This window comes from Kogia breviceps, chromosome 7 (genome assembly GCF_026419965.1).
Source record: "Kogia breviceps isolate mKogBre1 chromosome 7, mKogBre1 haplotype 1, whole genome shotgun sequence".
NCBI lineage: Eukaryota > Metazoa > Chordata > Mammalia > Artiodactyla > Physeteridae > Kogia > Kogia breviceps.
In genome coordinates this window covers 15,903,892-16,014,505 of record NC_081316.1, presented here as the reverse complement: position 1 = coordinate 16,014,505, position 110,614 = coordinate 15,903,892, and the positions used below count along the sequence as shown (strand labels likewise).

The following is a 110,614-nucleotide window of genomic DNA, read 5'->3' as shown; positions in this document are numbered from 1 at the left end:
GAAAGGAGATGAGGGACTTCCCTGGCGGTCCATTGGTTAGGGCTCCGAGCTTCCACTGCAGGGGGCAGGGGTTCGATCCCTGGTTGTCGGGGAAGATCAATGCAAATTGCATGGCCAAAAAAAAAAAAAAACCAAAGATGAGGAGATGAGCTTTTACAAAGGAACATATACACCCAAGTTGTTGAAGATGCTTGTGGACACCCTTTTGACTAAGGTAAATGCAAAATGAAACGAAGGTTTTTACATCTGGTCTAGTTGTTATGAAACAGTTACCAAGAGTATCAGGGCAATAAATGCTTTGTATGTTTTACATTGTCATTTTAAGAATGATAACTTCTAAATATTAAATATTTCTAATATTATTTCTCAGTCATTGACTTTGGCATTTAATATGTGTTTATTTCCCTTCTTTTTTCTTTTTAAAGGTGACCTTTTTTTCAAATAAATTTATTTATTTATTTATTTAGGTCGCGTTGGGTCTTGGTTGCTGCATGCAGGCTTTCTCTAGTTGCAGCGAGCGGGGGCTACTCTTTGTTGCGGTGCGCGGGCTTCTCACTGCTGTGGCTTCTCTTGTTGCGGAGCACAGCCTCTAGGCCCGCGAGCTCAGTAGCTGTGGCTCAGGGGCTCTAGAGTACAGGCTCAGTAATTGTGGCGCACGGGCTTATTTGCTCCACGGTATGTGGGCTCTTCCCGGACCAAGGCTCAAACCTGTGTCCCCCTGAATTGGTAGGTGGATTCTTAACCACTGTGCCACCAGGGAAGTCCTATTTCCCTTCTTTTATTCCTTTGTATTGTCAGGTGTCTGAATCAGGTCGAGATTATTTTTACTTATGGACATATATAGTCTTATGGTATATTGGTTCATAATAATAAATGTTTCAATTATTATTACATCCTTTTTTTAAATAGAAACCTAAGAAACTTTTAGTACAAGCTTATTCCATGTTTATGTTCAGTCATTTTTATTAAAAAACATATAAAGATTTGGGAAAAATACAAAATAACTTATAGGTTTGGCAGGATCATCCATGGGGAGGGAAGGGGAGAAAGAGAGAGGGAGGGAGGGAGGGAGAGGGAGAGAGAACGCGCCCCCTCGAGGCTGGAGAGGGCAAGGACTGTTGTCTTTCAAACCATGTAGAGGAGGCGTTGCCTTCCCCCACCAAGCCCTCTCTCAGGCTGCCCACTGCTCTTCCTGTCTGCCTCTCCATCATGCTTTCTCAGTTCAGATACCTCTTCCTCCAGGAAGGCCTCTGGACCTCACAGCCCAGGTTGCTTGTCAACCAATGACATCTGCTTCCCTCCCGGCTTCCTCAAACTCAGGTCCCATGGGGCCAGGGACTGTTTCTGCACCATCCATCCCAATTTCCCCAGTGCCAAAAAAGGTGCCTGCACAAAAGACGCTCTCAGTGAACATTTGCTGGAGGAATGAATCTGACCCCACAGTCACCCTGTGAATGGGTTAGGTGCTGTACCCATTTGACAGGTGAACCACAAAAGCTCAGAAATCTGAGGACTTATCCAAGCCTTGGAGCCAAGCATTAGCAGAGACACCAAACACAGACCCTTCCCTCCAATCCACTATCCAAACCCTTGCCAGCCCTGCTCCTGGAAACCAAGAGCCAGTGGGGCAGGGACCCTAGGAGCACAGACTTCACCTCAGCAGAGAGACTGGGCCGTGGTCTGAGTGGCTACAGCAGTGCTGCCGAGCAGGTGATTTTTTTTTTTTTTTTTCGAGCAGATGATCTTATAAGAACTGTGTGCCACCTTAAAGGTTACGTGACATTTTCTTATTCTACTTCATCAGAGTGGACTTCCATTGTTGTTAACAGGTAGCATTAATTGGTGTTTGCTCCATTTGTCCTAATAAACACACTTTGCAGGTCAGGTGGTCTTGTGAGCTGTAGGGTTAACTTGAGCTCTACCTACAACCATCCTGAAGATGGAGGGCTAGTGAAGCCTTTTCAGAATTTTTATTTCACCCCAAATATACTTTTTTTTTTTTGCTTAAAAATATTTCTATTCTCTGATTAGACACAACCATTATAAAGCCCTGTCTCCTGCAGTGTCACCATCCTTCTCGGCCACATACAAAGTAGCTAGCAGAGAAAAAAACCGTTGTCCACCCTTCAACGTCAGCTTCAAGGATTTGGGCTCGACAGGTGTTAATATAGTGTTTGCTAGAGGAAATGGGTCTCTGCTAAGGCTGAGCAATCTCCTTCATGGCGGCACCCGCCTTCGATTCTGCATGTCACCAGCACAGAGGACCCCATCTCCATTCCATCTCTTTAGAAGAGCTTCTGTGCTGAAGCAGTGGAGAGATACTGGTTGCTGTATCACAGGGACAATAATGGTTACACTTACAGATGATGTGTGTGCAGGTCAGGTACCATATTCAGTACATGGTGAGCATCCCCAAATCAATAGATTTTAACCACAAATAGCATGGTTAAGTGTTTTCAATACCCCACTTATGCCTGCTGTTGCAAAAATGCAACATATCTGGAGCAGATGCTATCGTGCCCCTCCCCTCTCCCCTCCATGTTCTTCTGTACACGGGGAAGGTCTCTCATTGCATATACCTGCAGCTCTGATGGAGGCTTCCTCAGATCACAGGGACGTATCCAGCCCACGCACAGGGAAGGCCGGAAGTTGGGGAAACAAACACCTTCAGAAGCTCCTGTCAACCAATGCCTGATGGGAGTGGGAAGATAAACACCCAGCTCCTTGCCCCTGGGGTGAAACCACTCCAATTGAGGGCAGATTTTTAAATTTGGAATGTTTCTTAGATGTATCCCTTATACATAATTTTATATAAATGCATATGTGGTCTGTGATGGTTAGTTTTATGTGTCAACTTGACTGGATCACAGGGCACGTAGATTTTTTTTTTAATTTATTTATTTGTTTTTGACTGCTTTGGGTTTTTGTTGCTGCGTGCAGGCTTTCTCTAGTTGCGGCAAGCGGGGACTACTCTTTGTTGTGGTGTGCAGGCTTCTCATTGTGGTGGCTTCTCATGTTGCAGAGCACGGGCTCTAGGCGCACGGACTTCAGTAGTTGTAGCACATGGGCTCAGTAGTTGTGGTGCACAGGCTTAGTTGCTCTGCAGCATGTGGGCTCTTCCTGGACCAGGGCTCAAATCTGTGTCCCCTGCATTGGCTGGCGGTTTCTTAACAACTGTGCCAACAGGGAAGCCCTAAATGTGTGACTCTGTTTCTGTTTTGTAATTTAGTTAATGTGTAACCATTTTTAGATTTCACCTATAAGTGATATCTTATGATAAGTCTCTTTTTCTGTCTGACTTATGTCACTTAGAATGATCGTACCAAAGTCCACACGAGTTGCTGCAACTGGCCTTATTTCATTGATTTCATGGCTGAGTAATATTCCATTGTACATATGTACCACAACTTCTTTATCCATTTTTTTCCTTCCAAGGACATTTAGGTTGTATCCAAGTCGAGGCTCTTGTAAACAGAGCAGCACTAAACGTTGGGAGGCCTGTGTCCTGTCCATTTTTGGTTTCCCCAAGATATACGCCCATGAGTAGAAGTCCCATATGCTCTGTAGCTCTCTTTCAGATTTTTTTAGGAAACACGGTACACTTCTCCAGAGTGGCTGTTGGCAACCATCAGCGTAGCAGGGCTCCCTTTTCTCCATGCCCTGTCCTGCATTTCTGGTTTTTACACTTTGTGCGGACGGCCCTTCGGACTGATGTGAAGTGATACCTCTTTGTAATGTTGATTTGCATTGCCCGCCTGTTTGGTTGGCCAGATATATTTTCCTGAATATATTCAGGAAAAATGCATACGCCCTTTTTGGCCAACTGCATCCTTGGGGAAACTCAGCTGCTTATCATGTGCTCTAAGGGTGAGTCCAGTCTACCTCTTGAAATCCCTTTCCTGCAATTCTGCCTTGCTTACAAGTCCTTTTCGCTGACTTACCTCAAGACATTTTTCCACGATAGGTATCATTTACAACCCTGCAGGTTTGTGAATTGCAGTGCCTCTGAGCTACATTTTTCAACTTGTTTTTTTGGGAACTGGCCACAAAACAGCAGGATTGCTTCAAGCCCTATTCTGGTTCCAGGGGCAAGCTGAGCCTTTGGTCAATTCCTCTTCCTGATTGGAAATTAGAGTGGCATGTGCCTGTCCAGACACCTAGGGCTAGTCTCTCATTGGTTCCCCTGCTTCTGCTTCATCATCCAGACGAATTCCAGACTGTGCAAAACAGGATGTTGAAGGTGCTGACTTCCCCAAGTGGGGAGATTGTTAGGAAAGAGGCTGGAGGGGGGAACCCAACGACCAGGAGATGAGGAGATGAGGTGCCTTTTCCAAAATCTTCCCGATGGTATACCATCCTCTGGGTGTCCCATTCATGTTTTAGCTGTAGGAAGGGTCCCCTGCTCCTGGAGATTTGGGACCCATGGAATGGGGACCAGGCAGTATTACTCTAAAGGGGCTGCATTTGCTGGCCCATCCTAACCAAGCCTCTCAGCCCCACGCGTGTCCAGCCTTAGGCCCCATCCAGCTGTGGGTCTAGATGAGGTCAATCCAGGTTGCATCACAGCCCCTGAAGGAATTCTGTAAGAATTTCTCTCTCTCTCACTGTCTTTTTTGTTGTTGTAATTTATTTTTATAATGGTGTAAAGCTGATTTTCAATGTTGTGTTACTTGCTGCTGTACATCCAATTGATTCACTTACAGAGAGCCAGCAATAAATTCTTTTCTTTTCTTTCTTTTTTTTTTTTTTTTTTTTTGTGGTACGCGGGCCTCTCACTGTTGTGGCTTCTCCCGTTGCAGAGCACAGGCTCCGGACGCACAGGCTCAGCGGCCACAGCTCACGGGCCCAGCTGCTCCGCGGCACGTGGGATCTTCCCAGACCGGGGCACGAACCCGTGTCCCCTGCATCAGCAGGCGGATTCTCAACCACTGCGCCACCAGGGAAGCCCAATAAATTCTCTTTCAGATACTTACTAGTTTTTTTAAAAATTTTTATTTATTTATTTTTGGCTGTGTTTGGTCTCTGTTGCTGCACGAGGGCTTTCTCTAGTTGCGGCAAGTGGGGGCTACTCTTCGTTGTGGTGCGCGGGCTTCTCATTGCGGTGGCTTCTCTTGTTGCGGAGCACGGGCTCTAGGCCTGCGGGCTTCAGTAGTTGTGGCGCACGGTCTCCGTAGCTGTGGCTCGCGGGCTCTAGAGCGCAGGCTCAGTAGTTGTGGCACACGGGCTTTAGTTGCTCCGCGGCACGTGGGATCTTCCTGGACCGGGGCTCGAACCCATGTCCCCTGCATTGGCTGGCGGATTCTTAACCACTGCGCCACCAGGGAAGTCCCAGGGCACCTAGATATTTGATAAACCGTTATTTCTGGGTGTGTCTGTGAAGGTGTTTTTGGATGAGAGTAGCATTGGAATCAACAGACCTAGTAAAGAAGATGGCTCTCCACACTGTGGGTGGGCATCGTTCAATCTGTTGGGCCAGAATAGGACAAAAAGGCAGAGGAGAACTTGCTCTCTGACTGACTGTGTGAGCTGGACCATCAGTCTTCGGCCTCAGGCTGGAACTTTAACCATTCGCCCTTCCAGTTCTCAGACCTTCATGTTTAGACTGGAACTGTACCAGCAGCTTTCCTGGGCCCCCAGCTTGCAAATGGCAGATGATGGGACAACCTGGTCACCCTAATCATGTGAGCCAATTCCTTATAATAGAGAGAGAGAAAGGGAGGAAGAGACATACATATAATAAAATATATGTAAATATAAAAATGTAAATATATATCTATATCTCCTATTGGTTCTGGAGAACCTGATGAATGCATGGTCATAATACATGTTTTTTATGCAGGTCTAATTTTCCTTTGTCCTTTTTGCTTGACTTCTCCCTCCCTTCATCCATGTTTACCGCCAATACCCCCCATAACCCAGATTAACACCCTGCTATGTAATCTCCCATATTTTACCAATACTCTTATAATCAAGAATAAACCTACATATAATTGTAAATATGTGCAAATGTACCTACACAGGATGTGGGTTTTGTTTGGTTTTCTAGTTACTAGAAGTGCTGTACCAGATGCACTTTTCTTTTCTCACTCAGCAGTACCTCGTGGGACTCTCATCAATTCAACTGTTATAGCTTTAATTCACTCTTTTTAAATAGCTATAATATTCTACAAGTGGAATTCAGCTACCTGTGGGTCTTTGCTTTGGTCTCCGTTGTATGCCAACATGAATATTGCTACAGTAAGTCTCTTATAGGATCTAAGGGTTGGAGTCCCATTAGCGGGATTGCTGTGTTGAAAGCTACAAGAATTTTCTATTTTGCTGAATATTAGTTGAGTGGTTTTTTTTTTTTTAAGTAACATATCTCATTTCCACAAAAAAAAATGCATGGAAATTCCTGTTTCCCTGTATCTTCTCCAGCCAACAGATGCTAAAGTCCTTTAAACTTTTTGCCAGACCAGAGTTAAATGGCATAGCAGTATAATTTTAATTTGCATTTCCCAACCTTTCAGTCAGTTTAAGCATCTTTTCCTTTGTTGGCCGTTTGGAATTTTCCTTCTGTGAACTGCCTCTTTATATGCTTAGTTCATTTTTCTGTTGTGTTCTTTGTCCCACCGTGATACGTAGAGCAATATTAACCTGTTATTGTCTTCTGCTTTGTAAATATTTTTTCCTAAATCTATTCTCTGTCTCTTCACTTTGTCTCTAGCATCTTTTGGCATACATACATTTAAATTTTTTATTTAGTCAAATATGCCTATCCTTCCTGTCATAACTTCTGGGTTTCCAGTCTTGGTTAAGAGGGTCTTCTCATCTTTAAAATTTTCTTGCAAGATTGTTATTATGTTATTTGTTACATTTAAGAATTTGATCCTTCTGGAATTTATTCTGAAGACTGGTGTAAGAAACAGGCCCAACTGTATTTTCTTCCGGATGGGTAGTGAGCTGTGTGCTGACACCTCTCATTAGGTAATACGGCCCTCCTTTTCTGCTAAATCAACATTCCACATGTGTTACATATTAAATCCTAAAATGGACTGGGACCCAGCTTTATATTCTTTTCCGGACGCACAGGCTCAGCGGCCATGGCTCACGGGCCCAGCTGCTCCGCGGCACGTGGGATCTTCCCGGAGCGGGGCACGAACCCACGTCCCCTGCATCGGCAGGCGGACTCCCAACCACTGCGCCACCAGGGAAGCCCCCAATTAATGATTCTAATCTCAACTTAATAAGCAAGCACAAACTAATTTACCCGAGACCAGGGTTTTGTTGGGGTGGCAGAGCCCGGCAATTGCGTAAAACTTAAACCTTTATACTCAGAGGTTCAAACCCTCTCCCCAACAAAATGTTTATTATTAACTTTTTTTTTTTTTTTTTTTTTTTTTTTTTTTTGCGGTACGCGGGCCTCTCACTGTTGTGGCCTCTCCCGTTGCGGAGCACAGGCTCCGGACGCACAGGCTCAGCAGCCACGGCTCACGGGCCCAGCCGCTCTGCGGCATGTGAGATCCTCCCGGACCGGGGCACAAACCCGTGTCCCCTGCATCGGCAGACAGACTCTCAACCACTGCGCCACCAGGGAAGCCCTATTATTAACATTTTCATGCTCACCATCCCTCTCCTCCTAGCCGTAGCATTCCTGACACTAGTAGAACGTAAGATCCTAGGCTACATGCAACTCTGAGAAGGACGAGACATTGTAGGCCCTCATGGCCTGCTCCAACCCTTTGCCGATGCAATCAAGCTGTTCACTAAGGAACCCCTGCGCCCAGCCACATCCTCCACCACTATATTCATCACTGTACCTATGCTAGCCCTGACCCTAGCCCTCACAGTGTGAATCTCTCTGCCCGTACCATACCCTCTCATCAACGTAAACCTAGGAGTATGATTCATACTAGCAATATCAAGCCTAGCCGTATATTCCGTTCTATGATCCGGCTGGGCCTCCAACTCAAAATACGCATTAATTGGAGCTCTACGAGAAGTAGTGCAAACAATTTCATATGAGGTAACACTAGCAATCATCCTCCTATGAGTACTCTTAATAAATGGATCCTTTACCCTATCAACACTAACCACAACACAGGAACAACTATCGCTATTCTTCCCATCACGACCGTTTGCTATGATATGATTCATCTCTACCCTAGCAGAAACCAACCGAGCCCCATTTGATTGAACAGAAGGAGGATCAGATCAGAACTCGTATCCAGCTTCAATGTAGAATACTCAGCAGGCCCTTTCGCCATATTCTTCTTAGCGGAATACGCCAACATCATTATAATAAATATATTCACAACTATTCTATTCCTGGGAGCATTCCACAACCCCTACACACCAGAACTATATACAGCAAATCTCATTGTTAAAACACTATTACTAACAACATCTTTCCCATGGATTCGAGCATCCTACCCTCGATTCCGATACAATCAACTAATACACTGACTCTGAAAATACTTCCTACCTCTGACACTAGCCTTGTGTATATGACATGTCTCACTACCCATCATAACAGCAAGTATCCCTCCACAAACATAAGGAATATGTCTGATAGAAGAGTCACTTTGATAGAGTAAATAATAGAGGTTTAAGTCCTCTTATTTCTAGAATCATAGGAATTGAACCTACCCTTAAGAATTCAAAGTTCTTCGTGCTACCACGTTACACTACGATCTACAGTAAGGTCAGCTAAACAACCTATTGGGCCCATACCCCGAAAATGTTGGTTTATATCCTTCCCATACTAATAAACCCCGTTATCTTTATTATTATCTTAACAACCATCATTTTAGGGACTACAATCGTAATTACTAGCTCTCACTGATTGCTAGCCTGAATTGGGTTCAAAATAAACATAATAGCTATCATCCCCATCATAATAAAAAACTTTAGCCCGCGAGCTATAGAAGCCTCCACTAAATAGCTTCTAACACAGGCCACCGCATCCATATTACTTATAACAGCAGTCATCATTAATCTACTAGCTGTTAAACTAGGACTATCCCCCTTCCACTTCCGAGTACCCGAAGTAACACAAGGCATCCCCTTAACCGCAGGTCTAATCCTACTATCATGACAAAAACGTGAACCCCTGTCAATCATTTATCAAATCTCACCATCAGTTAATCTATACCTAATATTAACCATATCCATACTTTCTATCCTAGTCGGAGGTTGAGGTAGATTAAACCAAACACAGCTCCGAAAAATCATGGCCCACTCGTCAATCGCGCACATGGGGTGAATAACAGCCATCTTACTGTATAACCCAACTATAACCAATCTAAACCTATTAATCTACATCATAACAATCCTCACTACATTCATGCTATTTATTCAAAACTCAACTACCACCACACTATCACGATCACAGACATGAAAGAAAACACCTATTACCACAACCCTCACCATACTTACTCACTCTACTCTCAATAGGAGGGCTTCCACTGCTATCAGGATTCATGCTTAAATGAAGGATTATTCAAGAAGTAACAAAAAATAATACCATTATTCTACCAATACTCATGGCCACCACAGCATTACTCAACCTGTATTTCTACATATGGCTCACTTACTCCACAGCACTGACTTTATTCCCCTCTACAAACAACATGAAAATAAAATGACAATTTGACTCCACGAAACAAATAACCCTTCTACCAACTATAATTGTAATAGCCACAATACTTCTACCTCTCACACCAGTACTGTCAATCCTAGAATAGGAATTTAGGTTAGACCACACCAAGGACCTTCAAAACCCTAAGCAAGTACAATTTACATAATTCCTGCCCCATAAGGACTGCAAGACTATATCTTACAACAATTGAATGCAAATCAAACACTTTAAGCGAAATCCTCACTAGATTGGAGGGATACATTTCCCACGAATTTTTAGTTAACAGCTAAACACCCTGGTCAACTGGATTCAATCTACTTCTCCCGCCAAAAAAAAGTGGGAAGTCCCGGCAGGGTTGAAGCCGCCTCCTTGAATTTGCAATTCGAAATGATCATTCACCACGGGACTTGGCAAAAAGAGGGCTCAACCTCTGTCTTTAGATTTACAGTCTAATGCCTGCTCAGTCATTTTACCTCTGTTCATGAATCGCTGATTATTTGCAACGAACCGTGAAGACATCGGCACCTTATACCGACTATTTGGCACCTGAGCAGGAATCGTGGGCACTGGCCTAAGCTTATTAATTGGCTCTGAACTGGGCCAGCCCGGCACACTGCTCGGAGACGACCAAATCTACAACGCACTAGTAACAGCCCACGCGTCTGTAATAATTTTCTTTATAGTCATACCCATTATAATTGGCGGATTTGGAAACGGACTAGTGCCCTTAATAATTGGGGCACCCGATATAGCTTTCACCCGTATAAACAACGTAAGTTTCTGATTGCTCCCTCCTTCGTTCCTGTTACTACCAGCATCGTCAATAGTTGAAGCCCGCGCCGGCACAGGCTAAACTGTGTACCCTCTCTTAGCCGCAAACCTAGCACATGCAGGAGCTTCAGTTGACCTCACCATCTCTCTACACGTAGCTGGCGTATCCTCAATTCGCGGGGCCATTAATTTTATTACTACTATTATCAACATAAAACCACCCGCCATAACCCAATACCAAACACCACTCTTCGTGTGATCAGTCCTAGTCACAGCAGTATTACTTCTATTGTCCTTACCTGTCCTAGCAGCCAGGATTACCATACTGTTAACCGACCGAAACTTGAATACAACTTTCTTTGATCCTGCAGGAGGAGGAGACCCAGTCCTATATCAACACTTATTTTGATTCTTTGGACATCCCGAAGTATACTTTTTTTTTTTTTTTTTTCGGTACTCGGGCCTCTCACTGTTGCGGCCTCTCCCGTTGCGGAGCACAGGCTCCGGACGCGCAGGCTCAGCGGCCACGGCTCACGGGCCCAGCCGCTCCGCGGCACGTGGGATCTTCCCGGACCGGAGCACGAACCCGAGTCCCCTGCGTCGGCAGGCGGACTCTCAACCACTGCGCCACCAGGGAAGCCCCCGAAGTATACATTTTAATCCTACCTGGGTTTGGGATAGTTTCACACATTGTAACTTACTACTCGGGAAAAAAAGAACCTTTCGGATATATAGGTATGGTATGAGCTGTGGTATCAATCGGGTTCTTAGGTTTTATCGTATGAGCTCGCCATATATTCACAGTGGGTGTGGACACTGACCGCGAGCATACTTTACAACAGCCACTGTAATCATTGCTATCCCTACAGGAGTAAAAGTATTTAGCTTACTGGCAACACTTCGCGGAGGCAACGTTAAATGATCACCAGCCCTGATGTGAGCCTTAGGCTTTATCTTCCTTTTCACAGTCGGCGGACTGACAGGTATCGTCCTAGCCAATTCGTCGTTAGACATGGTCCTTCATGATACTTACTATGTAGTCGCACACTTTCACTATGTGCTCTCAACGGGAGCTGTTTTCTCTATTACAGGGGGGTTTGTGCACTGCTTTTCACTATTCTCAGGATATACACACAACTCGACATGAGCAAAAATTCACTTTGTGATTATATCTGTGGGTGTCAACCTAACCTTCTTCCCACAACATCTCCTAGGCTTATCTGGCATGCCTCAACGATACGCCGACTATCCAGACGCCTACACAACATGAAATACTGTTTCATCAATAGGTCCATTCATCTCATTAACAGCAGTCATATTGATAATCTTCATTATCTGAGAAGCATTCACATCCAAATGAGAAGTATCATCAGTAGACCTTTACTACCACAAATCTAGAGTGACGAAATGGTTGTCCTCCACCATACCACACATTTGAAGAACCAGCCTACATTAATCTAAAGTAGGACTCAGTGCTTTCACTGCTCAGGGCCCGGGTTCAATCCCTGGTCAGGGAACTGAGATCCCTCAAGCCCTGTGGCACAGCCAAAAAAAAAAAAAAAAAAAAAAAACCCAAAAAACAAAACTAATTGAACTGTACACTCAAAACATATGCATTTATTGTAAGCAAATATATCTTAATAAAATTGACTTTAAAAATCAGGTGAAAATACCTGCCCTGCCACTTCTGTACTGTGTCCTTGAATGGGTATCTTCCCTTCTCTGTACCTCAATTCACTCATCTGTAAAATGGGAATCATAGTATCTCACAGGGTTGTTTTGAGAGATTTAAATGAGATTCATTCACATGAAGGGTCACGTTGTGAGCACTCCACAAAGGCGAGATAATATTACTGGGGGAGAGCCATCAGTCCCTGCTGGCACCTATGGAAACCCCTGTTCCCTTCAATTGCATCTTGGCCTCCGCTACCCTGAGAGCAGGACCACTCCAGCTGGTCTAGTAGGACCAGCTCTTGATGCCAAGATCACACAACTCTTGGTGGCCAGGGGAACCCACCTCTCGTGGCCCAATCCCTGTGGATGCCCAGGGACTCTGTGAAGCCCCTCAGACTGACTCTTGGGCCCCCATCGGCCATCAGCCTTGAGATCACCCTAGACTCTGGCTCCATCCAGCCCAGAAGCACAGCACAGGCATCAGGGCTGTGAGCAAGCCAATCTCTCAGGGTTCTCTTTTCATTTCTACACCTCAGCCAGGGTGTGGGCCAGTGGGGACTGGGACACAGGCTCTTCCTGGGGACACCCCAACTTTTCCGCTCCTTTCTGAAACCTCTGCTGTTCTTCTCTTCTCCTCTCCTTTCATTATCTCCCTCAGAGAGGGTGGTAAGTTGATGGGCTCAATAGCTGAGCATTCGTTCTTCCACATCTATTGTTTATGACCCGGAAACCAGCACCATGGCTCCTTTTGTTCCACTGTGTCCTGAGTCAGTGACTAGAGAGGGAGTGTCACCAGATAAAAGGAAGTGTGTGTGTGTGTGTGTGTGTGTGTGTGTGTGTGTGTGTGTGTGTGTGTTTGACCTGTGATGCTCTCTTAAGTGCTCACCTATTCCAAATAGCTACGAGGAGGAAGGGTGCAGTCCGAGGGAATGGTACTAACACTTGGTTTTGGGTCATGACTAGACTGGAGAGAGATTTTGGAAGTAGAAGAGGCCAGAATGTGGGGGAGGAACTGAGAAGTTGGGGGTGGGGACGGGGGAGCCAGTGCAGTAAGAACAGGCAAGCACACTTTGGGCTGGAGAAGAGCAGAACATGAGTTTAGTCACAAGTGCTTGTGGGCTCTAGCTGGGGAAGGCAGGGCAGGTGCAGGAGGCAGTTAGCAGGCATGGGAAAGGGGAACTTGGCGTTTGGGGAGGGTAGTGGGGGCGGTGGATGGAGCCTATCTTGCTGCCTGCTTGTTTGGCGAATGGCAGCGAAGCAGCAGGATTTTCTTTCCTCCTTTGCCAAGATTTGAACAGAGTGAAGCTCTGGGATTGCCCTGGACCTATGGCCACTCCAAGCCCCAAGTCAGGGCATCTCATGTGTGCCTACCTCATCTAGGACCATATTTCCAAAGGGTCTCGAATCTGGAAATCTGCAATGATCCAGAAAGGCTAGAAGGGGTGGGTGGGTGGGTGTGTCACTGTCAAAATGGAACTTTTTATTTCTCCCTTTAAAATGTCAATTCCACCAGGGCTAGAACTTTGTCTTTCTCACTGCTCTGTCCCAGGCACATTGTGAGTCCACAGTAAATACCTTGCTTGGGTCAAGATCTGAGGGGATTTCCTAGGGTGGGGAGCAGCCTAGTGTCTTCTGTAAGGCTCCATGGGCAGATGGCTGGAAACCATGGCATGGAAACCAAAGGGAGACAGATTTTGACCCTACATCACAAAGGACCTTGAAAAAACAGAGCTGCTGCGAGCATACTGTTGCCTGCAGTGACCATGTTGAGGCCAGAGGTGGGCCTGAAGGGAAGGTGACTTGCTTCAAGGCAGAACTGAAGGGCCCCTGTGGCTCTGTCCAGCCACTGCATCTAGGACTTGGTCCCGAGTCACGTTGTGGTAGGTTCCTGCAACAAGATGTCAGCTCTTGAGTCAGACAGAATTGGATTTAAATCCTGGCCCCTCCATTAAGCTGTGTGACCTTGGGCAGGTTACCCAATGTCTCTGAACCTATTACCAAATCTGTAATATGGAGATCCTAGTGATACAACACTCACCTCAAAGGCTGGCTATAATAAGCGTTAGATTCAAAGGATCAGCCATATACAGCATTTAGCTCAACATCTGGCACACAGCCAATGCTCAGCAAACATTAGCTCTTGTTACTGTGCTGGAGATGGCGGTGGGGGGGGGGGGTGCTGGGGCCCAGGGCCCAGTGAACTAGGACAGATCACATGTAAAGTAAATCAACTGGTGGGTGGCCAGAAAAGTGTCTGACAGTACCTTCATTAAATAACCGAGTGCACTCTTCTAGTTTGATAGAATTTTGATTCATACACTAAAGTTATCACTGGAAGGACAATGTTCAGAGAGAAGGAAGGTGTCATTTTAGGAGAGTTATAGAAACAGATACTAAGTCCATAACTCATGCAGAGATTTCTCATACGTGTCAGAGAACTGAAAGATAACATGGTTCTAAGTGCTTTACCTAAGCAGGGAGTTTCAGGCACTAGTTTTATTCTCTGTTAGAACAACCAGATCCAACAAAAGAAATATTTAGATTGTTTTGTAGACAATATTTAAATGGTTTTTATTAAAATCTGTGTTAATACAAAGTGACTCATCTGTAGAAACAGAAATTTTATCAGCAATGACAATAAAGTTGTAGTTTAAAAATATTTAGCAGGGCTTCCCTGGTGGCGCAGTGGTTGAGAGTCCGACTGCCGATGCAGGGGACACGGGTTCGTGCCCCGGTCCAGGAAGATCCCACGTGCCGCGGAGCGGCTGGGCCCGTGAGCCATGGCCGCTGAGTCTGCGCGTCCGGAGCCTGTGCTCCGCAACGGGAGAGGCCGCAACAGTGAGAGACCCCCGTACCGCAAAAAAAAATAATTAAAATAAAATAAAATATTTAGCAAACATAATTAACATTAGGCCAACATTTAAAAATTCTCAGAACAAGAACAAGGTTAAAACACTGATTCTGAGACTCCCTCTTGGAGCTAAACCCACAAGAGAGGCTGAATTAGTCCTAAAATGAACTTAATGCTCCTATGGCTCCCGCCCCCACTGAACTAACAGCAGAAGCAGAAACAAACCCTCCATGGAGGGAAGCTTTGCCAAGTAAGCCTACAGGATTGTTTGATCTCACAACCACCACCAAACACATGAAAGTAAACTACTGTGAGTGAATATCAGCAGAAACAAGAAACCACTTATGGTATATGGTATGAGGTAAGGATTCAGTTTGGTTTCTCCCTCCCTATTGTTCCAGCACCATTTTTTGAAAAGATTCACCTTTCCACATTGAATTTTCTTGGTACCCTTATCAAAAAATCAATTGACCATGTATATGTAGGTCCCTTTCTGGTCTCTCTAATTAGCTTCATTTACCTATATCTTTATATCATTATTTATATTTTCATACTAATATCCCACTTTCTTGGTTACTGCAGCTTTTTTTTTTTTTTACTTCAAAAAAACCCTTCTTCTTTTCTTCTTTTTTCTTTTTTGGCTGAACCACGCAGCACGCAGGATCTTAGTTTACCTACCAGGGAGCGAACCCATGCCCCCCTACAGTGGAAGCTCAGAGTCTCAACCACTGGACCATCAAGGAAGTCCTTCAAAAAAAAACCCTTCTATTTTTAAAAAATTTTATTTATTTATTTATTTTATTTTTGGCTGCGTTGGGTCTTCATTGTTGCGCCCGGGCTTTCTCTAGTTGCTGCAAGCGGGGGCTACTCTTCATTGCAGTGTGCGGGCGTCTTGTGGCGGTGGCTTCTCTTGTTGCGGAATGCGGGCTCTAGGTCCGCGAGCTTCAGTAGTTGTGGCACGCAGGCTCAGTAGTTGTGACACGCAGGCTCTAGAGCGCAGGCTCAGTAGTTGTGACACACGGGCTTAGTTGCTCCGCGGCATGTGGGATCTTCCTGGACCAGGGACTGAGCCCCTGTCCCCTGCCTTGGCAGGCAGATTCTCAACCACTGCGCTACCAGGGAAGCCAAAAAAAAACAAAACAAAACACTTCTTTAATCAAATTCCAATATATACCTTTAAAATAAAATGTGAAATCAAGTAATGTAATTCCTCCAACTGTTCTTTTTCAAAGATGTTTTATCTATTATAGGTCCTTTGCATTTCCGTATACATTATGGAATCAACTTGTAGAATCTTTTGTAGATTCTGCCAGTATTTTAATTGCAAATGCACTGAACCTATAGAGAAATTTAGGGAGAACTGATGTCTTAACAATATTGAAGCATCCAATCCATGAACCTGTCTGTTAGCCCAGTGGGTTAACCCAGTCCTCAGCCTTGTCATCCTGCGGTTGCTGCGATTGCCCATACATACTTATCAATAGGCATTGTCAGTGAATCTCTCGATTTCCAGATATATTTCCGCTGTCCTCCTTATGAAACAGAATCCTACCTCCTCATTATAATCAGATTTTGTTACTTCTGCCAGTGTAGATTTTGTTACTTCCACCACCAGAGAAACCCCCATTATCTCTTAATATATTACCTCTGCTCCATGCTTTCCATATGTCCTTTCTGTGACTTATGAATAAAATGATTAGATAAACCACAAGGGAAAAATACTCACAAGACAAATACCTGAAAAACTACTTATATCCAGAATATATAAAGAACCCCCGGGCTTCCCTGGTGGCACAGTGGTTAAGAATCTGCCTGCCAATGTAGAGGAAACAGGTTTGAGCCCTGGTCTGGGAAGATCCCACATGCCATAGAGCAACTAAGCCCGTGCACCACAACTACTGAGCCCACATGCCGCAACTACTGAAGCCTGTGCACCTAGAGCATGTGCTCTGCAACAAGAGAAGCCAACACAATGAGAAGCCCACGCACCACAATGGAGTAGCCCCCGCTCGCCGCAACTAGAGAAAGCCTGCGCACAGCAACGAAGACTCAACACAGCCAAAAATAAATAAAATGAATTTTAAAAAATTTTGATCAGCGTGATAAAAACTCTCAGAAAAGTAGGAATAGAAAGGAACTTCTTCAACCTGATTAAAGGCATCTAGAGAAAAACCTGCAGCAAACTTGATACTAATAGTGAAAGAGAATGCTTTCCTCCTAAGATCTGGCAAAAAGGTGAGGATGTCCATTGCTACCACTTTAAATCAGACTCGTAAAGGAAGTTCTAGCCAGTGCAATAAAGTAAAAAAAAAAAAAAAAAAAGAAAGAAAAAAGAAAAGAAGTTAAAAGGTATCCAGCTATCTGAATTGGAAAGCAAAAAGCAAAGCTGCCTTTATTATAAACAACATGATCATCTATGTACAAAATCCTAAGAAATTTACCCTTCACTCAAAAAAAAAAAAAAGCTACAAGAACTAAAATGGGAGTTTGGCAAGGTTGCAGGATGCAATATTCAACAATAAATTATATTTCTATATACTAGCAACAATCATAAATTTAAAATTTAAAAACATTTAAAATACCATAAAATATTGAACACTTAGGGATAAATTTGACAAAAGATGTGCAAGACCTATACACTGAAAACTACAAAAGAAAATGCATAAAGAAATTAAAGAAAACCTAAATAAGGGTAGAAATATACCTGAGATCATGGACGGAGAGACTTGATATTAAGATGTCAATGCTCCCCCAATTGTAGAAACTAACAAGCTGTATCTTAAAATTTATAAGAAAATGGAAAGGATTGAAAAGAAAAGAAGAGGAAAGTTGAAGGATTACAGTACCTGATTTCAAGATATATATATATATATATATTTTTTTTTTTTTTTTTTTCCGGTACGCGGGCCTCTCACTGTTGTGGCCTCTCCCATTGCAGAACACGGGCTCCAGACGCGCAGGCTCAGCAGCCATGGCTCACGGGCCCAGCCACTCCGCGGCATGTGGGACCCTCCCGGACCAGGGGACGAACCCGGGTCCCCTGCATCGGCAGGCGGACTCTCAACCACTGTGCCACCAGGGAAGCCCCCAAGATATATTTTAGTGCTACAGTAATTGAGACTTTGTGGTATTGGCATAAAGATAAACATATAGATACATGCAACAGAATAAAGAGTCCAGAAGTATACCCATGTATATATGGTCAGTTGGTTTTCAACTAAGGTGTCAAAGTAATTCAATGGAGAAAGGATAATTTTTTCAACAAGTTGTGTTGAAACAATTCAATAACTGTATGAAAAACGAAATAAAAGAAAAAGAAAGAAGCATGCCCGTACTTCATACCATCTACAAAAGTTAACTAGAAATGGATTATTTAAAAAAAAGGGGGGCTTCCCTGGTGGCGCAGTGGTTGAGAATCCGCCTGCCGATGCAGGTGACACGGGTTCATGCCCTGGTCCGGGAAGATCCCACATGCCGCGGAGCAACTAAGCCCGTGAGCCATGGCCGCTAGGCCTGCGCGTCCGGAGCCTGTGCTCCGCAACAGGGCAGCCAAAAAAGTAAAAAATAAAAAGAAATTGATAGACCTAAATGTAAGAGCTAAAATTGTAAAGCTTCTAGAAAAGAAAAATTGGAGAAAATCATAGTGGCCTTGGGTTTGACAATGATGTCTCTTTTTTTTTTTTTTTTCTTTTTTTTTGCGGTACACGGGCCTCTCACTGTTGTGGCCTCTCCCGTTGCGGAGCACAGGCTCCAGACGCGCAGGCTCAGCGGCCATGGCTCATGGGCCCAGCCGCTCCGCGGCACGTGGGATCTTCCCGGACCGGGGCACGAACCCGTGTCCCTTGCATCGGCAGGCGGACTCTCAACCACTGCGCCACCAGGGAAGCCCTGATGTCTCTTTTTAAAAAAAATTTATTGAAGTGTATTTGCATAAATATTATATAAGTTTCAGGTGTACAACATAGTGATTTGATATTTTTATAGAATACACATTATCCAAAGTTATTATAAAATATTGACTATTTTCTGTGCTGTACATTACATCCTTGTGTCTTATTTATTTTATAACTGCCAGTTTGTACTTCTTAATCCCCTTCACCTATTTTGACCCTCTTCCCACCCCTCTCCCGTCTAGTAGCCACTGGGTTTGTTCTCTGTATCTGTAAATCTGTTTCTGTTTTGTCATATTTATTCATTTGTTCTAATTTTTAGATTCTACATATAAGTGAAAACATACAGTGTTTGCCTTTGTCTGACCTATTTCGCTAAGCATAATACCCTCCAGGTCCATCCATGTTGTTGCAAATAGTAAGATTTCATTCCTTTTTATGGCTGAGTAATATTCCGTTATATGTCACATCTTCTTTATCCATTCATCTCTAGATGGGCTAAGATTTCTTAAACGTGACACAAAAGGCAAGATGTACAAAAGAAAAAAAAAGGACTTCAGCAAAATGAAAATGATTTATTCTACAAATAATACTGTTTTGAAAATGAAAAGGCAAGACACAGACTGGGAGAAAATATTTGCAAAGCATACTTTCAACATAGGACTTGTATTTAGAATATAGAAACCCACGTATAATTCAAAAACTTGTATTTAGAATATAGAAAACCACGTATAACCCAATTTTTTTAAAAAGGCAAACATTTGAATAATGCTTCACTAGATAAGATATATGGATAGCAAATAAGCATATGAAAAGCTTCTCGAAAAACCTCTGGTAAGACTTCTACAGAGAAATAGAAAGTATAAACAAATAGCATAATGAATGAAAAGGGACACATAACTATAGTTACAGCACATATGAAAAAGATAAGAAAACTGTCATCAACCTCATGCCAATAGATTTGAAAACTTAGGTAAAATAAATTCCAAGAAAAACACAACTTTTCAAAATTAACTCCGGAAAAGTGGAATAGTCCTATAAATACCAAATATTCCTATATATTAAAGAAACTGAAATAGTAAAATTTTCCCACAAAGAAGTTATTTTTTAAAGAAATCCTTATATGGAAATATACGTAATTCTGTATTTATGAGTCAATATAATGATTGTTTTAAAATATTCTCCCACCCCCCCAAAAAAGGGGAGAGAGATGAAACAAAAATAGCAAAGCTGATAACATGTAAGCTGAAGGATGGCTATATCGGGGTTAATTACACCATTCTCTCTAATATTAAGTGTGTTCATAATGAAAGGTTAAAATAAATAAATAAAATAAAATCTTTTGCAGAGAAAACAACAGCCACAGTCAATTTTACTGGTGAGTTTTACCAATCTTGCAAGTAATATATCATTCCAAATTTACATAGACTCTTCTGGGGAATAGAAAAGAGGGGGATTTTTCCTCAAGTCATTCTATGAGGCTCGTACAACTCTGATACCAAAATTAGGCAAGGCCAGTGCAGGGGGTGGGGTGCGGGGGGGAAGAAAAGGAAAACTACAGCCATTTTATTTACAAATACAGTTGTAAAATTTCCTCCTAAAATATCGGTGAATCAAATTCTACTATGTAACACACTGTGACCAAGTTAGGTTTATCCCAAGAATACAGGATGGTTTACTATTAGGAAATCTATGTCATACTCGCCAGTAACAGATAAAGGAGAAGAATCTTCTCCATAAATACAGGAAAAGCATTTGATAAAGAATCAACACCCAGGGAATTCCCTGGCAGGCCAGTGGCTGGGACTCAGCTCTTTCACTGCTGAGTCCAGGTTCAATCCCTGGTAGTGGAAATAAGATCCCGCAAGCCTCACGGTGGTCAAAAAAAAAAAAGAAAAAAAAATTAACACCCATTTATCATAAATGCAGTAAACTAGAACTAGAAAAGAGCGTCCTTAACTTGGTAATAGATATGTACCAAAACAAACAAACAACAAAACAAAACCAAAACTGAATGTAACCTAAGGACAAGAACTGCAAAAATATACTCTATTTAATCACATTACTGGTGGTAGAGTTAATATCATTATTCTGAGTGTTTTGTGTATAGTATGAGACAGACCAAATGAGTAATTGTCTGGTATCACTGAGAGATGAGATTTTTTTTATTGTAGTAAGATATATGTAATATAAAATTTACCATTTTAACCATGATTAAACGTACAGTTCAGTGGCACTAAGTATATTCACTAACAATGTTGTGTTAGTTTCTGCTGTTCATTCTTTTTTAAGGCTGAATGATATGCCACTGTATGTATATACCACATTTTGTTTCTCTGTTCATCTGTCCAAGGACATCTGGGTTGCTTCTACCTTTTGGCTATTGTGAATAATGCTGCTATGAACATTGGTGTACAGATATCTGATTGAGTTCCTCCTTTCAATTGTTTTGTATATATACCCAGAAGTGGAATTGCTGGATCATATGGTAATTCTGTTTAATTTCTTGAGGATTACTCTTTTCCACAGCAGCTGCACCATTTTGCATTCCCATCAGTGAGGTACAAAGAAACCCTTTCTCCACATTGTCGCCAACACTTGTTTTGTTTTTCTGATAATAGCCATCCTAATGAGTATGAAGTAGAATTTCAGTGTGACTTTTCTTTGCATTTCCCTGATAGCTATTATGTTGAGCATCTTTTCATGTGCTTATTGGCCATTTTGCATGTTTGAAGAAACATCCATTCAAGTCCACTGTTCATTTTTTATAAATTTATTTATTTATTTATTTTGGCTGCATTGGGTGTTCGTTGTTGCTCTGGGGTTTTCTCTAGTTGCGGTGGGCAGGGGCTACTCTTCGTTGTGGTGGGCGGGCTTCTCATCGCAGTGGCTTCTCTTGTTGCGGACCATGGGCTCTAGGCATGCGGGCTTCAGTAGTTGTGGCTCGCGGGCTCTAGAGTGCAGACAGACTCAGTAGCTGTGGTGCACAGGCTTAGCTGCTCCACGGCATGTGGGATCTTCCCGGACCAGTGCTCAAGCCCGTGTCCCCTGCATTGGCAGGCGGGTTCTTAACCATTGCGCCACCAGGAACGTCCCATTGCTCATTTTTTATATTGGGTTGTTTGGTTTTTTTGGTTGTTGAGTTTTAGGAATTATTTATATATTCTGGCCAGAGATGGAACAATTTGAACTTCAATAAAAATTGTAATAGATTAAAGCTCATCAAATATGTTTAAATCCATGCATTCATTAAGATATGTTTTAAATACTTACTAATCAATTTTAGAGGATGTTAAAGAACCAAGGCATTATTCTGAAAACTGATAAAGAGAAATTCTATACTCTAAAAAAATCATTTTTAGGTATATACCCAAGAAAATTCTGGATACATGTGTAACAGGAGACATTCACAGGAATGTTCTTAACAACACTGTTTATAATAGCAACAAACTGGAAACCCAAATGGCCATCCTCAGAATGATTAAATAAAACACTGTGGTACATTTACAGAATAGTATACAGCAGTAAAAAACTGAATGAACTATGAAACAGACAAATATTAGTAAGGTGTTGAGTGAAATATGCAAATAACAAAGGACGAGGAATAACATGATGCCCTCTTCATGGAAGTTCAGAACTAAGCAAAACCAAACGTGACATTGTGTAGGCATGTATACGTGAGTACAATTATTTTCTTAAAATTTTTTTTCTTTAGAAAAATCAAAGGAATAACAAACACAGAATTCTGGATGATGGCACCCTAGACACGGGGATAAGGAGGGGATGAACAGGTGAGGAGCACGTGGGTAGATGTTAAGTCCTGTTAGTGTTCTATCCAGCCTCTTGAGTTTTGCAGTGGGTACACTGGAATTCAACATATTAATTAAAAAGTTAAAAGTTATACATGTATAAATTTTTAAAAGACGATCATGCCAGGATCAATGATCATTGCGTGTCATTAAACAAAGGTTATAGGGCTTCCCTGTTGGCACAGTGGTTAAGAATCCACCTGCCAATGCAGGGGACAAGGGTTCGAGCCCTCATCCGGGAAGATCCCACATGCCCTGGAGCAACTAAGCCCGTGCGCCACAACTACTGAGCCTGCGCTCTAGAGCCCAAGAGCCACAACTACTGAGCCCAAGTGCTGCAACTACTGAAGCCTCGCACCTAGAGCCTGTGCTCTGCAACAAGAGAAGCCACTGCAATGAGAAGCCTGAGCACCGCAACAAAGAGTAGCCCCTGCTCGCCGCAACTAGAGAAAGCCCGCGCAGCAACGGAAGACCCAGCTCAGCCACAAATAAATAAATAATTTTAAAAGGATTATAATTAATCCATTCTGTCGTCCTGACGTCTGCCTCCTCATAAAAAGTAAAGTGACTTTTCTAATCCGGGCAGCCACATGAGAAACTGAAATGAGTGGGAGGGGTGGTAACTGTTTTCACTTTTCTCTTCCTGTTTTTTTAGAGCCTGGGAAAGAAAGTCAGAATTTCCAATCTTTTCCAATTCCCACATGATTCCCTAATTTAGAACGAACTTAGAGAAAATAAAAAGGCTTCCTCCATCTGGGGAAGACTGCCGCCTACCATGGAGCATCCTCATTCTGGGATGAGGAAGCCGCCTTGGGCGGGGTGGGGGTGGGGGTTCGCCGCGGTGCTCCAGGCCCACCCTCACCCCGCTCGAACGTGCCTTGGGCTTGGCCTTGGGGGAGGCTGAGCTCTGCCCGGACCGCTGCACCCCTGGCGAGGAGTTACAGAACGTCTAATTAGTAGAAATGCCTTGGGAGACGGCTGGACCCCAGGAGGAAGCCCTGGGGAGACAGGCGGGGGATGTGACCCTGCGGGTTCAAGCGCCCCCTGGGGGTCCCGGACCTTCTAAAACAGAGGCGGCAGGTTGCAGAGACGAGGCTCCAGAGATTTACCTCTGGGTGCCCCCTGCCCTCCCATTGCCCCCGAGGGCCGGCAGGGTGGATGATCTTAAACAGATGAGCCTGGGCCCGGCTCACCTGTGGGAGCGGACGCGGCGCGGAGCCTCGGGCCACCCTAGCGTGCAGCAGGCTCCGCGAAGCCCACGATCCAAGCACTGCCAGGTGGAGAGGTCCGGGCACTTCCCTTTCCCCTCGTTGCAGCCAGATTGGGGAGGACGGGAAATTAAAAAGTGCTTCTGCGGCGACAACCACCGAGAAGCACCGAACAGCACTTTTATCGACTAGGAAACCGTGAGTTCAGCCACCTGGCCTTTGAGGGCAAAGCAGGCCCGAGCCCTTCCCTGCGCAGGGCGGGCGGACGAAGCCCGACAGCCCTGGCTTTGCTCCAGACCCGGCTCGGGGTGACATCACCAAACTCCTCGGATCGGAGGAAGGGGGCCCCGAAATCCCCTAAAAACATTGTGAGTAATCGCCGGCCCCGCCCTCCAGGCGGGGCCCAAACTCGGGGACGAGCCGAGCCGCCCAGCCAGCCCCGGGAGCGGCCCCCAAGCGAGCAGCCTCTCGGTGCCCCGCGCAGCGCTCACTGGCTCCGGGTCCCCAACAGCGCCAGCACGCACGGCCTCCCGGTCCTCCGCGCGGCGCTCACTAGCCCCTGACCCCCGCGGGGGGCGGCAGCGACGACAGCGGCGACCCAGCGCGCAGGCGCGGTCGGATTCCCGGCAGTGACGCGGCGACGGGCGCGCGCAGCGCATTTCCGCCTCTGGCGAATGGCCCTGCTGTAGCGCGCGCCGTGGGCCCAGCTGCGACCCCGGCCCCGCCCCCGGGACCCCGGCCATGGACGGTGAGGGCGACCTCTGACCCCGCCGGGTGGCGGCGCTGGGGCCGCCGGGACCGCGGCGGGAGCCCAAGCGTCGCCTTCCGACCCTTCCTACGCCGATGGGCGAAGCGCAGGGAGCGGCCGGCCGGATGGTGGCGCGGGGCGGGGCTGGCGTTCGGGGGTCTGACTCAGTTTCCCCTCTGGGTGTGGGGTGTGGGGGGGGGCGTTGACTCAGTTTCCCCCCGGGGTCCGGGAGGGCAGTTCCGATTTCGTTTCGTCGTTAGCGGTGGAATGTATCTGACTCCGTTTCCTCTCGGGATGGGGGGTGAGGGTGCCCTCCCTTGGTTCAACTTAGGAAAATACCCTGACTCAGTTTCCCCTGGTGGAGGGAGGCCCCCATCCCCGGCTTCCCTCAGGAAGCAGGTGCTTCTGGCTCCTTTACCCCTGCCCCTTAGTTTCCCTGCAGGTTCCAGGTGGCAGGCCCCGACTCCGTGTCCCCGGGAAGGGGCCTGGCTCCAACTCCTCGCTGTGGGGAAGCAGGCCTTCCCTGGTGAGGACAGGATGTGGGCTTGTGCTGACCCTTGTCTCCCTCTCCTTTCAGACCTCTTCCCCCTCATCTTCCCCGCGGGTAAGTGGGCCATCCTTTCTCAGCGGGTTGGGACGAGCTCCCCAGGGTCAGGGGCAATGAGGTCAGCCGTCTGATGGGGGTTGGCCCGCGTGTCCCCCACAGAGCCGGCCCAGGCCTCCGGCCCCTACGTGGAGATCATCGAGCAGCCCAAGCAGCGGGGCATGCGCTTTCGCTACAAGTGTGAGGGCCGCTCAGCAGGCAGTATCCCAGGCGAGAGGAGCACAGATACCACCAAGACCCACCCCACCATCAAGGTCAGCACAGCGCCCGGGTAGGGGATGCAGAGTCCATATGGGAGGGACTTGCGTTCAGGCCCACACAGTCTGTGTCTGGGAGGTGGGTCTGGAATTTCTGAGCCTCTAGGGTTCTCTCTGTACTTCGGACAGATCAATGGCTACACAGGGCCAGGGACAGTCCGCATCTCCCTGGTGACCAAGGACCCCCCTCACCGGCCTCACCCCCATGAGCTTGTGGGGAAAGACTGCCGGGATGGCTTCTATGAGGCTGAGCTCTGCCCGGACCGCTGCATCCACAGGTGAGCTCGTCATGGGTGGTGGTGAGACGGAAGGCGGAGAGGTGGGGCAGTTGTGTAGCTAACTGTTAAAGTGTTACTCCTTTCTGGAGGGAGGGCAGAATTCCTCACTCCTTGCTCTGTCCCCAGCTCTGCAAGCAGACTCCTTTGTCTTGAAATTGTCTGTGTCTCCTCACTCAAGCGGAGAGGAGCTCCTTGTGAGCTCCATGGGAAAGGAATGGGTCCCTGTTCATCTCTGAACCCCTAACCCCTGTGGCTGGAAGGGCGAGTTCCTCAGTGTCACATCTCTCGTAGCGGGAAAGAAAACCACCGAACCACCAGTCTTCCCTGAAGCTTACATACTAGTTGACAGAGGCAGGCCATAAATAAATATACAAATAACTAAACAAGATACTGTTAGGGAGTCATCATTTCAGTGATGAAAATAAAGCAGTAATAGTTTGGAAGAAGAGCCCGAGGTGGGGGAGACAAAGGAGCCAGTCTCATTCCTTTGGATTGGGAGGTCAGAAGGGCCTCTCGCAGGTAAAAGCTAAATGTGGGAAAGCAGAGAAGCACCGAAGGAACATGCCCAGCAGAATGAACAGGTGCAAAAGCCTTTGAAGTGGGAACGAGTTTCACGCGTGTGGAGAAGGGAAAGAAGCCCTTGTGGCAGAGGGTAGGGAGCCGGCAGGGACTGCAGCTGGGGCCAGGTGCCAGGGCACAGGGCCTTGGCGGCCAGAGTAGGGAGTGGCTTTCACGGTGGCATGGCTGGGGACCATTCAAGGGGCTTAAGCGCGAAGTGCTCACCTGGCGAGTGGGTGGGGGAGAACGGGCAGGGTGTGCAAGGCAGGAGGGCCCGTGCTCTTCTGGAGACAGTGGGACTGACGCCCGGGGGGCCTCAGCTTCCAGAACCTGGGGATCCAGTGTGTAAAGAAGCGGGACCTGGAGCAGGCCATCAGTCAGCGCATCCAGACCAACAACAACCCCTTCCAAGGTGAGGGCGGCGGCGGCAAAGGCCTGGGCCTGCCTGGAGCACCTCCAGCCTCTGTCGCCCCCTGAGGCCACCTTCCCCTCATCTGTCCCTCGCTGGCCAAGACCCACAGTACAGATGGAATCTTGCTGTTCACCACTGGGGAAAGAGACCTGGAGAGGGGACATAGGGAACGTGGCATCCAGGGTCACAGGTGGAGTCAGTGATGGGTCTAGAACCTTCTCTTCCTCCTCTTCTAGGGCTCCTACCATTTCACATGCCCTCAAACAGCCCTCCCAACCCAGAGCTCACCCCTGCACACACACACATCCCGCTCCAGCCCCCGCCCAGGCTCGCCTGACCGTCTGTTCTTCTGGCAGTTCCCATAGAAGAGCAGCGTGGGGACTACGACCTGAACGCTGTCCGGCTCTGCTTCCAGGTGACAGTGAGGGACCCGGCAGGCAGGCCCCTACGCTTGTCGCCTGTCCTCTCTCATCCCATCTTTGACAACCGTGAGTGGCCAGGGAACTGCAGGCAGGGAGGAGGGGTGGACCTGGGAGGAGGAGGTGGGGGCAGGCACGGGGGCCTGCAAAAGTTGCTCTGGCTTCGTCAGGTCATCCAGCGTATTCGTCGTCTCCTCTGTGCCCAGCACTGTGCTGGCCAAAGAGACGAGGCAAAGAAGACCAAGAGCTGCCCTCGGGGTGCAGTTTCCAGGCTGGCAGGGAGTCAGATGGGAGACAGGCATTTCCAGTACGTGATGAGAGGGTGGTATGCCCAGGACTGTACTACTGACTCCAGAAAATGAACTCCCAGAAATGAGATAACGTTAGAGAGCAATCAGTCAATGATGAAAGCTCACAGGAAGTTCACAGATGAATTGGGCCGACATTGATCAACTGCAGTCTTTAATTAAGTAGCTAGCAGGATGAGTGAAAATAAAAGGCCTTTGCAGCCCCGAGGCCCGGAAACCAGGATGAAGGGGGGGGCGGTCAGGAGGGAAGGGTTCATTGCCAAGGCGGGTATGCATGGGCCTTGAAGATTACTTGGGGCAGGTGGAGAAAGAGGAGTTGTGATCGCGTTGCTTCCCATTGGACTGTAAGCTCCGTGAGGGCAGAGATGCTTAGGGTTTGTGCGTGGTAATATTCTTCAGGCCTAGAACAGAGCTGGGGAGAGAGTAGGTGCTAGTAGATAAATAGTTGCTGAATTGGTTGGAGTGAGGAGCCAGTGGGAATGGTCGAACCTTGGCTGCAGAGGTACAGTCAGCAAGCTCTAGACATCCTTGGCTCTGGGCTGGGCAGGAGCCTTGCATTTCCTGCAGGTCAGCCCAGGAGACCTCTGGTGGTTCAGGGCTTCCTTGCTTATTCCCACACCCTCAGGCGCCCCCAACACTGCCGAGCTCAAGATCTGCCGAGTGAATCGGAACTCTGGGAGCTGCCTTGGGGGTGATGAGATCTTCCTGCTGTGTGACAAGGTGCAGAAAGGTACATAACCTGGGAAGAGGGCTGTACGCTTTGGATCAGGAGGTGAAGGGCAGGTGAGCAGACATGGTGAGTGTCAGGGAACTGGTGTAGACACTCCCCCAATACCTTGGGGGACAGCAGGGCGATGTATGTCCAGAGATAAGTAGCAGCAATTGTAGGGGGCGGCTGGCTGGGTGAGCTGAGCACAGTGACCCACAGAGCCTCCCCATCTCTGGCAGAGGATATCGAGGTGTATTTCACGGGACCAGGCTGGGAGGCTCGAGGCTCCTTTTCACAAGCTGATGTGCACCGGCAAGTGGCCATCGTGTTCCGGACGCCCCCCTACGCGGACTCCAGCCTGCAGGCCCCCGTGCGCGTCTCCATGCAGCTGCGGCGGCCTTCCGATCGGGAGCTCAGCGAGCCCATGGAATTCCAGTACTTGCCCGACACAGGTACCCAGCTGGGGAGGGTAGCAGCAGGGCTGTTGGGCTCCAGCCAATGGGAGTGAGGCCAGGCCTGGATGTGGCAGCTGTAGGTGAGGGTCAGAAGCTGGAGCCGCGTGGGGATTTACACAGTAATCAGATTATCTTTCTTGCCTCGTTTAATAGTAACGATACCCAAGACTTACTGAGCTCTTATTACAGGCATGGCCCTATTCCAGGCATATCAGCGAATTACCTGATTTTATTCACTAATGAACCTTTTGAGGTGGGAGTGAGCATCTAACCTGCCTGAGGTCACATACTCAGTGAGTCGGCAGACCCAGACCTCATTTGAATCCAGGCCATCTGGCTCCAGGGTCCTGTTGCCACACCGGATCTCTCTTATCACTACCACACAGCCGTGGTTTGGTCAAGGCTTTCAGGCATCTGATCAAATAGGAACAGCCAGAGCGATCCTTTATTCAAAGTCCGTCATCCAGCCTGAGACTGTTTCCTGCCCTGGGAACTGTCTAATAGAGTCTAGAAAGTAACCCCACAAACGGCCATCAGTTCATTCCACAAATAATCACTGAGTGTCCACTTGGTGCCAGGGCCTGTGCCAGGTAATCTGAATACAAAGATGAATAAGACATGTTCCCTGCTCTTTGGAAGCTCAGTCACATGAGGAAGATACACATGCAAAACAGAGCCTTAAGTCACAGAGTGACGTGCAGAATGGAGGTGTGTGCAAAATACCGTGGGAGCTGGAGCCAGCTGCCTGGAGGAGTTGGCATTTAAGTTGGAGAAAGACCCAGAAGTGCACTTTCCAGGCAGGCGGAGCAGCACCTGGAAGGGCATGGGTGTGGAGAGTGCGCGGGACAGCACGTTCGGGGACAGCTTTGTGGTGGGAACTGATGTCGGCGGTGAGCAGGCCCCGGCAGGAGGGCTGGTTTTCTTTGTTTGTTTTGGTTTGGTTTGGTTTGGTTTTGGCTGCACCATATGACATGTGGGATCTTAGTTCCCCGACCAGGGATCGAACCCTCGCCCCCTGCAGTGGAGGTGCAGAGTCTTAACCACTGGATCGCCAGGGAAGCCCCAGAAGGGCCTTGAAGGTTGGACTCGAGGCATTCATCCACGGTCGCATCCTAAGGCAGTGGGGAGCCACCAGAGGTTTCTGAGCAGAGAAGTGACATGAGCAGATCTGGAAGCTCGCTTTGGCGGCAGCGTGCAGAGAATCTGAGATGGGGAGACTCGGGGTGGGGGGGGCCATTTTGGAAGATGTTTTGGTCATCCTGGGAGAGAAGGTGCCATATGAACCTTGCAGAGGGAATGCAAAGCGAGACGATCTCACCTACTGCTGGCCTCCTGTGGGACCCTCAGCCCCACAGGCCCTTTGTGTACAACACACACCAAGCCCAGTCCTCCTCAGGACCTGTGTTCTAGCTGTTGCCTCTGCTTGGAATGCTTGGCCCCCAGATCTTCACGTGATGGGCTCGCACCAGTGCTTCCCTGGACACCTCTAAACTAGATTCCTTGATCTTCTGGTGGTGTTACGTCACCCTGTGCCTCTCCCTAAGAGCTCCTATCGCTTGTATTTGGTTGTGTCTTCGCCCCTCTGTCATTAGGGTGTCAACCTTCAGGAGCAGGGACCTTGTCCGCTTACTCAGGGCCGTATCCCAGTGGCTCAAATGGAGCCTGGCGCACAGCAGGTGCTTGGTAAATATGTGTCTAGGGGATGAATGGTAGGGAGTGAGAGAGAGGAAGATGCTGAGGATGTGTCCAAGGTTTGGGGACAGGGCAGAGAGGTAGGGAGGGAACACAGAAGGAGAAAGAACCAGAACCAGGTGTTTGAGGTGAGATGGTGAGGTTGGCTTTGGACTGTTGGCGTCGAGTCCTTTGGGATTATCCAAGTGCAGCAGTAGTTAGAAAGTTCTGAAAGCTCCAGACTGAACTCTGAAACCATCAGAGAGAAGATTAAGAGTCTGTTGAAGTCTTAAGCTGGTCTGTCGTGCCTGGGCTGCCCCAGAGCACAGAGGGCACACAGTGCCAGGCCTGATCAAGGCTGGAGGGGAACAAGGATGTCATCTGTGCCCCTGACTTGGGAGTACCCGTGTGGCCTTCAGAGGGCAGATTCAGCTAACAGAGGTCTTCTCACAAAGCCATGGCATTCTTATAATTGTTTTGTTTTGTTTTGGCGGCGTTGGGTCTTTGTTGCTGCGCGCGGGCTTTGTCTAGTTGTGGCGAGCAGGGGCTACTCTTCGTTGCGGTGCACGGGCTTCTCATTGCGGTGGCTCCTCTTGTTGTGGAGCAGAGGCTCTAGGCACACAGGCTTCAGTAGTTGTGACTCACGGGTTCAGTAGTTGTGGCACACGGGTTCAGTAGTTGTGGCTCACAGGCTCTAGAGTGCAGGCTCAGTAGTTGTGGCACACAGGCTTAGTTACTCCGTGGCTCGTGGGACCTTCCCGGACCAGAGATCAAACCCGTGTTCCCTGCATTGGCAGGTGGATTCTTAACCACTGCACCGCCAGGGAAGTTCCCATTCTTAGAATTGTTGAGTGTCACAGAGTCACACAGCTCGTCTCATTGGCTGAGAAGGTTTGGAGAAAGGGTCTTCAGGAAGTTTGTCCCGTCACCTACCTCCCAGGGGTCCTTTGAGAGCTTTGGGGATCCAGCTGGGGAGAGTAAGACCCGCTTTTCTCCATTACTTTCCCAGATGATCGTCACCGGATTGAAGAGAAACGCAAAAGGACATATGAGACCTTTAAGAGCATCATGAAAAAGAGCCCTTTCAACGGTAAGAGGGGCAGCGGGAGAATTAGAGAGAAGGTGGGGGAAGGGGACCTTGGGCACCAGGAACTGACCCAGCCTTTGCCTCACAGGACCCACCGACCACCGGCCCCCGACCCGGCGCATCGCCGTGCCTTCCCGCAGCTCAGCTTCCGTCCCCAAGCCAGGTAAGGATTTCCTTAAGGTTGCCCCACCAGAACTATAGGCTCAAATCTGTTCAGCACGTGGTTTAGACCCATTCTGGGAGGGAGACGAGCAGTCAGTCTCAGCAGCAGACGTCTGAAGCCTGCTCTCTGTTGGGCTCCTGTTTCTCAGGGCCTGAGGCCTAGTTGCCTGTGTCACAGCCATCAGGGAAGCGTTGAAGATGCAGATTCCTGGACCCCTAGCAGATCTGTGGAATCAGAGGCTCTGGAGGTGTGGCCCAGGAACCAGCAACCTCTTGGGGATGAGAACCCCTCTGCCAGTTAAACCCCACGTTGGAGACCTTGAGATACAGAAGTTTCAAAAATGCACAGTCTCTGCCCTCAGCTCTCCACTGAAGTGGGGCAACAAAAAAAATCACCTCTAAAGTAGCAAAACAGCAAACTGAATGTGCTGCGTGTGGCTCAAAGAAGAATGATGAACCCGTGCTTACTGGGTGTTGCTTGGGCCCAGGCCTGCTTAGGTCTTGGTGTTTCAGCTGTAAGATGAGGTTTCGCCAGCTCTGAAAGCGTCCCTTCCTCTGAAAGGCTGTGAGAGTTTTGTGGGCTAGGGTAGACAGGGAAGGCTCCAAGGAGCTGAGGCTAGAACTGGACCTTACAGGCGAGGTCAGATTGGATTACGAGGAGGGTGCTAGGGTGCTGGCTGTGACGCCACAGAGGAGGACTGATCCTAAGCAGTCTTGACAGCAGCTGGGGTCCAGAGGATGGGGTGGGCTTCTGAGGTTTTCTCTGACCCCTGCCTCTCTGTTTCTCTTTCCAGCTCCCCAGCCCTATCCCTTTACACCATCTCTCAGCACCATCAACTTTGAGGAGTTCTCCCCCATGGTCTTTCCTTCTGGGCAGATCCCAAGCCAGACCTCGGCCTTGGCACCAGCCCCTGCCCTAGTCCTGGCCCAGGCCCCAGCCCCTGCGCCAGCCATGGCATCAGCCCTGGCCCAGGCCCCAGCCCCTGGCCCAGTCCTAGCCCCAGGCCTTGCTCAGGCTGTGACCCCATCTGCCCCCAAGACCAACCCGGCTGGGGAAGGGACACTGACAGAGGCCCTGCTGCAGCTGCAGTTTGATGCTGATGAAGACCTGGGGGCCTTGCTCGGCAGTAACACAGATCCAGCCGTGTTCACAGACCTGGCATCCGTCGACAACTCTGAGTTTCAGCAGCTGCTGAACCAGGGTGTAACCATGGCCCCCCATACAGCAGAGCCCATGCTGATGGAGTACCCTGAGGCTATAACTCGTCTGGTGACGGGGTCCCAGAGGCCCCCTGACCCAGCTCCCACTCCCCTGGGAGCCTCTGGCCTCACCAACGGCCTCCTCTCAGGGGACGAAGACTTCTCCTCCATTGCGGACATGGACTTCTCAGCCCTTCTGAGTCAGATCAGCTCCTAAAGGGCGGGGACCTGCCCTGCCCAGAGCACTGGGTTGCAAGGGATGGAAGCCCTCCCAAAGCAAGCACTTACGGATTCGGGGGGGTGTTCTCCAGCTGCCCCCTACTTTGGGTGATGTCTTCCTGGGCAGGGGGGTACATTTTATTCTTCTATTGGCAGTATCTATCTCTCTCTCTCTTTTTGGAGGTGCTTAAGCAGAAGCATTAACTTCTCTGGAAAGGGGAGAGCTGGGAAAACTCAAACTCTTCCTTCCCTTATCCTGACAGTCGCTCCAGTCTCTATAGGGAATTCTGGGGTCCCTCAACCCCACCCTCCAGCTTCTAGTACTCTCCTAGAGAGAGGGACACGCTGGAGCTTTGGCCTTTAGAGGCCACAAAGCCTTATTACTAAGTGTCTTCCTCAAATCGTGGGTTCATTTACACCTTGAGCCAAAATAATGCCCCTGTTACCAGCCCCTGTGTGGTGCTGGCATTCTTTGTGCCTAACGACCAGCATTTGAGGGGCTGGCCTTCCTACCCTACAGAGGGCTCTGCCAGCTCTTCCCTTGCTGGGCTGTGGTTGAAGGGAACTGGTGGGATAGCACTGGCCCTCTCCAGGATCCAGGGAGGTTCTCTCTGAGACTGCTCTGTTCCCCCTTTTCTCAAGTGCCTTAGCAGTAGGGCGAGTTGTTTGGAGGGTCAGGGGGAGAGCAGGCCAGCCTGCTCTCCGGTCAAAAGGCTCAGTTTTTAGTGAAGAATCGAAGCATTTAGACTATTGCTTTTTCTACTCTAATAAACTCATTGCCAAGCTGGCCAGAGATTTGCCTTCTTTCAGCAAACACTCAGCACACTCTTTGCTGGTCATTTCAGGCTGGACGTTGGTGTTAACAGGGTTGGATGAATACATTGCCATCCTCGGAGCTTGCAGTCCGAGGATGCCTGTGGAAATCCCTAGATACCAGCTGGTGGATGAAAGCAGGCAGCTAAGGGGGTGGGAGTGGCGGGGAGGTCCCAGCCTAGTGAGAGCCCGGTAGAGCCCAGTAGCTGTGGGGATGGAGCCTTTTCAGGAAGGGTTTCACAGAGGCCACACTAGCTTCATGTCTTACATCAACAGAGGAGGGTGGATTTCGCAGAAGGACTAGCCAGCGTTTGTAGGTGAGCGGGGTAAGAGAGGCGATGTTGAAAGGTTCGATGGGGCCAGTCTGTGAAAGATCAAGAAGGCGGGGCTGAGAGGTTTGGATTTCATCCCTTAAATGGATGAGGGAGTGTTTGCATCTGTTGGGGAAGGGGAGGTGCCAGGTGAAGATCTATGCTTTGATACCCTGCCCTGGGAGCACCAAGGAAATCTTAAATCCGAAGCCGCCGTCCCACCACCGTGCGCGCCCACGAGTCCTGAACAAAAACAAATCGACTTCCAGAGGGACTAGAACTGGACGTACTTCCGGCTTGGCCCGACGCACGCGCAGTAAAGCAGGGTCGCCAGAGACCGTGGCCCGCTAGGGCCTGCCGTCGCTAGTGCGCATGCGCACGGATACCAGTCTGCAACCGGGGCGCCCGGTAATGCGCTTCAGGAAAACCCATCCTGAGGCCGGTGGCATCGCAGGGTTTTGCGAGAGGGTGAAGGCAGGAGCAACCAGGTTTCAGTGGGACGTGCTGCAAATCTAGAGAGTCCCCTGGGAACACAGTAAGCCCAGGGTGCAGACTCCGATGGACGGTGTCTACGAGGGAAGATGCCAGCTGGCGGCGGAATGTTGGCGAACCGGAAAGCATCGAGCGAATCGTGCTTCGCTCCAGGCTCTTGGTCGGGGCCCAGGGTCTGAAGCAGGTGGGCCACTCTGGGACCAGGCCAAGCTGTAGTTACGCGCGAGGGTAGGGGCGGAACCCGAGCGTGGTGGCCAGGTCAGGACCCCAGCGAAGCTGCCGGGGGGTGCTTGGGGAGGTGGGGCTTGATGGAGCAGCGGCGCTGTAAATGGGGCGAGGGCGAGCGCCAGGGGGGACCTGGCGGGGTGAGAAGGCTACTCAGAGGAACCTGATGGCAGAGCTGCCTGCAGTGTGGCCAGCCTGAGGCCCAGAGGGGAATGAGCGAGCCCAGGTCCTCCAACCCAGGTTGTGCCTCGCTCTTCTTGGCTTTCCCAGTGTCCTGGAGTGACATCCTGTGACCCCCAGAAGCCCTCTCACGGTCCTTTCCACACTTCCTGAGTGACCTCATCATGCTCATGGCTCACCAGTCCCAAATCCTTGTCTCCAGCCCAGACTTCTCTCTCCAGTGCGCCAGCCCACTGGACATCTCACACTGACATCCCTCAGGCCTCTCAAACTCTCCGTGTTCCAAAGAACCCCAGCCAGCCCCAGCCTGCCCTTCCCCCTCCCCCCTCCCCCCCTCCCCCCTCCCCGTCTCAGCCATGGCCTTACCTTCCTCCAGGGACTCCAGCCAGAAACCTGGCCACCACCATGGATTCTGCATCTTCTCCCCTAGCAGCTCGAGTCCACCCTCACTGGGTCCTGGCAAATGTGCCCAGTTCTCCCCATCTCCACTGCTGTCACCTGGTTTCAGCCACCACTGGGGCTGCTACTACAGCCTCCTCCCTGGCCTTGCCTTCCCTGTAGCCAAAGGGCTCTGACACCCAAATCACATCACCCTCCCTTGGAACATCTAGCACACCAGAGCCTTCCACCCTGCGCTGTGAGGGCTCCTCACTGCAGTCCACCAGGTGAAAGCCGGGACACAGTGTTGGGAACTGCTAGTCCAGGAGCTCTAGTGCACCCGTTCACAGCCCTTTCTGATCCAGCTCCAGCCTCCTTGACCCTGGGTCCCTACGTAGGCCGACTCCAGTCCAACAGGCCCCCCAGACTGGTCCTACCCAGGATACCACCTTCGCCTTCCCTACCTGGTGAACAGGACATTGAGCCATTATTTTATTTTTACATTTTGGCCACACTTTGCGGCACGTGGGATCTTAGTTCCCCGACCAGGGATCAAAGGTCCTGACATTGAGCCTTTAAAACTCAGCCCCGGGACTTCACTGTGGTCCAATGGTTAAAACTCCACGCTCCCAATGCAGGGGGCCCGGGTTCGATCCCTTGTCAGGGAACTAGATCCTGCATGCCACAACTAAAGATCCCACACACCACAATGAGGATCCCATGTGCCTCAACTAAGACCCAGAGCAGACAAATAAAAAACAAAAAACAAAAGAACCCTCAGCCCTCACATTACCTGCTCCATGAAGCTTGAGCCCCTGAAGCTGTTTCTCAGAGCCAAGCTCATCCTGCCAAAGCCTGAGTTCATGGACCCCAGGGCCTGAGTCTCAGCAGGGCTGAACGAGGCATGTGATGCTGGGCAAGTCAGTGCCCTGTCTGGGCCTCAGATCCAGAAAACAGTTTAGACACGATTCAAGTTTGGACCTGCTGATGCCACTCACGGGAAAGGGCCCAGCCTGCCGAGGAACAAGGGGTCATGGGCTGGTGAGGAGAGAAGTGGGTCAAGGGCTGATTTCCTCTGGGACATGGAAACATCTCCCAGGCAACTAAGGCAGAGAAGCTACTACGTCTGGAATTGGGGCCTGCCAGATCTGGCCAGGTGACTGAGGGAGTGCCAGGCTTGGGGACTCAGTGTCTACAGAGAGGAGAGCGGGGCCTGTACCGGGGACAGGGCCTTTAAAGAGGGCATGGGCAGGCGCCCCTTGGCCCCTAAGCGCCTTTCCTCTCCTGCCCAGCGGGGCTCTGCCTCTGATCTCAGCCCCGCAGGTCTGGTTCTAGGGCAGGGATCTGGCTCCAACGATTAAGCAGAATAGGTACAGGGCGTGGCCACCTGCTTCCCCACAGACCAAATCAGTGTTTGTGGGACAGAAGCCAAGGGTGGCCTAGCCTCAGAGAACCTCTCAGTTTGTGCCAGCCTAACCCTGAGCCACTGTCCCGGCAGCTTGGCCGGGGCCTGAGGGGGCAAAGCCCCTTCCCCCAGCATGTCATGAACACCTGTGTGGACACAAATAACCGTGGCTTCTTTATTCCCTGAAGTCCCCTTTTCTCCACAGAATATTTACAAATGGGGAAGGGGGGTAGAGGGGCAACTTCGCCACCAAAATGCCACCAAATAATGGGCCGGGGAGCGGGGGCAGTGCTAAGATGCGCCTCGCGCAGGGAGAGTCCCTGAGGGGGGCCCGGGGCCTGGTGTGGCCCAGGTGCCCCGAGCGAGCGGCCGGGCAGTTCGAGCAGGTCTGCGGCCGGGCTGAGGCTGGACCCTCCGGCTTCAGGCCGGGTCGCTGGTGGCGGAGCCCAGCTGCTTGGAGGCCAGGAGCAGGCGCGTGGCCGCGCTCTCTGACTCGGCCTGCAGCCGCCGGTTGTTGTGCCGCAGGCTCCGCACCTCCTCCTCCAGGGCCGCCCTGTCTGCCTTCTCCTGGGGGGAGGTGGGGCGAGGCAGGAGTCAGCGTGGCCAGCCCCTGGCCCCTCTCCTGGGGCAGCCCTGTGACTCCCCACGGCCCGCAGCCACCGTGTCACCTTCTGCAGGTCGTCCTGCAGCTTCCTGAGCATGGACTCCAGGTGAGAGACCTTCTCAGACAGGCTCCCGGGTTCTGGCCTGAGGACATGGGATTCAGGGCTCAGTGAGACCAGGGCAGGGGGCGCCGCCATGGGCTGGTTCCCAGACCCGCCCGCCTGAGAGGGGCCCAACCCCGTCTTTTGACTTGGGTGTACGTGACAGCAGAGCCCTGGGACAGAGCTTCACTCCAATGGGTGGGCACGAACCCTGGGCACAGGGTGAAGGGCTAGGTCGGGTGGGAGGCTTACTCAGCATCAGATTTTGGAGTTCCCCTGGCATCTCTGCTCTCTGGGATGGGCGGCCCTGTGGGGACAGAGGCACCGTCGGGCAGGGAGATAAAGAGAGAAAGCCCCACCCTGGCTCCGCCCGCAGCACCCTGGTGGCCTCACCCTCCCGGGAGAGCGACTCCAGGATGGTGTTGCAGGTGGAGGCGATCTCTGAGATGGACTGCCACTCGTCTTCTAGGGTCTCGCTGCCCGCCTCTGATATGACTGTGGGCACCGGAGCCGCGCTCAGCTAGGGAAGCGCAGGCCAGGCCTCCTCCCGCCCCGCCCTGAGACCCCCACCTGGCTCCAGACTCACTTTTGCTGATGGAGTTCCTCAGAGACAAGGTTCGTGGCAAGAAGGAGGCCCTCAGCTCCGGGGCTGGGTCACCCCTGTCCTCACAGCCACTGCGGCTGCCTGGCCCCTGCTGGGGGGCAGAAGCGGGTATAGATGCAGCGGCACCTGCCATCACCACGGTGCCCACTCCTGCTCGTTGGGCTCCAGAGCGTTGCTTCCGCTCACCTGGGTGGGGGGTGTCTCCCTGCCAGCACTGGGTGCTGCCGGCTTGGCCGTGGTGGCAAGGAGGAGGTCCGGGGTGGTGTTGGGCAGGACTGGGGCTTCATCAGACAGGGAGCTGGGGAGAGAGCAGGGACGACTGGCTCAGCACTGGAAGCTGCCCCCACCCGTGGACCCTGCTTGCAGAGGCCTTCCCGTCCAGCCTCATGGGGTGGAGAAGAGGGAAGGCCGAGAGGGCGCACCTGCAGGGTGATGGAGGGTTCTGACTGTGCAGGAACTCGGTCCTCTCCTCGGCCAGGTCCCTGGGCCCTGGAGGGCCACCGCCATCGTTCAGGCACACTTGCAGCAGCTGCTTCGTGGTGGGCAGTAGGGCCACTGCTGGGGCCTCATCCTGCACCGGCTCGGGAGCCCCCCGCCGGCTGGGCTCCTGCAGAGACAGCATGTACAGCTCCGAAAAGCTCCTGGGGGGAAGAAGGAGTAGGTCAGGCAGGAACACCACCGGCATCACCAGCCCCACTCCCAGCTGTGCCCGAGGCTCGCTTCCAGGAGGAGGAGAGCTCTCCAAACTCTCTGACAACACTGAAAAATATTTGCCTGGCTACTGGCCATTTGTCCAGACCTCGGTTCAAATCGCAGTGCTGCCCTTGTGATTGCTAAGCAAATCACGCTGAATATCAGTTTTTCCATCTGTGAAATGGGAATAATAGTACTGATCTAGTTTGCCCTGAGGATTTAAATAATGTGCGAAAACCACTTAGCATAGAGATCCAAAAAGTATTGCCTGGGGGCAAATCCAGCGTCTGCCTTTGTCTTTTCTTTTTTAGCAGATGTGCCTGTTTTTGTACGAATGAACGCTAAGATTGGCTTTTACAGCCTTAAACAGCTGAAAGAAATAAAAAGAATATTTTATGACATGTGAAAGTCACATAAAATTCGCATTTCAGGGCTTCCCTGGTGGTGCAGTGGTTGAGAATCCACCTGCCGATGCAGGGGACACGGGTTCGTGCCCCGGTCTGGGAAGATCCCACGTGCCGCAGAGCGGCTGGGCCCGTGAGCCATGGCCGCTGAGCCTGCGCGTCCGGAGCCTGTGCTCCGCAACAGGAGAGGCCACAACAGTCAGAGGCCCGCGTACCACAAAAAAAATCACATTTCAGGGTCCATAAATAGTTTTCGTGGCACGGGGCCATACTCATCATTTAAATGTCATCTCTGGATGCTTTTGTGCTACCGTGACAGAGCCTAGTGGCTGCAGCAGAGACCAGATAGCCTAGAAAACCTGAAAGAGTTACTATCTAGCTCTTTACAGAAAAAGTCTGCATATCCGTAAGTAACCAATAGTGTGTAGAGGTGTCTGAGAAATACAGCGGGGGCTGCTCTTGGATCTTTTGCGCGGTTAAGACACGAGCTTACTACTCTTCACTCTACCCATAAAAATAGTGCAGTTCGGAGAGATTAACAGACGCGGGATTCTCTCAAGAAGGAAAGGCCTCCACGCGAGATTCCTGTCGCTAATGGCCACACGGGAGGCACGGGCTAGGCGGTGGCCAGCTGCCCGGTCCTCCCACCTCCCTGCGTCCCGACGTCCTGACCTGCGCGGCCGGCCGCTCTCGTCGGGGGTCAGGACGGTGACGCAGACCTTGGGCGCCGAGCGCAGCAGCTGGGCAGCGGCCTCGGGGCCGAGACTGGGCAGCGTCTGGCCACACACGCGCAGCAGGCGCGCCCCAGGCCGCAGCCCCGTCGTCTCCGCGAACGTGAAGCGCTCCACGTGCGTGACGAAGCCCTCGGCGTCCACCTCGAAGCCCAGGCGGCCTTGACCGTCGCGGGGCAGCGCCAGCTCGCGCGTCTCGCAGCCGCGGCTCACCAGCTGGGAAGGGGCGGAGCGGGGCGTGAGCGGGGCTGCCGGAGGAGGGGCCGCCCCAGCGCCAACCCCGGGGGCCGTCCCAGGTCACATGGGCCCTTCCACACCCCCGAGGAGGGCATTAGCCACCCACCCCGCAAAAGAGGGCCTGGGGGCCCCCAGTTCCAGCCCTGCCAGGCTCCCGGTGTGCCCCACCACCCTGACTTCCCCTTTCGCAGGAGAGGCGGCGGGAACGAGGGGTTCCAAAGCAGGCTCCTTCCCCGCCGCGCGCGCGCGCAGGGACCTTACACCCCAACCTTACTCCCGCGCCTCACCTGCAGGCGCGTCACGACCTCGCCAACGGCTTGGCCGGGGGGCCCGTCGAACCGTAGCATGATCGCCTCCCCGCGGCCGTGGTACAGGTCGAGCTGCTGCTCGGAGAAGGTCCAAGCCAGCACGTCGCGACAGGCGCAGTTGAAGACTACGCGGCCGTCGCGCGGCGCCACCAGCACCAGCGCCTCGGCCGAGATGCCCAGCAGACATGGCACCTCTGCGCCGTCAGGGCCGCCCGCCTCGGCTCCGGTCGCGCCCCGCGCCCCGGGCGCCGCGCGTACGCCCCACACCAGCGCCCCTGCCGCCTGCAGCTCGGCGCCCGGGCCCCGGGGGCACGCCCGCCGCCTCCCGCCCAGGGAAGGCAGGCCGAAGCGGGAAGCCGAGTCCAGCGACGTGGTGGTCACCTCGTTGGTGGCCAGGTCCTGCAGATACTGCTGGCGCGTGCGCGTGGCCATGGCGTGGAACTGGCGTGCGTGGCCCGCCGCCTGCTCACCATTGAGCGCCTTGGCCAACAGGAGGGCCCGGAAGTCGGCATTGGCCGCAAAGGGTCCTCCGCCAGGGGGCAGAGCTGGCCCAAAGGCCGGGGTGTCCTGGGTGCGGCTCACAGCCACCCTGTGGGGAAGGAGGTGGTGATCGGGGGCAAAGAGAGGGCCCAGGAAGACCTACCCTTGGCAGAACCGGAGCCCCGAGCGCCCACCTGTAGGAGGTGTGCGGAGTGCAGGGCGCGTGGGCCCGCACGACTAGGAATACGTGCTGGAAGTGCGAGCGTATGGTGGTGGGGCAGAAGGGCTTGCTGCCGGGTTCCTGGAACACGATGGTCACAATGTTGTTGCCGATGTGGCGCTTCCGCAGGAGCTGGGGGTTAGAAGGTGGGGGATGTGAGTGAGACCTAAGAGCCTGGGCACCAGTGGCTCCTCCCACCTGCCCCTGATGAAGGCCTGGGGTGTCTGTCTTTGGGGCGGGACACTAGCCTGGAGAGTAGTTAGGGGTCAGCAGAGTTCAGACCAAGGTTCAAACCCTGCCACCCACACAGCACCCCTCCATGGTCCCCAGAAGCCCATAGCCAGCCCCCATCCCCAGGGCCCCCTCACACCTGCTGCTGGTTATTGGGGGTGTAAGGCAGCATCGTGGACACGTGGAACATGATCTCATGGTCCTGGTACGTGGTGTAGAGGGAGTGCGTGCCCGTGGAATCCGCTGTGGCCAGGAAATTGGGGACACCGAGGGAGAGCAAGGGAAATCTGGACGGCTTGAACGTGCCATGCTGCTTGCAGTCTGGAGCCTCTGTACCCCCAGCCAGCGGGTGGACAACCCCTTTCCGCCACCAGCCAAGGTCCAGGCCATGAACTCCAAGGGCCTCGGCCTTGGCTGCTCCCCTCCCCCTCCCCTCACAGCATCCAGCCTCCAGCCTGGGATTGGGACGGGGGCATGCTGAGATAGGATGAACAGAAATGAGAAACGGCCTGCTAAAAAGGAGGCGGGGGCGGATGTCCCAGGAGAAGATAGATGTTGGCCAAGGCACCAGCATGTGTGGAGCAGCTGAGAGAGTGGAAGGCAGGCAGGAGGTGCTGGATAAAAACGCCTTCCAGGGGCCCTGGGACCTTTCCAACCAGGGAGGCAGGGTCTGGGCTTGTGGGAATACGTGTGTTTGACGGAGAGGGTGGTGCCCACAAGCCCCCTTGGCCCAGCTCAGGAAGTAGGGCACCGGGGCCTTGTGGGATAGTCCCAGCCCCTCCTCCCAGCCTTTGGCTTGGCCTTTGCAGCCCCGGACCCACGTCCTCGGCCTACCCAAAGAACTCTCCACCCCCGGCTCCAGACCCAGGACAAGATGGGACAGAAAAGCGAGAAGACAGCTGGTTTTCACCAAGGCAGCCTGCCCCTCAGCACGGGTCTGCCCCCTCCCCGGGCCCCCTGGGCCTCACTTTTGGTGTCCAGCTGGGCCCGGTAGCTCTCAAAGCCTTTGAGCCGCACCACGTCACCCAGCAGGGTGAGGAACTGCATGAAGGAGGGTCCTGCGTCCTGGTTGTTATACATCTCCTCCTCCGAGCCCTGGCCCGCCCGGCAGTACAGGATGCCCACCTTGCGCTGGAAGCTCAGCTGCGGGAGAGGGCACAGGCGGAAGGCACAGGCCTCAGTCGCCCAGCAGCACCCCTGGGCCTTGGTGAATGGACCGGGACACTGGCCTGGGGGCAGAACTGCCTCCGTGTGTGGTTTGAGCTCTGCCCCCTCTAAGCCACTTCTGTGTCCTCACTTATCAAGTGCGTTCTGTCTCTCCTGCTCCCAGCGCTCAGGAGGGCAGCGATCAAGGTGAGAAGGAACCGGGAGGGGGCTGGTTGTCATATGACCACAGAGAACGTGATTCACAGAAAGGACCCCGCACAGAGTGCGCTCGATCCCAATTAATGCCCGCGTTGCCATCCTCCTTATCTCAAGGCCAGCCTCTCCTCCCCTCCTTCAAATGCCAGGCACCCTGAGCCCAGCCTCTGGTGGCCTGGAGCCCCGCACCACCTCTGCTTACTCTCTGCTCCCGGCTCCTGTGGCTCCTTTTCATCTGGGGTTAACTGTGCCCAGCTCAGGGTGCCCTGCCACCACACAAATAAGCCCAGGGCCCCTCCAGCTCTGGCCTCCCGTCTGCACGCTAAGCGTGTCTACACCCACACTCCCCACTTGCGTTTCATCCCTCCTCACGCTACAGCCCCACTTCCACCCCAGCTCCTAAACCCCAAGCCCCTCTTACGGCCACGGGCACGGCCTCATCCTGGCACCCCCCTCTCACCTTAGCTGGCACTTGGGACAACTGGAACTTCACTGTGCCTGGGACCCCAGGGACGTCACCCTCTCGCGTCTGGGCCTCTTCTCCACCCACGCTCTTCACCTTCAGTGGCCACAGCAGCCATCTCCACGGTATGATACCCCCAACTCTGCCTCCAGCCCAGACCCCTCCCCCGAGCTCCAGCTGCCCAGATGTCCTTCCAGCCCCTGGCACCTCACCTCCTCACTGTGACTCCCCCCTCCCACTCGTCCTCCAGGGTCCCTGCCTCCAAAAACTACCACTCCCAGCGGCCGAGAAGCAGGGCAATCTCACAACACCCCCACCGTTCCAGTCGGCCACGAAGGCAATCCGCTCTGTCCCTGGACTGTCCCCTCCTCTTCACCTCTGCCATCGTCACCACCATGTCTGGCCGGGATGACTGCAACAGCCTTCAGCCTGGCCTCCAGTCTCAGCCCCCGCACTGCAGCCACAGGGCTGCTCAACCTCTCAGATCTTCCACGGCTCCACGGTGCCCTCAGGACCAAAGGCCAGCCTTTCCCACCCCTTCCCCACAAGCCCTACTCCAGTCACGCTGAACTGCCCACAGGACCCTGACGTGACAGTTCTTAGTCTCTAAGCTTCACCCGAGTTGTTCCTTCTGTCCAGAAAATGCCTGCTCTTCCTGGTTTGGGCTCTTGCACTTCCTCCGTGACGCTGAACTAAGGAAGGGCTGTCAGCCCTACCTTGGTGCCCCACAGAGCCCTCAACATTGCCCTGTCACTGTTATCCTGCTCCATCATTACCCAGGATTCTCTGCGGTCTCTCTCCCGCACCTGTCTGTGAGCTACTCAAGGACAGCATCTGGTCTAGACAGGTCTCCAGCAACCAGTCTGGGGCCTGGTACCAAGGTATGAGGAAATGTTTGTTGAATGACCTAACAGACTGAATGACAGAGGAGGAGAATCAGGGCCAATAGGCAGCTTTCAGCACAGGGCAGGGAAGGACCTTCAGCGGGCTTGAGTGCTCCCACAGTGGAATGGGCAGTCCCAGGAAGGAGTGAGCACCCCAGACTGGCAGGAGACCAAGTAGGGCATTGCAGGGCAAACTGACAGGGAAGGAGAGGGATTTGCAGTCAGATCAGCGCTCCTCAGCTGAAATGCACATAGCAATTACCTTGGGATCTTCTTAAAGTGCGGGCTCTGAGATTCAGTAGGTCTGGGGTAGAGCCCGAGAATCTGCATTTCTAACAAGCTCCCAGATGATATGGACGTTGCTGGTCTACAGACCTTACTTTGAGAGGCAAGGCTCCAGATGACCTCTGATGCCCTCCTTTTGAAAAGGCAGCTCTCCTGGGGTCCCCGTCCAGCCCAGGATCAGGGTCAAGCCTAGGTGGCTAGGAGCCGGGCAGGCTGGGTTCAGACCAGGTCTAGCTGTAGGGCAGGGGTGTCCCACCCACTTACCACTTGCTCGTCCAGTGTAAGCAGCGTGCGGGGCACCTTCGGTGAAGCCGAGCCCAGGCGCAGGCAGGTCGGGCTCAGCCGCGATGCCACGTGCTCTAGAAGCTTCCTCGGGGACAGGCCTCTCGGGGGCCCTGGCGGTAGCGCGTCCTCCGAGATGGTGCCGCGGAGGGTCCGGAGCTAAGGAGGGGACAGAGGGGCGCTCGGGATACATGCAGGCCGTTCAGAAGGCAATCCACGGTCTGATTCCCGTGACCCCGGCCCACCTGCGTGGTCCGCACGATGATGCGGTAGCTGTGCAGAGTGCCCCCTCCGCTGCTCTCCTTCTCCTCCCGCCGCAGGCTCACTGCCACCGGGCCCAGCGCCTCGTCCAGTCCAAAGAAGTTCTGGTGTTCTGGGGGAAGCGGGCGGTGGATGACCGGCTCCGCCCCCTGAGCAGTCTCACCCTCGCTCGACCACGTCCATCACAAAGTCCCCGCTCCAGGTCCCACCACCACACTAGTTCAGATCCTAGATTAAGTCCAGTGCCCTCGTCAGCCCTGCCCACGTTCTACCAACCCAGATCCTGACTCCTGTCGGCACCTATACACTTGGCCCTAGGCCTCACCCCTTCTGCAGCCTCACCGATGATATATGTTGCCCCAGACCCAGGCGGGCCATGCCTGCCTGCTCCAAAGCCTAGATTCCGCATGGCCTCACCCACCATGCCCACATTCTTCCCCAGGATGTCTGGGGCCTTCCCTCGTGCGCACTGATGAGAACAAGGTTCCCGGGTGCAGCGGTTCAGTTTCCGCCTCACAGAAATGTCCATAGGAAATCTCTCCCCCGCCGGGAGGAGCAAGAGGATGAACCAGATGGGGGCAGCGGAGCATGCCTGGCTGGGCGGAGGCTAGGCTTGGTCTTAGAGAGGTGGTTAAAGCCGGGCAGCCTCGGCCCAGAGACAGAGCCCGACCCTTCACGTGGCCAGGGACTTGACGGGGAAAGGACAGCTCACCACAGGTGACAGGGACCTCGGCCCCTCCCCAGCGGCCCTCCCCTCACCTTTGCCGTAGAAGTACTTGCGGTAGTAGCCAGCGCCCAGGTCTGCATGCTCCAGGCTGTAGGCCGAGGTTCGGTTCTGTGGCTCCTCCAGGACGGACACGGCCGCGTTGGGCAGTGAGGGGGGCACAGGTGGAGACACCAGTCCACCCAGTCCCAGCTCGCCCTCACCCCCGAGCTCACTCACGAAGCCAGGCGCCTCGAGCAGCAGGTCGGAGCCGGCAGTCTGGTCCTGAGCCGAGGCGGGGGTCCCAGAGCCCGCCTCTGCGTGACCCCCCGTCCCGCGTGGCCTCGAAGCCCAGTCAAAGAGCAGGCTCTGCACGTCATAGTGGGCGAACCAGCGAGGCTCGGGCACGGGCGGGAACTCAGGCTCCGGCTCCTCGACGGGCAGCCCCAGCAGCGCCAGCGGGTCGGAGAAGAAGCGGGCGGGGGGCGCGGCGGGGCGGCCGGTCTCCTCGTGGCTGTGGGCGCGGGCGCGAGGGCTGGCCGGTGTCGGGGGCCGGGCCTCGCCCGCATCGCTGCCGCTGCGCAGGAGCGAGCCGCGGGCAGGCCTGGGCTCGAAGGTGTGTGGCGTCAGCGGGGGCCGCGCCGGCTGGCGCAGCTTGCGGGCGAAGAGGTCATCGGTGGGCGCGGGGGCCGGGCCCCGCCGAGGACTCCCCACGCCGCCGGCCCACATGGGCGTGCCTCGGACCTGGGGACTTGGCTCTCCGGGTGCCGGGCCGCATTGGCAGGCACGGGTGGTTGGTGCCCAGCCGGCAGGCCGGTTCCTGCCCTGAGGGAAGAAGGGTCTGCTCAGAGGAGCCTGGGGAGAAAACAGGAACCCGGGCCCCCAGCCTGGTCCACCACGCGGGTTGACTTCCGGCCCCCTCCGCGACCATCAAAGCCGCTTCCGCTTTCCAGGCCACTTCCTCGTCTGCCTGGGGCTGAGGTTTCCAGCCCCCTCCGCCAGCTTAGTGCTGGGCAGGGCTCTCGGGGCCTTGGCCCTGAGGGTCTCGGAGCCTGGGCGGCCCTGGGGCTGCCAGGGCTCCCCAGTCCCCACTCGCACACCTTGGCTTTGGTCTGGGCCCAGAGTGAGGGTCCCCACCAAGACCTGGCCCAACCGGACAGATGATTTGTCTCCGCTCGGACGGGAAACCCATGGGGCCACTAGTGTCTGGGTCCTGTCCCCTTGACAAAGGGAGGACGTCCTGTCCCCAGAGACCTTCCTCCCTGCTCCTCCCACTTCCTCCAGTATCCCAGAGGAGCTGAGCACCCAGAGGCTGGGCCTCAGTGCCCTGGCCCTCACGGCCTCAGTACCTCAAGGACACAGGGGTTCCCAGGGGGGACTGGCAGGGCAGCAGGAACAGCAAGAGGACTTCCTTCAGCACAGGAAGTGGCCCCAACTCTGGGCCCAGCCCCCTGCCCGGCCCCACATCCTGAGGAAGGTGCTAGGTTCACATTAGCTCAGTCATGGGACCTAAGTCAACCTAACCTGAAGGACAGGCCTGGGCTCAACCTCTTGCAGGCCTCTGTAGCCATACCTGGGGGTACAGGAGAGAGTCATGCTGAGCAGGCCCATTTGCTGGAACCGGGACCCATGGGGACTTCTGCCTACCTGGCCTCACTGATGCTGAGAGTCGAGTCTGAGCTCCATATGACAAACAAACTGAGGTCCAGATAAGGGGATGCTCTTGACTGAAGCAATTCTGTATCAGCTACGATCTGAACCTGGGTCTGCCAACCTCCAGGGCCTAAACAGTGCTGTACGTGCCTACTCCTAACACTGTGTGAGTAGGTGTGGGGCAGGTGGGGGGTTGGGCTAAGGCTCGAGGTCTCACAGGATGTAAGAGTGAGACACCCAAGGCCCCACGGATCTGCTTAAGTGCGGAAAATGTTTCGAGCCCAGGGGCAGGTGCAAAGGGTGGTATGAGAACGTGAGGGCTCGGAGTCACTCTCAGGTGAACCCAGGATGGAGTGGGTGGCTGGGACAGGGATGTGGGTGACCCACTAGGGGTGCAGGCACCTGCTGGTGAGTCTTTGTGCATCATCCAGTGACACTGTGTAGGTCTGGGCTAGGAGGGGAAGGAGGCAGAGGCTCTGCACCCCTTAGCTAAAGCTCCAGGACCAAGTAAGGCTCAGAGTGCCTCCTCCCTTGGTTTCTCCTAGGACAAGTTCATGACACTGACCCTGAGTCTCTGTACTCTCACCTCTAAAACGGGGTTAACCATCCCTGTCCCCTCCCAACACTGCTGGAAGATCGCAAGGAAGGTGAAGCAAGCGAAGCTGGCCTTGTGTTAAGTGTGTGGTGTCAGATGCAGGCCCTGGCTCCGTGTGCCAAGCTCCAGGGCCTCGGCTGTGGTGTGTGTGAAGTGTGTGTGATGGGGGTGACAGGGGACATGAGGGAGGGGGTCTGTGCAGACCCCCGCTCCGTGTGGGTTGAGCTCTGTGTATCCGTGTGTGCACAGCCCATGGGCTGCCTCTTGCTCTGGCCTAGTGCCGGGCTCTGGCCTGCCTTGGGGGATGTTCTTGGGCTCTGCCCCCCACCCGGCAGCTTCACACAGGGTCCATTGAGGCCGGGACATTCCTCACAGCCTGTGTCACTGGGGAGGAGGGGGCCGGCCCGCTCCCACAGATCCGGAAGGCCTGACTGCCCCAGGAGGAGGCGCTGGACGCTTCCCAGCACATCTGGAGGTCGTGACCCCGTTTCTGCTGCCAGTGGGCGCGACAGATGTTTCCTCCCAGGCCAGGCCTGGGACCAGGGGGCGGTGCGCAAAGCCTGGGCTGGAGGCCGCCCAGGGAGAAGGGGAGCCCCAGAATAGGGGGAGCACACAGCCGACAGGCAGAAGGGCAGTCGCCAGTGCCGCTGAGAGGAGTCGGGAGGCACCGCATCCGCTCACCCGCACACCGGGCGGGCCAGGCCGTCCCGCAAAGGAGGTAGGGGGCAGCACCGGCCAGAGGCAGGGGACTGGACGTGCTGACTTGAGATTGGAGCCCAACGGGCGATTGGGAGCGTGCAGTCGGCGAACGCGGCGAGGACCCCCCTCCTACCCACACACCACCCGGGCCCACGCCAGGCCACTTTCTTCCCTGTTCCGCCCGACCGCGGTGCCTCCGCTCCCCCCTCCCGCCGGTACCTCTGCCGCCTCCTCCCGCGCTGGGGTCCAGCTGCCTGCTCTCCCGCTACAGCTCCGGGCGCCGGCTCCGCCTGGGGGCGGGGCTATGCCGGGGTCGGAACTGCAGCGGAGAGGGCGGGGCCGGCCCGGGAGTCTTGGTCGGCGGGAAGCGCAGCGCAGCGCAGCGCAGCGGGCGGGCGGGGACTGGAAGCCTGGCAGCGGGCAGTCTGAACGGCTGCCCCACGACAGGCCCGGCCCAGCCCAGCCCAGCAAACTGTCGGGCCTCCAGTCCTTGGCTGAGAAACCGGAACAAATGTACCTGCCTTCCAAACCAACTGGGAGGGCCAGACCGGGACAACTAGTGTTCAGCTCCAGCCCGGCACAGAGCAAGTGCTCAGGAAGTGCCGCTGTTTACAGCAGAGTGCTTTAGTAAGCACTGGGCCCTGCCCTACACATGCTCTCATGTATTCTTAAAACACCTTAGACAGGTATCATCTCTTCTTTGTAACTGGAGAAACTGAGGTTCAGAGAAAGGCTTTGGCCAAGGTCAAGGCTAACAATTGTAGGAACCTGCCACTGGAGCTGGAAGTCTTTGAACATTTGGGTGTGAGAAACGGAACTGCAAACCTCAAGGCTAGAAAAGGCAACAGGCTTGTGAGGAAGAGGATCCGTCCTACTTGAACCCCACCCTGGTCTAACTTTGATCTTCATCATAGCCCAGCCCCACATCTTTCATCCCCCTCTGTGCTCATCTACCCTCCACCCAAACACCCCCAGATGGAAGAAGAAACTACCAACCAAAATCAAAAATAGTGTTATTAATTCTGGTGTCTCCGAAGCACGAAAAAAAAAAAAAAAAGAAAAGAAAAGAAAAGAAAAAGAAACCCCCCTCCCCACATTTCAGCCCCCAGTCCAAGGCCAAGGGGCTACCCCAGCAGGCAGTGCAGGCCGAGGGGCCAAGTCAGTCCTGGTCATGGACTTGAGGCAGGACCAGCCCATGGGTTTGGCTCTTAGGGCCCAGCTGGGATGCTGCCTGCCTCAGTTTGGGGAGCCCAGGCCCTGAATTAGGATGAGAGATCAGGGGCCAAGGTCAGAGGTCTGGGCTACTCAGTTCTGGTGCTCTGGCTAAGGCAGCCAGAGGTCAGGGTTCACAGGTGGGAGCCAAAGCCACTCAGTTCTGTGGTCCAGCAGAAAGGGCCAAAGGCTGGGGGTCCAAGTTTCTGAATCCTGGGCTGGGACCCAGAGGGCACCAGGCCACTCAGTACTGATGCTCCAGCAGGGGCTGGGCAGCCGGGCTCTCACGCTCCTCAGCGGGGGCAGGCCAGTCGCCCAGGGCCCCAGTGGGCGTGCCACACTCAGGAGCACTGCTGTCCAAGCAAGGAATGTCCTGCACTGCTCTGGGGGGCGAGGCATCGGTGCTGATGTGCGGGCTGAGGCTGAGGTCTAGGGGCGCCTGAGGGAGGGGAGATAGGTTGGTAGGAGAGCAGACCTGAGCTGCCCAGGACCCGACCCTCCCATAAGAACCTTACCTGAGATTTGGGGGTGCTTCCTTTAGGGCTCCCTGAGGCTGGCTCCCCCTCGGATCCCCCTAGCCCCTTCCGACCCCCCAGGCTCCACTTCCCACTGGGACCCTCCGAACTAAGGAGGCCAGGGCCAGGGGGCCTTGAGGGCCTGGGACCCTCAGTGGGGGCAGGAGAAGCAGGGGATGGTCCAGGGAGCCGAGGGGGTGGCCACTGCAGCAGAGGAGGGGGGCGCCCATCACCAGAGCCGCTCAGGGAGGGCCTCGGGCCCCAGGCAGGGCCTGGTGGGAGGGGCTGGTCACCACCGCCTGTGGGAGACAGATAAGAGGGCAGAGACTGCAGTCAGCTAGGCTGCCCTCCCCACTCAGCGGTTCAGCGCGGCCCTGCCTGCTCACCTGCTGTGTTCTCAGGTGTGGGGTGTGCCAAGGGGGGGTTATTGCTGAGGGAGGTCAAGCCACCGCCTCCACCACAGTCCGAGTCATCCACGTTCCCGCCACTGTTGCAGCCGGCACCACAGCCCTTATGAAGCCTGGGGGAGGGGAGGCAGAGAAGAGGTTGGTAGGGGGTGGGAGATACAAAGACCTCACAAGCACAAGTCCCCAACCACTGCTATTTCTAAAAGGTTTTTGCCATCCACTTTACAGGGCTTTTTTTTTTTTTTTTTTTTTTTTTATGGTCGACCTGCGTGGCATGTGGGATCTTAGTTCCCTGACCAGGGATCGAACCCACACCGCCTGCAGTGGAAGCATGGAGTCTTAACCACTGAACCACCAGGGAAGTCCCTCAGGGCTTTTAAAGGAGGGCTTATCAGGGACTCCCCCGGTGGACCGGTAGTAAAGATTCCACCTTACGACACAGGGGACACGGGTTCAATCCCTGGTCAGGGAACTAAGATCCCACATGCCACAGGGCGACTAAGCCCGTGCGCCACAACTACTGAGCTCGTGCGCCTCAACTAGAGCCTGCGTGCCGCAAACTACAGAGCCCACGGGCCCCGGAGCCTGCACGCCGCAACCAGAGAAGAAAAAACCTGCTCGCCACAACTAGAGAGAAGCCCACAAGCTGCAACAAAAGATCCCGCACGCCTCAGCGAAGATGGCATGTGCCACAACTAAGACCCGACGCAGCCAAAGACAAATAAAATAAATAATAAATACATCTTTTAAAAAAAAAAAAAAAAGGGAAGCGTCATCAACGGTGCTTCAGGCTAAAGGCCACCTTCAGCTCTGGCTGGGGTGGGGGGGGGGTGTACGGTTGGGTCAGCTCGGGGAAGGGGTCAGCTCTCGGGGCTCAATCCTGGCTCCAGCACTTCCTCAGTCAGACCCCGGAGAGAGCCGCTTCCTCTCTCCGAGCCCCGGCTTCCTGCCCCGTGACCCCAGCCTTGCGGGCTAGAGGCGGGGGGTCGGAACTCACCTCTCCCAGCTGCGCAGAAGCCAGCGGGCGATGGCACCCAGGCTGACGGGGCCGCCCCACAGTGCCCTCAGCTGGGGATGGCTGCCGGCCAGCGAGGTGGTGAGGGGCGACACGTAGATGGGGTAGCCCAGCGGCTGGTCGCAGGAGGAATTGATCATGTTGCGGAGCGCCTGCTTGGCGTTCTGGATGCTGCCTCGCTCGGGATTGCGGTTGCGCAGGAACACCAGCTCCTGCTGCTGCCCGGCCCACAGGCCGCGCACGCACTCGCGGTTCACCTGCGGAAGCCACACGTGGGGGTCAGGAGACCGCGCCAGGAAGGGGGCCGGGCCGGGCGCGCGGCCGTCCCCACCTTGATGACACGGAAGCTGAGGTGGCGCCGGTTGAGCATGATGATCTTGTACTCGTCGGAGGCGTCGTCCAAGACGTGCCGCAGCGCCAAGAGCGAGGGCGTGTTGCTGAGGATGGCGCTGCGCCAGGCCGGGTCACCCTCGTGGGAGATGACTAGCCGCTCCTCGTTGGCTGCGATGGCGTCATACAGAGCGGCCGGCTCCTCATACTCATCTGGGGACGTGAAATGGTCCTGTGGGGAGGACGGAGGGGAGGGCTGAGGTCAGCGGCCCCTGGCCTGGGCAGAGACCTCGCCCCCGCCCACCCTGCCTGGGCACACCTCTCCCCACCTGGTGGAGCTTGAGGGCCATGCGAACCCCAGGTGCCACCACGCGGTGAAGCAGGTCCATGTCGGCAAAGACCCACTCGTCGCGCGGGGAGGTGATACGGAAGTCCCCCTTAAACAGGGCGTGCAGGCCGTAGAGGAAGGGCTCCAGGCTGGGGAAGAGGAGGAGGGGAGGTGAACGCACAGGGGGCTCCTGGGTTCCTGAGCTCTGACTCTACATGCAGTGGTCAGAGCGGAGACGGCTCTTTATGCTGGGCCTCAGTTTCGCCATCTCGACAAGTCAATCTCTGCCCGTGTCCCTCACGGGGCGGTGAGGAGCAGGCAAAGTCACAATGGGTAAAAGAGCCACGCTGAAGGAAGGGCTGATGTGGCCCCTGGGGGCTGAGGCCAGAGGCCCAGAGCTCTTCATGGAGGTAGAGGAGGGGAGAGCGACAGGCCCGGCTGGACTTGCGGGCACTCACCTGGCCGACATGCTGTGCGAAGCCGTCCCCAGGGCCCGGCGGCCCAGCACACACAGGCCAAAACACAGCGTGACCAGCGGCGAGTTCCAATCCTGGTCCACAGGCTGCGGCACAAGGACCCCCGTCCCCAGAGCCCAGCTCAGACCTGGGACAGGGTACTTGGGGTGGGGGCTGGGGCCCAGGCCAAGGGAGGCTGAGGGTGAGAAGAACCTGCACAGGGAGGGGGGAGGCCGAGGGGGAGAAGGCAGCCCCAGGGTAGCGGTGGCCGGACCTGGCCGCGCCGGGAAGCGCAGTACTGAATCCACTGCAGGTGCACGGCGCAGAAGGAGGGCAGCGAGAGGCCAGAGAGGCGGAGGTCGTAGTCCTCATCCACGCTCAGCGAGAAGGTGGGGTCTGAGTCAGCATAGCCCGGTGCCCGCACAGGACGCAGGGCTGTCGCGATGCCCTCGTGGCTCAGCCAGGCCTCCAGCTTTGGAGAGCGGCTCACATAGTAGATGATGCTCTGGGAGGAGAGGGCTGGGGTCAGTGACCGGGGGAGCGCCCTCGCCCTGGCCACTGGAGGAGGCAGCGTCAGGGTGAAGAGGCTTCTCCGTGGGAATTCCCTGGCGGTCCAGTGATTAGGGCTCCATGCTTTCGCTGCCAAGGCCCGGGGTTCGATCTCGGGTCAGGGAATTAGGACCCCACAAGGCATGCGGTGTGGCCAAAAAAAAAAAAAGAGGCTTCTCCCTTAGACTGAGCTGAAGTCGGCTTCCCAGGACACCCGTCCTGTGTCCCATCTCAGCTCCCTGAAGGCCCACAGGCACGTCTGCTGCCCTTCTCTCGGCCAGGGAGGGGGAAGGGGACAGCTGACAGGAAGCAGCCCTCCTCACGGAGCATCCCCTGGAGGGTGGTACACTGTGGCAAGTGCTTGGACGCTTGCCCTGCCCTCCTGCCCTGTATGTAAGGGGAACTGAGGCCCAGACAGACGACAGACTTGCCTGTGGTTACACAGCAGGGCAGGGCGAGCTGGCCAGCACCACAGTACCACGATGCTGTGGCATCCAGACCTCAGAGGCCCCGGAAGGTCAGACTAAGGTCGTGCGGCTGCCTGCAGGCCAGTGGGGCCTAAGTGCCCCTAGGTCTTGGGCCCCTTGAGGCAGCTGAAGTGTGACAGCCACAGGGCTTCCCCTCAGAAAAAAAGCCAGAGGCATGGTGTCTGTGCCCGAAGTCCAGGGCTCCTGGACTCTTTAAGAGATTCTGCTGGCTTTTAAGCAGGGGTTTGGGCAAATGGAGAGGAGCTCTAGGAAGCAAGAAGCTGACACAGCCAGCATGGACGGGCAGTGTGAGGCCGGCAGCTGGCAGCCAGTGAGGTTACTGGGATTCTGTGTGCTGCCCCGGGATGGAGCCAACGGGATGGGCTTCTGCCTTGGGAAGGGGTGGGAAGTCCAGAGCTGGGGAGGCTGGCGCAGCTGGCCACGAACAGAGGGCACCTAGGCAGTAGGGGAGTCCAGCAGGGTCGCTCTGGTAGGACATGGAAAGGCTAAGAGCCTAGGCAAAATGGCCACAGCACAAGCCAGGAAGAGCCAAGGGCCTCAAATATCTCCCTGGGTGGTGATGGTGGGGACACCTGGAGGCCATGGCTATATGCAGCACCTCATCAGTTCGGTTCCCGGCACACCGCAGCTTGCCTGGTAGCTGGGAGCCTGTCCCCAGCATTGCCTCGGCTATGGCAGGTGAGGGTGCTGTCTGGGGAGGGCTGGGTGCCCTCTTACCAAGAGGAAGGGCACCAGGAGCCTAATGGGGTGAATGGGGGCAGCTTGGGCTCCAGGCAGACTGGCTCCAAACTGACCTTCTTGCTCAGAGGGCATCTCCGCAGCCCCCAAGAAGAACCAGAAAGAAACACTTTGGGGACCGGGGGAGGAGCTGGCCTGGCACACAGAAGTGCTCCATTAACTTGCACAACCACATGGTGTGCTACAGAACCAGCAATCCTGGGGCCCAGCCCTTAGAGTGGTTCTCAGGAGTAACAGCGCCCGCCTGCAAGCACTCGCTGGCAGCTCAGTGGCTCTGCTCAGTGTTTCACGTGGGGCAGCTCACTGAATCCTCAGAAGCATCACGACTGCGGCATCTTTTCTGCCTTCATCCCGCCTAACTGCAAGGATGGGTGTGTGAGCCTCAGTTTTCTCAACTGTGAAAGGGGTCGATTAACACTGACCTCACCTCTTCCAAGAGTCACTAAAAGAATCAAACAGCAGAACGAATGTGCCTGGGCTTGGAAATGCTAAGGGCACCCCAAAGCTTGGCTGCAGGTGAATGTGAGGGTCAGCATCTCCGTGACCACGAGGGTTGCACTGAATCTCTCACGCAACTGCACTCAGTGACTTCCACGGAAAGACAAGGGGTGGGAGGTGCCAAGGGGGGCTAAATCTGCACAGGAAGGCTCCGCCTGGTCTGCCAAGCCCAGGGCTGGATGGGACACATCCCTGAACTGCCCCAGGCCTGTGGGGCTGCCCTGCACACCTGCCTCCCCGCAGGCCCCGCCTCAGCAGCCCCCATTCATCGTTCCGAACTTCAGCCCGCACTCCATCCTGGGCAGAGCCTTCCCTGGGTCCTCCAGGCGCCTCCACATGGCCGTGATCCTGCCCAGCCTTTGAGGCGGCTGCAGCAAGTCAGCTTCCCCTCAAGAAGCTGGGCAAGGGTGGCGCTCATCTCAGACTGCTAGCCCGGGGCCTGGCGGGGGTCTGCTGCACCGCCACGAGAAGCCTACGCTGGCCGAGAGGGAGGAAGTGGGGAGACCTGGGCAGGAGCGCCTCTCTCGAGACGGGAAGAGGAAGGAGGACAGGGTCGTAACCCCTGGGTGACCTGTGGCTGGGAATGTCTTTTTCTGGACCACAGTCTTTCTTGGTGACAATAAGGATGGGGCGGGCTCACAAACCCTTCCCCAGGAGTGGACGGGTGGAAACATCCACAGTAGAGAAAGCACAGTCTCTCTGACAAGCGACGCAGGCGGCATGCCCCCTGGCAGCGTAGCACAGCTAGCGGACGCACGGGGACCGCCCCAGAGAGAACCTCAGGTGGGCAGGCTCACCTGGACCCCAACAGGCCACCCCTTCTGGGCCCCCGACAAGCCCCAGGGCAGATGCTAAGAGGGCACGAGGGGACCTGTGACCCGCTACTCACCCCACTCCTTAGCGCCCTCATCATCCCCGCCTCCTCAGAGAACCGCGAGAATCCCCACTGCTCAAGGGGGCTGACAGGCACAGCAAAGAAGGCAATACCTCAAGCTTCCCAGAACCCAATCCACGGCTCCCTTCGGACCCCACATCGTGCCTCACCAACCCCCTGCACGTCACCACAGGCCTCGAGACCCTCAGGCCTGGCTTGGCGCACCCAGGCTGAGACAGGGAGGACCAGGCCTGGGCTAAGCCTCGCTCTGGCACTTTCTCCTGATTCTAGGGCCTCAGGCAAGTCACTGTCCACATCTGAGGCAGCGGGACCTATCCTGGAAGGTGTGGTGGGCTTCACCCAGCTCAGGAGAGGTGCCTGGCAGAGCCCAGCCCTCAGTGAGCACCGCTGCTTGGCAGCTGCTCCTAAGACTGTCATTCCTGTCGCCACCGTTACTATTACCGTCACTCTGTACGGGGGGTGGGGGGGCCGGGCTGGTGGTCTAGAAGGCTGGCATCAGCAATGCCCCTCCCAGGACCAAAGCCCAGAGAGAGGATCTGTGCACGCGCTGCCCACCGGCCCCCAGGACTCACCACCCCACGTGAGCCTCCCGGAGGAGGGGGACAGGGGGCCCCCCCGCCCTGGGCTCCCCACCGTCAGAGTCACATGGAGGCCCGCTGTCCAACAGTGACACTTTGGAGGCTGATTAAACTCTCTGAGGCCTCTGCTTCCCTTGGGCAAAACAGGCTCCCAAGGATCCGGAGGATGGCCTTCGGGGTGCTCCTGGCCAGTGAGCGCCCGCCGGCGGGGAGCCCCGCGCCCAGCCACCTGCCCCTCATACCCTGACGTAGTAGGTGACGAGGATCTTGCGGAGGTCGAAGACCTGCAGCATGGAGGCGGCGTTGTTGTCGCTGATGCTGTAGCCCTCCAGCACGTACTTGCTGGCCGTCACTTCCCAGGCCAGCCAGCGCTGCCCGAAGGCGGCATTGAAGGACAGGACCCTCGGCAGGTGGCCAGGCTCGCAGCAGCAGCAGCCCTCATCCTCCTCCACGCCCTCTGTGATGGCCTCCACCTCACGCTGCTGGCAGTACGTACCTGTGGGGAAAGGGGGCTCCGGTCAGGGGGTCACAGGGACACCCCAGCCTACCTCCTCCCCAGACAGTGCCCCGGCACCTCCCCGAGATACGACGCGAGCAACCGTTACTAAGTGAACCGATTAACAAACAAGCCCCGTTCTCCTCCTGACTCCCAGTGGCCACGGTGGGGTGCAACTGGGGCATTGAGGGTTGCGGGGAGGGGACAGGGTCTGGTCCCTCATCTATAGACGCAGAGACCGAAACTCAGGCTCGTGCTGCTCCCGAGCTGTGCCTAGAGCCCCTGTGCACTTGTGAGCCCCTCGTGAAGCTGGTATCTGCCAGGTACAGCTTCCTGAGAGCAAGGAGCCGGCTCCCTCACCAGGGCTTACGTGTGGCCCCCCACCTGGTCCTGGCCTGAGACCGGAGAGCAGGCCAGCGGGAGCCCCAGGTCCAAGCTCTCATCAGAGTGGCCTGGTCGCTACGGACCGGCTGCAGTCAGGGCAGGGACGGGGCTGGGCCGGAGAGAGCCTGGCACCTCGCTGCTCGGACTAGGAAACCCAGGCCCGGCGGGGAGGGCCCCAGCCGCCCGGGGCAGAGCAGGGCTACAGCCCAGCCCCGACACACCGTCATGCTCGGCCCCGCAGCTCACCCCGGAACTCGAGGCCACGCAGCTGGAAGGTGACGAGGCCGTTGCCGACCTCGATGAGGTGCACCAGGGCGTTGAGGTAGTCGGAGGCCAGGACGAAGCAGTCGCCGGGGCCGCAGCTGCCCCAGCGGCCCAGCACCAGGTCCCCACACAGCGTGCGCTGCAGCGAGCGAGTCAAGTGCTCGTAGAAGATCGAGTTGAGGTTGTTGTCATCAGCTCCTGGGACCCAGGATGGACGGGCAGATGGACAACGTGACAAGTGAGCAAGGCTCCCTCCAGGAAGGCCCCGCCCTAAGGCCCCCGATGGCCGGGTACACACCAGGGTTCCGGTCCAGCTGTGTGACCAGGCGGGTGTTGGAATGATCCACACGCTTAGTGCTGCTCAGAGAGAGGGCGACAACACAGGTGGCTAAGAGGGCGAGGCTGCCCGGGGCTCGGACGACCGCTCCCGCCAGCCCCAAACACCTCCCCCCCAACCCGCACCCCTGCACCCTGAGGCAGACGCCACGACAGCCCCATGACGGGGGTGGGGTGGTGGTGGAGGCTGAGGCTCAGGAACATGAGGGGACTCAGCCGGGAGCGCACAGCCGGGAAGCGCAGGGTGAGCCCAAGGCCTCGGCCCGGCTCAAGCTCGGCCCCGTTTGGATCAGCCACCTCCCTGAAGCCCACAGCACCCCACCCAGCCTGGCCTCCAAACCCCCGCCCGTCTCCCAGCAACCTGCCTCCCGGTGCAGCCATCCCGCTCCTCCGCCAGGTCCCTCTCAGGGGCGCCCCCGGCACTCGCTTCCGTGTCCCACGAGACTCACTTGTAGTCGCGCTCCCAGAACTTGAGGGGCCGCGCGTAGGACATGATGAAGACGGCGCTACCCAGTAGGGGGTTGAGCGGCGTGGAGAAGAGCGCGGAGAGCAGGGCCTGAACGAACAGCATGGCCGAGTCTGGGCACGAGTCAAGGAGGTGGCCGGCAGGCAAGACCCTCCCCGGCCTCCCTCACTAGCCCCTCACCCCCGTGCCGACCCGCCTGGCGGCCCCCAGCCCCATCCAGGCCACGGTCCTCCCTGCACACCCGCACCCAGGTGGCAGGCGGCAGGCTGGGTACGTGGCACGGCGAATGGCTGGGCAAAAGCGTGGAAAGCCGAGCCCCACGTGATCTGCCAGGGCGCGATGTAGGTCAGCACAAAACGCAGCTTGTACAGCAGGTCCCACAGCTGCAAGGTTGGAAGGGGGGGAAGGTAAAAGATATGCAGATCACTCACAGTGGCGGGGGCGGGGGGGTCCACCAAGTACCCACTCAGACACTCAGAGCCTTGGGGCTACGCCACTTGCTGCCTACATAGGAGTCAAGCTCAAGATCACTCCCAGCCCTTACGCTCTGGACCTGCTTCAAAGCCCCCGATACCATCAGCAGCTCCAGACAAAGCAACCAAAGGAGTGTTAGCCATTTAATCATAGAACCACTCCAGGAGCCTCCTACTGCTGTCCCATTTCTCAGATGGGAAAACTGAGGTTTGAGAAGGTAGAGCAGTTAAATATCTTGGTCAGGCCATACCACTCTCAGTGATGACGCTGGGCCTCAACTGTGGTACCAAGAGTTAAGAGACAGTCACAGGCCCTGCCCTCAGAGGGGGACACAGTCTGGATCGCCACCATCCTGGGTCAGGCCGGAAACCAGACTAGAATGCCCACATGAGTGAGCTCAAAGCTCAGGCCTGCGCTGGGGTCGCCCTGCAGGCACCACTGCAGACCTCCAGCACAGAGCCGGGGAACGGTCCTTTGTTCAAATCCCAGCTGACCACCAATTCTCCAGGAGACCTGAGGCAAATCACTTACCTGCTTTAAACCTCAGCATGCTCGCTGCCCAGCCAGGAGCCGCTGCGAAGGCCCCCAGGGTGGCTAACGTGGACTGGGGAAAGTCACCCGCAGCAAAGCACGAGAGGCCCGCTCCCACTGCACAGCCTGAGTCTTGCGGCACAGCCTCACCTTGCTGCAGAGCAGGGACATGAGGAAGTAGTCGAGCAGGAAGCCCTGGGAGAGGCGCGGGTAGTCGAAGTGGAAGAGCAGGACGGTGAAGGCCAAGCTCAGGTACTGCTGGGGCGGGCAGCAGAAGGCCGAGCGCAGCAGCTTCAGCCCGGCCACGGTCATCAGCAGCGCCCGGCAGCTGTGGGCGAGGGGTGGGCATTAGGCACTGGGCGGACACTCGGCACAGTGGGTGTGGTGCCCATCCCTCGCTGGCCCTGGCCTGGGCTCTTCTGGGCCAGTGACTCTTCGTCTCTGCTCTCTAAAGAGATCACCCCCTTCAGACACACTGGAGAGACACATCTCCTCTTGAAGAGGCAGCTGCTTCACCGGAAAGGGTGTCAGGAGCTGGGGGCCTACTTAAGCTTGCTGGGCAACTGAGGCAGGTGTCCTTCCCTCTCTGGGCCTCAGTTTCCCCCCGTGTCACACGGAGATGTAGACGGTGGGATGGCAGGGGGCTGGCGGTCCTCACTAGAGACAGAACTTGTCCGGGTGGCTGACGACTGTGTGGGCGTCCACCGTGAGGGCATTGAGCACAACAGCAGGGTAGATGAGGTACTTCTCCACACACTGCAGGCCGGCATACAGCTTCTCAAACCACATCACCTGGGCAGCACCTGCAACAAAAGGTGGGAAGGTAGGACTGCTGTCTAGCACCGGGTCCTCTGCATTCCCTTGCAACCACGGGGCAGAACAGGTGTGCTCTCCAAGGGAACCTGGAGAGACGGCAAACCCCAGAATGTGGGGATGTGGCATTCTGGGTCCCTAGAGACTCTGAGCGGTTGCGGGGCAGGGGGGCTGATCTCTGGGAGCCCAGATGAGGGCCAGATGAGGGCCAGATGAGGCCCAAGTCGGGTGTGTTGGGGGCTTAGGGCAGGTGCTCTGCCCATTCAGTTGTCTGTGAAATAAAGGCTGATGACGACACCCAATGTGCCCAGCGGAGCCAGGGCGGGCTGGGTGAGGCCCAAGGACACAGTGATCCTCAGCCTCAAAGCCCTTCTGAAGGGGCCCCTGCCACTTGGCTCGAGCTGACTGAAGCCACATGGAGATGCTGGCCCAGTGGGCAAAATCCTTCATTGTTTATGAAAAAAAAGGCATGTGGACCTTTGCATAACAAATCCAGGTGTTTATGGCCTTCCCTGTTGGTCCAGTGGGTAAGACTCCACGCTCCCAATGCAGGGGGCCCGGGTTCGATCCCTGGTCGGGTAACTAGATCCCACAGGCATGCTGCAACTAAGAGTCTGCATGCTGCAACTTAAGATCCCACAAGCTGCAATGACGATCCCGTGCGCCGCAACTGTGACCCGGAATAGCCAAGATAATAAACAAATAAATATTAAAGAAAAAAAGAAAAGAATAAACAAATGCAAGTGTTTAAATATAGGTTCAGGAGTGTTTGTGTTGCAGAATTCAAGTAAAAACGCATGCCAGGCTGGTGTAGTTCATTGGTAGCCAACTTATAATTCTCGACAACGTGTCCCTTTAAGGTCCTGGAGTTCTACTTCTCCCATCTCCTCAGAGACCGCAAGGCAGGTGGGAAAGGGCAAAGCAGGCAGGGTGAAAGTGAGGCATGGGCTGAAGCGGGTGCAGGAATGGGTACAGAGGGCAGTGAAGGGGCCGCAGGGCCAGTGCCAGAGCGGACGGGGCGGTGTGGGCAGAGGCTGCCCCCTGCTGGCACTCTGAGCTGCAAGGCCTGTGCTCCCATCAGGCTGCAGGTCCGCTTGGAAATCAGGGCAGGAGGGGTGGAGGGGTCCCAGCCCGGGCAGGGGGGCACTCACCGCGCACTTCGTACTGGCTGTACTCCAGCGGCTTCAGCACGGGCTGTGACAGGCAGAACCAGGGCAGCTGTTTGCGGAGTTGCGGCAGCAGGTAATGTGTGAAGCAGCCCACGGCCCCAGCCAGCGCATACAACACAAAACCCAGCACGGACTGCAAGAGGGAGAGGCGGGAGGCTCAGCCAAGGGAAACAGGCCACAGGGCCACGGGGCCACCTGGTAGAGGTCAGCTGGGGCGGAGAAGGACGTGAGGACATGGCTGCCCAGGCCCTCAGGGCAATCGGGCTCCGGCAGAGACTGAGGTGGGGGGAGGGGGAGAGGTTGGGGGAGGGGGAGGGGTGGCCTGCGCCACACGAACCTTCAGGGCAATGAAGACGGTGCTGGCGCTGATGGCAAAGGTGAGCACAGCAATCACCACACACATCACCAGGTCAGAGTGCAGGACCTCACGCTGCGGGGTCAGGAAACACCAGCTTGGGTGTCCCCGCCACCCAGTGGCTGACCACACCCCTGCACCCCAAGACTAGACCCTGACACTCCCGGTCCTCACCACTGACTGACGCATCTTGTCTGGCAGTGGGTCTGGGGGCTCAGCGCGTGCTGTCTCCAAGCTCCGCTCCTCCAGCTCAGGGAAGAGCCTGCTCCGGATCAGAGACCTGGAGGGCATGAGAAGAGTCAGGGGCCCGGGTCTGGGAAGGCGGCCCCTCCTCCCACAGACACCCCCCCCAACCCTTGCCATGTCAGGTGGTGACAGGCACATGCACAGACACACACGCACAGACACACGCAAACACATACACACGTGCGCACACAGACAGGTACGTGCAGGCACCCACCAGAGCACGGTGGGGTCACTGCTCTGCCGGCTTAGGTGGTAGGACAGCGCCACCAGGAGGCCACAGAAAACAGAGAAAAGGACGGGGACGTGCTGTTCTGGCCAAGGAGTCTGGGGAGAGAACCCATGCTGGTCAGAAGGGATGAGGATAAGCATGGCGGCAGGGGGCAGTCCCCCAACCGTGGGAGAAGCCACTGCTGAGCCCAATTCACAGCCCTGTCCCAACAACCCCCTGGGTTTCGGTATGCCCGCCACCGACAGGTCATCTTTACCTTGATGGCTCCGAGGCAGAAGCCGTAGAGCAGGGCAGCAGCCAGCAAGCTGCGCGAGAGGCTGAAGACCGCAGCGAGTGGGCTGGTGGCGGCTGCGACATGAGCGAGCGACAGCCTTCAGTAAAGTCCAGCTCCTACTTGCTGGCCGCCCACCCACCACGCCCCGCTGCCCCTCAATGCCCCCCCCCAGACCCCGTCCCCAGCCCACTGTTCTTTGCTCCCCCCCCAGCCCGGAGAGGCCTTCGGAACCCCTGGCATTCTTGGGTTTAAACCACTTGCCTGCAGAGAGGACAGGAGGGGAAGGGAGGGGAGGAGAAGAGATGGGCTCTCAGAATCCACCATGTAGCCGCGGGAGAAGGCTCAGTGAACAGCCAGAGCCGCAGCCATAACCCATAGCCCCTCCTGGGCCCCGCACTGCCTCCACATCCCCGAGCCACCTGTGGGCCCCATACCTGTGCCCCCAAAGCCGTGCATATCTATCTGCTCCAGCAGGTACATGAGACAGGTGTTCACCTGGGGCAGGAGGCCCAGGAGGAAGACGAACGGGAAGCACAAGGTGAACACTGGCAGGGAGGGGAAGCGGAGGCCCGGTCAGCCTTCAGGCTGCCCCTCGGCCTGCCCTTCAGGCCTCGCTCCCTGGGCAACCTCAACCCTGCCCGGCCTTACCAGTGGCTACATCACGGGCGCAGAAGAAGAAGGAGGCAGAGAAGAGCGTGAGGCCATAAAGGGAGACGGGCGGGAAAGGCTGAGCTGAGCCCAGGGCATCCAGCAGCCAGATGAGCAGACAGCAGATACAGAAGTAGACAGGCCGGCTGTATGCGATCACCCAGTTGTGGCCCTGGGGAGGGGGGCCTGTGAGGAGCCGGGCCTCCCCAACTGAACACGCTACTTGCATGTGCACACACACACACACACGCTCGTGTGTCCCGTGCCTGGCCCTGGGTCCAAGACAGAAAGCCTGGCAGGCTGGGGGCAGAAGGACCGAGGAGCCAGGGCTGGTGGGGGCGGTGAGGGAGCCCTGCCTCCCCACCAGCTGACCCCCTCCCCACCTGGTGCCAGTCCCGCCCAGGGCCCAGGCCTGAGCCTCGCGGGGAAAGGTGCTGCTCTGCTGGTACTCACGTGCATGGGGGATGCCGCATCAGGCTGGACGCTCTGGAAGAGACAAGAGCTACACTGGTGATGAGAGCCAGCGCCCATAGGAGGGTCAGAGACCCCAGGATCTGTTCAATTCCACTTCTGGGCCCTTATGAATGACCAGGGCAGGCCCCTGAACTATCCTGAGCTTCAGTTCTCTCATTTGTAGGATGGGGGGTGGCTACAGGGGATCTGAGGCATCTTAACTGCTTTCGAGCTCAACCCGCTCAAGAGGGGTCCTGGGAAGGGGGGTGCATCTGGGAAGAGATGCGAGGGAAGAGACCCAGGAAGCCAGGCCTGACCTTCAGCAGGGAATACTGGCAGGAGGCGATGACCAGGCAGAACTGGAAGACCCAGATGTCGGTGAAGAACCCCTTGAGCAGCAGCAGGTAGCCCAGGAAGGCGACGAGGCTGCTCAGGCCGACACCGAGCATGTTCTCCACCAGCCCCCGTGTCCTGGAGAGACAGCAGGGTCAGAGCACACCCACCTCCTCACCTGCTAGTGGGGCAAGGGGTTAGGGCATGGGGGAAACAGGACGCAACAACAGAGGCCCATGTCCAGGCCGGTGTCCACGCCAGCCGTCATCCTGAGTACATGAAGCCATGCCCTCTCAGGGCCAGGGCCAGGTGGCACTCGCTCCAGGAAGCCACCCCACAGCAACCCTGCCTCCCGATCCCAGTCTTTGCCCCCTCTAGACCCTGAGGCCTCAGGTGCCACCACTCTGGCATCTGCCCACCTCTGGCTCCCGCTCGCTATGCTACGCACACAGGCAATGCCCCCAAAACACCGGTCACAGCGCCGGGAGAAATCCAGAGCACAGGAAGCCAGGACACAGGTTCCAGGCCCAAATCATTCACCCCGACAACAAACATCTGATCTCTCTCACTTTCTGGGCCTCAGTTTCCTCCCAAAAAAAAGGAAAGCTAAGACAGATGGTTTCTTAGCTTTTTCAGGGTACAGGATTCAATTTAATTGACACTCACCCAGAAGCAGATAAAAAACGACACACTGAACGGCAACAATGTCTCCAGCAAAGCTTTGGGAGAGGAGCGACCAGAGCACCACCCGCTTGGCCACCCCTCTGCACCCAGAAGCACCTAAAGAAATCCCACTGCAGACTCCAGCTCTCCACGCACCCTCAGCAACCCCAGCAGTTAGGTTCTCCATTGCCATGATGGCCTCCATACGTTCAGAGTCTGGAAGGCCAGGGCCCAGGGCTGATCAAGGACTGGGGGCTGAGGGGGTGGGTGCTCACCGGTCCAGCAGGGCCAGCAGGGCGAGTCGCTCGTAGCGCACAGAGGTCCAGCGGCCGGGAAGAAGCCAGTACTTGTAGCTGTGCTGGGCCCGGGGCGGCGCCTCCTCCATCAGTGTCTGCTCCTGGGATTCGTGCAGGGAGTCCTGGTCCAGCAGGTCAAACTGCGGTCCCCATGGCCGCGGCCATCAGCCCCGCACCCCCCGCCCCCGTGGTCCACTGCCACCCCCCAGCACACACTGGCTGGTCAACACAAAAAGTCCCCACCATGTAGCAGCCCCACGGCCTGCCCTGACCCTCCATCCAAGGGCCTACTCCTTCCTCCAGCTTCCCAGGACGGGGCTCAGTGGCCGTGGGGGCTTCCAGAGCTGCTGGACGCCAGGATTACTAGCTCCTGTGTCTGTTTTCCCCACTCAGGCAGCATCTCCCGCCTCTTCCTGGGCTCAGAGAAATCCACCTTATCCTTCCAGAGACAGCACAAACGCTACCCTCCTCCCAGACAAAGCCCTCGGGGTCACTCTGAACCCCCTACCCTGGAGCACATGGAGCGCTGGCCCTGAGGACAGGCCTGGGTGCCAGGGCCAGCACACTGAGGCCCTGGACCAACTACCTAACCTCTTTGGGCTTCTCGTGTCTTTAATTCAACAAGCGTTTACGGATGCGGCTGTGAGCCTGTCCCTGTGCTGGGCTCTGCAGAGCCCAGCAGCACAGCCCCTGCCTCTGGAGGAGACCCTTGGCCGTGGAAGGACAACACTGCTATCCCACGAGACCGTCAGGAGAATAAATGCATCAGGAAGGGGCACACGGGGCTTCTGGGCGCTGCCCATGGCCTCTCTGTGGCCCTGGGTGTGCGGGTGCTACTTTCACGACTGCTGTTTAACTCTGAACCTGTGTCTCATACATCCCTAGTACTTCTGTTATCCGCTGGCCAACCACATCAATTATTGCTCACGTCGGGATGCTTTCAGGAACGAAAGAAGGCGCTCTTACTAGCTCTGCTGAGACGGACAAACTCAAACAGCGTGCCTCAAGACCTCCCGCGTCAGGCGCCCAGCATAGGAAGCAGCACTGCCACCGCTAGGTGAACTCCACCGCCCCTTCTGCAAGTGCCACTGCTAACATCCACCATCCCCACTTACTGTGGACCCCTCCAGGGTAAACAAGACTATTCCAGACACGTTCGTTGAACGAGTAAATAAGCAGCTCCTTGAGCCATTCAGGTCCAGGACCTGTGCACCCTGTGCTGGCCATCGAAGGTCAAGACAGCTACCTCAGGGCCCCTGGAGCCCTCACTCAGGGTGACCTGTCCCTCCTGGTGCCTGGGTGAATGCTCGGTGGTCTGCACCCCTCCCCCTGCAGGTCCCTCCCCGACGCTGGCTCCTCACCTCTGGGATCTCCAGGGGCACTCGGCGCACCTGCATGCCCTGCAGGACCACGGGCCGCGGCTGCAGCAGGTTCAAGCCACCTGTCGCCTCTGGGACATCAGCCGAGTGGAAGCTGGAGGAATGCGAGTGGCGGTCCCTGTGGAACAGCAGCCGTGAGGGTCGGGGCTGTGGGTGAGGCTGGGAATGGAATGGGGTCGAGGCCAAGGCCAGGCCATGACTGAGGGCCTAAGGGAGCTGCTCCAATACCCAGGAGCACAGGAGTGTCCAGAAGAATCAGGTGGCAGAAGTGCCTCCCTCCCAGGACTTGGGCCTCCTGGAAGGCCCTGAAAGCCTCCTGCTTGGCAGTGCCACGAAGCCAGAGACCCAAGGGATCCGTGCAGGCCCACCCTTCACCGCTCCCTGCCCTTCACCGCCGCCCACCCTCCTGTCCTCCCAGAGGTCTGAGCTGCCCCTGCCCAGCCCAAAGAAAGAAGACAGAAAACTCCCCCAGAAATGGCAACCCAGCAGCTGCGGGGTCAGGAGAGCCCAAGGCTGGAGACTCACCAGGCTCCATTGGCTGCCTGCTCCCCCTGCTGCCCTAGAGGGTTCTCGTAGCCGCCTCCAGCCAGGCCAAAGGTGTAGGAACGCCGCACGCCTGGAGCACAGGTGTGGGACACAAGGCAGCCCGTCAGAGACAGGAGCACCAAGGCCCAACCCACGTGGGCACCAGGGCCATCAAGTGAGGAAAACCCTCTGCTGGGTTCCCCTGGATGGCAGCCCAGCCCCTGGGCACCAAGAGCACAGCTGCCGGGGCGATGACCCTCAGCGGGAGGGAAGGAGGCTTGGCCACGGACCGGGGGGGCTCACCGCTCTCGTCATAGAAGTAGTGCACAGCACCCTCGGAGGTGTCGTCGAAGGTGCAGGCCTCGTGCACGTTGGCGCCGGCCCGAGTGAGCAGCAGCGAGGAGGCAAAGTGCAGGGCAGAGGGCAGCGTCAGCGCCCGGGAATGGGAGGCAGCCCGGCCCCGCTGAGCTTCCTGCAGGCTGCTGGGGAGGGGTCGGCTCATGGTCAGCACCCCTTAGAGCCAGCCGGCCCCCACTCCCGTCCAAGCAGCCGGCGGGTGCTCACCTGGGCGGCGAGCCCATGAGCGAGGCAGGGGGGGTAGGGTTGCTGCCGGCATTGTGACGCCTCCGGATGGCCTGTGCCCGCCTCACGCTGCTTGAGCGGTCCCGCTTGCCAGTCTCCTCGGCAGCTGACCAGAGAGAGAGGCCCCCCGAGCGTAAGTGACAGAGGCTTGGACAGAGCCTGAGGGAGGGTTGGGGGAGGGGGGAGACAGGTGCCCCTGCATGGATGGAGGTAAAGGTCAGGCCTAGTCCAACCATATCCCCTCTCTGTGGCCCAGCCAAATCACCTAACCACGTGGGCCTCAGTTTCCACACGTGGAAACAAGGACATGATCTGCTCTGCCCCACTGGTGACCCAGGAGAATGAGCATGGCTACTGAGAGTCCGCAAAGAGCAAAGGCTCAGGTGCTACCTGCAGGACCTGGGGCCAGGTGCCTGAGGTCTCTGCCTCGGTCTCCTCACCACTCCAGCCTTGCTTATCTGAGGCGCCTGGCAGCCAACGTCACTAGGTCGCTGTGTCCTTGTCCATCTGCTGCCTGAGACAGAGGCTGACCAGGTCCACTCCAGCTGCCTCTGGCCCAAACCCACGTCCCTACAGAGCTCGCCTCCCCCCAGCTCTGGAGCCGGCACTCACCTCCCCCCACAGCACCATCCTCCAGCAGCTCCCCCCGCCAGCCAGGCTGGTTGGCCGCAGGTCCCCGGCGGGCCTCGGCGGGCAGCACAGCGGGCTCACCGGCTGCCAGCTCCACCCCCGCCTGGACCTCCAGCTCAGCCTTGGAGCCAGCCAGGGGGCCCCTCAGGCCATCACTCCCTGCCCCGTCCATGCTCAGCACGCGGGCGTGTGTTTTGGCGCTGGCGGTACTAGGCGTCCGCTGGGTCCCATAGGGCCGCTTGGGAGGCACAGCCGTCCCCTCCTCAGCCCCATGGGGGGCCCGTCGTTTCCGGGGCCCCCCCGCCGCACCCCGAGAACTCTCAGGGGAATAGCAGGAAGTGGACGAGGAGCTGTCGGTGCTGTAGCGGCGCTGGGACCGGAGGCTGGAGGCCGGGCTGAGTTCACTGCCCTCGCTGGTGTCATCGTCCTCGAAGAAGCCCCCGCCTTCCAGCAGCGGTCGCCGAGGGGCACGGCCAGCGGGGGAGTGTCTTCGCACGGGTGGCCGCCGTTTGCTAGGCCGCAGCAGGGCCAAGTCCTTGGGCCGTACAACCAGGAGCGGCTCAGCCGGGCCCGGAGGCGTCCCTGCTCCTACGACTGTGTCAAAGGAACGCAGTGTGTCATCTGACGGGACCCCGGCATCTGGTGAAGCGGGCAGCTCTGCCTCCGAGGGTGGGTCCGTGTCGCTGCCCTCGGGGGCTTGCCCACCAGGGGGGCTGTCCAGGTGGGTCGAGTTGGTCTTCTCACTCTTGAAGCTGCTCAACGTTTCCCTGTCAGTGCCGCTGAAGCAGGAATCTGAAGAGCCGGCTTTCTGGGGCGTGGGCTCACCGGAGCCCCGCCGGTCCAGGGGCCGGTAGCCGCCCGCTCCCCGGCGGTGTTCCCGTCGACTGCTGGTCCTCACCAAGGCCCGGTCGGGCCGGGTCAGCGTCAGGAAGCTCTTGCTCAGCTCCTGGCTGAGGCTCCCCTTCAGCAGGGGGCTCATGGGAGTGTCAGCCACGCTGCTCCCACTCCAGGGGGCGCCATCTCCAGCCAGGGGAGAACGTTCTGAAGAGTCCGTGCTGGGGAGAGATGGGTCTGGGGCAGCCCCTGGAGGCGTCTGGGGGAGGTCTCCAACTATCAGAAGAGAAAAAAACACAGAACACGACAGAATGGCATTCTACAAAAGGGACTGGTGGCTGAGGGGGGTCCTACAACCCCGCTTTCTGAGAACCCGGTGGGGCAGGACGCTGAGGAGGTCCCATCTGAGAGAACAGAGAGCCCAGGGAAGTAAAAGTTGGGGCGACTCGAAGACAAGACAACTAGTCTTCTGGCCAGGCTCTTGCCAACATGCCCACTCACTCAGCTTCTCCTGTGAGCTTAGCTTCAGCATCTCTCGATCGGCAGAAGTCATGATCACGTTGTTGCTGCCCTGCTCCCGCACCAGCTCCTTGACGTCTGCAACCAGAGCCCCAGAGGCAGCGGCGGGACCTCAAGGCCTCCACGCGCCATGCCCTGCTCCACACCACCACCTTCAGCTCTGAACAGCAGCCACCTACCTCTGAGGGGCCCAGAGTCCTCCATCCGGGGCAGCAACTCCTGAGCAATAGAAAAACAAAGTATGAAGGAGCAAACAGGGCAAAAAGTAGGCTCAGGACATACCCATGTTGGGGAAAGGCTCTCAGGAGAGGAGTGGGGAAGGGAGAGGGCCAGGACCACTCACCGAGACCTGGTTGAAGCCAAACACGGAATGCTGAGAGCTACAGCGTACGGGGGGTGTGGAACTCACTTTTCGAAATACTGTCATTTCCACTCCAGGGTCCCTAGCAGTGGAAAAGAACAGTAGCTTTCAGCTAACCTTTCCTCTTCGCGTAGTACTTCTCCCACCATCCCCATCGCTCTACTCTCCGCACAGATCCCCCCGATAAATCCAGGGCCAACCATAGAACATTCAACCGTTCTTGGACCCAATGTTCCCTAAGCCCCTTCTCCATCCTCCAGGGCTCAGGCTCAGGTACCAAGGACCCTCCATTTCCAACACAGGCCCTGCCTCGCCCCACCTGGGTAGACTGCCGTCCCCCTGGGCAGGCTCTTCCTCTGGCTCCCCCATGGTAGAGTTGCGTTTCTCCACAATCTCGCCCTGGTCGAACATAGCATGCAGCCGATAGTTCACAGTCTTGATGGCAGCGAAGATGACAGCCACCACAAGGCAGTACACACCAGCCACCATCAAGCTGGGGGGCAGGACCTGGAGGTGGCAGCAAGTCAGGTCCCTCTTCACACAGCCCTGCCCCCGTGGGGTGGACCTACAGCCACAGTCAAGGCTAGGATTCACAAATTCACAACAGGACTTCACCGCCCCTGCACACAACTAGTAAGAAAGCCCTGTCGGAGGATCCTGTCTTCTTTCTAACTGGAGAGAAACTAAGTGAGGGTCTCAAGGTCACCCAGGCCAGAAAATTTTGGCCTCTCCTCCACACACTCCAAACTCCTCACTGAGTCCTCTTCCTACATCCTAGTGCCCAAGCCACAGCCCAGAATCCCTGCCAGGTTGCACCCCTCCGTGACATCTGCCCTCCCTTTCCCCAGCGGGAGTTACAGGTGGCGGCGGCGTCTCACCATGTACAGTAAAAAAGGAAAGGTGAGCAGGAAGATCCAAACATAGAGATGGAAGCAGTTGGAGAAGGTGCTCTGGTGCGGGTCGAAGAACCAACCGCCGGTGAGCGAGGCCCACACCCCCTGGCGCAGGATCTGCAATACCTGCGACCCCATGGCCCCGCCGCTGCTGCGCGCGCCCTCCTCCCGGGACCCTCATGGGGGCGGCCCCCGGCCCATGCCCCGCGTGGCGCCCGCGGGCCCCGGGGCCCGGCCTCGCGCTCACGCCATGGCCTCCCCCAGCGGAGGAGAGAGACCGGTGGGGCTAGGGTGCGAGCAGGGGGCGGGGCCGGCCCGGACAGTCAGCGGTGCGAGACCCAGGCGCGGGGGTGGAGACGCATCAGAGGCGGGGTCCGGGCCCCCACCCCCGGCCCAGATCTGCTTCCAAGGGCCGGGCCGGCAGGCAAGCGCAGGGCACGGGCCGGGCACCCGTCGGCGGCATCCAGAGGTGGGCGTGGGGTGGATGCTCTGGGGGTGCAGGCGACGGCTCCCTCGGTTCCGGCCGGGGGAAAGCCCTGGTACCCTGAGGTCCACTTCCGGGGTCACAGGTCACTCGCTTTGGGCTCCGCGCTCGCCCCGCTTCTGCGGGAGCCGGCCCAAGGGGGAGGCCGGAAGAAGGAGCCGCGAGCCGCCAACCTGCAATGGCGCATGCGCCCAACGAGCCCAGTGGGGACCCGGAAAAGGAAAACCTGGCGGCTTGAATGCGCAAGCGCAGGGAAGTGGCGGAGCGATAAGAAGCGGGAGAGTCCTATTGGGCGTGCGCAAAGTTCAGGTCTAAGGGAAGGGACGGTCCGAAAGGCAGAAGCGCTTGGGCGCATGCGCACACCTAAACGTTGCCAATCTAGCGGAGACCACTGGGCGGAACCCAAGGGATAGTTGAGGGGCCATCGAGTAAAGGCGGAGTTAACTGGCGCAAAGTTCTCCCAGTGAGTTACAAGAGGCGGGGAAAAGGATGGAGGCGCGGATCTCCCTTGGCTAAAGCGACAGTTCGCTACGGGAGCACGCCCCTCTAGGTCCGCCCTTTTTAGCGATGGACCTGAAAACTCACGTGCTACCTCTACTTCCAGGTCAGAGTTCAGACTTAAGATTGTAGAGAGCGACCCTCCAAGAACAGGCAGGAATAGTCGAAGTAGGATAGCGTCGTTTTTCTTAAAGTGACAGGCTCAAGGCAATTGGGGTCAATCCAGCGGTTACGAGAGCGGTTTAGCTATTCTGAATCCAATCACTGCGCAAATTTCTTGACCGCAGTTTCAGGTTTCCGCCCCTTCATGGGGAAGAGGCATGAATACGTGGATTGTTTCCCAGGTGAGGGAAAGAGGAGGGCCTTACTTAGACAACTCGTTCCAAGAGCTCGAGGTGCAGCCAGTTCCGTCCTCCTTGTCTTACCCACCCCCATCCCACTAGCTCTGCAAAGCTGAGCTTCTGGCCCCAGTTTCATATATGAAGAGACTGAGGCGCAGAGAGGATGGGTCCCACAGCCCTGCAACTTCGGAGCCAAGACCAAACTCGGGTTTGCCCCTCTCCCAAGCCCGGTTCTTTGCCCCAATTTTGCTGATGCGGATGTAGAGAGTGGGGATGGCCCGTCCTTAGTAGAAACCAACTTGGACCCTAAACCTGCTGTCATGGGGGGTCGGGGCTACCCTGCCCGACCTTCTGCCTCTCATTGCCCGCCTACCCGGGAACTCCCAGGCCCAGTCGTCCCGCAGCCTCTGGGAGGGGAGCGGTGCTACCCGCCCGCGTCATCTGATGCTGTTTCCTGCAGGAGGGAGAACAGCGGAAAAAAGTGAAACTCCACCCTCCACCTCTGCCTCCCGCCCCCGGGGCCAAAGTACAAAGGGAGGAGGAAGAAGGGAACGGGGTTGGAGCCATCGGGTTGAGAGAGCCCAGCCGGGAAGAGGCAGCTTGGCCCAGCTAGAGACACTCCAGCCACCCCCTGCGCAAAGAGACCCAACCGGAGTCCAGGCGCTGCCCCTTGCTGGCCCCACCTTACACTTGGCGGGTGCCGGAGCCAGACTCCCAGGACTGCTCCAGACTGAGGGACGCCCGGGCCCCTCTGTGCCAGCCATGGTGAGACGCCGGAGGCCCCGGGGGCCCACCCCCCGAGCCTGACCACACTGCCCTAGGTCGCCTTCCTCCGGAAGCCCGAGATGCGGGGGGCCGGGAGGCGACACTCCTGGCTCCCCAGAGAGGCGTGGGTCTGGGGCTGAGGGCCAGGGCCCGGATGCCCAGGTTCCGGGACTAGGGCCTCGGCAGTCAGCAAGGGTGGGGACCAGGGGCACCCAGGGAAGGTCCCCCACACCCACCAACGCCAGCTCCCAGCCATGGAGCCCTTGAAGAACCTCTTCCTCAAGAGCCCGCTGGGGTCATGGAACAGCGGTGGCAGTGGGGGCAGTGGGGGCGGCGGCGGAGGTTGGCCAGAGGGATCCCCGAAGGCGGCAGCTTATGCCAACCCTGTGTGGACAGCCCTGTTTGACTACGAGCCCAATGGGCAGGACGAGCTGGCCCTGCGGAAGGGCGACCGTGTGGAGGTGCTGTCCCGGGATGCAGCTATCTCAGGCGATGAGGGCTGGTGGGCGGGCCAGGTGGGAGGCCAGGTGGGCATCTTTCCGTCCAACTATGTGTCTCGGGGCGGCGGCCCGCCCCCCTGCGAGATGGCCAGCTTCCAGGAGCTGCGGCTGGAGGAGGTGATCGGCATCGGTGGCTTCGGCAAGGTCTACCGCGGCAGTTGGCGAGGCGAGCTGGTGGCTGTGAAGGCAGCTCGCCAGGACCCCGATGAGGACATCAGCGTGACAGCTGAGAGCGTGCGACAGGAGGCCCGGCTTTTCGCCATGCTGGCACACCCCAACATCATTGCCCTCAAGGCCGTGTGCCTGGAGGAGCCCAACCTGTGCCTGGTGATGGAGTACGCTGCCGGCGGGCCCCTCAGCCGCGCCCTGGCTGGGCGGCGTGTGCCCCCCCATGTGCTCGTCAACTGGGCCGTGCAAATTGCCCGTGGGATGCACTACCTGCACTGCGAGGCCCTGGTGCCTGTCATCCACCGAGACCTCAAGTCCAACAACAGTGAGTTTTGGGGAGCATGGGTGGAGGGTGGCATGGCCCAAGTACACACCTACTGCCAACTCTCAGCTGAGCCTACCTGGGGATCTACTAGAGGCAGGAGTTCCTCCACTAGGGGAATCTCAGTTGACCAGGGGTGCCCATGGGCTCACACTAGCCCCAAAGCAGGAGTCCCAGGCATCCAACAGTGTCCTTCATGCCCCATCCCCAGAAGGAGTCCTTGACCCCAGCTCACAGCTACCAAGTTAAAAAAATTGGAACCTCTCACGTGGACCATAAGCAACTTCCCTAACCGTGGCCACTACCTCAAGGAAGGGGAGTGCTGGATGCTGGCACCCCCTCATCTTCAGGGAACTCCCCTGAAGTTCACCGTTGTCCTGTTGGTGCCTCCTCCCCCCTCCACTTGTGGTGGGTAGCTCCTCCAGAACAGAAATCTCAAAGGGGGAAAAACCACCCCCTTCCCCTGCCCCGTGGTGGTCAAAGCTGGGGCCAGGGATGGAATTCTGGCCCCCCCTCCCCCCCGCCCTGGCTGCATGATCTCTAGCTGGTTATTTCAACTCAGAACCTCGATTTCAGACTCTGTAAAAAGGGAGTGATCGGGAGGGTGAAACGGCTTAACAGGCTGGGCATCCGATGCCTGGCACACAGTGGGTCCTCAGCCATGGGTGTGGATGTTTGAAGGCTGGATCACCAAGAGGGCTTTGCCTGGAATCAGCACTTGGGAGTGGGCGTGGCAGGGCTAAGAAAGACTCAAGCGGTAAGGCACTGCATCTCCAGCCATTTCAGGTCCTACACACTGCCCAGCATGGGCCCAAGACAAGCAAGTGACAGGTTTGGAGGGCTTTCTGAAGCAGACGAGCTTAACACCAGGCCCAAGGCAGGGAGTGTTCAGAAAGGTACCCAGTTGGATGCAGGGCCTGACAAGAGCAAAGGCAAGGAGGCAGGACCCAGCACGGTAGTGGGGACCTGGGCTGGGCCTGCTGGGGCCTCAGGTGCAGCTGTAGAGCAAAAGGAAGGGCCAGTGAGGTCACTGGAGAGGCACGGGTGGCTCTTGGTGGGGTGAGCATGGATATTTTGAGCCTCCTGGCCTGGGCTGAGCATGGGTAAGAGGCTTGTGGGGAGCAGAAAACCAGGGCCCAGTGATATCCAAGTCCTTGCCAGGGCCAGAGGGGCCTGGGGAGGCCTGCCAGCGAACTCACCCACTCCTCTCACCCATAGTAGGGGGCGGATCCCACCTCTCAGCCTCCGTCCTGGGCCCTAGCCATCTAGGGACCCCCACTCCCTGCCCCAGCCTGAGGGGGATTCCCCGAAGACATGGGGGGAGGGGACTCCCGTCTTCTGTTTTTCCTCCAGTTTTCTTTCCAGAAAAAATGGAACAATAGCCCAGGCTCCTGCTCCCCACCCTCCCCACCGCTTCCTGCGTTTCCTGCTGCCCCTGAGCCGGCTTCCTGCCCCTGCTCCAGCCTCTGCTCTCTCCCCAGCCCAGCTGCCTGCAGGGGAGGAAAGAGCTGGGGGTAGGGGGTTTGTGGGAGAGGAAGGAGCCAGGGATTGCACCCCTACTCCCCCCAAATTCCCTCCCAGAGTCTGGGTGGTGGTGAAAGGCAGGCAGGGTGCCCTTAGCCTCGCTGAGCCTGGCCTCCCACCTCGCAGACCCCAGTCCTAGGCCCGGGCTGCTGTCTGCGGCATTGGTGGGGGGAGTCCCTGGGATGGGGGGGCGCAGGCAGGAAACAATGGCGTGATTTTCCTGGACAATGGGGGCCTTGTGAGGAAGCCTGGCAGGGAGAGGAGGGGGAATTCTCTAGGCCCACGAGTCACAGGACTGACCAGCCAGCCCAGCCTGGGCCTGACCTCCCCCAATTCTCCACCAAAGGACCCCCCCCCCATTGGAGACCTGAGCCAGGCCTCCCAGAAAGGAGAAGTAGGGACCATGGGAGGGAAGCGGAAGAGACGTAAGCTGCCTAGGCCACTCCCAAACTTCACAGAGGCAGCCCAGGAAGGGGGCTGGGGGCCAGGTCCCTTTCAGAGGCCAGGGAGCCCTAAGGGGATGCTGGGAGGGGGATCTCTAGCCCCTTCTCCTCTGAGTGACCCCTGACCGCCCCATCCCCAAGGTCTACATCAGACACCAGAAGAGCAACTTGGGTTGGAACAAATTCAAGGCACTTGGAGAAAAGCAGGGGACATGGAGGTGAGGATAAGGCTTCACAGGTGTCAGGTCAAGCTGGGGGGTAGGAGGTGGCAGAAAGGCCACCAATAGAAAGAAGTCCTGAGACTTTGAGTGAGTTGCTGCCCTTCTCTGGACTTCAGATTACCTGACCAAAAAAGGGAGGCTGGCCTCCCAGCTTGAGATACTGGCACAGAAGGTGTTTCACCAGTCTGTGAGGTACCACAAGTGGCTAGAGACCCGACTGAGAGCAGCCATCAAGAGGATGGGTGGGTCCTGGCACCAGAGGAGGCGGGAGTCCCTCCCCAGCCCCAGTACATGGATCCCTTTGCCTGGTCCCTCTGCAGCTACCTGCCCCAGCCTGCTGCGGTTCTTCTCTGGAATGAACTTTCACAGAGCTTATTGAATGGTCCAGTTGTGAGTCTTCAGCAGCCGGACCGGAGGCTGTTGTGAAGCTGGAAGTAAGATGTGCTAGAGGTTGGAGCAGAAAGTCAATCTGAGAGAGATTAGCAGTAGAATCTGTAGGACAACTGTCAGATCCTGTGCTAAAGCTTTAAAAAGCGTGACCTCGCTGGACTTGCCTGGCGGTCCAGTGGTTAACTCCGCACTTCCTCTCTACAGGTGGCACGGGTTCCATCCCTGGTTGGGGAACTAGGTTCCCACATGCCGCTTGGTGCCGCCAAAAAAAAAAAAAAGTGATCTTGTTTAATACGATGACCCTCTGAGGTGGGTTTTGTCATCGTGCTCAGCTTTAACTGTTCAGTACTCAGCCCCAGTTTGGCTAAGAGGAGAGGGTAGATGGCAGGATCATTCTCTGAATTTTGAGAGATTGTGGGAAGATTTGCCAGGCATGGTGGAAGGATGAAGATGGTTGTTGAGGGCATATAGATATCAGGTAGGGCAGCTGATGGGCAGCTGGGTCGACTTCTGAACTGGAGCGCCCAGTGTGGGAGATGCCAGTGAGGAGGGGCAGCTGGCACCTGGGAGAGTCCAGGACAGCCTGGGGGCAGTGGGCCAAGGTCAAGGGGAGGCCAGGCTCTGAGGAACGCCAGCATTGAAAAGGCTAAGGGTGGGGAGGCCCTGAAGGAAACAGCAAAAGCAGCCAGAGGTCCTGGGAGCCAAGGACAGCAGGGAGGGGTTGAGCAGCAGTGCCAGATGCCCCCATGAGGCCCAGAGAGCTCAGCCAGCAGCAGGATCAGGAGTTGTGGCTTTAGACCTAGAAAAGCGAATACCTGCTTCTGTCACCTCCTCTGAGAAGTCTTCCCTGACTCGCTGGGCTGTATTAGGTGCCCGTGTCCTCTGCCCCCACTATGGTGCTGTCGCTCTGGGCAGGACTGCTGAGAGGTGTGCCCGGAAAGGACGTGTGTTCAGAAATGTCATTGGCTTGGATGTCACTTCTCTACAGTGCAGTTGGCTGTAACCAGAAAAGTAGAGAGGCCTCTTCAGAACCTTGAAAATTCTATGATTTTGTCTTCTTTTTATTCCTCTAAAACTTCTCTCTTTTGAGCCATGCTTTTCCTGGTGAGAGATTTGCAAGCTGCTGCTTCTCCTCTCTGTACAGAGTATGGTGGCCCCATTTGGGACAAAGCCATGAGCCCTTGCCACGTCTATCCACTACTACATTTGTCCCAAACTCCTTTCTAGCCAAGAACCACCACTTTCTTAGACCCCTTTCTCTCTCTTCACATCCAGCTGCATCAGTGGCTATCTTTTGGAATCTTTCCCCTGGGAGCGGCTGCGCTAGCCACAATGGGACATGGACACCAGGGGTCTGTAGTGCCTGCTGGGCTTCCTTTCTCACCAGGGGGTTTCCTCCTGCTCCCCACCCCGAGGCAGGTTCTGATTAACACTCCTGCCTCAGCAAAATGACAAGACACAGGTTTCTCTTGAAATCAAAGTTACAAATGCTGAGAGGCTGCCATATTGCCCACTTTCTTGTTTTTTTGGCCACACCGTGGCATGCGGGATGTTAGTTCCCCAACCAGGGATCGAACCGTGCCCCCTGCAGTGGAAGCGTAGAGTCTTAACCACTGGACCGCCAGGAAGGTCCCCATGTTGCCCATTTCTATTCCGTGCAGTGTTAGGACAAAGTGAGAGCACTGGCTTTGGAACCACACAGACCAGGTCGTGGCATCTGCTTTATTTGCATATGCCCTCGGTTAACTCAAATTATTGCTCAGTTTCCTCTTCTGCAAAATGGGGATAATGATGTCTATCTCATAGGTTTTTGTGTGTGAGTGCTAATGCTGAGTGTAAAATGCCTGGCCTCTAGTAAGCCCTTGGTAAATGTTTCCCAGCATCGTGCTTATTGTCTGATTCTACCCCAACCCCAGCTGTGAGCTCTCCAGGGCAAGACCGAGACCAGTTCTGCTCGGTGCCCCCAGTACCCAGCCAGGATGTCTGTCCGATGACAGTTTGCTCCCAGCTCCTCCCTTGTCCCCACCACCTGAGCCTGGAGCACCACAGCCCTTCCTCTCTTCCCCAGTTCTGCTGCTGCAGCCCATTGAAGGTGACGACATGGAGCACAAGACCCTGAAGATCACTGACTTCGGCCTGGCCCGCGAGTGGCACAAAACCACGCAAATGAGTGCTGCAGGCACCTATGCCTGGATGGCTCCCGAGGTTATCAAGGCCTCCACCTTCTCTAAGGGCAGCGATGTCTGGAGGTGCGACTGGGTGGAGGCTGGACAGATACAGGGCTGCAGAGGGCAGAGGTGGCTGCCAAAATCTAGGGCTGGGCAGACAAGCAGAGCCCAGAGGGAGGGACACAGACCACTGAGCTCTTGGTTGCCTTGGGATGAAATGGCAACGAGTAAGTAGAGGAGGGGACATAGACCCTTTGTCTCACCCACAGTTTTGGGGTGCTCCTGTGGGAACTGCTGACTGGGGAGGTGCCCTACCGTGGCATCGACTGCCTTGCTGTAGCCTATGGAGTGGCCGTTAACAAGCTCACACTGCCCATCCCATCCACCTGCCCCGAGCCCTTCGCACAGCTCATGGCCGGTAAGGGGATGGGGCAGGAGGGTGAGGGGCAGAGCTCCTTGGCCCAGGACATATCCACTCACAGACCCCTTCTTATCCTGTCCCCCCTCCACTCCGTTTCCCCAGATTGCTGGGCGCAGGATCCCCACCGCAGGCCCGACTTCGCCTCCATCCTTCAGCAGTTGGAGGCGCTAGAGGCGCAGGTCCTGCGGGAAATGCCGCGGGACTCCTTCCATTCCATGCAGGAAGGCTGGAAGCGCGAGATCCAAGGCCTCTTTGACGAGCTGCGGGCCAAAGAAAAGGTGGGAGGAGTCGGGGTCCCAGGGTTGGAAGGGGACGCCGGGAAGGAATGTCTCCCCGGTTTCCATGGGGCAGAAGGTGGGGGTGAGCGTCTGAGACCGCACCCGACTCACTCCACCGCCTCGCCTCCATTGTCCCGGGCACAGGAACTACTGAGCCGCGAGGAGGAGCTGACCCGCGCGGCGCGTGAGCAGCGGTCACAGGCAGAGCAGCTGCGGCGGCGCGAGCACCTGCTGGCCCAGTGGGAGCTGGAGGTGTTCGAGCGCGAGTTGACGCTTCTGTTGCAGCAAGTTGATCGCGAACGGCCGCACGTTCGCCGCCGCCGCGGAACCTTCAAGCGCAGCAAACTCCGCGCGCGCGACGGCGGCGAGCGCATCAGCATGCCGCTCGGTAAGGGGCGGGTCCCAGCACGCCGCCCGCCTTTGGCTTCGTGGGCGGAGGGGTGGGGTCAGGCGGGTGTGCTGGACACACCGGGATTGGGCTAGGGCGTTGGTGGGTGGGCCTGTGAGCTGAGGCTGGAAGGGGTGGGGCCAGGAGTGTGTTTTCGTTTGTGGGCGGTTTTTGGCGGGGATGTTTGCATGTCGGCCTGGGAGCGGCTACGGCCAGGAAGGGGCGGGGCTCGTGAAAGCTATGAGAAAGCCGAGGGAGTGGGGTGGGCCGCCTCCTGGGAATCTCCGACTCCGCTGCGCTTCTCCGGGTAGAGAGGTCTTTCCTTACCGAGAGCCTGGGGCCCAGGAAGGCAGTGAGGCCGACCCCAGTCACCCAGCAACTGTGCCAGGCCCTGTTCCAGCACTGCCTGCGTGGCCTGGGAGCTGCCGAGGGGCCCTGCGGCTTAGGATCCAGTCTCTCTCCTTCACCACAAACCTGCGCCCTGCTTCCCCCCAACCCCAGACTTCAAACACCGCATCACCGTGCAGGCCTCTCCCGGCCTGGACAGGAGGAGAAACGTCTTCGAGGTCGGGGCTGGGGACTCGCCCACCTTCCCCCGGTTCCGGGCCATCCAGTGTAAGAAACTTCGCCTCCCCTTGCCCATGCCCTTACCCCCAGACCTTATCTTTTTGTCAGTCAAACCTTATCCTTGGAAGTAGATCCCACACACTGTCTCCTCCTCTTCCCCCCTGCTCCCAGGCTCCCTCCCCTATCCGGCTAAACTGGTACCTCTAAGTTCCCCAAGCAGCATGCATTTTACAACTTTTTTCAGTCTAGCAATTGGATGACACTGTGTCCCATTCACTTTCCTAAAGACTTTGCTAATATTAACTTAATTCCCCACGAAGACTCTGAGGTAGATGTCCTTGTTATTATATAAGTTTTACTAATGAGAAAAGTGAGAAAAGTAACTGCCTAATGCTGCACAGCTAGCAAGTGGCAGGGTCAGAATTCAAACCCACGCAGTTTGCTGCAGTGGCTATACTAACTACTAAGCAGTAAACGCCGGGTGAAGAAGGACTAGATGAGATGCCTCACTGCCAGTCCCAGGACCCCACACCCACCTACCCCGCCCCAATTCTGTTCAGATTCTCTGTGGCCCAAAGCTCACCCTGGGAATGGGATGGGGCCCAGCCTGACCCACACACCACCCCCGTCCTCCAAGAAGTTACCCCTGGAGCTCGATTCTCATGATGGGAGAACAAGGATCAAGGTTCTTGACCTCAGCTCAGACTCCTTCCATTTCCCCCCTCCCCCGCCCACCACAGTGGAGCCTGCAGAACCAGGCCAGGCATGGGGCCGACAGTCCCCAAGACGTCTGGAGGACTCAAGCAATGGAGAGCGGCGAGCATGCTGGGCCTGGGGCCCCAGTTCCCCCAAGCCCGGAGAAGCCCAGAACGGGAGGTGAGTGCCTGAGCGCCACCCACCGAGTGTCTTCTGCCTCCCGACAGTCCTGAGATTCACGAAGCACAACTCCCCTCTTGTCCCCTCACCAGGAGAAGGTCCCGCATGGATGAAGCCACGTGGTACCTGGATTCAGATGACTCATCCCCCTTAGGATCTCCTTCCACACCCCCCATGCTCAATGGTGAGTGGCCTTGTCTTCCCCCAGCAGACTGTTGCTGCACTCCTGTGGGTACTATGGGGAGGCTACAAGAAGCCAGCCTGCAAGGCAGCATTCAGGCAGAATCCAGGTCTGACCCATCAGCCCACAACTGAGCTGGATCCAGCCTAGGCCTCAGGGAGCCTATTCAGGGCTGGCCTGCAAGAGGGCTCTCCCCTGGCCGTGGGGCAGCTGCTGTGACCTCAGCAAGCTCTAGGGAAGACAGGAAAACAAGGAACGGTGCCCCCCATTTGGGACCCAGGGGAAGCTGGGCTGAGAGAAGAGAAGGAAGCGGTGCGTGTGGGGTGAAGCTAGACAAGTGGCTGCCACACTGTGCTTCTCGGAGTCCTTTCTGGGGAGCCTGTAGATGGAGAAGAGGATGAGAAATCCGAACGGGTGGGGATCTAGGGCCAACTCCCTGCATCTGGGGCAGTTTTGGACTTTTCTGTTTTCCATAATGGCAATAGCACTTACTGCGTGTCAGGCATTCCGTCCAAGCAACAATCTCATGAGGGATTATTATACTCATTTGAGAGATGAGAAAACAGAGGCTCTGCGAGGTAAAGTAATCTGCCTAAATCCCCCAGCTAAGGATTTGAACCCAGGGAGACTTTGACTCTCATGCTCGTAGTGAGCTTTCCCAGAAACTTTCACTTGAAGATAGGGTTTCTCACATACAAACTGCTTGGGAAGCTAGGGGGTTAGCAGAAACTGGGGCTCCTGTGTCAGAGGGACAAGGGCTCAGCTCAGCACTGCCCAGCATTGGCAGGGACTAGAAAGTTGCAGGCTCCCTTGCCCGTGGGTCCCTTTAGAACCTCCAGCTGTGCATGCTTTTCACAGCCAGGGTATAGAACCTGGCTTAGCTGTTATCAGACCAGAGTCCTATTCAGCAAACAAGTCAGACTCACTCCTCTCACCCCACCCAGCGCGTCACCTCCACCATTACCTGAACTACATTTCACAGTAATAACAACAGCAAATGTTTATTGGGTCCTTCCTATGTGCCATTTTATAGAGGAGGAAACTGAGGCACAGAGAGGTTAAGTGGTTTGAAATAGGGCATACAGCAGAACAGGGATTTGAGCCCAGGTCTGACTCCAGACGCAGGGCCCTGGAGCCCTGTCTGCCACACCATTTTCTGCTCCAGCAGTTGCATTGCCCCAAGCTAGCTGTGCTGCAGGCACTGAGCTGAGAATTGGAAGGCCAAGGGGGTTGCTTGGAGTCACCTGCTCTAGAACATCCCAGGCCAGAAGGGTCAGTGGAGAACTTAAGGTCCTGTCAACCTGGGTGTGTAGTCTGAAGGAGCCCCTGACCATATTCTGCAGATCCATTTGGCCTTACGCACCCTGAGCTCCCAGGAGCAGGGACACAACGACCTGGACCCCATCTTTCTCCGGCTGGCCCTCTTACCTAAAAGGATATCACCTGTCCCAGCCCAGCTCCTGGCTGAGCACTTGGTTCCCCTCGTGTAAGCCCACCCTCCAGCCATCTTGGGCGCACCCACGAGTGCATGACCTTGACCTCCCAACCACCCACAGAGTGAAAGACCTGGCTAAGAATCAAAGGCCCTATGAGATTGTCCCAGGCATTAGCCACACCACCAGGGAGCCCCATCTCCCACCCGTTGTCCGCACCTGGGTGTTCTGGCCCCTGGGGAACTGGTTGCAGTGAGTGGCAGGTGGGTGGGCGCACTGACAGCAGCTGTGCCATGAAGCTTGTTGCCCTGGAGCCACTAACTACCACGTGGCCCCATCCTCTCTGTGAGGCCCCACAGAAGCGATTTTCACCTTCATCTCTGGGTCAACGATTTTTCCGCTTTCTCCTTAACAACAGGGCTGCCAGCTCTTACTGCCAGGGAGCTTAGAGGCAAATTACAATCTTTGCCGAGTGACCTGGGGCAAGTCGCTTACTTTTGGGAACCTCAGTTTCTCAGAATATCGGCCTCAGGAACTTCTTTCCATTCTTAGTTTGTGTGCTGACCTCCAGCTTCACTTAACTTTGTTCCATTTTCCTTGCCTGTTTTAAACATGTTTTTCCCCTGTTCTGTTTAAACTCACTGTAAACGATCCGTTTCTTCACCTGTAAAGTAGCGTCACAGCAGTCACCTTACATGGTTGTCACAAGGATCATAAGAATGGACTCTTCCATCAAACATGGATTGACATATATTATGAGCCAGGCATCAATGTGCTAGAGGTCAACACTGCCCTGACCTCGGGGAGGGCCTAGTCTGGTGGAAAATTAGACTCAGAAATAAACAAGGACAGTAGAGAGTAGTACTTGGTGGGGTGAGGGCTGTACAAGGCATAACATGAGCAAGAACTGCACAGGTCACAGGGGATTCTGGCAAAGCTTCTAAAAGAGGAAAATCCTCTTGTTTTCCTCTCCATTCTACTCACTTCACTTCTGACACCAGATGCCTGGGGGTTTTCCCCACACCGACCAATTCTGGGACACCAGCTGGGGGTCCTACAATCCAATCCAATTCTAACACTGCCTACCTGGAGTTAGTTTGTGTCAGACCCCACAGGTTAAGGGTTCAGGCCCGCAGGACTGCTCCTCCCCACTTCAGACACCACTTGTAAGTTCGGGTTGTCACCTGTGCTCCCCACCAACCAGCTATAAATCAGAGGTCCCCACCTCCCCCTCCTCAGATCTGCTAATTTGCTAGAACAGCTCACAAAGCTCAGGAAAGCCATTTACTTACTAGATTACCAGTTTATGTAAAAGGATACAGGTCAAGAACAGCCAGACGGAAGAGATGTGTAGGGCAGAGTATGTGGGAGGACACGGAGTCTCCACGCCCTCTCCAGGCGCGCTACTTTCCCAGCACCTCCACTGGTTCACCAACCCAGAAGTTCTTGGAACCCTTTGGCTGGGTTTTTATGGAGGCTTCATTACATGGACATGATTGATTGATTAAATTCTTGGCCTTTGGTGATGGGATTCAATCTCCAGCTCCTCCCCTCCCCAGTGCAGGTGGAGGCTGAAAGTTCCAACCCTCTAATCTCATAGTTTGTTCCCTTGGCAACCAGACTCCATCCTTAGGAGCTTTCCAAAAATGACTGCATCAGTATGAACTCAGATGTGGTTAAAAGAGCTCCTCATGAATAACAAAAGGCGCTCCTTTCACCTTTATCATTCTAAAACTTAGGAAATTGCAAGGGTTTGGGGAGTTCTGTATCAGGTATGAGATGAAGACAAAATATATACCTTTTTATAAATCAGAATGTCGCAGCTTCACGGAGGATGTGACATCTCAGCTGGGTCTTGAATGGTAAATAAGGGATCGCTGAGAGCCGAGGTGGGGAAGGTGTGCTGAGCGGAGGGAATGGTGTGTGTACGGCCATGGGGCCCACCACACCTGAGGAAGATGAATCCTGGTTGGAACTCAGAGGGAGAGTTGAGAGCCAGGGACTCACAGCCCTGAAGCAGCAAGTGGGGTTCAGGCCTGCATCCCCTCGGTCTGTGGAGCCCAGTGCAGGCCCAGCACATGGGCCAGCAGATGTTTGTTGAATGAATGAGTGAAGCTGGAAAGGCAGGCAGGAGCCAGTTCAGGAAGGGCCTGGAAATTGATGGGGGAGTTTTGTGGGGTTTTTTTTGCGGTACGCGGGCCTCTCACTGTTGTGGCCTCTCCCGTTGTGGAGCACAGGCTCCGGACGCGCAGGCTCAGTGGCCATGGCTCACGGGCCCAGCCGCTCTGCGGCATGTGGGATCTTCCCGGACCCGGGCATGAACCCGTGTCCCCTGCATCAGCAATTGGACTCTCAACCACTGCACCACAAGGGAAGCCTGATGGGGGAGTTTTTAAGCAGAGACTTGTCTTTAGCAGATTTGCATTTTAGAAGACAGTGGCCACTGCAGGGGTGGGGTGGGGTGGGGTGGGGTGGGGGGATAAGAGTCAGAGAGATGGGGGGAATTCCCTGGCGGTCCAGTGGTTAGGACCCCTGTCCTCTCACTGGCAAGGGCGCGGGTTCAGTCCCTGGTCAGGGAACTAAGATCCCGCAAACCGCATGGCGTGGCCAAAAAAAAAAAGAGAGAGAGAGATGGGGTAAGGGTTGTGGCTGAGGACAGGGACCCCAAGCAAAGTCCTGGTTCATAGCAGAAGCTCACTTTTCCCAGCTTTGCATTTCTTCTCTGGACACCCAGCCCAGTGCTCCACTCCAGGCAGGCCCAAGGAAGAGAGAGAAAGCTTTGAAACCCAGACAAGGAGCTTAGACTTTCTTCTAGTGGCAGTGGAAAGCCATGTCAGGTTCCAGGGCTAAGGAGGACCTGACAAAATTGGGGTTTATGGGAGGCCATCACAGACTGCCCTACGTCCTCAATGACAGGTTCCCCAGACCCACCCCAGGTGGTCTAGAATGGAGTCAGGCCAACCCTAGGCCCACAGGTTAGGACACAGATGTCCTGGAATCCAGGGCAGTTCAGGCTTAGCTGAGCCCTTAACCTCTCCACGCTTGGGACACGAGGATCAGACAACATAATGCCCCTAAGCCATTCAGCTCAGGCCTGACACAAACAACTCATCTCTCTGAGCCTCAGCTTCCTCATTTCTGGAATAGGGACAGTGATGCGTGCCTCTCAGGGCTGTTGTGTACATTGGAATTGACCTGTGTGCTACCGCTGGAGGAGGGGGCAGGCAAGCAGAAGGACCAGGGCTGCCCAGCCAGGAAGGAGGTGGGCACAGAGCACGGGTCCCAGACCTGTCCCTGGACCCCTCCGGATATCCACTGAGGCCCCGATCTGGCCTCAGCTTGCTTGCTGGTGGGATCCCCTGCCTTCCCTCCAGCCCACCCTCCATCTCTGGGCTCCAGGGCACCCGGTTGCCTCCCAGGCTTTGCTCCTGCTGGTTCCTCAGACTGCGATGCCCACCCCGCCCCGCCCCGCCCCTTCTGAAAGGCCAGAATGTGTGTCTGCTTGGGGAAGGCGCGGCGGCCTGGGAGGAGTTGGGCTGGCCGAGCAGTGGAGTCAGGGAAGCTGTCGGAGGAGAGCAGAAGTCAGTCCTTGCTCCAGGGCCGCCGAGGGGGCCCCCCGAACTCGGCCTAACCTGTTTACCCGCCACCAGGTAACCCCCCGCGGCCGAGCCCGGAGCCCGAGGAGCCGCGGCGGCCGGGCCCGGCGGAGCGCGGCAGCGGCTCCGGGACGCCCAAGCTGATCCAGCGCGCGTTGCTGCGCGGCACCGCCCTGCTCGCCTCGCTGGGCCTCGGCCGCGACCTGCAGCCCCCGGGGGGGCCGGGCCGCGAGCGCGGGGAGCCCCCGCCAACGCCCCGCGCCCCGCTGCCCACGCCGTCCCCCGCCGAGCCGCCCCCCTCCCCGCTCATCCGCTTCTCCCCCGAGATGCCGGACGCCCAGGCCTCCCCGCTGAGCCCCGACGCCCCCGGCTCGCCCTCCCCCGCGCCCCTGCTGCTGGAACTGGGGGTCCCCGCCGGCCAGCCATCAGCCAAGAGTCCCCGGCGCGAAGAGGAGAGGCGCGGTGAGTGGCCTCTGCCTGGTGACGAAGGGGAGGAGGGGCTGGTGGGGACGTGCAGGGCAGTACGGGCCGGGGCCACAGCTGTCTGCTGGACCCCAGACCGCCCCCTCAGGGCGATGAGGATGCACTGTAGGGAACTGAGTTCCCCGTTCAGCCATCCATTGGGGAGGGGGGCGGGGGAGGGGGGCGGGGGCGGGGGCGGGGCCCAGGCCAGGCCAGTTGTGAGATGATAGAAATAATGAAGACGATGACGTGCCAGGCACCGTTCCTAGTGCTTTACAGAGGTTGCCTCGTTCAATTATCGAAACAGGGCCGTGAACTAGGTGCTCTGGTTATACCTATTTTTTAGATGAAATATCAAGGGACTGCAGGCTCCCACTAGTAAGTGGCCGAGCTGGGATCCAAGCCCAGGTCCCTGTGCTCCAGAGGTCTCCTCACTCTTAACTGCTACATAGTAAACAGATGCGCCACCAAGCATGAAGGGCCCATGGAAGCGATGAGTCCCGTAACTCACTGTAGAGATGAGGAAACTGAGGCCCGGAGCAGGGCAGTGCCTCCTGGGGACACCCAGGAGCTGGGGACTGCCTGACCTCGGCCCCCTCCCCCTCCCTTCATAGGAAGCGCCGTCTCGCCCCCACCAGGGATATCACGTTCTGCTCCCGGCACCCCAGGTACCCCACGCTCACCACCTCTGGGCCTCATCAGTCGACCTCGGCCCTCACCCCTTCGCAGCCGCATCGACCCGTGGAGCTTTGTGTCAGCCGGGCCACGGCCTTCACCCCTGCCCTCGCCACAGCCTGCGCCCCGCCGGGCACCCTGGACCTTGTTCCCGGACTCAGACCCCTTCTGGGACTCTCCACCCGCCAACCCCTTCCGAGGGGGCCCTCAGGACTGCAGGGCGCACACCAAAGACGTGGGTGCCCAGGCCCCGTGGGCGCCAGAGGCAGGGCCCTGAGTGGGCCGGGCTGCTCCCCACGCCCCCACCGCCCTCCAGGAGCCGCAGCATACACTGGAATAGGAGCTGGTCATGCCTCTGTAGCTGCCCTGGTTTCGCCCAGGGACCCCGCCCCCTCTGGGGGTCAGGAACACTACACCGCACAGGAAAGCCTTCACACTGGACGGGGGGCCCGCACCCCTCCACACCTGCAACGTGTGGGTCCCCCGACTTACCCGCCCCACTGGGGCCCAACACTGTACCCAGCTGGTTGGGAGGACCAGAGCCTGACTCAGGGAATTGCCCCCAGGGGTGGTGCAGGGAGGAGGGGAGGTGCCGGGGAGAGGGGCCGGCCTTAGCTGTCACCAGCACTTTTGACCAAGTCCTGCTACTGTGGCCCCTGCCCCAGGGCTTCGTGCCTGGGCCCCCCTGCCCCGGGGGTCATCTGGGGCCGGGGCTCTCTGGGTGCCTTCCTGCCGCCCCGGCCAGGGTTGGGGCCATGGCCTCGGGATCCAATGAAGCCAAATAAACTCCCCAAGCTGTCTCCCCAAGCACAGGCTGTCACTTTCTTGGAGGTAACCAGGGGATCCAAACCGTCACATGACCCTGGTGACCTCATGCCCTCAGCACAATGGCAGTTGGCCTGGGCCTAGGCTGTGTTGCTCTGCATCACATCCCTCTCCTCGGGTCAAGTCCGCTCGATCATCAGGCATTCAAGGCCCTTCTCAGCCTCCCTGGCACCCGCACACTTGGGCCTCACCCATCTTCTCCCACCCTCACTGCGCCTTTCCCACCACTTCAAGCCACTGTGTTGGCTCTGATTCTTCCTGTTGCCGGGTGGTCCTGGCTTATCCTTAAGGCCCAGCGACAACATCACCTCCCCTGGGCTGCCCTCCCAACTGGCTGCTCCCACCCCAGGCAGCTCGCTGAACTCAGGAGCCCCCAGCCCTCTGGGTGGCACCTTGGTGCTTTGTCCTGGGTTTGTTTATATCCCGTGGTGTGGACACAGGAGGGGGTCCCCCACCCTGACACCTGGCTCCACTCAAGCTTCTCTTAATGCCACGGGGTTCTGCGGACTACCCCTCCCACACCATGCCCTAGGGCAGGGGACCCTGGGCTCAGCCCCTCCATGGTTTGTGGGAGTCGGGGTCCGGGCTCCGTCTCCCCCTCCCCTGCGCACTCCGTGGCAGCCAGACCTACTGTGACTCCAGTGTTCACCAGGGTGGGGACTCAGGAGGGCTGGGCGTGAAAGGTTCTCAGGAAGCAGAGTGGAGGGGGCATCATCTGTCCAGGGCGCTCTGGGCATCCTCCGCTCCTGTCCTCACCTCACCACCCTGCCCCACCTACCCCATCCCAGGTCCCACCAGCCCTCTCCCACTCCACAGCCCAGGCCGCCCCGTTTCCATCCGGGATGCCTGCACCAGGCCCCTCCATAAGTCCCCTGAGCCACATGTCCTCAAGGCCCTGTGTCCTGACCCCCAACTCCACCCCACCCCAGCAGGCCCGTTTTTCTCACCACCCTAGCTCTTTCCCACCTGGCCTGGCCTCTTCTCTTCCCCAGCTGAAATGTCGCTCCTCAGAGGAGCTTTCCAGGTGATGTTCCCCTCCCCCAGAACTCTCCCCCATTACCCAGGGCGTTTCCTTCAGGGAGCTTATGATGATGTGAACTCGTCCTGCTTCCTTGCTAACAGGTTTCTTGTGTGAACACCGGGAGGGCAGGGACCTGGTCTGTCCTCTCCCCTAACGTCCTCTGGGTCCGGGCACCTGCTGAGTGGGTGAATGGGGTCTGTGAGTGAGCTGAGTGAGTTCATCCTTGAATAAACCACCACAGTGTGACTGGGAGCCAGTCAAGTTACCTCTCGGGCTCTCGCCTTCCTCCATCCCACCCCGGACCGCCCACCACCCGACCACCCAGCTTTGGCGAACCGGGCCAAAAACTTCTTGCCCCAGAAACTGGGAGGAGTTATCCAGCTCACGTCCTCGCCAGTCCCACTCACCCCAGCTGCTGTCCCAGGCTTCCCTCCCTCGCCAGCCACCCACGCAGCAGCTCCTCCCAGCCGCACCCCGCCCAGCCCCTCCCAGGCGCACCCTGCCCGGCCCCTCCCAGCCGCATCCCACCCGACCCCTCCCAGGCACCTGTGGTGGAGCAGTCGGCTCCCAGGGCACCTCTAATGGACTCCGGGCGACACACCATGGGGGCTCTGAGGCCCTGGGCCCGATACGGGATACTGGTTGTGGCCCACCTGCTAGCCCTGGGGCTTGGGGCTGCAGTGCTCCAGGCCCTGGAGGGGCCTCAGGCACTCCAGCTCCAGGTCAACCTCAGGGCTGAGCTGGCCACTTTCCAGGCGGAGTACGGGGCCTGCCTGCCACCCAGGGCACTGGAAGAGCTGCTGGACACTGCCCTGGCAGCCCAGGCCCACGGGGTTTCCAGCCTGGGCAATGGCTCCGAAGCCAGGAACTGGGATCTGCCCTCGGCCCTACTCTTCACTGCCAGCCTCCTCACCACCATGGGTAAGGCCGCCAGGAGGCCGGGCAGGAAGGGGCTCTTGAGGCCATCGCTACTTGGGGTCCCTGGGGGTGCAGCCCTTCCCCCAGCCCCAAAGTGCTATACAGAGCCCAGGCCTTATTAGGCCTGTCATCACAGCTGGGGCTCCCCACACCAACACACCCCAACTAGTGCCTCAACTTAACTGCCAGGAGGGGTGTGGGCTCCTCAGTCCCACCCCCAGGCACCCTTTGAGACCCAGGAGAGGTGCCCAGACCCCGCGGGCCTGAGGCGAGACTGGGGACATGAATTATGGGATGGATTCTTGGATGGAGGGAAATGGAGTGAACCCAGGGAGTGCAGGACCACCATCCCGGAGGAGTGTGAGGGAAGGCCCCCGGGGGAGGAAGGCCCCATGAGGTGGTAGCCAAGGCAAGAGGGCACAGAGATAGACACGAGGGAATTCCTGGCAGAGGGAACAGCATGTGTGAAGGCCCAGAGAAATAAAGCAACAGGACTCTCAGCCCTGAGGGGATTTGTCCTGCAAAGTGTCTGAATATTTTTTAAAGGCCATTTTCCATCTTCTTTTTAAAATATTTGGTTTTGGCTGCACTGGATCTTCATTGCTGTGCGCAAGCTTTCCCCTAATTGTGGCAAGCGGGGGCTCCTCTTCATTGTGGTGTGCAGGCTTCTCATTGCGGTGGCTTCTCTTGCTGCAGAGCACGGGCTCTAGGCGCGTGGGCTTCAGTAGTTGTGGCACGTGAGCTCAGTAGCTGTGGCTCACGGGCTCTAGAGCGCAGGCTCAGTAGTTGTGGTGCACGGGCTTCGTTGCTCCGCAGCGTGTGGGATCTTCCCAGATCAGGGCTCAAACCTGTGTCCCCTGCATTGACAGGAGGACTCTTAACCACTGAGCCACCAGGGAAGCCCCATTTTCCATCTTTTGGAAAAATTGGGAAACCTATTTGCACTGAGCCAGAATCCTTGTTGGAGTAGAACAGGGCCTGCCCTGGGGAGAGAACACATGCTCTCCAGCCCACCCCAGTCCCTTTGCACATGCTTCTCCAGCCTTGAATGCCTTCTCTCATGTGTGCTGCCTCTTTTGCAGCCCTTCATGTCAGGTGTCCTGACTGGTTTTCCTGCCTGCCTTCCCCACTGGAGCCTGGGCAGACTCTGATTCCAGCACAAGGCCTGGCACCCAGGATAACTTGATATATCTTTGGGGAATGAAAGAAGGGGTAACATTTCACCTGGTGGCTTTGGAAGTGGGAGTCAAGGGCAGAGCTGAGGAATCTCTCAGGAAGCCAGGCTGCCTTGGGGTAGGACAGCAGCTCTCAGAACTGTCCCAGCTACAAGAGGCCTGAGGGGACTCTTTTAATCCTTTCTTGTTCCAGAAGATAAAAGAGTGCCCCGGAGAGGTTAAGGGACTTGAGTAAGACCCCAAGTGAATGTGGAGCAGAGCCAGACAGAGCCCCGGCCTGAAGAGTTCCGGCAATCTCGGCCACCAGAGGGCAGCCTTCTACCGGAGGGAGGCTGCAGGAAGTGGCTACCCGGCAGGCATCCCACTCAGGTGCTCATTACCTTTGTCTCTCTCCTCTCCAGGTTATGGCCACATGGCCCCACTATCGGCAGGTGGAAAGGCCTTCTGTGTGGTCTACACGGCCCTGGGGCTGCCAGCCTCCTTAGCACTTGTGGCTGCACTGCGCCACTGCCTGCTGCCTCTGCGCAGCCGCCCGGGTGCCTGGGTAGCCATCCACTGGCAGCTGACGCCGGCCACGGCTGCGCTACTGCAGGCATCTGGACTGGGCCTGCTAGTGGCTTGTATCTTCGTGCTGCTGCCAGCACTGGTGCTGTGGGGTCTGCAGGGCAACTGCAGCCTGCTGGAGGCCATCTACTTCTGCTTCAGCTCACTCAGCACCATCGGCCTGGGGGACCTGCTGCTTGGCCGTGACCATGGCCTGCATCCAGTGCTTTACTACCTTGGCCAGTTCGCACTTCTGGGTGAGTCCAGCTGCCAAGGAGCGTGACACGGAGGAGAGGAGGGAAGAGAAGCCTGGACTACAACTCCCATAAGCCACTGGGGGAGACTGAGCCTCACAGGTTGGAAGGACCCTGCCCCAGGGAAGGGTGTGGGAGGTTTAGTCTGAAGTGCTAAGAGAACTGTGAGCGCGGGTCACTCGCTGGGAGGTGAGTGGGAGGCATCCTCAGCACCCTGAGAGCTGCCCTAGTAACCTCTCCTCCCCAGGTTACTTGCTCCTGGGGCTCCTGGCCATGCTGCTGACCGTGGAGACATTATTGGAGCTGCCCCAGGTCCGTGCCATGGTGAAGTTCTTCAGGTCCAGGGGCCCTCTGAACGCTGAGGACGAAGGTGGCATCCTAGGCCAGGATGAACTGGCTCTGAGCACCCTGCCACCCTCAGCAGCAGCCTCAGAACGGGCCCCAGCTTGCTGACAGGTGTCAGTGATTGAGTTGAGCTCCTTCCAGGTGGAGAAGCCTGAGGAGGAGGCCATCGGCAGTGGCTGGGGCAGCCTCTGGAGGTCGGAGGGGAAGGGATGGATGTGAGGACCTCAGGGAATAATGTGTTAATAAAAAAAGAAACGGGCAACACCGCCGACTGTTTTCGTCTCCTTTCGAAATGGGACTTCCCTACAGTGATCAACAATCCAAACCCCATCATCCTTCGAAGGCAGAGGTCAAGCCTCTGGTCTGGCCTCTGCCGGCATCTGAGAACCTCAACTCCACACAGCCCCAGTAAGGATCACAGACAACATTATCCGCCGAGACCCCACCCCCTTCCGTCTATTGAAAGCCCCAGTCGTCCTGAGAAAGCCCCGGAGCACCGGCTTGGCCTTTTCTAACTTTATTTCTCGCAAGGAACAGGAAGAGGGGGGAGGGCGGGGACGCGGCGGTTCACGAGCCATCCCTCTCCCTCGGTGCTGGCCGGCTGCCCTCGGGGAGGGGTTCTGGGGGGCGCGCCTGGGACCCCCCAGCCCACCACGAACACACACACACACACACACTCACACGGACTAATAAATACGCCCAGGCGGCGCGGCCGCCCTGCCGCCCCTATCCGTCGGGGCCTGAAGGGCCGCGCGTCCCCTCCTGGTAAAGGGTGACGACGGCCCCTACTGGCCACGCGCGGCATCGGGGAGGGTCCGGTCTCCTCCCGGAGCGCAGGCCCGAAGCGGCGACCGGGCGCGACGGGGAGAAAAGCTGCCCTCTGGACGGACCGGGAGGGGCGAAAACGTCTGGGCCCTCGCGGCCTCAGCTCAGCACACAGCGTTCGCGCCGGTTCAGCTGCCGGCTCAGCTGCCGGCTCAGCTTGCGGCGCTGCTGCTCCAGACCGCGCTCCAGGCGCTCGTCCTCCTCCAGGGCGCTGGGAGGGAACGGGTTCAAGTCAGCCCCAGCGTCGGGCCCCACAGAAAGGCCGCCCCCGGGGTCCAGGCCGAGCACGCCTCCGAGAGCCACCCCGGAGCCTCCCAGGTCCCAGCGCATTCCGGCCCCACTCACGTCCGCTCCTTCTGGTCCAGGTTCCGGACCAGCTCGTCGCGCTGGTTCACCAGCGACACCAGCTCCTCCAGCAGGAGCTGCTCCCGGTGCTGCTGCGCGGCCGTTTTCAGCCAGTCTGAGGGCAGAGGAGGCTGAGGGTCAGGAGGCGCCAGCCCCTGCCCGGTCCTGGTCCCCGGCCTCCGGGCCCCATCTCCCACCTTCAATGGCCAACATGGCCCGTAGCTCCCGGCTCAGCATCTCGAACCTCCGCTCCAAGTCCTGCTCTTCGATGCTGGTGGGTGGGGAGCCAGGTCAGGAAGAGAGGAATGGCAGGGCGCGCCCAGGGTTCTGACAGCTCCCTGGCACCCCCTCCACCCCACCTCACCGCCAGTTCCCACAGATGGCTGGACCGAGGTCAGAGCTATACCCTAGTCCCGGCTGGGAATCATCCCTTCTGTTTTTGTTTTTTGGGCGGCATGCGGGATCTTCGTTCCCTCAACAGGGATCAAACCCCGGCCCGCTGCAGTGGAAGCATGGAGTCCTAACCACTGGACCGCTAGGGAAGTCCCTCTTTTGTTTCAACTGTTCCCCAGCTGCTGGGTGTTTATATTGTCTCCTCCCCTCATCCCACCCCCTTTTTAACAAATAAGAAACAACCCAGAAGGATTATTTAGATGGATATTATTCATAAACAGCAAGCATTAGACTAAAATTATTCTGAAAAATGACCCAAGATGTAAAAGCGAGGCAAAACCACCTCCACCATGCAGGGCTATAAAGGCCATGAAGCCCAGAATTGCTTCTGAGCCCACTCAGGAAACCAGCTCAGCTGTCTCTAAGGCTCAGTGTTCCTTCCCGTAAAGGAACAGGGTCAATCTGGGGCACTCAGCACTGACCTGCCACATTTTTCTTTGGGCCTCGATTTTCTCATTCATAAAAATAGTACCAATTTAAGAAGTATACACTTTATACAGGAAATTAGGGGGAAAATTAAGATGGTTGAGCAATTTCTTTTAAAAAAATTTAGAGAAAGAAGAAAGCAGTGAACAGTTCTGATTAAAGTCGTTAAGATTCCATCTGCTCCGCCAGCCCTGGGTGGGCAGGGGTGGGGCCTGGACAGGGAATGACCAGCACTCACAGCAGCTGCAGCTGGTCCTGCCTCCGGATGAGAGCGTTCTTCTTGTTGACCAGTGTGAACCACTCCTGGATCAGAACCTCCTCCTGCAGCCTGTTGGCACCTGAACGGGGCCAGGGAAGTCACCAGGACTGCCACTGACCCCTGTGTCAGCAGCAGGGAGGCTGGGGGCAGGGGGATGGTGTCTGCTCCCTTGTGGCGTCTCAGAAACCTGAGCTGTGTGCCTCCAGCAAGCTGCTTCCCTGGCGGGGGGCCTCAGGGTGCCCGGCTGTAAATGGGGACGATGACCGACCCCAGCCTTGTCTCCTCCCACTCCTCCCAGGGTCAGAAAGAGCTGCAGGGTGGGGGAGCCGTGGTGGCACGTGCTGGGGTGTGGACGCCAGATGCCCGCCCCACCTGATTCCATGAGGCTCCTCAGCTGCGTCTCAACCTCGGCCGCCCGCCCATCTATCTGCCTCTGTTCCTGCTCCAGGGCCTGTAGCTCCGCGCACACATACTGACTTGTGTCCTGGAACCGTTGCTGGGGTGGAAAGCAGGGGCAAGGGACAGGGTGGGCTGAGCCCAGGCTCTGCCTAGGAAGCCCACCCATCACTCCTCCCACCTCAGCCCTCCTTACCAGCCCGGCCTCCTCCGCTGGGCTTGGGGGTAGCTCCTCCGATGGTGGAGTCCCACCTGCGGACAGAAACCAGGCTAAGGCACCCCCAACTAACACCTGTCCCCAGTTCAGGATCTGTGAGCAGCCCGAGTTCAGCTGAGTCGCCACCCCTTCAAAACTACTCACCAGGCGCCTGCTGTGGGGCAGGGCTGGGGTCAGGGCTCACGACTTCCTGTGAAGGAGGAAGCCAGTAAGGGCTTGGAGGGGCTCCCCAACAGCCCGCCCTGGGGCCAGCCGGAGCCCCACTCACACAGGGGAGGGGGGACCTCAGTTCCAGGCCCTGCAGCTTCGGGGTCCTGCATGCACAGAACTCCACCCCCATCCCTTCTGGGGAAGGGCCTCCTAGAGCAAAGGCCTTCACCACCCCTGGCCCTGTGGTCCTGGGCCAGTCCCCTCCCACTGGCTGTGCCTCGCAGTCCTCCTTCCTGGGGCCTCACAGGGCTTTTTTTTTTTTTTTTTTTTTTTTTTGCGGTACCCGGGCCTCTCACTGTTGTGGCCTCTCCCGTTGCGGAGCACAGGCTCCGGACGCGCAGGCTCAGCGGCCGTGGCTCACGGGCCCAGCCGCTCCGCAGCACGTGGGATCTTCCCGGACCAGGGCACGAACCCGTGTCCCCTGCATCGGCAGGCGGACTCTCAACCACTGCGCCACCAGGGAAGCCCGTCACAGGGCCTTTGTGAGTCTGAGTCGGGGGTGAAAGGCTGTGAAGGGCCCAGCTGGGGCCTCTCCTTTCCCCTTCTGTCCCCTCCCCCATGAAACTCCTTCAGGCCACCTCAGACTCTGTCACCTAGTGCTAGCATCTCCATCATGGCCAGGGCCCCGCACAGTGACACTGAGCTGAGCTGATGCAGCCACCAGTACCTCCATCTCCTGGCCGAAAGGGGCACCCTCCCATCTTCTCAGTCCCCACACCTAGAGAATGCTGTGCTCGCCGAGTAACACTTGGAACGGAACAGGCAGCTAGCTGCACCTCCCAACTTCAGCCCGGAAGGGCAGCGCTGGCCCCTCATGTGCCCCACCCCTGGCAACTTGCTGGCACTGTCAGCCCTGGGGGCCCCCAAGTTTCAGCTCAGCTGATAGCCAGGCCCCCTTGATGGCTCCTGCTCTGGCCACCTTTCCAGGTCACAAGGTGGGGAGAAAGTGTTGAGCCACCCCGACCCTGCAACTCTGAGAGGCAGCCCTGGACGTCCCCTGCTCAGGGGCCCTCCTCTCTGGCCTGGGTAGGTGGCGGCCTCTTCACCAGCCGCCCCCCATGCCCTGCCTGCTGACTTTACACTCAAGCCACAACTGAAAGGTCTCCCTCAACCTTCTCCCCCAGTGGTGTCACTCTCTTCACACCCCCTCTCGGCCCCCAGCCTCGTTGCCATGGCCTGGTGGCAGCTCCAGCCTCAACTCCTAGTGCCCCGAGCCCCACCCAGATGCCACCCTCCGGCCCCAGTGGTGGACTTTCGCTTCCCCAAATTGCTTCCTCAGCCTGGAGCGGCCTCTGCCTTGGGCAGCTAGATGCCAGCTCGACCTTCCTGACCCAGCTCAGCCCCACCTCCTCCAGGGGCCCCTTCACAGGGCTTTCTTCCTCCCTCCCTAACTTTCAGGCCTCCTGAAGCCTTCCCGACTCCCACCCTAGCCCCCAGGGCCTCTCCCGTCACAGCTGTTGGTTACTCCTGTCTCCCTAAGCAGCAGCAGCCCCTGCAGACAGGTTGGGGTCCAGAGAATGCACTCAGGGTGCACCAGTTAACAGTGATGGCTGATATGCATTAAGCATCTATTTGTGTGTTGGGTGCTGTATGTGCATCGACTCATTTAGTTTTCCCAAGAACACTGTGAGGTGGGGAAGGTTACCATTCCCACTTTACAGATGAGGAAACAGAGGGTCAGAGATGACACTCAAACAGGGCCCGGCCCAGGCCTAGGGCTGTCTAACCCAAAAGTTTGTTCCCAAGCTTGGCCACCAATTTGCTGTTTGCCTCTGGCCCAGTCACACCCCTGTGTCCTTGTATGTAAAGGACATACAAGCCCCTGGGGGTTGCAGGGCTCCAGAAAGACATCTGGAGAAAAACACAGTCCCCCCCTTTTTAAAATAAATTTTTTTAATAGAGTACACTCAGGTTGGGGTTCTCCTCTTTTTTGTTGCTTGCCCGTTTGTTTGTCTGTTTGTTTGTTTTGGCTTCACCGTGTGGCATGTGGGATCTTAGTTCCCCGATCAGGGATCGAACCCGTGCCCCCTGCAGTGGAAGTGCGGATTCTTAACCACTGGACTGCCAGGGAAGTCCCTCACAGTTCCCCTCTTTTGACAACACCCTGCAGGAGTACCTCAATGCCACTTTGCAAAAAGCTTTCATGTCTTTATTTCTCATTCTCAGGAAAAGAGCACAGAGAGATTACGTGGCTTGTCCAAGGTCACACAGCCAGTTCATAGTGCTGGGCCCAGTAGACGGCGCTATTTTAGAGTTCAGTGTCAGAACCGAGGTTCACACCAGTATCAACTCCCTTTATCTTTTCATATCCCTGAGCCTCAACATTTCCACTTGCAAAATGGGGTAACTGTTCCTTCCCAGAAGGAACAGTTGCTGAGGGGTTGAGGGGGCAGACCAGGCATAAAGCAAGTGCTCAACCAACAGGGTAGGCGGATGCAGGAGAGTGGAGAAACCCCAACCTCAGCAGCAACTAAGCTTACTCATGGCAGCCTTGATGGGAATTCCAACGCTTCCTCATGTCTGACCCAAATTCCCCTTTCTACACCCTCATGTGTGGCCCCTCCTCCAGGAAGCCTTGCTGGGCCACACCAGAGGCACCCTGCCCTCCTCATGGCATTGCTTCAGCCCTGCCCCAGCTTCAAGGTGACTGACTTCAACCCATCCAGGTCTCTGGGAGCTCGCAAAGTCAGGGGCAGTCCCTACCTCCTCCCTACTGTACGCATGGGGGATGGGCGATGGGAGTGACCAATGAAGAAGCATCCCCTCCAGCCCCATGGGTCATACATCTCCTGTGGGACAACGGTTGGAGAGGGGGGGCCTGGCTTGGAAGGACCAGATGCTGGGACTTGGGCCCAGAAAGATGGGGCCTCCTGTTTTAAGATATATAGAGCCATGGAGACACATTAAGGCGGCTTTGGCCAGAGAACAACACAGGCCAGGATAGCACAGTTCCTATGGGTGCCTCTGATGCCCTTCCTGTTTCTCATTCATAGGCTCGATGCTGCACCTCTGACCCTGCACTCAGGGGTCCTGCTCTCCAGGCCAGCCTCATCACCGCCTGCGGACCTTAAGGGAGGTGACTGGCAGTTCCCTAAATGAGACCTGAGCTTTCCTGCTGCCACATTTTTACTTGTGAGGTCCCACATCTTGAGAACCAGCCCTCCGATTCTTCACCTGGGAAAAGCTGCCCATCTTATCAGCCTGGCTCAAGTGGCTGCTTCTTCCAAAAAGCCTCTCCCAGTTTATTCCCTCTTTTCCTTAGAACTTAGGGGTCATCCCTGGGCAGCTGAAGGCTTGAAGCAGCCTGACAGAGCTGCCCCTGTTGTCCAGGACGGTGCTGCTGGGAAGCCCATGGCCAGAACTTCAGTGGCTGTGAGTCCTTGAGCAAATCCCTGCCCTCCCTGGAACCATCTCTTCTTCAGTGAATTGACCATAAGACACCCTGGGAGGCTGACCTGAGACCTGCAAGGGATGGGGGAACATGGGCACCCAGCAGAGTCTCCCATCTCCAACTTTCCATTATCAGAGAAGACAGGAAACTGGTTTCCAGTGTCTAGAGTTAAGGATCCAAGTCAGTGTCTTGGGGTTGGAAGGCCCTGGAGAGCTCCCCTGAGTATAGAAACCCAGTTCCCAGCTTACAGGAAAGTGGTGGCTGCCGGTAGACCCCGTGCCACCGGCAGGGAAAAAAACGCCCCAACCCACTTTACAGTCCATAAAGAGCGCTGACTACACGGAGCCTTCTGGGAACTTCCTGCTACAGCCTGATTCCACTAACTGGTTGCCAAGCGTTAAAAAGCACTAGCCTGCATCCCAAGGCTGGCAGCAAAAACCAGCGGCAGGGCTTCCCTGGTGGTGCAGTGGTTAAGAATCCGCCTGCCAACGTAGGGCACACAGGTTCGAGTCCAGGTCCGGGAAGATCCCACATGTCGCGTAGCAACTAAGCCCGTGCGCCACAACTACTGAGCCTGCGAGCCACAACTACTGAAGCCCGTGCTCCGCAGCAAGAGAAGCCACAGCAATGAGAAACCCGCGCACTGCTCCCACGCGCAGCAACAAAGACCCAACGCAGCCAAAAATAAATAAATAGATAAATTCATTTTTTTAAAAAAAATCGGCCGGCCTGGGCACTGGCGCCCCCGCTGAGGAGTTGGCGCGGCTACCTCGTCCTGTCCTCGAGCGGGACTTCCGCAGCACCGGTGCCTCAAATCAGGCGCCTCCCCGCATCTTGCAGAGGCCGGACGCCCTGGAGCCACCGCCCCCCGCCCCGCGCCAGCCCTGCCCTTGGGGCCCCTCAAGACCCGCCCCTGCTCTGCCCTGCTCCCCCGACCCCCGCGCCGCTGGAGGGCACTCACCGCCGCCGCTCCGGCGGCTCCCGCGGCTCCCGAGTCCGGGTCGTCCCCCGAGAGGGAGCTGCTGTTCCGCAGCCGCGAGCGCCTCTTCTTCAGCAGGTCAGCGTCGCGCACGTGGGAGAAGGAGCCGTGCGCGCGCGGCGGGGGCACGGGCCCGGCCTCCGCGTTGACCGACGGCCGCCGCAGCCTCACGCCGCCCGCGGCGCCCGGGGCCTCCATCCCGTTCACCAGCCCCTCTGTCGGGGGCACGGACGCCCGGGCTCCAGGGCCGTCGGCCGGGGCCTCCGCGGAGCGCGCCTCCTGGGCGGCCTCGGCCCCGCGGTCCTTGGAGGCCGCCTCGGGGGCCGTCCCGTCCGCTCGGGTCGCGGCCTCCTGGGATTCCTGGGGCGCCTCGGCCCGGTGCTCGCGCAGGCGCTGCGCCAGGTCGCCGGCGTCCAGTTCGTCGGGCGGGCTCGACTGGGCGCTGGCCACGCGGTACGTGCCGGCGCCGCCGCCGCCCTCCAGCTGCACCAGCTGCAGCTCCTGCCCCGTGCAGAAGGCGCGGATCTGGCACAGGTACGTCATGACGATGAGCTTGTCGGGCACCGACAGCAGCACCATGTCCGCCGGCTCCAGAAGCCGCGACACGCCCAGGGCCGCGAAGCCATCAAAGGCCTAGGGAGGTGCGTTCGTTAGGGTCAGAGGCGGCGGGTCAGCCAGCGACGCTGCCGCCCCGCCCCGGAACGATGAGGAGGTCCCTGCGACTGGCACGCCTGGGTTTGCCAACAACGCCTTCACCTTCCTATTGGGGGAAATGTAGCAACATGGCCCGCCCCTGTGTTACCCAGCAACTGCACACCAAACGGGGTGGTTTTGGGAAAAACCATCTGGTGGAAATATGCTTAAAAAAAACAAAGCTAAACTCGGGAAAACGAAAAATATAAAGACCAAAAGGGTACTAAGTGGCAGAACTTCCAAAAGCCACAGCTGGGGCCATGAAGCCCACAGATTCCTCTCCTACACACAGACGGACAAGGAACCCCAATCTTAGCTTAGGCCTGGCTCTGGATCCTCCTTCCCTCCAGGCACCACTCCCACCCTGTCTCACCTGCTTGTTGTTCTGTTTGATGTTGAGTGGGTCCAGGGAGGCAAAGTCGCTGCAGAGAGAGCGCTGATCAGAGGCTGGATTCACACCACCCTCCCCTCCTGGCAGCCTCCCCCATTCACTCCCACTCCCTCTGGCAGCTCACATCTTGTCCGGGTAGAATCGGTGCAGGATGGCACAGAAGGCCAAGCCGTTGCGCCAGGATGTCGTGAAGTTGGTGATGCGGACGCCACGGTAGCCGGTGGTGACTTCCTGGCACCACTCCAGCAGGGACTGACTGAAGCTGACCGGGGCGGGTGGTGCCTGGGGACACAGGGATGGGCTTAGGGAATGCAGACATGGGACTTGTGCCGTCTGCCCCTTGGGCACAAAACAGCTCCAGCTCTGGGTTTGCAGGAGTCACCATGGACCACTGGCCAGGGCCTTAGGGTCAGGCAAAAGGGTTTCCAGCTCCAGTGTTATCTACCAAGGTCACCTAAAAGGTCAGTGGCCCCCAGGCAATATCAGAGGTCACCAGCAGCCACACCTCAAGGTCAGCCCGGAAAATCAGCTTTAGGAGTGTCCTGCTCCATGCAACCCAGGGAAGACAGGGCGGGGGAGCCAGGGCACCCTGAGAGAGGAGGGGGTGAGGGGCTCCTTGAAGCTGAGCCCCTGTCCCACCCCACCCCAGTCGGCCAGGTGGGTCCATGCAAAGCCATTAGCTCAGCCCAGGTTAGTGGGAAGCAGCAGACTGGGCCCTCGGCAGCCCCCATCCCTACCTGGCTGTCCAGCAGCCTCCTGTCCTCTTCAGGCTCCTCTGGGGAAGAGGCCCCCGAGGGCCTGGGCAGCCCAGCCCCTGCCCCACTGGCCACCTGTGCCTCAATCAGGCTGGCCTCTGGGAGGTTTCCCTCAGCTTCTTTTCCCTTCTCGGTTCCTGAGACCCCAACCTCTGCTTCCTGGGCCTCAAAAATACCAGATTGGTTCTCTGAAGCCCCTGAAACCTCCGTCCCTGCCTCCTCGGCCCCCCAAACCCCAGACATGGCCTCTGAAACCCCCAAAATCCCAGCTTCCACCTCCTGGCCCCTCAAAACTGTAGTTTCTGCCTCTGCTCCCTGGGACCCTAAAATTCCATGCTTTATGACTGGGGCCCCTAAAGCCTCATATTTGAGGGTCTCCCAGAGTCCAATCTCTGCCTTCTGGACACCAGAAGTCTTAGCCTTTGCCTTCTCAGCCTCTAAAACTGTAGTTTCTGTCTGTTGAGTCCTCAGACCCTGAGCCTTTGCCATTCTGGCCTCTGGCCCTGAGAACTGTGAGTCTTCCACCTCTGTCTCCTGGGTCCCCAATGTCTCAGTCTCTGCCCCTGGGGCCCCTGAACCCCCTACCTCTGTCTCCTGGGTCCTCAGTGTCTCAGTCTCCGTCCCTGGGACCCGTGAACCCCCAGCTGCCATCTCCTGGGTCTCCAGTATCTCAGCTTCTGCTGTCTCAGTCTCGATCCCTGGGACCTCAGAACCCCCTAACTCTGTCTCCTGCATCCCTGTTATCTTAGATTTTATCTCTGAGACCCCTGAACACCCCACCTCTGTCTCCTGGGCCCCCAGTATTTCAGATTCTGCGATCTCAGCTTCTATCTTCAGTACCCGTGAACCCCCAGATATCTCCTGGATCCCTAGTATCTCAATCTCTGACATTGTAGTCTTTGTCCCCAGAACTCCTGTACCCACAGCCTCTGTTTCCTGGGTCCCCAGTACCTCACACTCTGCCATCCCGGCCTCTGCCCCTGGGGCCCCTAAAACCCTTACTTCTGTTTTCTGGGTCTCTAGTTCCTCAGACTCTGCCATCTCAGCAGCCTCTGACTCCAGGACCCCTGATCTCACTGCCTCTGTCTCCTGGGTCCCCAATATCTCCACTTCTGCTGTCTCAGTCTCTGTCTCGGGGGACCCTGACCCACCCACTTCTGTCTCCTGGGTCCCCAATAATTCTGATTCTGTCACCCCAGTTTCTGTTCCCAGGACACTCAAATCCCTGGACATCACCCCCTGGTCAGCTGCTGGTGGGGCCCCCTGGTACTGGCTCACCTGGGGCCTGGCGCTTGCTGTTCCAACAGAGGGGCCCTGCTCCAGGCCTGTCCCCCCAACACCAGGGGCTCCACCCCTCACCTCTGCACCCTCTCTCTCCTGGCCCGCAGCAGCCCTGGCCCCCCTGAGGTCACTGAGATGCCTGGATTGCCCTGCCGGCTCTGCTGCGGGGGGGCTCAGGATGGTGGGATCCTCTTCCTTGGTCCTGACCCCTGTCCTCCCCTGAGAGCCCCTTGGAGGAGCCTCAGGAGTTCCCTTGAATCTTGCCTCAGATGTCACCCCTGCAGCCTCTGGTCCCTTAGTGTCCACATGTCTCACCTTTGACCTCTGCTCAGCATCCACCTGACCAACTTCTAAACTTTCTTCAGCCTCCTCAGCTCTAACCTCTGACCTCTTACTGTTCACCTCTCTGACTCCTGACCCAGGCTCAGTGTCCACCCCACTAGCCTCTGGCCTGTCCCCAATGCCCCCCTCCTCAACCTTGGGTTTCTGCCCTTCCAAAGAGTTGCTGGAACCTCTGTCCTCAATGCCTGGGCCCAGCCCGGCTCCCTGGGCCTCTGTCCCTTTCTGAGGGCTTGCCCAGGCCTGGGTCTCCACAGCAGAATTCATGCCTGCTGGGGGAGCCCCTGAGGCGTTGGGGGCCTCATCTCCCCCTTGGGGGACTGGGGGCCAGGGGGCATCAGAGCCTTTCCGGAGCCGAGGGGCCGGGCTGGGGGCCGCGTCCTGGCCTGGCTGTCTTGAGGACCTGAGGAGAGAGCAGGAGGGTGCGTTGCAGGGGCTCGTTTGGCCCCCCGCTCTCAGCGCCCCCCCCCACCTCTCAGATTGCTGGGACCCTGGAAAGGCAGGTTGGCAAGGGGTGTGCAACTTCTTAAGAGTAGACAGGGGAGGGGGGGCCGGAGCTGACTCCAAAGCTTACCTTGTCTCTGGTGGGGTTCCGGGGGGCCCTGGGGCCTTGGGCCCCACCTGGCCCCCTGCCACAGGAGCTGGTTCTGACCCCTGGCCCCGGCAGGCCCTGGCTGGGGGCACAGGGGCACTCACAGGGGCTGGGTTGGTATCCTCGGCACTAGAAGGGCTGGCAGCTGGGGAGAAGGAAGGGGGATGCTGAGGCCTGGGCCCTGAGGCTGAAGCTCCAGTCTCCACCGTCCCAAACCCAGCCTGGGCCTCACCTGCCTGCCGGGGCCGAAATCGGCCCTCTTCCTCCTCCTCACAGAGTGTCTTCAGCTCCCGAGAAGTATCTGCGGGTGGGGCGTTGGGGGCAGGTTCAGCCCAGGGAAGGGCCCTGCAGGTCTGAGCCCCACCCCACAACTAGAATGCTGGGCCTACCTGGGAAATGCCCCAGCCTCAGGGAACCGCCCCAGCCTACGAGAAGAGAAAGGCCCACAGGTGCAGAGGAAGAGACAGGACCGACAAGGACAGATGGAAAAAAAAGCCTTAACAAGCAAAAGGGAGGGACGAGGTTGGGTAGCGAGGGGTGGCGAGCCTGGACTGCAGCCCCTCTCTGCGCTTTTGGCCCAGCTGTCTCAGGGGCAGGTACGTGGGCAGGCAAGTACTCAGGGGTGAGGGGAGGGCCAGGAGCACGGGGTTGTGGGGGGGGAGGTACTGGAAACCCGTTCTGCAGGACAATCAGGGCTGCTGGGCAGGTTGGGACCACCTGGCAATAGTGCGCTCCGACCACTGGGCGTGCACAAGCTGGCCCTGCCCCCAAACAGCAAGTGGATTTTGGCCCGGGTCATCCTCCACCCTCCCTAGGTCTTGGTGCTCTCAATCCACAGCTGTGAGCCCACCTGGCTGGAGGACACGAGCCCGTGCCTCCGGGCCCCCTGGACCATTGGCCTCCTCCTCATCACTCTCAGCAAAGTCTTCCAAGTTGCCCACGTCGCTAGGCTTCATGCTCATGAGGCTCGCAAGACTCTGCATGTCATCATCCCTGGGGGTCAGAGGTCAGGGGTGAGGGTTACGGTCAGAGTTTATAGACTAGGGCCCAGGAGGGCGGTTGGACACTCACGTGGCACGGCCCTCCCGCAGCAGCACCCCAGAGAGAGTGAGGCTCAGCTCGGCCTGCACCACCTTCACCGACTTGGGCTTCAGCCGCAGCCGCAGTGGGACTTGGGCAGGCACAGGCCCTGCGTGGCGGGCCAGGTCCACGTCGGCCGTGGCCAGCACCTTCCGCTGCCCCTTGGACTCCTGGGGGCAGGAAGAAGGAGCATCAGTGCTGCCCCAGAGTCCCCGAGACCCCAGGCTCCAGCCCGCCCCAGCCACTCACATTCTCAATAACAAACGTCCACTCTTTGGCCTCGTACTGGTCCACGTGTGGGTCCTGGGAAAAGGGGGCACCGGTGAGTACAGAGCCTACTGCGGTGGGGACAGGGCAGGGAGAAGAGCCTGTGCTGGCTCGGGAGGTGACTGTGTGGGGCCTTCACACATGCTGAGCCCTCCTGCCAGGTATGCTCCCTGGCTTCTCCTGATCCCAGCTCTCTCCATGTGGCGGCTAAATGCTTCCTCCTCCAAGGAGACCTCCTGGGCCACTCAACGCTGAATAGGTCCCCTGCCGTGATTCTTGGTCTCACCACTCTGTTCTTTTCTATTTGGATGGATAACAGCACCAGGGGCCTCCTGTGGCTGCCCAAGGGTTGCAATCACCGGCTCATTCCCATCTGTGCAGGAGGGCTAGAGACTTACCCTGTATAGGGTCACAGAGATGTCCACATTCTCAGGTACCATCCACACTACGGTGCCCCGGTATGGGTTCTGGATGCCCGGCTGCCAGCTGTGGGCCTACAATGAGCAGTCTGAGTCCTCCCCGCAATCCTAACTCTCCCTCTCACCCCTTACCCTTATCGCCAACCTTGACCCCATCTTTCTCTCCCTTCTGTGGATCCTGATCTGAACCTGAACCTGACTCCACTCACCCATCAGCCCTGACCCACTTACCCCACCCCACCCCCAATTGGCCCCACCCCCAACCTGGACCCCCAGTTGACATCCTCCCTCACCTTGGAGCAGATGCGTCGGTTCCGCCGGGTCCACACTACCACCAGCTTATCCGGTTGCCTGGGAGGTGGAGCGGGGAGAGGGGGCTGCTCAGTCAGGCCCACCGGGCCTTTCTGTCTCCTCGTCTCCCTTCTGCCCACATCCCCCTCCCCCAGGACAGGGCCCAGACAGCCCCTTATCTGGGGCCACAGGGGAGCAGGGTGGGGCTGCTGAGGCAGGGTGAGGCCTGGGCCAGAGGGCAAAGGCCTGTGGGTCAGCAGGGAGTATGAAGAAAGTCATACAGAGAGACAGGCACACACAGAGACAGACAGAAACACAACAAGTACCCTGCAAGAAACACAGACTCAGAGACACAGAGAGACCGACTCAGAGTAAAAGAAGTCCATTCACTCACAAATATTTGTAGAGTGCATACTATTACCCCAGTCCAATGTGGGGGCAGAGCCAAGCAAAGGAGAGGCAAGACCCTTCTGGGGCAGGGAATGGGTCATGTGAGGAGGGTCTGGAGAAGGAAGGCTCCAGGCAGAGAGGATGGCAAGTGCCAGGGTCCCAGGATGGGGGTAGGTGTAAGGTCGGGAGGGGAGGGCAGAGGTTGGGAAGTAGGCAGAGAGGCATAGGGTCAGCTTGTCATTCGATACCCTCCCAGGACCTTCCATGCCCAGCCCTTTGCTTTGCAGGGCCCCCCGATTCCCACAAGGGTCACCAGGGAAGACTTCTAGAAGGTGGCATCTAAGCCGAAACAGCATATGCCAGGGCAGACTCAGAGGAGAGGCAGAGATGTGGGGAGACAGAGACAAAGCGAGAGGAGAGTGCCAGCTGCGCGGGGCCGAGTCCCAGACACGTGGCTGGGCCTGGAAGGGAGAGGGCCCCTTTGCGTTGCAGGGGCCAACTGCTGCCCAGGACGGGGGGGATGCTTAGAGGATCATCAGGCAGATGGCAACATAAAAGTCCTCCTTGCCTGTACCCTGTCCCTTGCCAGGACGCTCAGGTTCACCCAGCTCACTGCCCCTCTGGAGGCTGAGCCAGGATAACTGGCTCTCCTGTCAGCCCCTGAGGATGCTGGGACCCAGAGAGGTTAGGGGCCAGGCAAGGGCACACAGCTGAGCCTAGAGCTCTCCAGCCTGGAGCCAAGTGCCTCTCCTGGACCCCAAACTGCAGGCGATGGCTAAGGGCAGCCATGGGGACTTCCCAGAAAGGGGAAGACGACAGTGAGAGCCTAGGGAGGGCGGGGCCTGGCTAGGCAGCCTGACTCAGGCTGGGCACACCCTCCTGGGGAGCTGTGACCTGGGCAGAGGCAGCTTCCTAGCCCGGGCTCCAGGCGAAAAAGCCCAGGAGGCCCTGCCCGCCACCTGTGACTCAGACACGTTGACACTGCCCACACCCTCAGCCAGCTCTCCGGGACCGTGCCCAGCGTGCCCCTGTCTTCACCCAGGATGCTGGGGCAGAAGGCAGAAGCCATAGGCCAGAGTTCAAGTCCCAGCCATGTGCTGTGTTACCCCAGCCAGCCTGTCCTTTCTGGGCCTTGCTGAATGGTGTGAACCACCCTCTGGCTGGCCCAGTCAACATCAGGGATATGACAGCTGCCCAAAGGACCCCAGGCCTCCTGCTCACTCCCCTCCCTTTGGACCCCCTGGTCCCTTCCTGTACTTTCACTTGGGAGCCTAAATTTAGCCCCGCCTGGCGGCTGAGGCCCCCACAGCTGTGCCCTAATCCAGCCAAGGGAAGCTGACACTAGCAAGCACGTATATTTAGGGTGTGACGCAGGGGCCCAGGCAGCTGCGGGTGGGGGAATGTGAACGAGATGCCCCGGGTCCTTTGGCAGTCTGGGCTGGGGGGTCCTGCACCCCCTTACCTATCTCCCCCCACCCCACCACCTTGCCTTCCCCCGGCTCTCTCCTCCACGACTGACCCACAACCTCCTCAGTCCTCAGGCCCTTTTAAGCTGCTCCCCGCCTCCCTCCCCATCCCTCCCAGCGCTCAGTTTCCCCTTTTAAGGATATTGTGGAGACCGATCCAGCCTCCCAGCGCCCACTCCGGCTGAAGGGGCGGGTGGTTCCTCTGGTTCAACAAATAGGCAGCGGAGGAAGGGGCAGCATCCTTGTTCTGAGCTGGACTAGGGCCATGGTGTTTGCTGTCCCAGCCCCTCCGCCCGAAGATGGCAAAACTTGCTCCCTTTTCTGATGCCACCCTGAACCATCCCTCTGGCCAAAACCAGGAGGCCTCCCTTCCCCCAGCCCTGAGTGCAGCTGAGGCAAGCGTGGGCCCAGACAGATTCTCAGGCCCGCAAGTCCTGACCTCCACTCCCCAAAGGCTGCCCACACCCTCAACTCTGGGGATGCCACAAGCTGCAACGGCGCTTCTCTGTTCCTGGGTCACCAGGGCCTAAGCTGGGGTAGGCGGCCTCTTTGGTCACTGGACTGGGGGCAGGGTTCTCAGGCCCCCAAGGCCGATGGGGTCCCAGCCAGTCTGGGGAGTCCCCCAGGCCTCCCTCCCACTCACCATTTCTTGGTGCACTCCACCACCAGCTCGTGGTAACAGGCCACAAAGTGGAACTTGGCGGCCCGCTTGCCCACGCGCTGCAAGCGCTTCCACACCGAGGTCATGGCCCTGCCGCCACCGCCGCCCGTTCCTCAGACCCGGAGCTCCCGCTGGCCCACGATCGCTGGCCTGGCCCAGGTCCCCATGGCCTCCGGGCTCCTATCGGCGCCGCCCGCCCCGTCCGTGGGGAGGGGTCCGAGGCGCGGGACCCGGAGCCGCTCTTGCCGCCGCCGCCGCTGGGGCCCGCTGGGTGGCCCGGCTGCGTCGGCGGGGTCGTCTGGGGCGCGTCGTGTAGCTGGAGCGCTGAGCGGCGAGCGCGACGTTTCCTGGAGCTGCACCCCCGTCGGAAGGCGGGCGGGGCTCCGGCGGGGGGCGGGGGCCGGGGCGAGAGCGCGGGGGCGGGGCGGCCCGGCTTCCGGGGCCCCGCGCGGGAGGGAGAGCGAGGGGCGAGGGGCGAGGGGGATGCCTGGACCGCAGCGTCCGCTTGTTGCGCGCCGAGTCGGTGTGGAGGCGCGGGCCGGGTCAGGGGCGCGCGGGCCAGGGCAGGGAGCCACCAGCAATTGGTGCCGCCCTCGCCTGCGCTGGCTGCCCCGGCCGCCTCCCTTCCTGACCGCAGCCCTGGGAGGTACGTACTGGTGGCCCCATTTCACAGGCTGGAGAAAGAGAGACCCAGAAAGGAGAAGAAACGTGAAGGATCACAGTGGGCTGAGCCAGAGCCAACTGGCCTCAACACTGGGGAGAGGCAGACTCCTGCTGCCACCCACGTATTAACCAGAGCAGGAAGGAGCAGGGTCAGGGGCCAGCCCGGGTGGCCCTACCTGTGGGCAGCACCCACTTGCCAGTTTCAGAACCTGACTCTTAAGCTGTCAAGTGGGAAAGTAGTCCCAATATCCCACAAGCAGATGACTTCCAACAAGCGTGTGACCTTGGGCAAAGTACAAACGCTCTGAGCCTCAGTTTTTACTTCAGTGAAATAGGGATAATTATAGTTCCATCTTTTACATCATTGAGAATGAAACCTTGGAAAGCATTTAGTGTAGAACCTGGCTGATTTTGCCGGTCTTACTAAACGAAATCCGTTATCACGGACGGAAGAGTGTGTGTTTACTCTCCCTCCCCTGGGAAGGCTGCCCCGGGGCGTTACCCGCTCTGTTCACACCTAGATTAGACCCCTTATCGCCAGCCCGCCGGGCTGCCTGCTTGGTAATGAGCCGCTGCAGGTGTCAGGCGCAGAGCTGCGAGAACCGCCATAGAGCACCACATCAGCCTGTTCCGCCTGCCAGCGTGAACGCTCCGCTAGGTTTGTGAATGGACAGAAGCCTGGTCCTTGATAAGTACTCGGTTTGAACAGGACGTCGTATCTGCCAGGAGTGTCAGCTGAGTTGTGTCCAGGAGGCATGGGGACGAGCAGCCGGTAAGCCTAAGTGCGCAACTTTGAGGTCCTCTCCAGAGTCTCTTCCTTTCAGGAAGCTGTGGGGTATTGTGTGTGTGGAAGCCTTAGCACCCACCATTCGCAAATGTTCAGGCTTTTTTGGGGGAGGGGAGGGAACCTGACACCGGGTTTAGCTCCTAGACCCAGCATCGCGGTTCTCCGTTTCCTCTGTAAGAGAAAGTCTTTTACATACAACCCTGAAGGTCCCAGGTCTGTTGAGGGAAGCCAGGCATAGAATGTGGGTGTCGGCACCGCTAGGAGTCTCATGCATCCAAGCCCAGGGGCTTGCCCCCATTTCCCCTCCGGGGCTTGTCTGGCCTCTGGGGAGGCCTGGAGCACTGCGACTCCACCCCGCCTTCTGTCTCTGCAACTCTTCCCTCCCGCCCATAAGTCACTCACTCGTCGCAGGCCCTTCCAGGAGGCTCCCTCCCCTCCCTCGCTTAGGGCCCCTCGGCCCGGCCCGCCAGCCCGGGCCCACCCATTTCCTGTGCCGCCCCAACCCCGCCCCCACTCGGGGTGGAAAGTTTCTCTCCTCGAGAAGGGCGGCTCCTTCTCTTTCCTTCCCGGCCGGCCAGGAAAG

At 57.1% G+C, this 110,614-nt stretch overlaps 6 protein-coding genes and 1 long non-coding RNA gene across 23 annotated transcripts; 4 read left to right on the top strand and 3 right to left on the bottom strand.

The window, feature by feature from the left end:
* The first annotated feature begins 23,688 nt into the window (after window positions 1-23,688).
* Window positions 23,689-33,697, top strand: RELA (RELA proto-oncogene, NF-kB subunit). 5 transcript variants are annotated; one of them, XM_059069994.2, is made up of 11 exons: window positions 23,689-24,570; window positions 25,148-25,174; window positions 25,277-25,428; window positions 25,561-25,709; window positions 26,588-26,679; window positions 27,036-27,167; window positions 28,032-28,136; window positions 28,355-28,567; window positions 31,251-31,331; window positions 31,417-31,491; window positions 32,285-33,697. In XM_059069994.2, the coding sequence occupies exons 1-11, from the start codon at window positions 24,564-24,566 to the stop codon at window positions 32,905-32,907; spliced, it is 1,656 nt and encodes a 551-aa protein (XP_058925977.1). In that variant the 5' UTR covers window positions 23,689-24,563; the 3' UTR covers window positions 32,908-33,697. The 5 variants fall into 5 exon arrangements, with proteins under 5 accessions (XP_058925977.1, XP_066893669.1, XP_058925978.1 ...); XM_059069995.2 differs by having other exon boundaries at window positions 24,555-24,698; XM_067037567.1 differs by lacking the exon at window positions 23,689-24,570 and adding an exon at window positions 24,608-24,727.
* Window positions 33,698-34,440: 743 nt separating this feature from the next.
* Window positions 34,441-43,870, top strand: LOC136794477 (uncharacterized). Of its 2 annotated transcripts, none has more exons than XR_010841296.1 (3): window positions 34,441-34,709; window positions 43,153-43,275; window positions 43,401-43,870. It is a non-coding gene; the product is annotated as an uncharacterized lncRNA (long non-coding RNA). The 2 variants fall into 2 exon arrangements; XR_010841295.1 differs by lacking the exon at window positions 34,441-34,709 and adding an exon at window positions 42,445-42,678.
* Window positions 36,875-48,821, bottom strand: SIPA1 (signal-induced proliferation-associated 1). 2 transcript variants are annotated; one of them, XM_059069991.2, is made up of 16 exons: window positions 48,732-48,821; window positions 45,622-46,390; window positions 44,847-44,974; window positions 44,584-44,760; window positions 42,294-42,468; window positions 41,465-41,568; window positions 41,069-41,226; window positions 40,374-40,983; window positions 39,791-40,065; window positions 38,444-38,662; window positions 38,208-38,319; window positions 38,004-38,112; window positions 37,811-37,912; window positions 37,670-37,724; window positions 37,382-37,460; window positions 36,875-37,280 (listed from the first exon to the last, which is right to left on the bottom strand). In XM_059069991.2, the coding sequence occupies exons 2-16, from the start codon at window positions 46,292-46,294 to the stop codon at window positions 37,134-37,136; spliced, it is 3,123 nt and encodes a 1,040-aa protein (XP_058925974.1). In that variant the 5' UTR covers window positions 46,295-46,390; window positions 48,732-48,821; the 3' UTR covers window positions 36,875-37,133. The 2 variants fall into 2 exon arrangements, with proteins under 2 accessions (XP_058925974.1, XP_066893666.1); XM_067037565.1 differs by lacking the exon at window positions 48,732-48,821 and having other exon boundaries at window positions 40,374-40,469; window positions 40,776-40,983; window positions 45,622-46,384.
* A 687-nt stretch (window positions 48,822-49,508) lies between these two features.
* On the bottom strand, window positions 49,509-71,340 carry PCNX3 (pecanex 3). Of its 5 annotated transcripts, none has more exons than XM_059067998.2 (35): window positions 70,659-71,340; window positions 70,100-70,287; window positions 69,763-69,862; window positions 69,599-69,638; window positions 69,402-69,497; window positions 68,049-69,176; window positions 67,419-67,542; window positions 67,158-67,336; window positions 66,855-66,945; window positions 66,312-66,447; window positions 64,930-65,090; window positions 63,976-64,129; window positions 63,659-63,691; window positions 63,206-63,377; window positions 62,992-63,102; window positions 62,540-62,631; window positions 62,269-62,378; window positions 61,983-62,088; window positions 61,791-61,883; window positions 61,436-61,586; window positions 60,130-60,274; window positions 59,622-59,799; window positions 58,741-58,849; window positions 58,450-58,579; window positions 57,963-58,021; window positions 57,647-57,862; window positions 56,763-57,016; window positions 53,049-53,279; window positions 52,778-52,881; window positions 52,321-52,468; window positions 51,993-52,223; window positions 51,644-51,918; window positions 50,626-50,759; window positions 50,240-50,538; window positions 49,509-50,163 (listed from the first exon to the last, which is right to left on the bottom strand). In XM_059067998.2, the coding sequence occupies exons 1-35, from the start codon at window positions 70,809-70,811 to the stop codon at window positions 49,969-49,971; spliced, it is 6,126 nt and encodes a 2,041-aa protein (XP_058923981.1). In that variant the 5' UTR covers window positions 70,812-71,340; the 3' UTR covers window positions 49,509-49,968. The 5 variants fall into 5 exon arrangements, with proteins under 5 accessions (XP_058923981.1, XP_058923984.1, XP_058923982.1 ...); XM_059068001.2 differs by having other exon boundaries at window positions 64,930-65,051; XM_059067999.2 differs by having other exon boundaries at window positions 67,158-67,333.
* Window positions 71,341-72,125: 785 nt separating this feature from the next.
* Window positions 72,126-89,485, top strand: MAP3K11 (mitogen-activated protein kinase kinase kinase 11). Of its 2 annotated transcripts, XM_067037566.1 has the most exons (11): window positions 72,144-72,204; window positions 72,457-73,754; window positions 78,398-78,578; window positions 78,767-78,915; window positions 79,021-79,196; window positions 79,341-79,584; window positions 80,086-80,199; window positions 80,892-81,027; window positions 81,120-81,211; window positions 86,292-86,699; window positions 87,314-89,485. In XM_067037566.1, the coding sequence occupies exons 2-11, from the start codon at window positions 73,016-73,018 to the stop codon at window positions 87,649-87,651; spliced, it is 2,577 nt and encodes an 858-aa protein (XP_066893667.1). In that variant the 5' UTR covers window positions 72,144-72,204; window positions 72,457-73,015; the 3' UTR covers window positions 87,652-89,485. The 2 variants fall into 2 exon arrangements, with proteins under 2 accessions (XP_058924003.1, XP_066893667.1); XM_059068020.2 differs by having other exon boundaries at window positions 72,126-73,754.
* A 260-nt stretch (window positions 89,486-89,745) lies between these two features.
* KCNK7 (potassium two pore domain channel subfamily K member 7) lies at window positions 89,746-92,563 on the top strand. The gene is made up of 3 exons (XM_059068021.2): window positions 89,746-90,141; window positions 91,715-92,113; window positions 92,358-92,563. The coding sequence occupies exons 1-3, from the start codon at window positions 89,802-89,804 to the stop codon at window positions 92,561-92,563; spliced, it is 945 nt and encodes a 314-aa protein (XP_058924004.1). The 5' UTR covers window positions 89,746-89,801.
* Window positions 92,564-92,956: 393 nt separating this feature from the next.
* On the bottom strand, window positions 92,957-108,758 carry EHBP1L1 (EH domain binding protein 1 like 1). Of its 6 annotated transcripts, none has more exons than XM_059068012.2 (21): window positions 108,564-108,758; window positions 106,067-106,124; window positions 105,753-105,848; window positions 105,337-105,390; window positions 105,079-105,257; window positions 104,858-105,000; window positions 104,397-104,432; window positions 104,240-104,308; window positions 103,990-104,152; window positions 103,554-103,818; window positions 101,778-101,960; window positions 101,165-101,322; window positions 101,023-101,071; window positions 99,939-100,589; window positions 95,521-95,566; window positions 95,356-95,411; window positions 95,136-95,259; window positions 94,743-94,842; window positions 93,823-93,896; window positions 93,626-93,740; window positions 92,957-93,491 (listed from the first exon to the last, which is right to left on the bottom strand). In XM_059068012.2, exons 1-21 carry the CDS (start codon window positions 108,665-108,667, stop codon window positions 93,380-93,382), a joined length of 2,835 nt encoding a protein of 944 aa, XP_058923995.1. In that variant the 5' UTR covers window positions 108,668-108,758; the 3' UTR covers window positions 92,957-93,379. The 6 variants fall into 6 exon arrangements, 5 of the variants coding, with proteins under 5 accessions (XP_058923995.1, XP_058923996.1, XP_058923989.1 ...); XM_059068013.2 differs by having other exon boundaries at window positions 101,778-101,954; XM_059068006.2 differs by having other exon boundaries at window positions 101,778-103,818.
* Window positions 108,759-110,614: the final 1,856 nt, after the last annotated feature.

Bases quoted from the DNA above. Each gene is read 5' to 3' on its own strand.
- KCNK7 (XM_059068021.2), top strand. From the start codon at position 89,802: ATGGACTCCGGGCGACACACCATGGGGGCTCTGAGGCCCTGGGCCCGA. The intron at 90,142-91,714 runs GTAAGGCCGCCA...TCTCCTCTCCAG, and splicing joins CAGCCTCCTCACCACCATGG to GTTATGGCCACATGGCCCCA. The intron at 92,114-92,357 runs GTGAGTCCAGCT...TCTCCTCCCCAG, and splicing joins TGGCCAGTTCGCACTTCTGG to GTTACTTGCTCCTGGGGCTC.
- SIPA1 (XM_059069991.2), bottom strand. From the start codon at position 46,294: ATGTGGGCCGGCGGCGTGGGGAGTCCTCGGCGGGGCCCGGCCCCCGCG. The intron at 41,227-41,464 runs GTGTGAGGGGGC...TCTAACCCCCAG, and splicing joins CCCCCAATAACCAGCAGCAG to CTCCTGCGGAAGCGCCACAT. The intron at 37,281-37,381 runs GTGACACGGTGG...ACCTCCCCCCAG, and splicing joins TGCAGGACGACCTGCAGAAG to GAGAAGGCAGACAGGGCGGC.
- RELA (XM_059069994.2), top strand. The intron at 25,175-25,276 runs GTAAGTGGGCCA...TGTCCCCCACAG, and splicing joins CCCCCTCATCTTCCCCGCGG to AGCCGGCCCAGGCCTCCGGC. The intron at 27,168-28,031 runs GTGAGTGGCCAG...CCACACCCTCAG, and splicing joins TCATCCCATCTTTGACAACC to GCGCCCCCAACACTGCCGAG.
- EHBP1L1 (XM_059068006.2), bottom strand. From the start codon at position 108,667: ATGACCTCGGTGTGGAAGCGCTTGCAGCGCGTGGGCAAGCGGGCCGCC. The intron at 101,323-101,777 runs GTAGGGATGGGG...CTGTGTCCCCAG, and splicing joins GGAGGCTGCTGGACAGCCAG to GCACCACCCGCCCCGGTCAG. The intron at 95,412-95,520 runs GTGAGTAGTTTT...TTCTGTCCGCAG, and splicing joins TGCCCCACAGCAGGCGCCTG to GTGGGACTCCACCATCGGAG.
- MAP3K11 (XM_059068020.2), top strand. From the start codon at position 73,016: ATGGAGCCCTTGAAGAACCTCTTCCTCAAGAGCCCGCTGGGGTCATGG. The intron at 80,200-80,891 runs GTAAGAAACTTC...CGCCCACCACAG, and splicing joins CCGGTTCCGGGCCATCCAGT to TGGAGCCTGCAGAACCAGGC. The intron at 86,700-87,313 runs GTGAGTGGCCTC...CTCCCTTCATAG, and splicing joins GCGCGAAGAGGAGAGGCGCG to GAAGCGCCGTCTCGCCCCCA.
- PCNX3 (XM_059067998.2), bottom strand. From the start codon at position 70,811: ATGGGGTCGCAGGTATTGCAGATCCTGCGCCAGGGGGTGTGGGCCTCG. The intron at 61,884-61,982 runs GTGAGGACCGGG...CTGACCCCGCAG, and splicing joins ACAAGATGCGTCAGTCAGTG to CGTGAGGTCCTGCACTCTGA. The intron at 61,587-61,790 runs GTTCGTGTGGCG...TCCCTCTTGCAG, and splicing joins CCGTCTTCATTGCCCTGAAG to TCCGTGCTGGGTTTTGTGTT.